The sequence below is a fragment of the Chroicocephalus ridibundus genome, chromosome 2 (assembly GCF_963924245.1).
Source record: "Chroicocephalus ridibundus chromosome 2, bChrRid1.1, whole genome shotgun sequence".
Lineage (NCBI taxonomy): Eukaryota > Metazoa > Chordata > Aves > Charadriiformes > Laridae > Chroicocephalus > Chroicocephalus ridibundus.
Window position 1 is genome coordinate 83,193,110 of NC_086285.1, and position 144,179 is coordinate 83,337,288.

The 144,179-nt window shown below is 36.8% G+C and overlaps 1 protein-coding gene across 2 annotated transcripts; it reads left to right on the forward strand.

Annotated features, from left to right (window-relative positions):
- The first annotated feature begins 10,276 nt into the window (after window positions 1-10,276).
- On the forward strand, window positions 10,277-110,149 carry CDH9 (cadherin 9). 2 transcript variants are annotated; one of them, XM_063326093.1, is made up of 12 exons: window positions 10,277-10,564; window positions 40,975-41,290; window positions 64,525-64,819; window positions 84,444-84,563; window positions 86,852-87,019; window positions 90,900-91,087; window positions 92,500-92,753; window positions 94,745-94,881; window positions 96,274-96,395; window positions 105,480-105,597; window positions 105,693-105,944; window positions 109,215-110,149. In XM_063326093.1, the coding sequence occupies exons 2-12, from the start codon at window positions 41,060-41,062 to the stop codon at window positions 109,700-109,702; spliced, it is 2,373 nt and encodes a 790-aa protein (XP_063182163.1). In that variant the 5' UTR covers window positions 10,277-10,564; window positions 40,975-41,059; the 3' UTR covers window positions 109,703-110,149. The 2 variants fall into 2 exon arrangements, with proteins under 2 accessions (XP_063182163.1, XP_063182164.1); XM_063326094.1 differs by lacking the exon at window positions 10,277-10,564 and adding an exon at window positions 39,478-39,588.
- The last annotated feature ends 34,030 nt before the right edge of the window (window positions 110,150-144,179 follow it).

Sequence of the window (144,179 nt, forward strand, 5' to 3'; positions counted from 1 at the left end):
TTGGGGCAGGAGTTAGCAAGGCTCATTGACGGGGCTTTAAAGTAGATATTAGGGGGGAAGGGGAGATAACTGGGCCCATCAGGAATAAACCCAAGGGAGGCATGCCAGGGCTTGAAGGATGGTGGACTAATGAGGGCTCTCGCTCTGGCATTTCATTTGAGAGACGGGATAGAAGTTTAGAAATCATGGAAGCACCTGAGAAGGGTCTGGTAGGAAATGAGGCCCACACTCATAAAAAAGTTAGCTCATCTGAAGTGCATCTATACCAATGCACGCAGTATGAGCAACAAACAGGGGGAGCTTGAAGCCATGATGCACCAGGAAAACTATGACATAGTGGCTATCACAGAAACGTGGTGGGATGCCTCACACGACTGGAGTGCCACAACCGATGGCTACAAGCTCTTCAGGAGGGACAGACAGGAAAGGAGAGGCGGTGGAGTAGCCCTGTGCGTTAGAGAATGCTAGGAGAGCTTGGAAATCAAGTATAGTGATGATGGGGCTGAGAGTGTTTGGATTAGGTTAAGGGACAATAAAGCTGATATCGCTGTGGGAGTCTGTTATAGACCTCCCAACCAAAGCAGTGAGGTGGATGAAGCTTTCTATAAGCAGCTGGGAGAAATCTCGCAGTCACTTGCCGTTGTTCCTGTGGGGGACTTTAACCTCCCGGATATCTGCTGGGAATACAACACAGCAGAGAGGGAACAATCCAGGAGGTTCCTGGAATGTGTGGAGGATAACTTCCTCACACAGCTGGTAAGTGAGCAGACGAGGGAAGGTGCCCTCCTGGACCTGCTGCTTGTGAACAGGGAAGAACTTGTGGGGGAAGTAAAGGTTGGTGGCCATCTAGGGCACAGTGATCATGAGATGATTGAGTTTTTGATTCTTGGAGAAACAAAGAGAGGGGTTAGTAAAACTGACACCTTAGACTTCCGGAGGGCAAACTTTGACCTGTTCAGAAGACTGCTGGACAAAATCCCTTGGGAGGCTGCCCTGAAGGATATAGGAGCCCAGGAAGGCTGGACATACTTCAGGAGAGATGTCTTAAAGGCACAGGAGCAGGCTGTCCCTGTGTGCCAAAAACCACGTAGGCGGGGAAGGAGACCGGCCTGGCTCAATAGGGACCTTTGACTGGACCTCAAGAACAAAAAGAGAGTCTATGACCTTTGGAAGAGGGGGCGGGTCCCTCATGAAGACTATAAAGATGTAGTGAAGCTATGCAGGGAGAAAATTAGGAGAGTCAAAGCGCAGCTAGAGCTCAACCTAACTACAGACGTTAAGGATAACAAAAAATGTTTCTATAAATTCATTAACAACAAAAGGAGGATTAGGGAAAATCTCCCTCCCTTATTGGATGCAGAGGGAAACATAGTCACAAAGGATGAGGAAAAGGCTGAGGTGCTCAATGCCTACTTTGCCTCAGTCTTTAGCAGTGGAACTAGCTGTTCCCTGGGCACCCAGCCTCATGAGCTAGGAGACAGGGAGGGGAAGCTGAACGAGGCCATCACAATTAAAGAGGAAGTGATCAGTGACCTGCTACAGTGCTTGGATGCGCACAAGTCTATGGGACCGGATGCGTTACATCCAAGAGTGCTGAAAGAGTTGGCAGACGTGCTTTCCAAGCCACTTTCCATTATTTACCTGAAGTCATGGCTTAACTGGGGAGGTCCCAATGGACTGGAGGGTAGCAAATGTAGCACCCATCTACAAGAAAGGCAGAAAGGAGGATCCGGGAAACTATAGACCTGTCAGTCTGACCTTGGTAACATGGAAGGTCATGGAGCAGATCATCTTGAGTGCCATTACAAGTCATATAATGGACAACCAGGGGATCAGGCCTAGTCAGCATGGGTTTATGAAAGGCAGGTCCTGCCTGACGAACCTGATCTCCTTCTATGACAAGATGACCTGATTATTGGACGAGGGAAAGGCTGTGGATATTGTCTACCTAGACTTTCGAAAAGCATTTGACACTGTTCCCCATAAAATTCTCATGGAAAAACTGGCGGCTCATGGCCTGGATGAGCATACAATCTGCTGGATCAAGCACTGGCTGGATGGGCAGTCCCAAAGAGTGGTGGTCAATGGAGTTAAATCCAGCTGGCAGCCGGTCACAAGTGGTGTCCCTCAGGGCTCAGTGTTGGGACCATTTCTGTTTAACATCTTTATTGAGGACCTTGATAAGGACATAGAGTGTATCATCAGCAAGTCTGCAGGTGACACCAAGTTAAGCGGGAGTGTTGATCTTCATGAGGATAGGGAGGCTCTACAGAGAGACTCGGACAGATTGGATCGATGGGCCAACTCTAACGGTATGAGCTTCAACAAGGCCAAGTGCCAGGTCCTGCACTTGGGCCACAACAACCCCATGCATTGCTACAGGCTTGGGGAAGTGTTGCTGGAGAGCTGCCTGGCAGAAAAGGACCTGGGGGTTCTAATTGACAAACGGCTGAATATGAGCCAGCAGTGTGCCCAGGTGGCCAAGAAAGCCAGTGGCATCCTGGCTTGTGTTAGAAATAGCGTGACCAGCAGAAGGAGGGAGGTGATTGTCTCCCTGTACTCAGCACTGGTGAGGCCACACCTTGAGTATTGTGTCCAGTTTTGGGCACCTCAATACGAGAGAGATATCGAGGTGCTGGAGCGAGTGCAGAGGAGGGCAACAAAGCTGGTGAAGGGCCTGCAGAATAAATCTTATGAGGAGCAACTGGAGGAGCTGGGACTGTTTAGTTTGAGGAAGAGGAGGCTGAGGGGAGACCTCATCACTCTCTACAACTACTTGAAAGACACTGTAGAGAGGTTGGTGCTGGTCTCTTCTCACAGGTAATTAGCGATAGAACAAGAGGGAATGGCTTCAAGCTGCAGCAGGGTAGGTTTAGGCTGGACATTAGGAAAAAATTCTTCACAGAAAGAGTGGTCAGACACTGGAATAGGCTGCCCATGGAGGTGGTGGAGTCACCATCCCTGAATGTGTTTTAGAGTCGTTTAGATGTGGTGTTAGGGGATACGGTGTAGAGGAGAACTTTGTAGAGTGGGGTTGATGGTTGGACTCAATGATCCCAAGGGTCTTTTCCAACCTAAGTGGTTCTATTGTATGATTACAAAGCCAAGCTCTGAGAAAACAGTGAGAGGCCATCATACTTTTGAACAAATAATAGCATGCTAAAATCTTCTTTCTTGCCTTCTTTTTCAGTTGTACTTGCATTCTTTCCTCCTCATCATGATGTCTAGAAACATACTTTAACAACAACTTAGGGGAAAATATGAATCTTGAATAACTGGCATGATGAATCATATACACTTCAGAACTCCAAGTGCTGGAATTTGAGGACAGGATTCATCTCACCTATCATCAGCAGTTGAAAGTTAGGCAAATAGTTGAGCTTCTCATCAGGGTTCCCTCCATTGTCAGCTGAGAGAAGGGAAAAAAAATCCAGATGACGTTGCTTAGCAACTCCAATTTTCTTCACATATCTTAGACAGCTATCTTAAAATGGGATGATTCTTCCTCTGGAGACGTCTTTCTCCTTCCAGTGATTATAGACGAAACAGCTTAAAGTGGCTGCCTAACTTCTGGACCAGTAAAATAGGTGAAATTAATTCCATTTCAAGATCCAATTACAGCACAATTACAGATTTTGGTTGAGTTCCAAGGACTGTAGTGGAAGGGAACTTGAGTATTACCACACAGAAGGTGAAGAAGCTCATCGAAATAACCTGGTGTAAACAGAATAGGAATGTGCCAAACTGGTCAAGGACAGCAATGGCTGTGAAGTTTATGCATTTATGCGTTGCTTTACATCCATAAGCAGAAAGTAACATTGGAGAGGTCTGGAAATATTCTACATGGACAGAATAAGATCCCTGTTAATAGTCTTATTTATGGATGTATATTTATCCCAATGTAGAAAGAATGAAAGTCAATTTATTCAGTTTTGGGATTGTTCTTTACCTTGTCATATCAAGGGACAAAACATCATCTGACAGAGCTCTATTTCTTTTTTAAAAAAGCTGCTGCTTCTGATATTTTCTTTATTCGAAGTCAGCTTATTCTTCAATGTTAGAGGAAAACAAATCTCCTCCCATGATTTTTTTTTTCCGTAACTCTTCACAACTGTCATATATCACACACCGAAAGCTAACAATTTAGGCGTCAAGCTTATGAAGCAATGGCAACTGAAGGGTTAGCAGTTCGTCTTGATAAATTTTTCAATACACATACAAAGCTCGTACGGACTCTAGCTATGGAATTAAGGATGAAAATTTTGTCTGAAGCTAAAGTACTTTCTAGCTGTTCCTTAGCAAGTCAGATATACCACATTATTTATTTTTATTTTGAAAAATATCTGATTTTATTTTAAAAATCACTGATTTTACTGATATTCAAAAATTCCACTCAAGTTCATTCTTTTTTAATTTTTTTTAATATTATAATTTTTATGGGTCATATTTGCAAATAAATTTTAATAATTTAAGTTATACATCTACATAGAAGTACCAGTCCAAATACCATAGGCTTGTGCACCTGCCCTGCCTGGGGTTCATTGTTTCTGTAGCAAGCAGGTGACATTCACACTGCAGAGCACTTTGCTTGTGTCTCTTTTGAACAAACGAGTGGACTACCATTGTTGCCCTGAAACAGTTAGGTAGTTAGTTGATCAGTTAGTTTCTTTGTGTGTGTTGTACACATGAATGAGGGTGGGAGCAGTTTCCGATCGATGCGTCTGATCTAAGATGAAGGCTTTGCTGTGGCCCATCAGAGTGATGTTTCTATAACACAAAAGTGAGTGTGGGTTATGTCTGCCCATGGGAGTAGAACAGTTTCTAAAAGAATGACATGGGGGGGTTTTATGTATATGCTTATTTTCTTTAGAAGGTACTTTACCATTGTAGATATGGTCTACTGTTCTGTAAGTAGCATATGTGGAGTTCCACCTTGTGCTAGAATATATGTTCTCTTGGGCTGGTCAGGACTCTCGCATATTTTTATTAATATTTAAGAAGACCTATTTTATTAACGTTTAGAGTTAAGGATTATACTGTTTTGAGTAGAACGTGGATTCGGGATATCCACATCAAATTATTTCCTTAACTTTATTTCCTGTACCAAAAAAATATTTAACTTGATTATTTCACCCCTGCAGCTGAAGCTAATTTTTTCACAAGTACACTCATAAAAGTGTATTGCTATTGCAATTAATTGCATAATTACTGCAGGGAGGTCAAGAAATTTCCTGTTCAATGTGATTTTTCACATTTCTGAGAAATAAGAACTCCTGTCCTCAAGTAAAACAGCTCCAAAATATTTTGCAGACTGAGATCCAAACAAAACCTCACAAACAAAAAAAAAAAACACCCTCCAGAAAATCTATGTGGATTGGATCTATCAAAACAATGCATTTAAATAATTTTGAAAGATTTCATCTCATGCAGGAATCATATGCTCACACTTTTCTCCCCAAAGAACTGATAAAGGAAATAAACAAGAAGCAACATATACTTGTCAATAGTTTCAGTAAACTAATATTTCCATGACAAAAATCTGTGTTAAAGAATGTGACCAGGTCTAATTATCCATGTAAAAATTTTTTATATATGACTGAAAAATAAAGTGCTAAATAAATCAGCTTATAAAAGAGTTATGACTTGATACTGAGCCTGGTTTCACGTACATGACTTTATCTTCACTTTCTCTTCATGTATTAGTATTGTCCATCCAATATTTATTGTTTCTACTTAAGTATACTGCACTTTATTTTTTGCGTATGCAATAAATGATGCTTCTATGACCAATTTGGTAAACTGATTGAAAATTAGAACATTTTAATTTTTATACATAGTTACATTGGTTACTATGTACTTTCAAAATCTTCACCAGCTTTGGACTGATTAAATGCTGAGAAAACTTTAAAGCCTTGCTGCTGGAAAACCTTGCCTGATGTTTTAAAATCTCAGTTCAGCAAAATCTAACTCAGGTTTATCTTATTTTAATATTTCAAAACAGTGTGCCTGTAGACCAAGATAGAAGTGATCAATAGCACTGATTTAGGGATGACAAAAATAATTAATTCAAAACAAATTAATAAATTTGAAAATGCCAGGGATTTCTAAAAATGCTTTTCTACCTATTTAACCCATGAAATCAAGTTAATTTAATATTATATTTGAATCTTGACTTATTGAGATAAACAAACTTTCTCATAGAAATAAATGGAGAAGGGGTGCATGCATGTAAATATGCATACTCGTGTGTTTGTGTATGTAAATAACTCCAATCATTTTGTGCCAACTACCTAAGAAAAAAAAAAATCACTGGGTTTTTACCAAGCTTGGAAAACTTCAAATTTACTTTACTTAATTTAATTTACTTAAAAATGCCGTAAACAGTGTATACAGATTAAGCTATGAAACTGATTATTGCATATATTCTTAACTAAAGCTTTTACTACTGTATTTCTCAAAACAGAAACACAAATGAGTCTGGAGACATGTTAGCCTAATCCAATGATCTGTGTGGCACGGAGTTGCCTTATATATGTGTTTTAAACTTGCTTTATTTCTAACAGCGCAAAGTTTAGCAATGTCTAATTGTTCTTACCATGTTTTGGTCTTGTTACATGTTTTTCTCTGCTCCCACGCACACATCTTCCCTCCTCTCATGTCTTTTTTGGGAACCTGGAGCCATATACAGAAATGTAATTCGCCTTCAGACAAGACAGAGTGGCTGTTCCTTGCATAATTGTACCAAAGGAAGAGGTTCAAAAGTGGTAAAGGAGCAGAAGATTTCTTATTCTCTCTCTTATGCCCTATCCTATGTATATCAAAGGGGGGCAGCCAAAATCTAGTGCTTGTTCAGGTCTGATTTAGTAATGTTCTCACAATGTTTCAAAGTCACACACTTCATCATATTCTTTAACAAATGAATCATTTAAAGTCTTTCACAGAAAGAGAGAAGAAAGCTTGGAGAAAAGCTGGAAAAGAAGCTAATAGCCTTCTTTTGAAACGATTGACTAAGTGAAAATACAGATGTGTTTAGAACTAGTTTTTCAACTAGTGGTAATTATTTGATCCAGTTTCTTTATGTTTCAAGGTCTTAAAGGCTCCAGTGAAATTGAACAGAGCTGAAGTTGCACAACTGTTAGCTTTGTTCTTGTGAATGTCGGGGAGCTTTTCTTATTTATGTGCTTCTTGATTGTTCCATTCTGTTCAGCTCTGTTCTTTTTTGGCATCACATAGAGTTTCTCATTTGAAAAAGATTAAATAAATATTTAACATTTCTGACAATGGAAAAAACTCATATAAGTGGCATATTGAAGGGAAGTTGTTGCTACCAAACTCCAGATCAGTTTTTCCTTACAGACCCTAGGACATCTGTGGGAACACAGATTTGTGAGAATTCCAGCCTGCCTTGGCTTATCAGAAGTATGGGAAGAGATTGCATAAAATATCAAAGTCCTGCTGGCAGATTTCTAGACATCATCTGCTGACTGGATATAGGTGGAAAAAACTAGGGATAAAAATAGATTATTCCTTTCCTCTTCTTAAGTTTTGTTTCCATTTAGTTTTGCCTAAACAAGTTAAGTGTAAACATGTCAGGAAAAAAAAATGATGGGAAAGTGATTGAACTCAGAATGATTTAACATGGCAACCAGCCATGCACTGCCAAGTGATCTTAGCCTCTGTGAAATAAGGAAATGTTCAGAATTTCAACGAAGATTGGGTGTGTAATCACTGCTTCCCATGGATGCGAGCAGACAAATCTTTAGGAACATAAAGAAAGGAAGATGAATAGGGGTCAAAAAAGAAAAGACCTGATTCTGAAAAAGACTTCATAAAAGGTAAAACTGAAGTATGGCCTGTCTTGCAATAAAAACAATCCTGCCTTACCCTTTTGGTGCGCTTTCTGCTTTTCCATATCTCTTTCCACTGCCCACTCTTTTTCAGAAGGAGCATTTTGTTTTCCTCCCCTAAATGGAGTAGCCTTCTGTGTGTCAGAGCACAGCCTCAGATTTCCACCCATCTCTCCCCATTTGCTGTCACACCTACGCTTGTTCCTTTTTGGCCTACTTTTGATATATATTCCATTTGCCTTATATATCGCAAAACTTTTTGCCCCCATCATGCAACACTGCTTGCATTAGAAGTGCCTCTTGTTTGTGAATGTATAGCACATAATTTCAATTTTTTCCCCTGTGATAGTTACTGGGACATATTTACCACACCATGAAAAATATATGTGCATTACGCAAGCATTATGCTGTCTAATATAAATAACATGGCTTGTTTTACTACGAACTTGTAGATGGCATCAACAGAAACAGAGCCATTCCTGTTTATCTGAGCGTCCTCTGCCTGGTATTGAACAGATCTATGCCTGCCTTTAAAGCAGAGGCCAGTCCTCTAGCTGCCACTGAATAATGATTTCTAAAGCTTGAGGAAGTATTGTGCAAAGATGTTTTGTACATCTCTTCAGTTTCAGAGATTCCTCTGCACCTGGATGGTCTCCTAACATTGATTAGAGTAGCCATAATGTTCCCAAAGAGAAGCCAAACGAGTGGAAAAAAAAGCCAATACGGTCTAAAAAATAGAGCCATTACTCGTGCCTTTTTATGATCCGGACATCTTCCTATTAAGAACATATCTTTTAGGATCCCCAAGATACAAGGCTGCACTGGGACCGCAGGGCATCGGAGACATGCACCTGTCTGTAGCTTTTCTTTTTACTCTCCCATGTAATTACTGAGACAAAAATTATACTAAATATTTGCTCCACTGCTAAAGTGGACTGACTGTGGGATGAAAATACTGATTAAAATTTTGCTTTATACATTTTGGCTGAGGTACAGTAATTGATTTTGTTCTGGGTTCAGATTTTGCTTTTTGAGTTTCAAAATATTAGACCAAATTCTGCACTCCGTTACACATATGCAAATATTGTTTTAATGGATGTGTAGCATTCTCAGAGAAGACTTAGTTCATTCAGGGCCCAATTTAACTGCCACTGAAATCAATGGAAAGGCTCTGACTGATGTCTATACGAATTGCATCAATCCCTTAATCATTTTAAATGGAATCTAATGGTGAAATGCTTCTCATTAGAAACAGTGTACTGTGAATATGAGCCTGCTGAGCTCATCAATGGTAGTATTAAAGCAATAATAAGAGCATGAAGAAAAAGGAGTAATTTACTTAGGATTCTCAATTGGCTATTTGATGTAAACATTCCTTTTGTTATAGTAAGATTTCTCTGCCAGAATAAACAGATTTCTCTTTTTGCCCCTATTACTGAACCCATAGCCCTAATGATATTTCATAATTAGAAACTTGCCTCATGATCCGTCTTTCTAAGAGGAAATTTCGGTACTAAGTTAATTATGCTACAAGCCCAGAGAACTACACTTTGCAGCATTTCATGTTATTCTATTGGTGCCCACAACAGACCTTAGATGAAATCCGTCTTCAGTGTTTGTTGGTACAAAAAGTGATTGCAAAGTACCAGTTCCTAGAACTCCAGTTACAATTGTTTATCTTACATCAGTGGCTGCATTAGTCATTAGTACCCAGAAACCCACAAAAATGCACAAAAAGCAGATCCAAAATCAGATCTTATGATACTCCAGTTCTCCCATTTTAATAGGCTACATCTTATGCTTCAGTTGAAGACACTAGTTCAAGCAAACCACAATATTCTGTAATATTGAACATCTGGTGACATAGTAGGGAGCAGTAAGTACTTGTACCCAAGCAGGCTGCACCAAGAAACAGGAAATTCATTACTGGCAAACCCATATATTTCTGTGAATGACATGAACACTAATAGCCACAACTCCTGAAACTTTGCAACTTTGTATTATGGCCACTTTCAGGTACAGTGACAAGCCAACCATTATCAATAGCTGCAAGCAACACTAGCGCTGTAAACCTATTGCGTACAGGGGGAAATCTCCCACATCTTGCCTTCTTTCAACTTAAAATCATTTGTACGTATAGGATAATTTTGCATTCCTCAATGAGTATGTGCACACAAATGACACCGTATCGCTAGTGGAGATAAAGGGAGTAAATTTTTTCTCCAGATAATTCACAGGTTATGGGGATGCCTTTCCCCGTATTGTTAAAACTGAAAACAGATTAAACTGAGTTTGTAGCATGAGTCTCTGTATTTAAGCCTCAGTTAATAAGAGGGTCCTTAACAAAGCCCTCCTCTCTGAACCCTCCCACTGCATTCACTTGCAAATCACTGTATGGCTGGCAAAGCCGTCCTTCTGTCCCCGCACCAGCCCCAAACCTCCTCATGTGGAGCGCTGCGGCTCCATCAGCAGCAACATCTCCCTCAGTGAGGGACGTTTCTTACTAATCGGGGGCACTGAATGGAAACCAATCAGGCAGAGAGTCCCTTTGGCTTCAGCTGCCTGCCTGCCTGACTTAAAAGTGATGCTGGGAGGGAGGGAGCCCTAGTTAGATGCAAGTACGCGCAGCGCTGGAGCCACGGTAACGGGCAGAAGGGAGGACGCAGGTAGAGAAGCAGCACCGGGCGGGCAGAGCCGGGCTCACGCTGCCGGGCACGGTGAGTAGCTCCGCTTTCTTTAGCACTGCGACTGCCGACAGCGAAAGAGCAGACGCTTGCTTAAAAAGTGTCTAAAACGTTAAAGGTGCCTTACAGATACTTTTTTAGGGAGGGGGTTGGGGGGCAGGGTCAGCAGAGCACTTTGGGGAGATTTCTTTTACACAGTTCAGAAATAAAATAATTGTACTGAATTGCTGATATCTAAACTTCTGTTGCTGTGTATATGACAACTGCTTGTGCATATTAGAAAGCTAGCAATGTGTACGCTATTTGGCAATAATATTTGACATTATTCTGTTTTTACTGCAATATAGCAGTAACATTGCAGCCTAACTTTTGTGCAGGATGCTTTTTCACCTGTCCAGGTAGAAACTATGTTCCTTTTCTTTCTTTCACATTTGTTTTTACCAAAACCATCTAATCCAAACAAACCGAGTTAGAAGGATGAAAAAGGAGGAGGTCTTTACTACTAATAAGAATGAAGTACCGATGATTTGTTTTGTTTTTCTTTAGTGGAAGTAGAAAAATCAGTATTTTTTTGTATGTATTACAAGGAGAAGTGTCAGCTCAGGTTTCAGAAAGATTGAGAGCTGAGGGAGATGTCCCTTTGGATATTCATAGCAGTAAGTCAAAGTCAACAGGCTGAAAGTGTAAGGCTGTTTTCCAGAAGTGCTACAAAACAACCTTATCAGTCTAATATGTATAATCAGAGACTAGCATAGAAAGCAGGTCAGAGACCAAAAAAGGTTGAACTGACCACTTGATTTTGAAGTAACCAGCACAAACCAATTGCCCAATGAATGACATTTTGCTTTTTCTTTTCACATGCAAGAAACATGCAGTCACATCCACTCAATTTCACTGGATGAGCTTCAAACAAAGAATGATGCATACGAACTACAAAGAAATCGATATCCCTTGCAGTTGTATGGCAATATGCATACAGTAACCACTCATCTTCTCACAGATTTAAGTAGTAGGTCAGAAAATAGAGAGGCATTTTCTTCAGATAAGTTCCATTTTCAGCAGACAAATTTACAACAAATGTATCAGTCTTGCTCGGATTAAAGTCACTGACGAAACTTATATTTTACTTAAATCAGAGCACTATTATGTATGATTGCTGAGTATTACACTAGTTTCTCATGGTAAAGACAAATATGTATAAAAAGGCACACGTAATACTTGCAATAGTTTCACTAATGGGATCAAAAGATTTGTTTAATAAATAATATTGGTAGTAATGATAGAAATTGCTAATGACAGATCTTTAAAAATCATTGTTTCCAAGTCATTTTCCACTTCTAAGATGTTAATTTATATTCTAAAAGTTGAGAATGGACTAATTAAATATTTAGAAGTTTTTAGTTATATTTTTTCTACGATTATTAAGAACTCTATAGAAGAACTATGTTAGTTTTAAAAAGGGTGTACCGTTATTTATATGTCAGTTTGACAGGTAAAATACATCTTCCTGTCATTTGTTCTTTGCTATGTAATAATATAAATTCAAGATAGAATTAAATATGCTTACAGCTAATGTGATTTTCTATTAGCAAAATATAAAATTTTTACAATGTCATGTTATAGAACCAAATGCCTGTGAAAGAAATAACTCTTGGTTTGTGTTTGTTTGTTTGTTGTTTTTTTTTTTAAATTTAGATAAACAAGATTAATTTTAGATGAGGAAATGTAACTTTATCAGTACTACATACTAAACTTGTACCTAAAATTGTTGTCAAGTCTTTTTAAACTTGACAGGGTGATTTCAACCATACAAATTTTTCATATACTAAATAGTGTTAAATAAACATGTGAACAAAGTATAGTATTTCATTTCAGAGGCTGTTTTGCAGCCGTTATTGTGAAAAATTTTGTTGCATAAGTAACCAGTACGCCTCACCTAAACACAAAAAAAGCAGTTTGGAGATGCAGTTTGGAGAGAAAATGTGGAAAGAAACAGTTTTGCCATATGCTTTGTATATCTCCATGGTAAAAGTGCTTCAGGCTTTCAGCATTTTCACACTTGTCTGCAGAAGTCACCATTCCAAAAAGGCTGTCCTCCCCTCCGGACAGCAGCCGGTTCGCAGGAAGCTGCGCTCTCCCCTCACCTGCTGCTCTACAAGGATGCTGATCTCAGCGGCAGCTCAATGGCGTTGGCAGAGACACCCTCTCATCCTTGGATCAGCCAATGAGGATGATTTAATTCCTCAACTTATCTGCCAAACAAAATGTAATAACCTAAATCCACAATGCCTGCAGAAAGAACTGTACAACTCAATTCTGACATTCGCTTGTGCCCTGGCATCAGGACGTGGTTTCTGAAGTTGCACAACATGGGTTGCAGGGAATCTACTGGCAGAAGCGTTGTGAAATAGAGCTAGAAAGTAACAAGACTGACAGTTTCCTCTGAGGATGAGTTTGTTCAGGAGATAAAACAAGGCAGACTGATGTCTCCTGTTGGCTGTTCAAAGCCTGATGATAACAGGACACATGAAGGAACAATTACCGCCTCAGAATTTTCATCTATTATAGTGTAACACGCACACACAGAATCTTGCACTTATTTTCAGAGACAAACAGAAATACAGAACTGTTCTAATTTTCTTCGTCCTCCCCTTCTTTTCCCAATTTTGCAAACTGTTCTGGAGATACAGTAAGGTCTTACTGAAAACCAAAACTCAGTAATGACCACCATTTAAAAATTCTCCCAATTCCTGCACAAATCTTGTGCTTATAAGAAAACTGGGCTTTATAGACCTGGATATAAGACAATATAGATACATAATTTTATGTGTTTCTTTCATGCAGTGCTATTTTACTGCAGAACGCAACTGGAGAAAAAGCCTAGACAAAAATGCATCTCCCACTCGTGTCAGAATGCCTTCTGAATTTCTAAGGCTTGCAGCAGGTGTTACATGCAAATGCTATCTGCAGAAACACAAATATTTGAACATGAATAGGATGTCTGAGTGAAAGCTAACTGCATTCTGCATCTGAGTGAGAGAGTTTATAAAAAGTCATTTGTAGGAATAAATCAAAAATTTTGCTAAAAGCCGGTGGGAGATGAAGGAAAATAAAACAAAGGGAAATGAACAGAGTCTTTGTAAAAGCAGTCAAGCGTAATTTTAATAACTTCCTCCTTTTGCCTTTTAAACAAATAGGAAATTGCTGAATAGCAAAAGACAACTTATGGTCCTGATTTTCAGGGACTGCACGTGACAAAAAAAAACACCCAGTGGCATTGAGGCCTGCTTGCTGAGCATGACTGAACAGGAAAGACATATCTTGATCAGATCATACTACGTGTTTGCAGTACAAAATCCTAGTGAAACTGGGCTTTCGTTACTTCAAGGAAAACGTTACTAACTTCAGGGAAAAAAACAAAATGCTGGACATATCCAGTAGCTTACAAGAAATCTCCAAAAATACGATGTTTTAGAAATAGTTTTTTAATGCGTAGTATGTAATGTAATTAAAGAAAAGATAGGGAGTGAAGTACAGTATTTATAATCTTCATTCCACAATATTCACTCAGTGTCAGAGCCTGGGGTAGAACAGGGCCTCCATTTTTCCAGTCCTCAAATTTCTCTGTATGAATGCACCGATGTTCATAAAAATAAATGCCTTGAATACTTAAACAATACCATAAACAGACATGAAAGTTTCTCTGGAAATATATTTCTGCAAAATGGAATGCCTCAAGTAATGGCCAGTGTATTTCTGTGCCAGTTAAATGCAAATTTCTATATTTAAATTTCACACCTTTTAGTAGTAAGAGTGATAGCAACATCAAGACAATATCACGTTAGATTCAGTTTTCCCTGTCTCATACAAACATATTAGAATCTCCTGATATGACAAGGCAAATGTCAGAGAGGTTTATGTAAGTATACATTTTCTAGGTGCTAAATGGTGTTCAGGTTGCTTTGCCCTCACAAACCCTATTCAAGGGAAATAACCACCAGCTTCATGGAAATTCTGCCTGGAAGAATATTACAGTGTTGGGCCATGCATATCATTGCTTAGAGACTCCAATTTTCAAAGAAATACTGAAAGCATTTTTCCATTGTATGTAAGTATGTTGAGAAAGAGCTCCTAAATTACTTGTCCATATTCAAAACATGCTTTTTTATAAATGATGCCAAAAAAAGATACTGTGAAATAGAGAAGAATGTGGATAATGCTTTTATATTTGGGTAAGGAAACAGAAGGCCTTTCCATCATTTTAGATAAAATACACAACAACTCTCTTAAGGATATTATCTCAATTTGCATATTTTTAATAGTTCATTTTAGGGCAATTAATAATGTATACAAACCTATCTAGCAATATATACAGACCTTATTGGATTTAACCATTAATTTCAGAAAATTATGATCAACTACATTCATGATCAGTGGTGCAGAACTTGACATTTATACTTTGTCACCTCTTAAAAAAGAATTCAATAAAACATCAGGTTGTATAAGAGTGTTCAATAAAGGAAATTTTGAAAGTATAATGATCTAACATCCTCAGCTCAAGATCTAACTGAAATAATTGTTCTTATTTCCTCCATATTCCATCATTCAATATTTGCTCCTGAGGAGATGACGAAGAGGTAAAGCAAAAAAGGTGTGAGCTGGGGATAAAGGTGAAGTTAATCCCATTACTTCTGTTTTGAAAGAAAAACTAGACATAGTGCAAACAAAAAATAACATTTTAAAATCCAGCAGATGCAGGCTATATGTGATTAGAAGGTACCAGTAAACTACTCACACCTGAATTTAGCAAATCAAAATAGCCCAAGTTCATGAGCAGAAATCTTCATATACATACATTGTATGTATACATGTATACAGACATAAAGCCGAGCATAATTCATGTAAATTATAAGAAAAATGACAAAATATTTCTCAAAGGAATAGATTAATATGGGTTTGCTTAAGTTTGCAGTACTACTTTCTGGCTGAATTTGCCTGCTTACTTTGTTGTTTATCACAATACTTTTATTTCATTTGCATTATTCTTTATCATAGTATTTTATAATAATGGACTCAAATATCAAGTTTTGTAGAGGGAAACTACTGTAAACACGTTCTGATTTTGAAGGCATAGGTGTTTGTTGTGGGAAATCTCATGGGAATGATTCTGCCTCTGTAGTAACAGAAAAAAACACAGGAAAACATAGTTATTTCAAAAGGAAATTATTGCAGTTGTTTAAACTATTTGTCAGGAGAGCCCTTTGTGCTTGTGCCACATTTTCGAACCCTTATTCAGAATGACTAACATTTTGCAATAAGACTAGTCCCACTGAAGCCAGTGAAATTGCTTTTGCGTATTTCCCTTACCCAGAGTAAAAATGAGTGCTGAATCTGTGTTTTTATAATGATTCAATCTGATAAAAATATATATTTTCCTCAGAGTAAAGATAAAAACATTATGTTACAGGAAATATTTTCTCATTTCCTGCAAGATTTGCAATAAACCTTACATTTGCTTCACAAATGTAAAAGGAAATTTCACCTCTAATGAGAATTCAGACTTGTTGAAAAATGGAAATATGTTTAAAAATTGTTGTAGACTCTTCATTCCTTGCTGTTATCGGCTTCCCGTAGATTACCAGCAATTGAGCTAGATCTTGCTCCTAATATTTTTAAATTTGTGTGATAGATGCCTTCTTTCCTAATCAAGATACATTTTTGGATTGCATTTATATCTTTTCTAGGAGTAAGATATTAAGTAAACTGCTTGTGTTCTAAAGAAAATTAATTAATCTCTTCATTTTCCTTCATGGAGCTAGAACTTCTTTATCTATGACACTGAAGATATTGTTCTTTGCTTAGTAGTAGTAGTAGTAGTATCAAGGCTGAGAACTCACATATCACTTCAAGTCAGGGGATTGTAATGTTTTAATGCCACTTGTTACATTTTAATAAAATCCAAGCTTCTGGTGCTGCCTGATCTTCCAGTCACAGTCCTACCGAAAACTCCTCACTACTCATGATGGCAAACCATCCCTGCAGCAAACAGGACTTTCAAAACACAAAACTCTGTCATGTTTAGTGTACTTCTAACTACTTTTAAAAGCAATTAAAGAGAAGAAACTCTCCAAAAAGTTGGTACAGCTGCTCTGCTGCTCTCAGCTACAAGTGGCCAAAGAAACTACTGGTTGAGAACCTTTCCCAGAAGCTTTCATTCAGGAAAGGGGAAAAAAGCACTAGGGAAGGAAAAAAGGGGAGTAAATAACGAAGTGACTAGACTTCACCATAGATTGATGTTTTGGGCAAAAAGAAGACACAATAAGTAAAGTAGAAGATGCGTCCAACAGTTCATACTGTCCGACATAGATCTGAAAAGGTTGAATCTAATAGATAATGGTTTAGGAACATACCTAGTGTTGCACATTCAGAATAGGTAGAGTAGGGACATTTTTTAAATGATTTTAAGTACTATGTTTAGTAAGAATTTGTTTGATTAAATAGTGAACTGCACTGCCATACACAGACACAGGACCCTAGTTATCATTGATTACTCAAGAGATATACTCAGTAACGGCAAGTTCAAAGAAAAATACATCTGAAAATTTCCTAACAATTGCGTATATGAGCAGATAGTTCCTGTGTAGTTTGTGTACAGATCTGTGTGTGCAACACACTAGGAGTAGCATAAATTCGCAGCTTGAATGCTGAACAGAACTAAAATGAGTTGTGAGGATTAAGCAGCATAGGATTAAAGTTTCTGATCTCATGATATAAAGAGGATCTCACCTGCTATCCAGAAAGAATTTCACTACTTTTTAATGGGCAGAAAATTGTATAAACTCAGGATAACTATTTAAGTGACATTTTTCTGAAAGTGCAGGTAGTTTGAAACAGTAGCTATGTGCTGTGCATGTCACAGAGATCTTCCCTACACATCGAGTCCCAAAAAATACAAAGCCAGGCAGAAACACACATTCAGTAACCCAATGTAATTGATAAAGGACATGCCTAGAGCCACTTGAAGAAACCCTGCCAAGCTAGTAGAAAGAATCACTAGTTCTCTGGAGAAGGAAGGAAGGAAGGCTGGTTTCCTCTCCAAAGCTTCAAAATTGGACACACAAAACTGAAACAGAACAAAGATTTGTATAAACCAGCACAAGGTTATGGATTACTTGATTTGAGCTCTTTTTGAATACACTACTGTGGGCAGCTACAATACAAATGGAACTAAAATGCATGTTGTAGTTTGTCTATATCTTTTCTGTACAAATAGCGTCAGAATCATTAGTTTGTACAGACTGAAAGCTGAAATCCAAAAAAACCCCATGCTGTTAAGGAACATAAATAGGGGGACATTGCTGTAGAATGCAAAATAAATTAGTCACATTAATTTTCTGTTTCCTTCACCTCAAGTTGATTAGCACTAATTAAATTTCATGCTAGTCAGCCTGTGAGTTTAGTAGGCAATAAAAAAATCCTGAAATCTCATTGCTTGTGATGAAAATGCACACACATGTATATGTGCATACATCTATCTATATCTGTATCAATATTGATATCATTTTAGAGATAGAAATGAGACAAAGACATCTAGAGACCTCAAAATATCTCTGTAAATATATCTCTATCTCTATAATAATATGAATATAAATATACAAATAAATATGTTTTTATGTGCACAGCATCAGTGTCATGAAAACCACGCACGTACTCGCATTGTAAGGTCTCCAGTGGTATATGTTGCAGCCAATATCAGGTAAGGTAAGACGCATATGTGGTCAGAGTTGAGGACAACTCTGCAGGGCATTTCAAGTTTCTATTCTTTAACAGCAGACCTCGTCCAGTAAAAATCAGATGAAAATACAACAAAAGAGCTGCTCTGCTTACCTCAACAATCCAGAATGATAGAATCATGAAATGGTTTGGATCAGAAGGGACCATTAAAGATTATCTAGTCCAACCCCTCAGCCATGGGCAGGGACATCTTCCACTAGATCAGGTTGCTCAAAGCCCCATCCAACCTGACCTTGAACACTTCCAATGTCGGAGCGTTTACAGCTTCTCTGGGCAACCTGGTCCAGTGCCTCACCACCTTCATTGTAAAATATTTCTTCCCTACATCCAATCTAAATCTGCCCTCTTTCAGTTTAAAGTTGTTGGCTCGAATCCAATTTTTCATCCACCGGTAACCCCAAGTCCTCTGCAGGGCTGCTCTCAATTGTTTCATCCCCCAGTCTGTAATGATACTGGGAATTATCCCAGCCTAGGCCCAGGACCTTGCACTTGGTCTTGTTGAATCTCATGAGATTCACATGACCCCACTCCTCAAGCCTATCAAAGTTGTCCTGGAAGGCTTCCCTTCCTTCAAGTGTATCAACTGCATCATTCAGCTTGGTGTCACCTGCAAACTTGCCAAGGGTGCATTCAATTCGCCTGTCTATGTCACTAATGAAGACGTTAAACAGTGCTGGTCCCTGTATGAATCCTTGAGGTACACCACTCGTTACTGTTTTCCACTTGGACATTGAGCGATTTACTGTAACTCTTTGGACACAGCTATCCAGCCAATTCCTTATGAACCTAACAGTCCAACCATCAAATCCATATCTCTCCAATTTAGTAGCAAGAATGTTGTAGGGATCATATCAAAGGCCTTACAGAAGTACAGGTAGATAACATCTGCAGGTCCTTGTCCACTGATATAGTCATTCCATTGTAGAAGACCACTGGATTAATCAGGCAGGATTTGCCCTTGATGAAGCCATGTTGGCAGTCCCTAATCACCTGCCTGTCTTCCATGTGTTTCGACATGTCTTTCAGGAGGTTCTGTTCCATGGTCGTACCAGGCACAGAGATGAAGCTGACTGGCCAGTAGTTCTCAGGGTCCACCAACCAGTCAGCCTCAGTTTATTCTTTCAAGATTTTCAGGAAACAATTTCCACTTCATTCAATAATTTTGTATTGAGTCAAGAATTCCCTGAAAGAGGAACTGATGACTAAACCACTGTAATACAATTATATGGTATGACTGATTACTTTCAGTGAAGTATCTGTATTTACTCTACCTGATTACATGAATTGACAAAACTCCTACATTCAGAAAATGTAAGTGACTATTTCAAAATGGGGTTTTCAGCTTGTCTCGTTGCTTCTCACCTCAAGGGGCAAAGATTCAGGAAACCTGGAGTCTTGTTGCTACAATGCAGTTTTCGGAATATCTTCAGCCTTACTGTATGGTCATCTAAATGATCAGCCCCAAGGTAGACAAAGCAGTACCTGTGATAACTTTTGTTTAAATTTCCCTTTACAATGCAACTACAAAGTTGACTTCTTATTCCTACTTTACTTAATTGCTTTTGAAGTTTAGCTTTATCCTGATAATTGACAGGTCAAGTGATGTAAGCATGCTCCTTTTAAACAGAGATTTCCTCCCAGTGGCCACTATCAGGTATCTGAAGGACAGGAAGGACAAGGAAGATATAGACATGTTCTCCTTCCTTTCTGGGTATTCTGTAGTGCTTAATTCTAAGGCACGTTGAATGAAGAACAATGTTTTCAGGATTGCTGCAGAGCATATAGAATTCCTTATCCTACTTATAAAAAAGACAATTGTAGGTGTTAAGATATAAATAAAATGGTAGTCATATGGCAAAATTACATTTTCAAGCATTTGAAATCATTTACTTCATTTACACTTCATTTACAAGCAGTTTTTTTCCTCAAGTGTGGATGACAACAGCACTATCCCATTCAAAAGATGAAGAACTGTTATTTACCCTGAAATACAATAATGTTCATCTTTGGAGGCAGCATGTATTGTAATGTGGTTGTTTTTTTTTTTTCCTCAAGAAATGGAATGTTACCATATGGTATGTTAAACTGTTGTGTCTGAGAATTGATATATCTTAATACTTTGCCAGCCATATCCATTAGGGCTACAAATAGATGTCAAAATTTGCAGTTTATCTCACTTAGAATTTAATAAGAAGTGTTCATTTCGTTTATTGTCCTAAGTTCTATGAAATACATGTGAAAGAAATTTAAACATAATCAGTGTAAAAAAAATCAATATTTAAATACAAGAACATACATATGCTTTCCTTATGTGTATATATATATGTATCAATGGGCATAAATAAGCGTAGTTAAAAAGTTGGAGTTGACTTACTAGTGAGAGTCAGGTGCATTATAATTTCATAGAGTGCATCTGCTAGTGAGCAGGAATACCTCAAGATCCCATCAGAATCTTAATTTACATGATGCCAATTACCAAAATTATTATCTGCCAGAATGATAGCAGTATCATAAAATTTCCAACATTTATCTCTTCTCATACTCTTTACCCCTCACTAGGGCCCGGCCTCACTGCCTTCTGGAGCAACTGGCCTTGCTGTGTCCTTGCTGTGATTTGAGCTGGAGGACAACTGATTTTTGTGGGGTTAGAGAGACTTGCTGATTTGAAGAGAGGACAGTGAAGGGGACAGAGGTTTCTGAGTGGTCCTCATTCTGAGGGAATCAAGGAAAAAGAGGGTGGCAACCTCCACCATAGGGTGGTGTGTCAGTCAAAAAAGTCCTTTCTTTTTACTCCACTGGTTTAACAAGTGGAGGAAAAGATCCTTCCCCTCACTCCAAGTCCCACTGACATCTTGTCCAAAAGAATTAATGTCACCATCATGTTTGTCTTAACACTTTATTGATATTCAAACAATGAAAGACCCAGAAGGTCTTAACAATCACTAATGTCTGTATTCCATCATTAGGAGACCTCCATGAAAGGCCAGAGACTGGGTTAGCATAGGGTCCAACCTGGCCTAAGTACATGCACCCACACCACTGGACAACTGTAGCCTGTCATCCTATTAGGGCAGTCATTGATCAGGCCACCTGCGAGTTATATACTCTTCTACCATATTTATGTCCGCTGATAGTGACTGCCTATGAAAAATTGTAATAATTAACTATTAGAAATATTAATAATATTTCTGCATTCCCCCAACATGGAAAACATTGCCTATTACTTAAGTGAAAGTCAGTTTACCATTTGTAAGTTAAAGACCCTGAACCTGGTTCTCATAGAAGAACACAACCCTACCTAGCTTGCTTGGGATACACTGTTTTAAGTGAGTGGTTTTTTACCCTGTGAGTCTGCAGACTTTTAAGGGCCTTATTTCTAAGAGACCCATACAAAAATATATATGCCAATTACAAGCAGGTCTAATTTTTTCATACAGAATCCCACTTTTCCTGATGGAAAATATTTATAGTTTCTGTAAACCATAGTAATCAAAAAGGAAACAACTTAGAACAATATTAGTCTACTGTATTTTCAACAGATTCAAGGTTTCTAAAAAAAGATATGTGGCCTAAGTAACCTTGTGTTCATATACTGAAAATACTGTAGACACACAAAGGGAGAGGTTGTGAAAGGGTTTGAGAGTGGAGAACTTTTTTATTCATACTTTGTCGTGGTTTTAATATCACTAATTAATCTGAAGGACAGGCAAATAGGCAGGAAGGCACAGACAACACAGCTTTAAAAATGAGAAGTCTTAACCATTCCAGTTTTAAAATGAAGCTATTAACATGTTAAAAAACTTGTATGGATATAAGTCTGCATTGCTTAAGTTGTCTTTGACTTCAGCTGAGATCAGAATAACCAAATAATTTTACTACTGAATTTGAAGTCCTGTTAAATTTCTGGTACAACAGGAGAGCATAAACAGAGTCATAGCTTACCGTTCAGTAAAAAAAAATGCACTAACTTGAATAACAGGTTTTCTCATTGAGCACAGAATAAAATACAGACATTAAACCTTAAAGAAGAAATATAAGAACCTGAGAAAATTATACAAATAATATTAGTGCATCATATGCAATGTCTTTGTAACAATATCATTCTATCTCCCTATCACTGAACTGAAAGATCAGTGTTGTATTAGAGACCAACTAAATTGGTATTCATGTGGTGCCCCTCAGAAATTACCAATTACCAGTTAGTAATTACAACAAAGTACTTCAAAGTGTTCTATGAAAGCTTTAAGTATAAGCTCCAGGTAAACAATAGAAGTGCACATAGTCCTGATGGAAACCTCAACATGGCCTAGCTGAATATTCCCATGGACATCGGTAACATTTAGATTCAATCTTTATAAAGGGAGGAAACACGGTCACGGCCATTAATAAGCAGAGCAGAGGACCTGAGAGCTGAAAGGGACAGAAAGGGCAGAATGCACTATGCAGCTGAGCACCAGCTCGTTCAGGAATGCCTGAAGTGCCTGCCCCACAGCAGACCCACAGGCTGGGCAATCACAACCAAACTAGGGGGGAAATGGTCAACTGTTGTGCAATCAGAACTAATGTTAAATTATAGGAATTTTTTTCTTTCCAATCTCTTCACATCCTTCCTCCTCCACAGGGGAGCTATGTGTGCAGAGTCCACATTCGTGTAATGTGCATGTAAATAGAATGGGAGTAGATGACAAAGCAATTTATGTACAATATGTGAAAAAAAATATATTTAGATAATGATTTTTAACAAATACATTATCTTCTTCACATAAGTCATCAGTATTCAAACAAATAGGTGGAATAACTCCATGTCCCTTGCAAGGTAAATGTCAGAGGAAACAAGTATTGAAAAATGCCAACAAATACTGATTTCTGATACATCGGAGGATAAAGTTAGAGGAAAATCCAGATAGTGGAAAGAAGGTTCTTTCTGCACAGGCTGGGAGAGAAAGGGAAATTATAGCTTGTTAAGCTATCAAAATGAGATTGAAATATAATTTCAGGATATTTTAAAATGGCATAAATAGAATACTATGAACATACTGCTTATAAAAGTAATAAATTATTTTATTAGATAAAATAAACAGTTATACTAGAGTAATGAGTAATAGGAACAATATATAAACATGCAGTACAGATTTAGAAATTTTACACAGGGCTAGGAAATCTTTGGTTTAAAAAATCAAAATCAGATGTATATATCAGTAACACATTTTGAAGAAGCCATTGCTTTAGAAGGCCTTAAGATGTATATATCATTAAAGAAAATTTCATTAAAAGACAGAGACACTAAGTGACTAAAGTCAGAAAAAAGGAGAAGAACTACAGAAATGCGACAAAATCCTAATTTTAAGCCACTGAAGCTGGCAGAATGGTTTTAGTGACTTACATGTCTTGGAAGAAAGTTCTAAAATTTCCTGCAAGACTAGAACAGAAAAAAAATACGAACAATATTATGCACACCTGAGCAGAGCAACCACAGTTCATGTATGAAAGAGAAAAAAAAAACTAACCACCCCTACAAAGATTAATTGCTTATTGAAATAATATCCTGTGTAAGTGATGAAATAAAGAGTGCCTTACCACACTTAAGCCTTGAATGCATGCCAAAATAAAAGTTATACTGAAATAAAGACATCAGAAAAAAATCCAGAATACATTGGCTTTCAGAAAGAAAAAAACAAAATTATAATTTCATGTGTCACAGAGAAATCACCAAAAATTGGGAATTCCAACTATGAAGTATTTAAATTCTTATTAAGACCACCTTTTTCAGTGCAGGTACAGATATAAGCTGTGTTAAAAACAAACAGTAATTAAGTGTTAATCATAATTCACTGTATGACAGAGGACTTACATCATTAAAACAAAAAAATACATTGAAAGTAAGAATGTTTTTGACTTGATAATGGAGTATTCAAAGTTAGACTTATGGCATATAAAAGAACTTCAGTGAATGTAATTGGAGAAAATGTGAACATATTTTCAAATGCCAGCAGGGTAAACAGAAAGTAAAAATATGGCTGGAGTAAGCACTTTTATTTTTAGTTACATTCATAAGGTTCACATCCATAGGAGGAAAGTTTTACCTCTAGTGTATTTTTCAGTGCATTGTCTGTTATAATTTCAGCACTCACAAGGTAGAGTTAACAAAAGTATTTTCTTATTTAATCATCGAGACCAAAAGGAAAAGCTAAAGATCAAGAAACAGGTTTAACCTCAAGCTCATAATTTCTTTTATGATGACTTAATGGCAACTGAAAACATTTTTTTGTTATTACTTTATGAAATTAACTTCTGTGCAAAATTAGTCACTTTCATTATAACACAAGTAGAAGGGGGTTCTATCTGGAAATTAAGATGAAGTATTTAATTTTGTATTAGATAACAAGGTCTTCAATAATTAAAGCGGTTTTATTATTTCGTATTAACTACTAAAGCATACCCTGTAACAACAGAAGTGATGAAGTTGAAAGCTGTTTATATATTAGGAGGAAATATAATAAAAGCTTGTGAAATATTGACACTAAAACTGAAAAGCATAAATTTTAAAATATACCAACTAAAGAAGTTCTCTTTTACAGGAAAGTTGTAAAAATACTGGTAATGAGAGTGAATTATGAAAGGTGAACAACTCTTAAGAAATAATAGTAACAACTTGTTGAACATAAATAACTGTAAGCAATCTTCTCTTTTTTTCAAGTTTTGAGTTCAAATGTATTGTTGGAGCAAATTATTGTGAGGGAAATTCACAGGCTGTTCCAACAAGGAGCATGATAGGCTGGGTTGACCTTATGTGATAAAGAGATACGTGATAAGCAAAAACCATCTAAAGAATTTCAGAGTGAAGAAACTGCCTAGATGCTTTGTTCAGCTAAACTATTTCAAGGTGGAACGTTTATTCTGTTGTGCTTTATTCAGTTGATTGCTTTTCTCAGAAAATCTGCAGCCATAGAATCGTAGAATTTTCTAGGTTGGAAAAGACCTTTTAGATCATAGAGTCTAACCATTAACTTAACACTGCCAAAACCACCACTAAACCATGTCCCTAAACTTCACATCTACTTATCTGTTAAGTACCTCCAGGGATGGTGACTCCACCACTTCCCTGGGCAGCCTGTTCCAATGTTTGATAACTCTTCTGGTGAAGAAATTTTTCCTAATATCCACTCTAAACCTCCCCTGGCATAACTTCAGGCCATTTCCTCTTGTCCTGTTGCTTGTTACTTGGGAGAAGAGATTGACCCCCAACTCTCTACAGTCCTACTTGTGTATTTTACAGTGGAGTCACTCTTCAAATTTATCATAACCTCAATAACATAGAAGTTTTCCTAAAATTTGTCTTTATATTATATTGCAGTAGAAACTGTTCGGTGAGTTCAGATACGAGTGTGGTAAATACTGGTTTATATGAATGATGCTTATTCCCAGATATGTGTATCTTTGAAGTTCTGCAAAAAGTAGCAGAGGCTATTAAAACACATGAAGAAAGTACTGCTATTACATATATCTGTAGTGAAGAAAAAGCTAGGGACAGAAAAGTTTAGTGGATCTCAAAATAGATGAAACAATAGATCCAGTGTAACATAGACTGTTTTCAGAGTTGCTGAGCATTTATAAAATGAGTTATAAATTCCTGGACCTGCTGATACTCAGCAGCTCTGAAAAAGTCAGATCCATGTTTCTTGAACTGAATAACTAAAAACAGTGATTCTAATGGACAGCCAAACTTTATCTAACACATATATGCTGTGAATGGAATGCTCACGTTTAACTTTATACACTTCTCTGAAGAACATTTATCTGCATTTCCTGCAGCTTTTTTGTTCTCAAATGTTTCTGTCTTCTCTCTTCTCTTTCCTCTGCTCCTCAGTACACTTGGTCTTTCCCTTCCCTACACTTACCTTACTCTTTTCTTATTTACTCAGCGTTCATTTCACTAAAAAAAAAAAAAAGTAATGGTTTAGATGATATAGGGTATGTAGGCTATCATGTTTAATTGTACTTTATCATGTTTAATTTTACTTAGGAATAAGAAAGAAAAATACTAGAAGTAAATTTAAAAAATCACATTCTATACAAGGATTAACATATTTTCACATACTTTTCAGATATAATTTCATATATATTTGAACGTATGTGCTTTCAACCATAGAATTTGTATGTGAACTTGCATCTCTAGGGTTTTAACTTGGCCTTTCTTTTCTCATTTACCAAATAGGTCTATAATATCAACATTAATATTACTTTCCTCCAATTACATAGCTACCAAAAAATGAGATATGGTCATAGCCAAACCAGCAAGACAGCTTTTTTGTAAAGCCTGCAAATCAAACCTATACTTCAGTTCAAAAATATTAGAAAAAGATTGAACAACTATCAATGCTTCTCTGATGCCAAAAATACCAAAAGTCCCTCCTTGCATAGGATTACTGGTGTGTGCTGGACTCCCCACGTGGTACACAGAACTACCAGGAAGAGGCAAAGAGAATGCTCTGAAGACATTACAAAAGTAAAGCAGTTTTGACCACTCTCTGCTTTTCTATTCTACTCCTTCAGATACTTCCTAGTCCACTGACCTTTCAGAAACGAAGGCAATCCAGTCCATGCTTTCCAAAATACGGGTAATGCATTTATGAGTACTGTGTTCCTCCAAGGAAAGGTTTCGTAGAACTCGGCATCTCATTGGTTATTAAGAGTGGTATTTTATGTCACACTCACTTTTTACAGAGACAAACAATCGAGGTATGTTTAGCAAATACCTTAAGTGCTCCTCTTGATAGTTATATATGTATTTCCATTTCATAAGGTGGGAAATGAGTACAGAGAGACTAAACTATTTGCTCAAAATTGGTAAAAAAGGATGTAGTGGAATCAAAAGCAAGAGAAATTAATCTTACCTTTTTTTTTATGACAGGATGTTTTTCTCTTGTTTAAGCATATTTGATTTTAGTACAACCTTTTCACTCAGCTCCAATAAGATTATTATCATGTATTATCTAATTCTGAACCATATTGTTTATTCATATAAAACAAAAAAAATCTCAGAGCAAACATCATCTTTAAGTACAATTAAGAAAAAGGAATAAAAGAATATATGCAGTTTCACTGTCTCATAAAGTGGAAAGATATAGTATAATGTTATGGCTCCCTCTTTTGGATAGCACATATCTACTATTCAATAATAAGAAAACTCATCATGTCCTGAACACAAAAAAAAATAACACAAGTGTCTCTGTTTTTCCCCCAGATCCTGCTTAACTGCAATAAATGCAGTGAATAAAAACAAGCTTTTTCTAGAGTTTCTTGCAAAATGCAATTATATTGCAGATCTCTACATTCTATAGAAATAGACATGCATTTCCCAGCTAGGTCTGTAGCTAGAATATTTTTGACATACGTTAAACATTAGTCTATCAAGTACCTATAAAAACTGGAACATAAAATTCTCTCGTGGATTGCTCCTTATTTTAGCAGTACTGTTAATACAAAATGTAGGAGAAAAATAAACAGAAGGTTGATGGAAAGCACTTAAACTAACTTACTCTCTGTACAAGGGACCAGAAAGGAACAAATTTTGTTCTTACGCTATTATTACTTCATTAGGAACCACGAGTGGAAAACAAAATAAATGGTCATTTGGGTTTCTCTTTTAAAATCTTCAGAGTAATTGTGACCTAGTTGAAAGTCCACTGACTTACATGCATTGGCTTCAGGAAATTTTTGAACATACCCTTGAAGAATTAAAGGACATATAACATTTTTAGAAGATAAAAAACCAATCCTGTAAAATCAAAGTTGTTTTAATAGATGGGAAAGCTGAGGAAGGAGTAAAAATGTTAAAAGGTATCAATCGACACAAAATAAGTGAATCCTGACAGAGCCTAAACTCCTATGGTTTAATATTTTTTCCCAATGTAAAACTAGTAATCAAACAGTGTTGACTTTATAGATGCATTTAATTCTGAATTTGGATTTTGCTTTAACAAGTGTTTGAGTCTTACCACTATTCTTCTACATTAAGCAGAAATTATCTAGGCATAATTCCACATTACACGACAGGTTTGATTTTCTCCATGTCTCCATGTATGCTGCTGTGAGACAACTAGAAATAAAATTTTGGCAAAAATTGTTCATTAAAAATTCACTAGCACTGTTTAATGGCTTCAAATGTGTCAGCTAGAAGAGAGACTTTATTTCACTCAAAAATCCTTCCTCTGTGTTTTATTACCTTTATATAAAATATCGATGTTTATAAAGGAATTGTTCTACAGGGTTTGTTTAGCACTTTCTATTACTAAAAATAGCCATTCTTCAACATTCATGAAGATGTCAGGCTATATAATTAAAAATTAGTTGGATTTATATCAACTAACTTAAAATTATTTTATCATTACTCCCATCTTAATTATATCTTTGGAGTATGTTTTCCCTTCACAGCATCCACAACATCAATAGGACAATTACATTTGAATATTCTGGATCATTATTATTCACTCTATTTATTAGTAACTGTTATTATAAAATGCTTATTTTAAAATTAACACTGTAGTAACAAAATTTAGATGAAGGTACATTCTTTACATGAAGGACTGCCTGTGTGTTGTTCATATAAAGACAGTCCTTCAGAGTTAGGGGAAAAAAGGGCATTTTAGCATGCTTTATTGATAGTAGTAATTAAACTGTTTCACTAACTGATACTGTGTGCACCCAGCCATACTACTAAAAAGTGAATTAAAATTTGGCTGTAATAATGATTGCAGAGTCACAAAGATAAAAAGAGGGAGGAAATTCACGTGTAGGAAGTATAGCTTTGTTTCTTGTAAAATATCTCTTCCTACATAAACCAGGAAAAGATCAAAAAGAAAGCGACTGACATGCACATCCCTATGTACAGATCAACTACGCATTTTCTTTTTTCCTGCTATGTGATTGAGTTAATTTGTTTTCTGTGAAGTCAGGTATTTTATGACTTGTCTTAAGAGTATGGAGCCCAAACACAGCTATGGTCCCTAATACACCCTTTTCCATCCTCTTTTAGAAATGTGAGAAGGATGGGAGACAGTCACGGACATTTGAGCCCATGCGAGAAAGTTTTAAAGCTTGACTATGCCCTGCCATTTCAGGCAAAGCTAAACAAAAAATACTAGAGCAGACAACATAAACAAATGCTTTGTTATATCAATTTTTTTCAGGCATATTTCTACTCTTTCTTTACTCTGAAACTGGAACCATATACAAGGTTTCATGCAGTTATATCTTTTGTTTCTTACTGAATTTTAATGAAAAGGGCAGGAAAATATAGGGAATAATTCTGGAATGTTATCTAAAAGTTACTATGTGCATTTTGAACTAATCCAAATAAATCACATAAAAATTTGCATGCTCTGGGGATTCATACTGAGATACAGACTATTAAACTGTAAAGTCTGGTTCAGATTTTACTAAAGGAAACATATCACATATCATTTGAAAGCTAACTGCTATCTTAAGAGAAATAGATTAGTTATTTCTGTCTCTGGTTGCTAGAAACAAAGGAACCAAATAATAAAACAGTTGGTATCAGCAATAACAACTGCAGTCTCATCAGAGCATGATTAAATGATTAAATACATATGCAGATGACATATTTCCCCATCTTTAGACTCAGTTCCAGATGGGTCTGAAGTCTTCTTTGGTTGCCTATCATGGTAGCAACAATAAACCATATATAAAATCTGCACTAATGTTAGAAATTTGAGGAGGGAAAATTCAAGAAATACTATAGAAAATCCTGAAACCTCAAAGGGGGAAGAAAAAAAAAAGATTAGTTTTTAGAGGATTTCTTTCCCCAGAGGGATTTAAGATTTGACGTAATCAAAATTTCAATATGAAATTGAGCATTGAAGCCAAACTCTGAGCTACTGATCTGAGTTCTTGGTGGGCTTCTCTGAAGGACAGTCAAGCACCAGAGGGAGTTTGATTGACAGCATCTGGGCTACTGTCTCTTGGGAGACAGTATAAACCCTTAGGAAACAAATAGCAGAAAGGGGGTCTACTAGAAGAGCATATACACCCAACATCCAGTGCCATGTGTCTGTGTGATACCGTTTCTGTCATTTAATCAGAGGCTGGGGAAACATTTTGCTTTTAACAAACTGCTATAATTAAAAACTGAGAACTTGTTTGGGAAGTTTAACGAAAAATTTTACTATTGATGCTATGCTTGTGGCTACGCAGTTCTGTGGTTCGTCACAGTTTTCAGGAGAAAACGGTAAGGGTTATAAAGTCTCAAGGATTAAATGCCAGATTGTTTTATTAATTTTTTGATTGATTTAGCCAGGGATTCATCAGAAGATTTAATTTAAGTACAGTGTCATTTCAAGTTTTAGTAAATGACAGTGACTTCACATATACTATCAGGAATCTTAAAAATCTCAGTGATGGAACTGGTGAAATACTCATTATTTTCTTTAACCTTTCACTTCAACTTCCTTGATATCTGAGGGTTTCAAGTTTTCAAATGCGATGCCAACTTACAAAAAACAGTTTCAGTTGTACAAGTCACAGGGACAAAATCTGAGGCCCAAACTCTTAGCAGATCTTAAAATAATACAATTGTTGGACGCATGACATACTGGGGAAAAGTCAGTATCGCTTTTGGAAAGGGAAGTCCTACCTCACAGATCTATTCGAGTCATGTGAAAGAGTTAGCCAAGCACATGGATATCTTTGACCTCTTTGTTACGATCTAGTTGTGCTTCTAGAAGGCTTTTGACAGGGTCACCCACCGAAAGCTCTTAAGTAGCCATGAGCTAGAAGTGAAGGTCCCTGCATATATCAGTAATTGATTAAATGACAGGAACCAGCAGGAAGAAGTAAATAATGAGATTCCACATTGAAATAAGGTCTGTGGTAGTGTTCCACAGCGCTCTGTACTAGGGCCAGCACTGTTCAACATACTCATAAATAAACTGAAAACAGGTTTGAATATCAAGGTGAAAAACTTCACAAGTGACATTCAGCATAATAAAGCCGAGGGGCCTTTGCAAAAGCTTACAAAAGGATCTTATGACTATGATTATACTAATATACTTCACCTGGCAAGGAAACTGGCTTTTGCAATGTAATTGTCCATACCATTTCACCGTTATTACAGTCCCTAACATCAGTTTAGCCTGCGCCAACTGGCACTCTTCCACAAAATTCCTGTCAGCGTTTGAGGACAAAGCCCTGGGTGATTTCTCATAAATGATACGGACATGGTAACCCTGGTTTGGAGGGAAGCAAGGGAGAGAAGAAGAGAGTTTAGCCACATGGCTTTGAGCCTTGACATGCCATCCAGTCTCTCCCTTACAATGATTTAATAGCTATAGTAGTTTGCTATATAGACATTTGTGCAGTGAGAGGACAACAAAATGATGGATGGTGAAAGTGTTATGAAATTACATAAAACCACACAGATGGTAAACTCCAGATTTTACCTTTAAAATAATGTCTTACTACTGCCATTGTGCAAGAACACCATACCGTAACAATAGATAATAACAGGGAAACATTAGCCCAGAGGTCTGCAGTGGTCAAAAAAAGCAAACAATGCCATGTATCATGACAAAATTAAGTAGAGAATGTGATAAAGCTTCTGTCTATATATGCATGAAGATCCTGCAGCTTGAATATTGCAACAAATTATGGTCACCAATCTCAAAAGATACACCAAAAAATAGAGATTCAGAGGAGGGCTACAGGTGCAATCAAAAGTCTGGCACAGCTACCAGACAAGGAGTGATTAAGCAGGTAGTCTTAGAACTTTTCATCTTGGAGAAGAGACAACTGAAGGAGATTTAAGTCTATACATTCATCAGTGGCAGAGTGTAGAGAAAATGGCTATTTATTGTGGCTTCCAGTGACAGTACTGGTTGTCTAATGAAGCTGTCAGTTACAATGTTCAAAAACAAACAAAAGAGTTTGTTCTTTTCACAAGACTGTTAAACTGTAAGTCTCTTTGCAGAATGTTGTGGCTCCCAGAAACTTACATGGTTTCAAAGCAAAAGTGGAGAAAGTCATGACAAAGAGAATCTATTAGGGATTACTAAATACCTAATATTTGGAGACTGAGATAACATACAGGAGAAAAATCATTATATGCTTCTCAATGCTTATACACTATTGTGGATGTCTGCTTGTTGAAGACCTCCTCATCTTGGACTATCAGGATACGAACAGAATAAGCAATACTTCATTACACTTATTTCAAATTTGTCCATGTTTTGCATTTGTCTTGCATTAATGAAGTCAAATGAGACGCAAGTGAAGGGCTTTTTTGGTTGTTTGGGGGTGGTGGCGGCGATGTTTTTTGGTTTTAAGGAAGAGATTCAGACCTAGAAATAACAAAAAGGAAAGTCATTGCACTTTTTATTTCTGAGATCTGTATTACTCCTGTAAGTGGTAGAATTACCACTTGTAGTTGTTTTAGGGTGTTTATTATGGAAATAAAGGCTGAAGCCTCAGCTGCATCAGATTCCTTTAAGATTAACTGAGATAACAAATAGCAAAAAATTATGTTAAACCTATGCACTATTTCTGGTCAAAAATTCATATGCTTGTAAGGGGTCTGCTCATCTCTGAGAATGAGACTTGATGTTGTGATCCCCTTGGAGACAGCAGAAGGGCATAAAGGGGGTTGAGTTCCGATAAAGGACAGCATTCGGTGCCTGCTCAGTTCCTTCAGGAAGGAAGCAGCAACAATGGTCTGCAATTACCAGTCCGGATCTGCTAACTGCCTTTAATTGGTCAGCAAGTGAGTCTTTCCAGTCCAGAGAAGTGAATGTATATTCCCTTGCAGGCAGTAATTAAGTCTGATTTTCGTGATCCTTTTCTATAGGAACAAGATTTCTAACGACTCAGACATACATAAGCCAAAAAAAAGGAGGATGTGAAAGATTAATGGTTTTTAAAAATCTGGGAAATACTAGCTTGAAGATGCCATTATTCAAATAAATTCTGGCTTGTAACAACCTCTTGGGCCACTGTACAAGCTATAGACTCAGAGAGTTTAGCAAGCTCTCATCCTGGCCCATGCTGCGCTCTAGAGAGATGCAGAAGCAGGAGGCATCTGACATGGAATCTCAGACTGCTTTGTTAGGACCTGTCTGTGTGACCAGAGTGGACTGCTGCATAATGAAGCAGCAAAAAAGTGGCATTTGCTGAAATTACATAGTCCCAGTTGTCAGGAGGACTGGTAAGTACGTCCTGTCATTAACAGTGCTGCCATAGGTGAATCTTATCTGCTTCATGCAGAGAGATCGATGAGAATTGAAGTCTCTGAAAAATAGGGGCCTACACCTCCAGATACTGCTTTGTTTTGTATTGGGCAGATAGAGGGCAATACTGTTTACAAAAAAAAAAAAAACCAAACAAACCACAAAGCCCCAACAAGACCACCAACACCACCAAAAAAACCCAAACAAAAAATGCCTTAAATATTACAGTATATCAATAGCAAAGTACAGCCAACCAGTTTATGAGTGACAGAACTTGAGACAATCTTAAAGGGGAAAAAAAGAAGAATTTTGCTTTAATGACAGCATTTATTTTTCCTCCTGTCTGTGAAAGCTATTCTTTAAAAAACATGAATGTGATGAATGTGTTGCATTTGTAAATAAGGTGTGGTATAAAAACTTATAATGCCCCTTCATTACATGATAAGAGTGAAATGTGTTCCCTGTGGAGAAAAATCGATACTAAAGATCAAAAGAATATCTTCAAAAGGCCCTGCATTAAGGGTTTACAAGTGCTATATTTCCTAGTTCCCCTCATGCTGATGAAAAGCAGATCCTGTAAAAAGGTTCATTATTGGAGAAAAAGGGTCTTCCTTTTTTTTTTAATGTGAAAATACACATTTTGCTTTTGTAATCCAGTGACCTGCTGCCTCAGGAGGAGGTATTTTAAAAGTCTCTTTTTAGCTTCATTGAATACCATTGCTAACAAGTGAGAGGCCTTTATAGAGGATTGGTTGGAATTGCTGCAGGATTCATTCACTAGCTGGCAGAAGAATGACTGGGGGAGAAAGAGTCCAGAAACAGTTTCATCTGCACCTCGGAAGAGACTTGCTCCAGAGAAGGGCAGATGGTATTTTCATTGCCCAGGGACAGTTGCTTTAAATCACAGCTGTGTCTCTGCACAAGTCTTTGCCAGTGGGGATTGTCCAAACATGAATCAACACATTCCCTTGCCAGATCCACCCACCTGAGGGACTGGCGTTACTCACTGTGATTGCTATAGAGAGCCATGTTGAGTTGAATTTGGACCAGTGTCTCCAATGTACATGCCCAAGAGGCTGGCAAAACTCTAAAATAAATGTTAACTGTCTCTTGTCACAGCAAGATAAATGTTTCTTATAATGCACCTACAAGCCATAGATTGGTTTGCCTAAAGACATTAATTCAGCAGGCATTCCAATACAAATTGCTATTAGTTCACATTCTCTAAAACTAAATTTATTTTTTTGTGACTCCTTGACTCATGTAGCTAAGGTAACCTGCACTTGTGTCCCAAACATAAAGAACTGCCTTCAGCTGTTTCCTGGCAAAATTTTCAGCTGAGCTTATCTCCACTGTATATACTGCTGAACAGACCAGCAACCCCAAAAACGTGATTCTGAAAATCTATTCCAAAAGGTTTGCAGCATGAGCTGCTGAGTGGGGAAGTGTTTCTTTTTTAGTGTGGCCCATATTTCTGTGCCTGAATGGGATATGAGTACTTGTACTCAAAGAATGGGTGTTCATCAGTCAAAAATCTGTCCCTTGAGTTTTGGGGATCCCTCAAAAGGTAGTTCAGGTCTCATAGAAATAGATGAAAACACCTTTCTTGATTCTTCCAGGTTCAGCACAGGAGGTCAGCCAAGACGCACACTGGCTGTTTTCTTTTAATCCTTTCAATACTACCCCCAACCCCATTTTTACCTATGAAGAGAGGAGAGGGAAGGAAAAAATTAGGAAGATGAAAACAAAAGGAGCTTGCTTTTTGAAAATCAGCCATCAATGATACATCCACAGTGTATATTCATGTTTGTAGGATGACTGCACTCAGAGAATATTTGAGTGCTGCAGTCAGAGGGAAACCTGTGTATGCACACCTGGGCTACCTTCAATTAGTTAGGGGAGTAATAAAAGTCAACCTACAGGGGCACAGACCCAGCCTCTACCTAAGTCTTGGTATTATCGGTGGCAGTGTGCAGTTTGTAGCACAGCCTTTTGTTGCTACAGCTTCACTGTTCTTAGTATTCAGGCTAGGTAGATTAAGGCTACATTCAGATATTTTGTTTTCAAAAGAAAGGCAGACAAAGTCAATGAGACCACGCATGCAGACTACATGAGATTTATACTTGCTATATCCTGTTAAAATATATGTTTTAGTTTTACAGATTGTTTGGATCATCCTGAAAATCAGTTGCCTCCTTCCTATTTAAAGATTGGTGATCACAATATGAAGCACTGCTGCTGCAGTAAACTCTGCTATTTTTAGCTATACATGAGCAGTACAGCCTTTTCCTTTTAGAACAGAATTTTATTTCACTATTAACAAATTAAACAAACTAGTGTGGGATACATTATCAAGTTGCCGAAGGTTAGCCTTTCTTCATGTCATGCTTGCGAGTGACTGTGCTACACTAATTAAAAACATTGCCATGGCAATTGCTATAGAAATATTTAAATTGGCATCATTGCTAACAAATCCCTGCTATTGATCCCAGCAGGGCTTATTTCACACTACACCTGAAGAATCTAAATAGAATATTTTACATTCAAAAGGACTTTAAAAGATACATTTTTCCAGTTACTAATGTGCTCAGGAGAATAATGTCTTTCATACAGAGATAATTCATTTACCTGGAACTGTTGTAGGATTCTGATATCAAAGTCCGTACTGCAAGGAGAGACTAATGTTTCTAGGCTACCAACACAGATCTCTCAAACCTTAAAAATAGAAATCACCTATTGCCTCCACTCAGGTCCTCTGATTTGCGAAGTGGGGAAAGAATGCAGGTTCTCCACAATTTGGGCATTAAAATGTTTAATACATGAACACTTCACCTTAAAAGCAGTTTCCAATGCAACTAGAAAGAAAACTACTTTCCATCATTTGACAAGAACAGTAAGTTGACCATTGTACTAGAGTAAATGGTGGGAATGGAAGTAACGCGAGAGAGATTGCATATATAATTTTGATCAGTTACTTAGAAAAAACCCCATGACAATTCTTCTCTCTGGTTTCAAGCTTAAGATTTTTGCTCCTCTTAGAAGAAATCAGATTAAATCTTTACCATAATGTTTAGTAGATCTGGATTGATCCAGAGTAATAACTCTCTCTTTATATCCAAAACGTCCAACTATTGTAAAACTCAAGAGTGGGATATAATGCCCTATATCTTTTTCCTTCCCTTCCCTTCCCTTCCCTTCCCTTCCCTTCCCTTCCCTTCCCTTCCCTTCCCTTCCCCTTTCCTCATTTCACAAAAATATCCTTGACATGAAGTATATTGTCTTTCCTCGCTGTAGGTCTTTCTGTTAATTAGCAAGAAAATCAGTAGAGGGCAGCACTACACAGAAAAACACACATTTTAACAATCTCAGGTTATGTTCTGCCCTGGCTGGGGCAGAACGTGGGAATTTAGATTCCTCTGAGGAAAAAAACTCTGTTCAAAAATTGGTGTTTTTACAGAAATAATTTCTTATAGCAGGCTCAGAGCATCTGTGTACCGTGCGTTGTTCTCCCTTGGAAGCTGCTCTTACTTTTCCAGACTACACCAGAATCCTTTGTTTCAATATAAAAATACACTTTCTGAGTCTACCAGATGCAACCCCTGACCCTCTTGAACAGCTGACTACAAGAAAAGATGCATAAGCCAATGACCACCTTGAAGTATTTCTTTGAGTACAAAGAAAAGACTAGTATAAATATCTTATGCATTTGAACCACATAATCACAGAATTATAGGAGCTGAAAGGGACCTCTGGAGATCACCTAGTCCAACCCCCCTGCCAGAGCATGTTCACTTAGAGCAGGCTGGACAGGAACACATCCAGGCAGGTTTTGAATATTTCCAGAGAAGGAGACTCCACGGCCTCTCTGGGCAGCCTGTTCCAGTGATCTAGCACCCTCAAAGTAAAGAAGTTTTTCCTCATGTTGAGATGGAACTTCCTGTGTTCCAGCTCCTGTCTGTTGCCCCTTTTCCTGTCACCAGGCACCACTGAGAAGAGCCTGACTCCATCCTCTTGGCACCCACCCTTTAGATATTTATAAGCATTGGTAAGATCCCCTCTCAGTCTTCTCTTCTTTAGGCTAAACAGACCCAGGTCTCAGCCTTTCCTCATAAAAGAGGTGCTCCAGTCTCCTTTGATCATGTTCGTAGCCCTCCACTGGACTCTCTCCAGCAGTTCCCAGTCGTTCTTGAACTGTGGAGCCCAGAACTGGACACAGTACTCCAGATGCGGCCTCACCGGGGCAGAGTAGAGGGGGAGGATGACCTCCCTTGACCTGCTGGCCACACTCTTTTTGATGCACCCTGGGAGACCATTGGCCTTCTTGGCCACAAAGGCACGTTGCTGCCTTCTGGTCAACTTGTTGTCCACCAGGACTCCAAGGTCTCTCTCTACAGAGCTGCTCTCCAGCAGGTCAACCCCTAACCAGTACCACTGTATGGAGTTATTCCTCCCTAGGTGCAGGACCCTACACTTGCCCTTATTGAATTTCATTAGGTTCCTCACCGCCCAACTCTCTAGCCTGTCTAGGTCTCACCGAATGGCAGCACAGCCTTCTGCTGTGTCAGCCACTCTTCCCAGTTTTGTATCATCGGCAAGAATGAGTATGGCAAATTGTGTTTGAACAGAAATGAATGAAGGCAATTTTAGGAAATTAAAAATGTGTAGTTTTGAAAAAGCAAAAGTGAACCAGAGTAAAACAAAGTAAATCATCTGAGTGTTAAATTTGTCTAAGTCTTGAAATAATGACATTTTCAAGAGAAAATTTAAACTCTTTGACATTGTTGGATAACATCTTTCACAGCAGTCTTCCAATGCTTGGAGGTATTGCAAAACATATTTTTAGGATTTTTAGTAGTTTCATAGATTCATTATGTGTTAAAATTTTGCCAAATATGTGTGTAGCTTTGGTTGTTGTCTTCTGGTTTGTTTTATTTTAATGAAGAAGAGCTGTTATGTTCAAGAAATTTGAGAAATAAATAATTCATGACCTTAAATATACAAAAAAAATAAAATTTATTGGAATAGTTAAGTAGCAACATATCACTCATACACAAAGCAAAAGCAATCAAACCCAACATTTGACCAATATGAATATTTGAATACGTTATCATTCAGAATGTATATAAGATGAATTCTTGAAATAGAGTCCAACAAAAAGTGTTTTAATGCAGCTGTGGAAGAGCACTATTTGAGGATACATCAAGCAAGAATATCTCAAAAACAGACAAGAGACTTCAGAACCATTGGACAAACTTGATAATCTGCCTTTTGAGTATGGTATTTGCAAGAGTAATTCCTGTTGCTGTTTACTTTCATTTTGCAATAGCTTAACCAGGATCTAATTCATAAAGTCTGAAGAGGCTCTGAAATCTGCCTCAGATTGTACAGTGGGCTGGATTTAAGGATCTGGATGATCATGTTTTATGCTCTCTATTGATAAATAGCTTTATTCAGTGATATAAACTACTTCAGTCTATATTATACAGGGAAATAGAATCATCAGACTAAGACATGGATAAAAGATTGGATGAGGTGTTTTTTTTTTTCTTTTGATATGCACCCAGTTTCAATCACAAGACACGATCATCACGTATGCAATGTGTTTTCCAGTTATTGTCAAAATTTAATGGTGTTAAATAAAACACAGGAGAGTTCCCCTTACTCCTCTGCATGCAACTGAGCATTACAAGGGAGAAAACAAGTTTTTGAGTATACCTACAGAATTCAAAGAAAATACATCCACTGATGTATGCCAAGATCTATGTACATTCGTGATTTTATGCAAATAGAATCTACTTTGTGCTTTGATTCTTCAGTTAAAATAAAGACGTAAAAGAAATTAAGTTTTCCTGCATTGTAACCATGATCTCCATAAATTTGACACCTATCAAATTGTTCTCTTTTTTTTTTTTTTAAGCATGATGTTAGAAAGTGATAAATATTCCAAGCCTTCACTTCTCGATCAGCTAAAACTCTGTTTGAAGTTACTAAAATGCTAAGACTTTGATCCTCCTTCAGGATTGCTAGGTAAGATCCTGAGACCATACAGAATATCATCGTTTTAAGGAAAACTTCACACATGGGCACAATTCTATCATTTAATCATTAAGATCTTTAGAGTACAGTTCATTGAATATTTTCAATTAAACAGTTTGCGTTCTCAGCTGACTAATAATTTTCACAAAAAGCATCTTATTTCCCAAAATGTCTATCTTTTTATACAGAAGACGACTCCCTTTCCCTACCCTAAAAAAAACCCCACAAAGCAAAAGTAGCTGCTGGTAATGTTGGGTTGTGGGAGAAAGGAGGATAGGTATGTATGTGTTTTGGTTTTTTTAAATTCAAAATTTCATTACTCTAAAATTTCTGGGTGTTGTGTCTTCATGCTACTGTCACCGCTCATGAACTAGGATTCCCGAAGTAAACGATACTTTTGCTGCTGAATTATATTTCTATGCTTTCTGTAATATACAATGACAACTCAGCTAAAGATATCTTTCATCAAAAGCAGGCTTACCAGGAAACCCAAGTCATGGAAAAGACTGGGACATCAGGACCTCAATTGTACTGCTAAATAAAGAGTACCGTTTAAAAAAAACCTCTTTGTTTTGATTAAATGTTGTTTACAAACTTCTACACAAAATATCAGTGCCAGTTTCAGAAAAAAAAATATTAACAATAAGATTCTGTATCATAAAAATTCCCATTCATTCAGGAGGGGAAAAAATAAAATACATTTCAAATGCAGAATTTTGTCCTAAATGCAGAATTTTGTTAACACCAGCAGGATTCCTATGAACCAAAACTTACGTGACAAGTACTTTTTCTTTCTTGAATAAGGAATCTCTTGAAGGCATCAAGACTACTTTAAATTTTATCTTATATTGTGAGTTCCTTTATGCAGAAACAGAAGCGGATCCTCTGAACAATGAGGGGTTAGCAAAGGGGAAGATGGGCTTGTATTAATCATGAAGTAACAGAAAATTCAGATTTGCAGAGAATTCTGAACAGATAGTAAGAGAGGATAGCATCAGGCTGAGCTGGGAGAGATTAAGTTGGAAGGTTTCTTACTATTTGTGCTGTTCTGCTGTGTCGTGATGCTTGTAGCTAACATATGCAGATGAAGAAGTATTTTACCTAGATTGTGTTTTAAATTAATGTCTATATACAGTGTGAGAGCATGAAATAGAAGATGAATGAGACGTTAAAGAACTTGACTTAAAACTCTCTGAGTAATTCTTACATGTAATTGTTTCAAGAAAATTTTCAAACACGCAACTTTATTTTTATGGTTATATGTAATTTCCATGGGTTATTGTCGTGACCACTAGGCTATTGGTATTCCCTGCTTCCGATGTCCTTAGGGAAACAAAATTATTGCAACTTACTCAAACACTTTTCTCCATCCCCTAGGTCCTACTTACAAGAGGAATATAACATTTGAAAAAATTGTTGTGGTGAATTATTAGAGGAGTGGAGGCTAGCAGCATCTCTGTAAATGATGAGGACTTACTCCTTCTTGACAATTTTGCTTTGGAGCTGTATGTTTCATGCGATTCATATGATGCCATCTGAAAAAAGGACTAACAAGCACTCACGCAGTGAAAGGATAACAGGATTGTCAGAGAATGATGGAAAAACACTGCACCGCACCAAGCGTGGTTGGATGTGGAATCAATTTTTCTTACTGGAGGAGTACACAGGTCCAGATACTCAATACGTGGGCAAGGTAAGCCTTGAGTTTAAAGGATTCTTTACAGGTGATGCATCTGACACACGTGATATTATCCCTCCTTCACCGCAGTTGTTTTGCTTTTTATAAAGCAATGGTCCCAATTTCTCATATAAGTCAAACAAAGCACGTCATGGACCACCTGAGGCTTCTGTGACTGTTCAAAATTGTGGGAGAAATGAAGTAGTTTAGTTAAAAAAAAAAAAAGGAAACTGTTCAGACTAAAATGTTCCAATTTCTTATTACATATGCCCATGCAAGATTTATCATTGAATCATTTCCAGTTTTCAACTATTAAACATAAATATTAGATAAGGGAATAGAGAATTTATGCCTTCATTCATCTACCTTGTGGCATTTGCCAGTACACTAGGATGTGTGGTTCCTCAAGTGAAATATAAAATCCTATTTATTAATAATAAAATTGCTGTTTATGCACAAGTCCAAGTACAGATAAAGTGTTTGAGAAGAAAAAAAAAAATAAATCTGGTTTTCATAATTTCTGCAATAAACTGAGGTCTTTACTTAATGGCTCAAAAGACCTTCCATTCTTTGAGACCTACCTACATGAGCTAATGCTGACAACAGCACCTCTGAATTCCAGCTGTCTGCAGTCCTACCTTTTCTGATAACATACAACTCAAAGTTTTCCATATTTTTAGTCCTTTGTGGTGTCTCGCCATTTGCAGATCTGCCTTGTGGTCTGGTATAAGTAAACAATCTTGGTAGAAGTCTAGAATACACACAGCAACCACCCAGAATGACTTACAAATCAAGGAAATGTTTATCTTAATATCTTAAGTTAAATAAATATCCATTCCAGTTTCTGTCATTGACCCACAATGCTGTCATTAGCCCAGATTGTCAGGTATATCTCTGTTTTTGGTGCCTAACTACCAAACGAATTGAGACATTTTTAAATAAAAGACCCCAAAATGGTTTTGAACATTTGCTAATATCTCTGGTCATGGGAGTCGTGATCTTCTGGAAAATATGGAAATAATCTCTCTTTATTAAGAAACAAACATCAAAGAAGCCAACCATGGTGACTATGAACTTGATTCTATCCTCGTGTATATGAACACTACACCCATACAATTCTGTTTTCAATTAAATTAATTCTGACTTGCAGTAGCGGAAACAATATGAGACCAAATAATCCTATTGCTAGATCTGTTTGTCAGTGCGTAAATAGGAAGGTTTGTTGTAGGCAGAGAGATCTTCAATAAAGAGTGCACTAACTGCACAGAGAGATTTCTAAACAAAATATGGTTGGAAGTATCTTTTAGTATTGAGTGAATTTGCCAGGAAAGTATACAATAAGGTACACAATAAGACAGATCTCCATAGCTGTAAGTTCTACCTAGTCTCACAGAAATATTTTTTTTTGTAAAAATAGAAAGCTGTCATAGAGGAGAAGTAAGTATCAAAAGTAAGAGTTGATTCCAGTTTCAGTCTCACTGCTATCGATTAATGGACTCCAAACCATCTATGGCATTCAAAACTTCAAATAAATTAAGCTTACATCAAGACTGTCATCACCATCTGTTTCACATGAGGAATGCCTACCTGATATATTGCAATAGGGCGAACTTACTCTGCACTTATTCCAAACTAACTAAAAGCCATTGGACCTTATTACCATAGACCTAAGTCCAGGACGGAAAACGAATGGCTGTACAGCAGTCGAGATGCTTAATTTCTTATAACTCAGATACCATGTTAAGATTTTTTACATTTCACTGCAAAATATTGTACGGAGGCCCTGAGTGAGGAGTCAGCATTACTGATTCTCTAAAAAGATGGAAATCACCCCAAATATTACCCAATACTCCAAAGAGATTGAGTTGGATTGAAGTGATAAACTCTATAGGGTTGCATTAACTTTAGAACAGTTTATGACATGACAAAATGATCATTGTTCTGTCCTCAGTGGTGTAAAACCACAGTAAATCCATTTCAGTTAGTTCAAATTATCCTAGGTACACGTGACATACAGTACCAAGTGGGAGCTGCTACAACAAGAAGTCAGCTAAGGAATTTCTTTTTTATTTTTGAAAAAAAAAGCAACAACTTTTTTGAACAATATTATTCTGAGAAAGGCTTAAATCTCAGGTTTAGTATTCTTCTGCTCAAAGTGATGGTAATTAGCACACTGGTACGTGTGAAGAGAGAGCACTTTTATGCCAACCCATGGGGACTAGTTCATAGCAAGTATTCTTATCCAGTCCCTCTTTAATATGGATATGCACAGGCAGATGGATTACTGGGCTAGAATAACAAATGTTGTACTAAATATTAAATAAACTGAATTAGGAAACTTTGTCAGGAAATAAAATTCTAAGGGATCATAGCCATAATACTAAAAAATTACTTTTCCCTCCCTGGTTCAGTTTTCAAACAATTTTTATCTGTTAGGGCATTGTTTGTGTTTTGTTAGTGATGCTACTTTGTTGATGCTTTATATTGTTATGAGTGCATTCTGTTGTTGGCAGTGGGATAGGATCACCAGCATCAGGGATCCATGAGAGTTGGACACTTGCTTTGATCGCTGGACTGTCCAATTCCTGTCTGGTGCTCTGGCCCCCATGAGAGCACTTCTGCCTTGTGCACAGGCTTTGCTCAGTGTCAGAGGTCCCTGGAGGGAGGAGTTTCTCCCCCACATCTGAGGGGTTTTCATCTGCTGTAGTGCTTTTAAAATTGTATTGTCAGAAGCCAATGGCCCCACTAGCCAAGTAGCCCCAGGATGCTCGCTTTCCCCATATCTAAGTCCAAATAGCAGTTGTTACCAGGGTTACTCTCACCCCCTGGTCTCCTTCAGAAATGCCTTCTAAGAATGGAAAGTTGTTAACAGCTCCATTATCCCTGATTTTTTTGTTTCTTTCCTGCACGTACCAGCCTAGTCTCAGCAGTTAGACATGGCAGACGCAGTCACGGTCTCATTCATCTAAGTGGTGCTTGTAGGTAGGCTTCACCCTCTGACAAGAAGTAACTAAAAAAGAGGTTTGGTGTACTTGTAAGGTAGGTGAAATGCCCAGCTCCACACAAATCTGGTGCATGTCTCCCAGACTGTTAGCTGGGGTAATACAGTGTTAACAACTCTGAACAGCTAGAACAGCGTTTATGTTCCCAATTATAGTTAGATAGCTTTTAGACAAAGGCAGTGGTAGCGATGATAGGTGATGTAAAATGGACACCAGTAAGTGCAAGTGCATCTAATGCACTTATCAGAAATAGGAAATATTGTTTGATGAGCAAAGGAAGCTAGCATTCAACAGCTGCCAAAAGGCTTGATGGCTAGAACAATTGTAGTAAAGATATTACTCAAAGAACAGACCTAAATCACCAACCACCCCTCAGGAACCGGGCATATACGAACAACAATTTCCCTGTGATTGTGATGGGAGTCAAGTTACATCCAGACAACCTACATTATATCCATCACACATCTTTCTCATCTATCTCATGTACTCGTGCACGCATAAAAAATAAGTGCATAGGAAGTATTTAAATTTGTTAGGTCCTATTACTTGTACCTGCAACAATGCAAGAACTGCTTATGACATCCTTTGATTTCTTACCATTTTAAATTATATTCAGGAAATGCTTAGAGAAACCAGTGGCGCCATCATGCTAGGTGTTGTATAAAAAATGCACAGGGAGATAAACTTTGCTCTGGGGAGTTTGCAACTGAAACATTCAGTTAGACACAGGTAGGATAAACAGTATCACAGAGTCCTGTTTAAAAAATTGTCTAAGAAAAAAAAATAAAAAATTTCTAAGACACAAAAATGATCAAATTCTTTCAAGATGCCTGTTGCCTTGGGGGAATGTTGGATATCTGAATGGGATCATCAGCACGAGGAATTTTCAGAGGACGTAGAGGGGGGAACCATAGAACTCATTCTGCATACTAAGAATTCACAAAAAAGAAAAAGAAAATGTGTTTTACAATATATCATTCAGAGTTAAATGTATGAGAGAAGTTTATTTTTAAAGGCAAATATACAACTGGCATTTTTTTGTGAAATATGAAGGGGTTGAGAAAGTAAAACACCTGACTGTATGTCATACTGTGGCATTCCTTTGTTTCTATAGCCATAGATCCGACTTCTCAGCTGCTACTAACTTTAAGCCCCCTGTAGAACCTAAGAAATGAAACCTAAAACACTGACCTTCTATGAGAAAAGTCTACTCAATTTACTCACTCCCTAAACAAACTATCCACAGATATAATAATCTAAAATATAGGAATGCAGTTTAGGAAGTATTAAAGTATTGATGGGGATGATGTTCATTAATTAAAGAAAGAGCTAATAAAATGCACAGAAGGCTCTAACCAAGTAGCCCTTTGGGGATAATTAGTTTTATTTTCCAAAGCTAATACTGATTTTATGTGCTTCCATTTCTAAATAACTTACCTGATACCCACTGAATGGGCATCAGTTGTGCAAAATGCCAAATATCCCACCTCTTTAACTCCAGTCCTTATGAAATATCCCTAGGTGGGAAGAAATAGTCCTAATCAAAATCATCAGCCATTTTGGAAAATGTAGTCCGTTACGCTTTGCAACAATACACTTAAGTGATTTCAAGAGACAAGAGATTTTCTCTTCTTCTAAGTCTCTCAATTACATTTTTTTCATGAAAGCTAGTCTCTCCCTATACCATACAGGCACTTTTTTAATCAAAGTGAGCTAATCTTGATGGGCAGATAATGTGTGAAGTTCCATGCAATGTGTTTTAGACCCAGTCATCAACTGTACAATAAAACACCTGTCATATCACAGAACTTAAAAACAATAAACAAACAACAACAATAAAAACACTTTTTACACCACCTTCAACCTTTCTTTTTCATATTAAGGGTGGATATACAAAATCAAACAAAAAAGAAATGTCACTTCTCAAAATGAGCTGCTCCATGAATAACCTCCTGTTTAATAACTTCCATAAAAAGAAATGAACTAGGCTTTGCATGTCATCAGCGTCATTTAAATTGGATGCAAACTGAAGAAAAATCTCTGTTCTACCTCCAGCTAACCAGTGAGTTTGATTCATAACATTTGCCTGTGTGTCTTATTAAAAAGTATAAAGTGAAAAGAAAAATATTCAGAGGGTGGATTTGTTTTGTTTTTCGGGGGGCGGGGTACAACATATATTCAAATGGAACTATATTTCTTGTAGTCTGCACTTACAAATATTCAGACATCTACAAGTGAGGTTGCCTACTATAGCAGTATGCCTTATAAGAAAAGAGAGAGAGAAGACTAAAGGAACTTCATGTAACTATTCAAGAAGTGTCAGCAAATTACCAACCTCACCAGACTTGCTGTTATTTAACACAAAATTTCACTCAATTGCCCCATTATACTATATGGGTTTTTTTCCCTTATTTAATGAAATTGGATAGTATTTCTTTGTAAACATAGACTGAAAACGTACTGATGCCTGGAAATATTATTTCACATTACTTTGCTGGCTGCCTTTGGTACATCACAGAAGTCATGAGTAGGCTCCCTCTTAATATGTGAAGCAGCAAAGAAGTCAGAAAATGGGATCAGTGAAGCCATTACTCCATTAGTCTTATCCCAGTTCATCCACGTCCTCTCAACACATTGCTGAGGTCTTGGCCATTCTCAGCCTCTGCTCTGAGCAAATTGGGTGGAAGAAGCTTATGGCCTAAATGGGTGACCCACTGAGCTGGCTCTGACAACACCACAGTACCAAACTCTGGAATAACCTTAGTTTCTCCATCCTGAAACATAATGTTCTCATCTGCCATAAAAATATTTTTTTATTAATTGCCTAATTTTGTGTTCTTTATGTATTGAATTTGATCTTAATACTGCCTTTAGAGTATCTGAGATAACTTACTGATTCACTTGTGCCACAAATAGTAAAAAGAAAAGTTTTTAATAAAATTTGATTGCTACTTTTAAAAAGAAGGATGGAGGGCCAGGGAAGAACACAGTGAAAATGCTACATCTTTCAAAAACAATAGGACTGTTTTCTTTTGGAGCACAGACAGCTTCTCATTTTTGACAACCTAAATTCATTTTTAATTGAAGGTTCAAAAATAGTGAACAGATCTAATCATATCATGCTTAACCCAAGTATAAGCAGTTTAAATTGCAAAATATCTTGAATGTTACATTGCACTGATAGGCCTAAGCTAGAATTTTGCAATCAAATTTGGACATCATATTTCACAAAATAAAGAATCATTTCTGAAAGCAACTGCAATGATCAGAGACTTCAAATACATGAATAACAAGAGTGAGTTTGTATTGTTTGATACAGATAGAGCAGATGTCATGAGACCTGACAGCTTCTGTTTCTTCAACTAAGAGGTTTGGAACTACATGATCTTTAAGGTCCCTTCCAACCCAAACTGTTCTATGATTCTATAAAAGACTGCTAAAAAAAATATAATCTCAAATTCTTGTCATGTTCAGGGCAAGAAGTTGGGTTCATATTGTCATCAGGTTGATTTACATTCAACATCAGGTAAAGCTTTTTGATGGTAGAGAGTCAATACAATGATGTACTAGGTGAAGATCACTTGGAGAGACAGGATTAACTTAATACTGGAGGTTTTCATGACAAACTGAAAAAACACATGCCAGAAACTCCACCCTGATCCCATCTGGAGGCAGGAGGATGGCACAGATTATCTCTTTAGGTCCGTGGCTGTTGTGTTTTCAAGGATTCTGTGTGTATTTTTCAAGTTCAAATGTTAAATCAGCTAAACTGCTTGTGAAAAACAACAACAACCTGCATCAAGAATAAACACAAACACATAAGAAATGAGGAAATCCTCAAACTATTTATTGCAAACTCTTCCCTTTCCCTTTTTCTTCCCTTTGCCCTTCCTTTTTTGCTTCTCCTCCCCTCCCCTCCCCTCTCCTCTCCCGAGACAGAACATCCAGTATGCAATGATTTTCAAGTTGAAAAAAAAAAAAGCAGCAGAAAGCTGACAACGATGTGCCTTTATAGACCCTTTGTGCTTAATTTATAAGATAATTTTTGAGAATTTAGCAAGGCTAAGTGACAACGTCATCCATAGCATAAATACAGGCACCTGAAAAATTACCCAGTTACTTTTAAAGCCACAGCCAATACGAGACAATTCAATAAAGGCAAACCAATAATAATTCCCAAATTATTTTCACTTTTCCCTCTCTCCCTCCATGCTTCTCCTCTCAGGTGTGGAAAAATTACACTCACCCGATACCCAACATATCAGCCAAAGCTACGATGTGGAGTCTGATTTATTGTTCACTACAATGCTTGCTGTTGCTTAGTGACAGCTCCCCTTCCCCGAGGATCTCCTGAGTGTGCTCAGAGCACCCGTGGGGTGGGCCAGGACAATAGTAACGAGGGTCTGGGGCCCAAAGAATGGAGGACCCCCCCAATATGGAGTTTGCTGGGATTGAGGGTGTTGACAAGCTAACAAAAAAAAAGGCTCGAAGTCAAAATACCTGATTTAAAGACAAAGCGGGCATGGAGAATGGAGTTCTCTTCGGTCTCCAGTGGTAACTTCCAGTTGCCGTTTAAAATACCATTTCCATTTTAGTAAAAAGTGGCTTTTCTGAGCTTAAAAGCCTCTTGGTCTTAGCAATCTCCTTATGCGAAAAGGCCTAAGCAGATCTGCCTCAAAGATCTGGTTGGCTCAGGAACCTTCCACGATAGGTAATTGTTATTTGTAGAATAGAACTATTTTATTATTACAACTTCATAGGCTGGTATTTCTCAGCCTTGCAACTTTAAGCCTGTGGGAAGAGAAGATTAGATCAGTGGCAATCTGCAGACAAGCTATTATCAGGCAATCATTTATTGTGCATGAAAACGTTGGAAGGTGAGGAAAGTGTATTTCACAAGATACGAAGCATGATATTGTACATTTATTGCATTGATTACATCATAGGAGTGATTCTGAAAAGGGGAAGTGTTTTGACTATATTGTGGTTTACTGATACCTGCCAGCCTGGTGATAAAAAGAATGCAAAACCTATGAGAGCAAATCAATATGTGACTACTTAGAAAGGTCAATTTGACTGCATCAGAGGGTGGTATTGTGCAACATCTTGTCTGTTGGAGAAAGGTTTATGAATAGTCACCTTGAAGACAAACAGAGGAGCTGTCAGCAAGCAACTGTCAAGAACAGCAAGTCTTTTCTTCCTGTACGTGTCTGATACATCAAATCCTGTCCATTGCAGAAATCATCACACATTTCACCCTGAAAAATACGTTAGTCTAGCCAATGTAATCAGTCAATTTAACACTATGCTGGATATCAATCAAAAGAGGAATCTGTGATCTCTTATCAGTTATAGAAATACATAACTACGGTCAATTCCTTGCTGTATGTACTGCTGTTGCAACACAAACACACTGGGCTAACTTCTGCTCTGTCTTATGTCAATCTACAGTTGAGAAACTCTGCTGAAATCTCACTTTTCTGTTTTTACACAGCAGTGTGCAATAAAAAGGGTAAGAAAGCATTCCAGCCTCCACAAACGTTTCAGAAGTTATAAATTCCTCCCTATCTTGCTCCACATTTCAGAGACAAGCACGCCCATTTCAGATGGAAGCCATCATAACACCTTTGTCAAATTGGGAGTGTGAGGAAATGACAATCAAGCTGACAATATTAAATGAGTTTTAACCTTAACTGAAGAGATTATTTTTTTTTAATGTGTTCTCCATTTCCATAGAGGAACTTCAGGAGAAATGACATCAGATCCCCCTCTGTTTAAGTTGTAGAACCTTTAATTAAATCTCAAAGAGGTCTTTGGAGTATTCGATTCAAGTACAAGAATAAATTTTTAGCCCAAACGCTGCCATAAAAATAATTGATAATGCTGGAAATAATGATTAATAAAATTTGATTAAATGCTTGCTTTATGTACATTTTGCTTTATTTTTTCCATCTGTAAAATGTAATTGCCAACACTCGTCTAACGAAGCTTTTCCTCAGAACATGTCTGTGTATGAGGTGTTCCCACACAGTATTAGAAAAAAGCTCTGGAATATCATGAAAACAGCTGTGAATCAGCCATTTGCTTGGAAACATGGCTTGGAAGTATTGGATTGAATAAGATATCAAGGCACTCTATGGAAAGGAGGAAGAAACAGAACTAAATATTTAATAGCCACCTACCTGGTGAACAGTGAATTTGCGACACAAATGATTGCTCTAACTTTTCCTAACACATAACAATGACAACCACGGAAGTATTTAGTGGGATACTGTTATACTTCTACTCAAGCATTCATAAAATGCGTTTACCTAACTTAAACTTTGTGACTGGTGTCGCCACCTGTAGCCATTTTTGCCCCTTCAGCTTTTAGCTATTGCTACATATTTCTGATGAAGTCTTGGTTTCTAAATATTGAAAAAAAATTTGGTTCTTACAAGAAAGTTCTATGCAGCTCAAGTGGAATTAACTCTACTATATCACACTGTTAAAAATGTTGCAACTACTGACACAAGCTTTAAAAAATGTTGCTTTTATGATAGTTCAGTCTTACAGGGATTGTGGAAGTAAGCATATTTTTCTTTTTAATAAGCATTTGTGATGAATAAACACTGTCAAATACCAGGAGGTAACAGAACATTAAATGTTCAAATACAACTGGGTCAGGTAGCTGACTGATAGAACAGAATTAACAAATGAAAAATAAAATACAGAAAGTATTTTCTTACCTTTTCTCTCCACCACTGCAGCATTTGCATTTAGAATGCTGAGACTAGAGATCCTCTAAATCAATAACTTAAAAAAAAATGGAAAAAGTTACTGTATGTTCTGCGTAACACAGGCGAGTGAAAGAAATAAGCATGTATATCTAATTTAAGCCTATGTTAATTAGATATAAACAAATGGTGTGGACAATGAAATAAATGTAAAGAGGAATTTGGCATGAAAGCAAGTATTTCTGTATTTATTGTCACTGAAGTAAATGGAAGTGGGGTTGTTACAAGAAAGCAAAATAAATCATTCAAGTTTTTTTTTAACTGTCTCTCAAAGTTTCACAGAACATGAAAATACATTCATCTCTGTAGAGGTTAGTAATAGTGAAGTGGAAGAGGTCACAGTCTGATTCCCATCCATTCCATATGAAAGATTTAGAATCACATGCAGAAAGGCATGAAGTGAAGGGCAAAATTTGAATCTGTCCCAGAAGAAATTCTGTAGTCCTTCAAAAATACTGTTAACGGAGGGAAATAGGAATGACCCATTCTGTTTTCACTCCGTTACTGGTACTGCAATTGTCTTTGTACTTCAGGTGGCTAAATCTTGTCTAACTTCAAAGCGTGTAAAAGAAAAAGAAACAGCATAAAAACCCCAAAGTTTAAAATCATTTTATGTGTCTAAAAAGCTATAAAAATATATATGTGTGTGTATATAGGTATCAAACATTGTTTTCTCTTCAGGAAAAAGAAAAGATTTATGTTGATCTCTGATGAGGAAAAGAAAGAAAAGGATAAAAAAAACCCCTCATAGTGATGATGCTATGATTATTAATAATATATTCTACTTCTCTAAGTACCATTCAATGAAATAAAAGAACAGTACCTGTGGTGAGGCAGACAATGACACAATATCTGTTCTTCTGAGGAGCAAACTGCAACAGAGTTGCTGAAACAGTGATTTGAGGTCACAGAGACAGACAATGAGAACAGGTAGATGAGACGTATCTATTTGAAGAGATCAAGGCAGAAAGAACAGCACACAGCTAGAGTGAAAAACATTTGGAAAAAAAGCACTCCTGATCCCTCTTTTTGAATATTAGCAAAATCTCTACCTTAAATTCTATCTTAAAACCTATCTCCAAATGGTCAACAAGACCATGGTCAACATTTTATTCCAGATGAAGTCATAGGATAATTAGCAAAACAATCAGTTTTGTTTTGTGTGTTGCGTTGTTCACAGTAAGCATTGAAGATTCCAGTTCCACCCTCCCCCTCCAATCTTTTTTTTTTTTATAAAGTCAATACAAAATTATCATTGATACCTTCAGATTTTTATCTGCTTTGACCAGATGCAAACACTTTGACAATCCATGCTGTTAAACTAACATTAATTTAAGTCATTCTTTATGCACCTCCTGCTGGGTTTCTTTTTCATTAATATTTTCTCTGAGAATCTAAAAACCCCAAAATTTAAAAAATCCCTCTTAAATAACTCCTGCATTGTCTAATGTCTACATGTTAATCTCACTTCATCTGATCAGCTTGCAGATTCAGCTATTAAATTAAAGATACCCTCGATAGAGCAACACCGTTGATCTGCAGGGCTTTATGCTTGGTTTGGACCTTATGCTTTGGCTTCTCCAGACGCTACTTCTCCTTCGTGGAGTTTTCATCTGAAGCCCCAGGCAGCCTTATCCTGGCTTCATGCTTAATCAGACAGGTACAATCAGTCTGTGCTTTATGTGGAACTTGAAGCCTGTCTCAGGTCCCCTCTAAATGGCATTACACTTACCAGGTTCTATTGTGCCAAGAGGAGGATTAAGTTGTTTTGATAACTCTTCCAGCCACCACCTTGTCTTTGCCATCATTGTAGTGATGACCTTCCAAAGATGTTTAATTTTGAAACAAGGTTTAAATGAACCAGACAATTAGGTAATGCAAATTTCAATAAATATGTAATCAGTGACAAATAACAAAAAGCAAAAAAAAAAAAGACCCTAAATATTTCTTTCCTAACTACTGGTTTTCACCATACTCTTCTTGAAACAATAGCTTCACTTAGGAAGCTACATTATCACAACACAAGACTCAAGGCTTGGTGCATCCTGATTTCAAACCTTATGCTTTAATATACACACCTTTGAGAATTTACTTCTCATATTTTACCAAGAGTTGGGCATGCACCTGTGTGTCTCGAAGCAGTCACGGGGCAGGGGAATTGCAGTCAGACTGAGGAAGGCACGAGATGGTATACTTTCACTGAGTACCCTTTGGTTGGTATGGCAGTTTGTGTTTCCAGCACAGTCTGCAGAATAGAAAAACAGCACAATACTTTTAAATTAATTCAAACCTGTGTTTTTCTTTTTTGTTTGGTTAACTGTGCCAATAAATAAGCAGTAGCAAAGGACCTTAGTGATGCTTTAACCCTCCACTACTGTTCATTTGAAAGTTTAGTTTTACATAAACATTTAAGGTATTTAAAGAGTAACCATTTAACAATCACATTCTGAAAGCGTATTGAGGAATGAACAGATTTCTTCTTGTGAGGTGTGTACAGTGTCCACAAGATATTTATCAGTTTGCAAAACAGTATCTTAGGAAAAATACATCTTTTAAAATCGTGATTTGAAACTTCGTGGTAGAGATCATTGTGAATCAAGCATGAAACTCAAACTCACCACTTCTTAGATTTGAATTCATGTAAAAATAAATATGTTTTAGGGATAGTAAATAACTTCTGGAATATTTCTGGAAACGCCATATAGTTGAACAGCTTAGGAAAAATGCACATTTTGGGATCTGCTTCCTTTGAGTCAGCAGGCTGACAGTATGGTTTTGTTTGGTTGATGCTGCAAACCTGGAAGCCTGTTTACATATTTTAGGCCAAAAAAGACTCTTTGATCATATTGCCTCGCATCTCAACATCTTACTCGATTACTCTTGCATTATGCTGTGGGACTTTCTGATAAACATTGACCTTTATCTGTAGGCATCTGCCTACATGTATACACATATATACACACACATAAAATTGTGACTAAGAGTAATAAAATACTCCTGCTATGGATGTATTCTTCAGGATATTGTGGATGACCCACAACTTGAAACAGTGTAACTTTTGTCAGTTTGGTATAACATCAATCAATACAGTACTTGTCCAAAATTAGGGCAATGCGTAACTGGACAAGTTCAAGGACATCAGATTCATCAAACAAATCAAAACAAAAAGAAGATCTCTATTCTAATCTGACAGTTGTAGATGCTGGGGCCGGGAGGGTGGGGGGTGTAAAAGGAAAAAATTACAGTGGCCAGACTTGCATGCTCTCTCAAACCAGCATCTCCTATTACCTCTGAGATAAAGTACTCGGCTAGACAAAACATTGGTCTCCCCTACTAGAGTGTTTCTTATATGCTTATTATTATGGAGCTGAGCCCAGATCAATTATTCCTGTGTAGGGTAAGGGATAATCCATCCATACGACGAACTCATGTTGCTTTCAGGGCCAGAGCTTTTATTCCTGCCTATCTCTGTGCACAACTTTTGGAGCTACAGTCCCTTTTGAATGCCTCTGAAACAGCAAAAAGATACCACACACAGAGACAGATTTCACTCAGAAGTTTCTGGTGAGAGAAAAATCTATGAGAAAAATATCCTTTCTTATTGTGAAGCCTTTAAAATAATGATGGATTTACCACCTGTTCCAGGGACTGATTAAAGTGACAGTGCTTGATGTTGTCATGTGAAAATTTCTTACCTGTGGACGTAACTGATGACCATAGTCGCTTTCTGTAAACCTGTATCTCATGTTATGGAACAGCCAAACATCATGGTATGGCAAACCATAAAAAACCAGTTTGACTCTTTTCATCAGGCTGAAAACCTGCAAACCAACTGTTGATCGGGAGAATACAGAGAGAAGAAAAAAAAAACAAATTCTACGTGCTCTGAAGTCCAATTCTTTGTGCAGAAGAACGCAACCACTTTCCCAGATTTGACTAAAACCTAGCATGTAGGGCACAGGAGATGTAGAGGGTATGCAGGGGAAAGAAGCACTTGAGAAAACAGCTCTGGTTTCCAGGACTGCCCACTAGGTATGGGGAGATATATGTGGAGGGAATGAATTTCCCCATACTGTGTTTGTATCAGCAGAACCAAAAGACTACCAAGAATTCTGCTGAAGCATTCCTGAATGAAAAGTAGATTTATCCTTACCTACCAGGTCAAAATCAGCACCTGCAGCTGATGTCAGCAGTGTTTTTCACAATATAATTCTCTAGAGAATTTGTAACAATAGACAGCTGAACACATGAGCCAGATGCTGGAAAACAGAAGATAAGAAAAGTAAATGTCATTTGCCTTGTTTAATATACAGTCACTTAGGTTACCATCACACACAGAGTTTGGTTGTTTAATTAAGAAGTTTGTGCCAATGTCACAAATTCAAGTCAGGTAAATACATAGTCATTTAGCACATATATAAAACTTTTGATTAGACACACATAAATTAAAGCAATGCAGATATTGCTAGTGCAATCCACACTGAAGAACTACTGCGGTTATTAAGATATCTTTAGAGTTTTAATTAGTTAAAATGCTAATGAAGAAGAATATTGGCTAAGCTGCTGGTGGTGCTGTATCTTAGCAGCTGTAATTCTCCTGGAGGTCTGAAATCATACAGTTGGGGTACTGGTTAATATCCTACCTGTCACTAGCACTCAACATATCTTCTGTGAGATTTTAGGGGATGTTACAAGCTCTTATTTCAAGTACACTTCTTGCATTTTTGGCATGAAATAATTTATTTTGTTTTATATAACACTCATCCATCCTCCTTCACAAATACTGTCTTCTCTCCCACCTCTATATGCATAACCTTTTCTACTTGGAGTAAGCTTAGAGTGATAATTACCGTCAAGTTTCCTGGGGTCAAATCAATTTGTGCTTTAATACATAGTGGGTAGACTTGGAAAACTCAATATTTTTCTGTGCCACAGCTTCAGAATAAATAGTATAGTACAATTATCATATATGAATAGAAATTTCATGTAAGGAAGTACACGGCTTTGTAAAAGTAACATACACATAAGCTTGTGTTTCCCAGTATTTTGCATGTTTCTTCCCTCAGCCCCGGAGCTTTAGCTAGAAACTGTGATTAAAAGAAGTTTGAGGAATCTTAAAAATACAGAAATTTTCTTTTCCTCTCATTTCTGAAAGGGTCACTTGGGACACACCTGAATAGTTTATGCTTCCCTGTTCCTTCCCATTGCTTATTATTTATGCTTATCACTTTCCCATTTAAGAAGATAGAAGCCTATTTGAAAGAATCATACTAAATCTGACAGTTAATGACACTTTGCCAAGTTGATTGTTTGTGCCATGTACAGTCTATTACATTTTCCCTAAACATTTTCCAGAGTCAGTAGGTCTGGGTATATTACAGCCCAAACTCACCATTTTCTAGGTGTCAAACCATTAATATAATGCTTCTTCATGTTAATTTTACGGAAAATTTTTTCAATCTGAAGTTATACATGGTTTGAGTCTTTTGCCTTAAGCCATAAAGAAAGCAGTGTTATGAAAGGTAAACTCAAGGAAAAAACTTTGTAGCAAAGTCAAAATTGTGACTGGCATATGGAAAACACCTTAACTGTACCAGGAACTAAGAGGTTGAATATACAGCACTTTGGGGGGAAGGGGGAATGTTTTCCATCTGGAGCATAAATTGCACATGAAATCTAAAAAGAACAGAGATGTGTTTGGACAGCTGCATTATGGTTTAGCAAAACCTTAAACAGAAATGCATTTGGTATAAAAAGACAATACCAATGTAATTCTTGGTTCAGCTTTCATTTTCACAGAGGGAAAAAATTCTTTGTCGTTTATAGCTTCCAAGTTTCCCCTGCTGACATGTGATAGCCTCAAACCAAAATAACTAACACCATTTACACTTTATGTTTTATTGTTATGCTTCCAGCAACTGGAAGAAAAAAAAACAACAAAAAAACCCAGCAAGCAAACCCTAACGTCCTCCTTTAGGAAAGACCTTTGAATTACACTCACTGAAACAAAACCCTCTGCCAGACAAAATTAACAGAGAGCATGCAATAGGCCGCTGCTCCAAACATCTAAAATACACATAAAGGCATACACAAACTTACTATTAGCATTTTCAGTGTTTTGTGTAAATATTAATACAACCTAACTTTACTGGTGGAAAGAAATAACAGAGGAGACGGCAGCAGAGTAGACTCCTTATAAATTGCTTCATGCAACTATAATATGAAAGACGAATTAAGCCCATAACAAATTTACAGAAGTTATGAAAATACATTCACAACTGTACAGGATGAATTTAAAAAATACTGTAAAGGACATTAAAATTTTCTAATGTAATTTGTAGGAATTTTGCTCAAAGAACTTCTACTTATACCCAATGGTAAATAGCAAGTAAGGATGAACGCCCAAGTGCAGTATTGCACAATATACAAGGCAACCCTGATGACAGTGAACACAGGAAGAAAGGTAACACGCCAAAGCTATATCTAACCTGTGGGACCTAGAGCTGCTTCCTCATGCCAAGAAAAGCCTCAAGTTTTCATATTCCCCCCATTCCTCCCTGTCCTGGTTTGAGGAGAGCAAATAAAAATAGCTGAGAGAGATAGGAGCCTCCTCTCTCTCTTACATGTGACCAGGATGTTAAAGGGTTCAGAGTTTCAGGCATTTGGGCCTGGATTGGGCATGCCCATGTCCTTTGGGCCAGATATCAATCACCTTCCTATCTATGTGGTAAGTTTATGACACATCTGAAAAAAAAGCTTCCTAACTTCAAAAGTCTGTATTTGCACCCTTTGTTCCGCCCATGCACATCTGCGTTCTAGCTGCGACTGCAGCTCCATGCAGTCTTGTATCTTCAATATACCCTTGAGGAGGTTCACTTGTGTTCTGGTAGTAGTTTCACCACAACAATGTGGAAATCAGCATGTTCTTCATCTCCCACTAAAATATGCAGATGTACCAATCTAGTGACACTAAGAAGAGTCCATTTGACCACAATAAGCCCCCAACATACCTTAACTTAAAAAGTAAGGAATGAATCATAGAATCATATACTAGTTTGGGTCGCAAGGGACCTTTAAAGGTCATCTAGTCCAACCCCTCTGTAATAAGCAGGGACACCTTCCACTAGATCAGGTTGCTCAGAGCCCCATCCAACCTGACCATGAATGTTTCCAGGGATGGGGGCATCTGCCACCTCTCTGGGAAACCTGTTCAGTGTTCCAGCACCTTCATCATAAAAAATTGCTTCCTTATACCTAGTCTAAACCTATCCTCTTTTAGTTTAAAGCCATTACCCCTTGTCCTATCACAACAGGCCCTGCTAAAAAGTTTGTCCCCATCTTTCTTATGAGTCCTCTTGAAGTACTGAATGGTTGAAAGAATGGTTGAAAGAACATTGCTCACACTTTCTAGAAGGCATTTGCAGGCAAATAGGGTTAAGACAGAAGACCGTGGGATATTAGGATTCCCCTGCTGGAGATAACTGTGTGTGTGGAGCCAGTGAAGGTAAGAAATCTGTAGTAATAGCCCTTTTTCTATACCATGACACAGAGGCACATTGTAAAGCATCTAATTTGTAAGCATTAGTACAGTAGGTACCACAATGTAGACATGGATCTACCCTCTCCTTGATGTGTCTTCATCCTTCCTTTGCCCTCATCCCTCTCCACAAGAGTGATCATACCTTTCTGAATTTAGGCAACCAAATAAATGTTTTTGCCGTATTTATTGATAACAATCTCGCTAGTCCTAAATTTTTTCCCCTTTTAATCTGCAACAATAGTTGTACAGAAATAAATTGCAAATAAAATGAAATCTAAGTGAAGTCTGGCATTTTCTTCCTTCTAAATGGGGAAAATTCATTCATATTACCATATAATTTGTTAACTGTGTCCATCGATTCTCCCCTCTTCCACTGATTACGTGCCTGCCTAACTTGAAAACAGTTACTCCCTATTACAAAGAGCAGAGAATCAGATCAGCTGCACAGTTTACAGGAAATTTAGTAAATTAAAATTGAATTAACAAGAAACAGTCAAGCACTTTTAAACATGGACCTTTAAGGAACTCTTTTCTAAGGCAACTTTTTTTTCTTTTTTCTCTATGTTTTCTTTTGCCATTTCATAGCAAACGCTGAACTTGATAATCTATGAGATATCTTTTACCTCCAAAGAATGCTGGTGTCTTTTCTACTGTGTATAACAACAGCAGTTTTGAGAGAAGTTGTGGTTAACCTTGGACATACTAAGAATGCATAGTCAAATGAAACCAGGCAGTTATGTTATAACCACCATTTGCTGATAAATATTGAGTGCTACATGAGGGTGAAGTGTAAGCCAAAAGAGCAAGGTACTTAATTTAGGGGAAATAGAATTATGCTACGGAACTCTGAGATAATGTCTTGTTTGCCTACTCATTTACTTATTGGAAATTACAGTAACAGGGACCCATGAAAATTTATGTCAAGATTTCTTTTGAGAACATCAAGATCTCAATTATCACATCACATAAAAATTCACTTTCACAGAACTAGATAGACAGGCTAATTTGAGATGCACACTTTTCCTATGTAAATAAAGAAAAAAGATTGAGAGCGCATTTATAAATATGCTCATATTTTATGACATACATTGTTACAGAAATAGCTAATTGTCACTCCCATAACCATTAGCAATGTCTTTGTCTTTGATGATCCTCAGGAAAAGTTGTGTTGAGAACGTGTTTAGCCAGCCACATGGATGACTATAGAAAAAATGTGTGCAAAAGGTTATTAAGAAATCAAGATACTCATCAGTGCATCTTCTAAGTTACGTCGTCATTCCAACATGTTTCAGATTAATTGATGCTGGATACAGAATGGAATGGGAATGGCATTTTCTATTGGTGTGGTCACTATATACCGAGTAATCTACTATATTATCTGGTTTGGGGTTTTGTTTGTTTCTTTGCTTGTTTTTTTTTTGCTTTCCTTTATCAATGTATTTCATGGTTCTCCTCTGACCTGCCAGCCCTTCACAGAAATTGCAGAATGAACAATTTATGGTATGAAAAAGGACACATTTGACAAGTTCATTTCCCACCCATATAGAGGTTTTGTTTGCTAAACTACTCCACCTCAAAGAGAGAAAAAGGATCACGTAAAGTAAACCAAAATAAAATATTTCAACAGGAATGACTTTCTGCTGACAGTAAACAGTGGATCCCCCCAGACCTGCTGAGTCTGTAAAATGTAGAGGGAAATCACAGCAGTCAGATTACTTCAGATCAACTGTATGTATACTATTTTTCCAGTTTGAACATCTGAGCCTCCTTCACATGCATAAAGAGATTACTAATTAAATAAAAAAGAATCCACAAAATATTTTGCATGTAAAAAATATTTTTGTATGTAAAAATATCTTGCATGTGATTTTCTGGAGCGTCTCTGTAGAACAACTGACATTTGAAAAGCTGAAATCACACTTTATATTATAAATTCAAAATATTTAAGCAGTTTATAGATTACCAGTCATAAAGAAACATAGACTATAGATGGGTTAAAGTTAAATTGCAATATCTTTTTACAAATGTCTAAGTCCCTATACTTATTTTGCATAACCATCTACGATCTCATGCAGTTACTCTGTCTCCTAAATTAAAAGCATGGTTTGTAATTATATAACTCTAATACAGTGAGAGAATGGTTTCATTGTTCCATTTTATACAGTCAGTATTTTTTTTTTTCCGTAAGATGCTGGATAATGGTTTGCTTTATTTATTCTTAAATACGAAAATGGTCCCATTTTTTTCCACAAACTACGAAGTCATAAAATTGCTTCACAGATTAATGAAGGTTACTCAAATGTGAAGTGCAAAACAAAGAATACATAGGAATTAGAAACTGTTACATGTAGAATAAGTGGTAGTTTGCAACTGTACTTCAAGTGATCTTGCTAATAGTAAATTGGCAACAGGAGGTGGAACTCTTCATTGCTAGGAAATCACATTATATTCTCAAACTTATAATGCTTGAAAATTCTGTTTATCATTTGGTAGAAGCATGAGATAAGCAGGAAGCTTAAAATACCCATCACAGGTTGAGCTACCTGACATGTTTGTAGATAGTTTGAGCAGACAGATAAAATAAATTAACCTGTTCTCTGAGGATCTATCTATAGTGGAGGAGCAGGGTAAGGGAATGGCAATGGACAGATGTGACTTTTTTCCGGAACTACTTGTTAGCACAGAAAAGATCACTGCTCCCACTACTTGCTCATCGTCACCCCATTTTAAGAGGTTGTCGACCCTGGATTACCGGCAGAATTGCTCATATGAGCAATCAAAATCAGGTTGGCAGGCTAACACTATTTACATTCACAGCCTGGATCTCTGCTACTCATTTGCATCTGTCTTCTTCTAGCATGTAGGACCTCTTTTCAGCAGGTGACCAGCTCTCCAAGTCTAGGAGGATTTTGTAGGAATAAAAAATTTCAAATAGGAAAATTTTCAATCTTAGTAAGTAAAGTGCTAACTTTAAGTCAGTTTACAGTCTCCGAAAGATTCTTTGGGTAGCAGAACTGCTTGGGAAAAGCATTTAGCAGGTTTTCAAATCAGAACTATATTATTACCACACTTTCAAATAAAATTATATTAAAATAAAATTCCAGATATAATTTCCAATAAAATGCATATTATGTACTTAGTTTTTCTGGCACAATTCCATGTATAGAATATATTCCCATTTAAACTAAGAATTTTGTTTTCTGTTCTAAATCAAGACAAGCAATATAAAAGTCTCATTCTACCCCTTACCCCCTTCTTTCTTTTATTTTCCAGTTCAGAACTGTGTGATATTTTGTTTCGGTAATGGCTGTTTGTTTTTAATGTGGGAAACTTCTCCAGCCTCTGTACATATTCCATTCTTCCCGTGCATAGCAGTCTTGACAATTAAAGACCAGGGGTCCTGTAAATTAAGTGTCTTTCTTGGCCATCTGCCGGGCAGGCTGCTATGGAGATAATACCTGTGGACCAGAGCCTGGTTTAATTCATATAACAATAAGCAAGTTAAATAAATTCCTATCAATAGCAACGTGTGTTGGAGTATATACATGTGCAGGAAAAAAACAAAAGCCCCAGGGAGACTGATGGAAATTATTTCAAAAATACAAAAAGTAAAGACAAAAAACACAGGACAGAATGTGCAGCTACTCAGTTTGGTAACCTACATGTCTAATGTAAGCACTTACATGACTAACATTAGAACTATAAACAGTTTAACAAATTACTGATTAGTCAGTGACGACTATTGTGCGAGACTAAAGAAGTGCTTCCTTATATTCAGTGTTGAGGAAGGATGTTATCTTCACAGACACTCTAGCCTCCCTAATGCCTTATGTTAAGTGATTTCCCTTCTTCTGACCCATGGGATTGACCCCTTACTGAGTTCCCAGACACAGCTCTTCACCTGGCTGCTCCCCCAGCTAGCTGGCTGAGGATGTTAAGGAGACCTGTAACAACACAGGACATCATAACAGGTGTTACGTTTTAAACAGGAGACATTTTAAAGACTCAAAAAGAAGCAGGAGGGCCTGTCTTCATGAGAAAACTAGTTTCAGGTGCTAGTCATCACTCCTGAGGTCTGATTCTTATTTGGCATATTTCAAAAAGTTCTACCTCAAGACAAAAGGAGAAAGCTATATTTACGCCACAAGGTGAGGAATATCTCAATAAGAATGAATGTGCACTGTTTCTGAGGGACAATAAATTGTCCTGCGTGGTGCAAGACAGAATCACCTGACCAAAAGAAATACTCTATATTTTGTACTTACATATACATAGACATACAAATAAGTCTACTCTTTTTTTCCTGAAAATAAGAATCAAATATGAAAATAAGTTCAAACATGAAAATACGAATCAAATATTTTCATGAACTTTGTATATTGATTACATAATGCTCCACATTCTGTGTCAAGATACCCATGCAATATTTAAATTTATTTCCTCTGTATTATCTGTAAAGGTGGCAAGTTGACAGGGACTTTTTTTTTGGAGTTCTCTATGCATGTTGTATATCATGCTTTCAAGCCACTGTATGCAATCCTTAATATTTTTCTCAGATATTTGTTACAGATATACACTGAATATATTAAGTGCTAAAAATGTTTGGATAGTCATCTCGTCCAGTCTTACCTCTAGAAGACCATAACAATAACGAGGTCACATTTGACGACTAGTGTTAGGCTGCAGTGTTAAACTTGAGGAAAAAGTCCAAGTAAAGAAATTTAAGAAAATCCACCACAATCCTTCTTCATACAGTGGAGTAATAAAAAAATGCAATGACTCAGCTATGAAACGTGAAGGTAAACACTGCCAGGAATACATAAACGAGGAAACAAGGAAAGAAGTGGCATAAAATAACTTATCTGGCTCTAGTGACTGGACTAACACCTTTACTGATACTGAACAATATTTTCTCGTGTGGATGATATACTATATTTTTCTAATCAGAGAAATAAAAAAAATATATAAAAATGCTGGGGTAAGATTCTTTCTGTCCACATTTGAAAAGCACTCAGGTGACTGATCTGTAGCTAGATGTGACTGTAAGCATATATCTGAGAAAAGTATACCACAGATGCTCATTAAAAGGAACTGCATGTCCTTGCAAATTAAATTAGAGGAAATTCAGACTTCTGAAAAAGAGTATTATGTGAGAATTTGTAGTGCCTGGGTCAGCTTCAATGTCTTGCTTCGGCTTTGCTTTTAGGCACTTTTTCATAATGGTGCTATATGGCAAACTAATCAGTGCCTGTAAGTTCACAGGGTACAGTTTTGAACTCTTATGAAGAGGTGTAGTAGGAAAAGGACTGTTAAATCCCACTTGATGCTTTGAAAATTTACCTCCTAGTGTTCTTGAAAATTATTTCTGCTGTGTGGAGAGGACTAGAAGGAAGGAAGCAATTAACAGAGGTGAGATGTTCCTAACGGAAAAAAAAAATACAACTAGCAACACAAGTTGCTTAAATCGGAACATTTAGAAGTGATTTGCGGAAGTTCAGAAGCTGTAATCCTTAAATCCTACTTCTTCTGTTATTGCAAGGTAAATGGTTGCCTTATTAGCAATCAATAAATGGGAAGGCAAGTGTTATTTTGCAAATAGAAACTTACGAGTTTTACACCCCCTGTCATATTCAAAAAGGAGACTTCTGCTAGCTGCTGGACAGACTATTCAAATAAATATTTTTTGTTTCAAGTTGGTCTTTTTCAATGCTACTCCAATATATTCTACATGTGTCCTTATAAGTTTGTTTAGAGCTATTTTTTGTGTGTGACTCTTAAATTTGCAATTTTTCCAACAGTGAAACACAAGATAACCACTACTGACCCCAATTATAGTCAAGATTGTACAGACTTATCCATATATGCTGAATGATTTGGGCTGTAATAATAATACATATATTTATAGAATTCTTCTTTTCTACCTCCCTGAAGCTACACACTGACCAAGATAAAGGAGATGGAAATTTAAAATACATATTAACAGGAGATGGGGCTGGCAGTCTGTTCATTATAGATGAAAATACAGGAGATATTCATGCTGCAAAGAAATTGGACAGAGAAGAAAAGTCCCTGTATGTGCTACGTGCCAAGGCTATAGACAGAAAAACTGGAAGACAAGTGGAGCCAGAGTCTGAATTTATCATTAAAATCCACGATATCAATGACAATGAACCAAAATTCACCAAGGACATGTACACCGCCAGTATTCCGGAGATGGCTGGAGTTGGTAGGTAAAAACTTATCCTTATGTAAAATGCAAATGGGTTTGAGTAGATTGGGAACTTAATAATAATTTCTGATTTGAGGCACTTAATACTAGCTTCTGTGAACAGCCATGGAACGATTTTTGTTGCCAGTAATGTATCATAAATGACTCATTTCTGCTTTTATTTATTTGTTTCTTTAATCTTTTTTCCACCCTATAAGCTACCCTTTAGTCTTTTAAGCCCACAAGAATCACCAAGGAATGTAGCATATATGGTTGTCTTATCAGTTAGGACATAGTTTTGCCACAGCTGAGAATATCACTTGCATATAATGTATCCTCTTTGTATTTGTGAAGTCTGATTTAGCAAATCTTTCTGTACCTTTAGACACAAAAAACTTTAAGCACGTAAGTATGTAAATCAATTAACATATCAAAATGATGAAAAATATATTCCTACAAATACCTAACAATTTGTTATGGGTTGGTGGTTTGGTTTTGGTTTGTTTTCTTTTTTTTTGGGGGGGGGGGGGGATTGTGTTGGTTTTTTTTCTCTTTGGTATTAATAGTAGTAGTTGTTCTTGGTGGTTTGGTTTGGTTTGGTTTGGTTTTTTAATATGGATTTGTCTGCTTGGGTTTTTTCAAGATATCTAACATATGAAGCCCTTCCCCAAAGAAATAACTCTTTGTTTTAAAAAATAATTTTTCTTCATGGATAAAAACTTACAGCTATTCACAACTGCTGCACTGCAAAGTAAAAATGTGGAGTGACAGTAAGAAGACAGGTGAGAAATATAGCATCAAAGGAAAAGGATTCTCTTAGTTTTGTTCAAATGATATAAAGTGATAGATAATATTCACTAGCACGCATTCATCAGAAGTTATCATGATTACCTTGGTGGTCCATTCTTTTTCATCAGAGATGGTCTCTCTCATAAGATGAGTAAGCATAAAATACATAGGCTATGGGAAACAACTGACAGATAAATTCTCAAGAATTATTTACTTATCTTGAATTACTGTAACGGTTTGCAAAATCAGCCCTGGATGACGGCATTGCTAAAAGAGACAATAAAATACCAATCAACACTTGTGACTAATATATATCTCTGCAAAATAATTTCCAGAAGCTAATAATTATCTCTCAGAGCAGTAGCAGAAGTATAATGGAACAAGACTCTATTTTATAAGTCTCTTTTATAATCACGAGAAGGGAATAACTACACTACTAGGTATAATGTGAAGAGTCCAAGAATGGTTCTTTTAAAGATAAATGGAAAATAGAGAAATCCTTTCCATTCAGAATTTACTTTGCTGATAATCTGTGAAGGAAAAATGTTGGCAGTGCACCTGTCATATTTAATTTGAAATATACTTGTAAGGAATAAACTCTATAGGAACAGATAGGATAAAAGTATGATGTCCGTGTTTAACCTTATCACCTAGTCCAACTTCATTAGAGTCAATGGAGAAGCATGAATAAAAGAGAACAGAAGATCCAGTGCTTTGGCACTGCCTGTGAAATTTTAAGTCTATGAAATGTCTATATTTGATGAGGATGATGATAGTATAAGTACCATTAAGCTGAGAAGGTGTCCATAAAAGACACAAGTAAAGGTGAGTTTACTGTGAAGAAAGAATTAGAGGAAAAGAATTTAAACAGTAAAAAAAAAGCCCCTTAGCTTGCCATATGAAGGCAAAAAAGGTATCTGAGTTATTCTGTGCTTTGGTTTGTTGACATTTGCATTTGCGGATATAAAAACTACACTGGATCAGCAATTTTTTAGCATTTGAATTTCAATGAATAAAAGTAGTTTTTTAATTTCTTAAGGTAGCAGAGAATAAGATCCCAAATCCAGATCACTCCATTCAAGAAGCAGAAATGCTTTATTTCTGAAGTCAGTCATAGGAATGCTAATTCAATTGTCAGGATGTACATATAGGTAAATAAGGAATATACAAATATGTTCCTTCTTGGAATCCCTTTGTCCCACTCCTCCAGTAAGCAGATGCCATAACTGGAGAAAATAACTTGGAAGTGAAAAGGTGAGATTCTTACCATAAGTGGAATACAACTTACAGGTGAGCAAGTGGTACTCTTGTAAACCTCCCCATAAAACACACAAAAGTATAAATGAAATACAGAATGAAGGTAGCGTAGCTCTTGAAACATCCACACAAAAGAAAGCTATATGAATGTAAGCCAGCAAACATGCACTAGGCAGCGCATACGACAAAACGCAGGGAAAAGAAGAAAAAAGAGTGACAAAAATTAAACTCAAAACTGATACAGCCTGGCAATGGGCTGTGGAAGTAGCTCCTGGTTCATACTTTCCACAGTGTCTAAGACATTCATTAAAAATCTCCAATGCATTACGAAAATGGCATTTAGGCAGCTGTATTTATTCCTCATTCAGTAGGTTTGATTTAGTGAACAACTACTAGCTTTTCTTTTGTCTGGACATGCAGTCCAAGCAACTTTTTTCCTGAACATAGTGTTTATTGCAGAACATAACAAATTTACAGAATTGTCAATTATGCAAGTAGGTTCATTACACCTCAACGCTTAATCTCTTCAGTGGTTTGGGGATGTATTGCTGTTCACAGATTAGGTAAGCGTCAAATCGAAGTCCAAAAGCTAAATTTAGTAAGGAAGTAGGGCCAAAAACTTTTAGTTGGTTCTGGACTTCAGAACTTAAAATGGAATTTGAGGTGGGAGGGTTGCGTAAAATAAGTCATGAAGGAAGAACAAACTGAGAAGTTATTGAGTGACCAATGCGTATTTAGGGTTATCGCTGCTGTGAAAGTAAGTGCATCTGAAAGAAAAGGACTGAAAATATACTGAAAAGGTAAGGAAGAAAGAAAGCAGATTGAGATCACAAAAGTGCATTCCAGAAAAATGGGAGACTTCAGAATAAAAGATTAAGAGCCCCTTAATTCTGTATGTTCCTCTATAACAAATGGAAGATATAAGAATAATAAAAGCAAGAATCCCTGGAATAGAGTGATCATCTTTACTAAGACTGCATCAAATTAGAAAGTCAGCGTAGTCCTGCATTACCTGCATGAATACTTAAGATGATGAAGGTTATTTGTTGTAACTATATATACACAGATTCTTGCATACCTAACCAAATAACTTATCTGACTAGAAACAACTATACAACTACACTATACGCATTTTAAGAAGTGGATATACTCATGATGAGCAGGTCAAAAATTTGTAGGGAAACCTCAGTTTCTTCCCATCCTTCACCTCCTCCCAGTTTTATGTCTTAAAAGATATTTTTTTCTTAACTATTATATTTATTATTTTGCCAAGTTGAAAAAATATGACAGCAGAGATTTTTGAAAGCTCAAGAAAATGAGAAATTGAAGAGAAATCATCACTAGCAATGCTTCCAGCTGCGTGTGTATCTGTTATTCAAATGATACATCATACTACATTATTTCTCACTGTGTTACTGGCTGTTTCTTGGAATAACTAGGTCTAGAGCACACAAAGGAAAATGATAAGTCAACACCTCTGACAGAATGTGTGATTTTCAGTACCAGTAGGCAAACCTCACTCTTGTTTAACTAGTTTGATAGCAAGAACGGTGAAAGCGTGTCGTGGATTTTCAGCACAACCTATCCAAGTCTGGGGGGAAATATGAAGGCTTGTTTGTGCACTAGTTTGCGCCAGTCCTGTGTTGTAATATCTACACTGCAGCCATCAAGCTATACATAAATTAGCCTTGCTATGCCTAAATGGGATCCAGTTATATCTCCAACAGCATTATGGGTATACCTAAAATGCTGTGTAGCAAAGTTAGTACTGGAAGCAATCAAAACCACTGAAGTGAACTGACTGCAGTGTCATTTCAGATAGCTTTTATGGAAATGATCATGCTAAATGCTCACAGTGATATTAACTCAAAAAATTAAATGAGAAAGTTAGTTTAAGAGATTCTAAAGCTCAATAACATGGAATTTCTCATTAAAATCAGCCACTATACTGAAGAACCGTAGGATAATAACTGCTGTAGCTATATTTTTAAAGAGTGCTAGAGTTGACGTGAAGAATCCTGAGTTTTATGTCAGACTAGGTAAATTGATTCAATAAAAAATAATTCAAAAAAATAAGAAAAAGATGCTAGATAGATCTAGCATAAAGCTTAATCAAAACATAATCTAGAAAGTAAAGGAACAAAAGATGTTCAAAATTTTAAATTGATGGAATGCCAAAGCTGTAAGATACAATCTTGGTCACAATGAAAAGCAGGTGTGTTTGAAGCATGATCTATTCTGATTTGACTATATTTTAGAAATAGTATAAGAGGAAATTTCAGAGAAGGTAAATACATATTAGTTTTAGTTATGTCTTATTCTGAGCATCACATAATCACAAACATATTTCTCAGGAACAGTCTGTTATTTTGTATAGGAAGCTCTTACAAGAACAAGTAGGCCTTACAGTAAAAAAAAAAAAAAAAGAGAGAACCAAATACAGTAACCATCATATTTTCTATTTTTGAATTTGCTTATGTCAGTAAGCATTAATCTACAGATGTGTGTAAATGACTAAATGGAGGCAGCTCTCATCTTTCATATTTCAGCAGGAAATAATTATATTTTCTCCTCTGCATATTTTCCCTGGTTTCAGATGCTTAAAAAAAAAAAGCTATGAATGACTGTCTTGACTTTGCCAAAATCTCATGAAATACTTTGCTGACTTGAAAAAATTCAGAATGTTAATTGTTAACATATAATCTATTTTAAAATGAATTATTGAGTTAGCTTTAAGAGAAAGATATATTTCAAATAAATATTTTATCTGCAAGTTCATATTTTAGATTCGGCAGTTAAAATATAGTATTAGAATTCCTTTTAGTCATACTAAGCAGGATGGCAGAAATCCTGTGGGTAGAATACTTCCTATATTTCTGTTTGCATTTACCACTATAACTAATGAATTTCAAAACCTCTATGACTGTCAGAGTCTGCATAAGATTCTCTTTTTTAAATGCTGTATTTTAATAATTTTTTATTTATCTTCTTTATTATTTTTATACAAGACTTCATAATGAAAAAAAATACATTTCTACAAAATAAAGATGAAAATATAAAATGAGAGTTCAACGCCTCATAATACTTTCTTAAAATAAACCATCAAGGTGAAAAATGCAAAATCCTCTTTTTGTTAAACAGTTAAAAATATAAATATATAAATATATGAATATAAATAATATAAATATATAAATATAAACATATAGTTTCCCAAGAAATTTGGGGTATTATGGGGATTTTGTCAGTTCTGGACATGCATTCTGTTAGATACATGCATAGCACTTTTATTTACAATAGGCTTACAATACATTTTCATTAAGGAAGTTTATAGAATGTTTTATAAATATTTTGTATTTGTCATGAGGCAGAACTTTTTCAGAAGACTATGAGGGGGTGTTTTAAAACTTTTTATTTCCAATTAAAAAAAGAAAACCATTGGAATGTCAAAAGAATCTTATTTAGCTCATGATTATTTTTTTCCTTAAATTATTCTATCATTTATATAGTTATGTATATAATATGGACAGCATTTTCCTAGCAAAAAGGAGGCCTACTCTGCAAGGAACTTAGTAGAGCTCTGATATTACAATCAGGTTATTTTGAATTTGTACAGCTCCATTGACTTAAACCTGGACGTTATTTAAGTGTTAGGATCTACCTGCATGGACCTTATTTCATGATTACTGTCTATAATTTCTGTAAAATTTAAATGTCCGTTTACAATTACTACTTTTTTACTGAGGTTTCTCCTGTGTTCAGTTAGATAAACAAAATCATGTGTAATGTAGACATTTCGGCTCTTCAAGACACAGAAGGAATCTATCCTCAGAGGAAAATCTGAGTTTACAAGACTCCCACATGATTGTGTGATCTCAAGAGAAAAAACAAACATACACTCTGATCCAAATGAAAAGCAGTAGTTTCCTTTTAGGAGCCAAAAAAGCAATGTAACTAATTTTGAACAATAACGTTTTGGGAAGATTATTGTTGTACAGGTCTATTCAACAACCAAACCTATTGTATGGAATTAAAAGTAAACACTGCTTTTATAAATTATTTTTTCTCCTTCAGAGCTTTGTTAGTTTTATTTTTACATAAATACTTTTACCCTTTAGTGATACTGCTTTATTCTTTGTTACTGACTGAAGAAAACATAAACACTTAAAAAACTAATATAAGCAATCACATAAAAACTAATACATATCTGTTATATATATGACGGTAAAGAGGAAACATCATGTTTATAAAATTTGGGAAATTCCTCATAAATCATCGGAAATATCACAGTTTCTTTAAAGTTGATGCAGAATGTATTAAAGTCACACTTGAAAACATTGAGAGACACTGCATATTCAGAAAAATTGAGGGACAAAAATCAGCCTTAACAAGATTCAAAACAGTACTTCTGAAGAATTTGAATGTTTCACAAATTTAAGATTGACAGAACATTTTAACATTGCAGATAAGCAGATCTCAAGCTACAGCCAAAAGGAGTGGCACTTTTTTTCTTCTTTTGATCTCTCTGCTCCTAGTTGTACTGTCTTATGCCTTACCCACAGTCCTTCTAAATCCAAAAGAAGAAAGTTTAAGAGCTAAATCATCAGAAAAATGGATTGTTCGAGGTAAATATTCCTTTTCTGCTACTTTTGTTCCCTGGGTCAGATCACATGAGGTTACATGTCAGAGCTGGTGCTAGGGAGGTGACAGGAGCATGCAAAGTATAGCAGGTAAAAGCAGAAGAGACACTTTCGTCCAGCTGTATCTAACCTCATCTAAAAAATAACTTGATGTATTCATTTTTCTTCAGCTGCAAAATCCTCATATCTTCTAAACATGACTCCTCAGTCTCTCTTTCTTGTCTTTTATTTTTGGGGCGGGGGAGGTTTGCTTTCTTATTAAGACACCGGAAAATCAGAACCATCTATGCACCCCCTGTGAGTTACCGCTCACTTTTGGTGATAGAAGAAATGGGGGGTTTATAGAAGTACTGTCAGCAAGTAAAAATAGCTAGTGCTTTCTGTAAACACAGGTAGGTATAAATAATTTCCGTATTTCTGTCCCATGGGAACTGAGATGCTGTCTACTCATTGTTAGAAGTTTGTGACCTCCTCTGAGCTCCCATAAACCTCCACCTGCTGGCCCTTCATGACATGCTGGTCTAAACTATTTCTTGTAGGAAGGAATAAGATGACAGCAGTTCAAATGCAGCAATTAGTAAACAGGATGGGTGACTTTTAAAGCACTATATGAGACTTTAGGCTTTGTAAACTGGTTGGCCTAAACATTGGAGATGTAGTTTTAAGGTGACCACAAACTCATTTAATCTCTGTATGTCTCAATTTCCCACCAATTAGTGGAAGACTAGAACAGCATAGATGTGTCAGAATGTGTTCAGCTACTACAGGAACAGGCATCACAGCACCCTTGGAGTGACAGTCTTCTTGCAAAGTAGAATTTTCAGGCCTGGGCTATGTTAAACGTGGCTCCCCTTTATATCTCTCTGAAATGATTCAATGCAATACTGTTTGCCTGGCTACTTTATTGCAACAAATGTATTATTTCCCATTATCTGTGTAGATTGAAAACAAAACAAAACAAAAAAACCTGGAGGCCTGGACCTCTCTAAATCAGAGCTTGAAATTTACATTAAAAGTTCCTGTATCATACTTTCACTAAAGATTGTTTGATGTATCCATTTTCCTTCCTTTCATTTCAGTAGATTTTCAGCTATAACACTATAATCTCTGAACAAAAGCATAATGGGCCCGAATTCTTTACATCAGCACTTTTGCTCTCACTGCAGTGCAGTACAATGGGATCCGTTCTGCATTGTTAGAGATGCTCTCCTTCCAATAGGATATTTATCCAAGGTGCTTTCATCTTTCATGGCTTCACAACTAAAAAGTAAAAATTTCATTGACATTCTGAAAATATCAAGGAACCGCCATGATGCTTCAGTTAGTATATACACCTCTTGATATGAACATACACTCTTTATATGTCCTTTGATATAAACCTGTGCTACAATTCACAGCCATGTGCAACCTTTTTTCAGAGCCACAGTAAATACATGTTGCCAGTTTACAGGGACCTAATTTATTCCCTTATGAGCTCTTGCAGCTACCAGACACCAAATAATTTTGCTTCTTTTAAGACAAACTACAGCATAACAGGTGCAGTGAGCCCCTTCTCACATTTATGTGATCGTGTTGCAGCCTGTGGCAATTGAACTGATGGTCCTAAGGACTGAAATAGCTGGGACTAATTAACATTACCAATATTAGGAACACCTGTGTCTTTATCAGAAGGAACATGTCAAACAGAGGCATACGCATGTTATATCCTTTATTAAAACTAAAACATGTCAGACATTAAAATAAACAAGTTAGTAGTGGGGAGGAGGTAATCTGTTGTCTAAGGGCAGAACTGCTCTTAAAGTGCTAATATTATTGTCTCTATTTATATCATGCTAATGCAGAGTTCTTTCCGGACACTATGTAGTCAAGATACTCGTGTAGTTTTAGGTGTCTAAAAGAAACCCTTTTCTTCACTTAAGTGATTTTTGAGAATGGGATTTCTCAAATGTTGGATCTGTAGTAGGCTGGGAAGGCTGAACGCACAGATCTAAGTCAGGAATTGAAATTAACTAGATGTAAGTCAAATCTGTTTGAGAATTGGTTACGTGTAGCCATAAAAGAAATTTACAAATTATATTGAGAAGTATTTACTTCTCAATTTATATCTTCTTATTTATATAATTTTTTTTTATTCTGTTAAATCAAACCATATCTGGGACTCTTACTTAGTCTAATCTTCTGAACTCAGAAGCTTTTCAGTTGTTTTCAAAAGAAAAGGCAGCCTTCTGAATGCTTGAATATACATTTTAGTTGCCGATGTTACACATCTAAGTCTAAAATGTCAGGTTTATTTTTTAAAATCAAGCTGACACATGCATGCATCTATTTTGAAAGCGAAACCCAAAGGCAGGATGGTTTGGTTGTTTTGTTGTTTGGTTTTGGTTTTGTTTTTTTCCACACCAGATTTCTCTATAACTTCTAAGTATTTCCAAAATATGCACATATGATACAATGGATCATATTTGGGTGTAAGATAAAAAAAACAACTTTTTTTTTCTAATATAAATTAAAGTAACTATGTATCACCCATGGTAGAATGTACATAAAGATGTTTTGACATAATTTTCAGTTTTCCAAAGAGGTAAGAGTCTCATCAAACAGATCTATCACAAAAGAGAAGTCCAGACTCCTACATCTTTATTTATCCTGTGTAGCTCATTTGATGAGCTATTCCCCTCCACCCCTAACCCTCAGTTTTAGTAGAGCTACTGAGAAATGAAAGTTTTATCTCATGTGAATCTGAATGATTAGGAATACTTCTATTACAACTGATTTAGCTGCAGCACACCAGCAGTCTAAGTGTAGCAAGGTCAGGAAAGGAACATTACTACCACAAAAGAAGTGCAGTATTCTCCTTAAAAGACACCATCAAATGGGTCTCCACTGAGACGGAAGGACTATGAATGTCTGCCCGTAATGGGTACAGTATTGTTTAATTAAATTTTTCGCTCAAAATGTGCCTATACATGATATATGTGTATGTGTATACATAATAGATATGTATGTTTTTATATATTACAGGGATAAAATATGACATTTCTCTCAATTAAATCATGAAAATAGATATGAGAATTGATAATAAGTTTCTAGAAACATAGAAGATGATTTCTAGAAATGGCAGTTACTCCATATGTGTTCTTCTTTGTTCAATTAACAATTCATCTTGAATTCTATTATATGTCACCATTTTTATTTCTTGCCAATCATGTAGTTATTTTGGAAATTTTCTGTGTCATACACAGCCTTCACAGAGAAAATGAAGGTAAGAAAAAGTTTCTCCTGGACTGTCTTGTCTATCTCCTGCCTGTTTGAAAACGACTCTATATTATTCCCACTGAATACATGTACATGGAACAAGATATCTTACAGCATTTCTTATGGAAATCACTGTATTTTTCTTAATATCTAGCAAAATGCACATCTGCAAGTTTTCAGAATGACAGCAATCCTTATGCTAACATTTACTTCATTTTCTACTGTCTAACCAGATGCCTCAAAAGACTTTCCAGAATAGCGTTTTCCTATACCTCATAAATATGTAACACTGTGAAATTAAGATCAAGCACAATTAAGATCTGTGCAAGTATCAATTTTATTCCTTATGAAAGTTGTTCATCTATTTGTTTTTAAAACACATATTGCTCACACTTAATTGGTAATTAAAAAAAAACAACCAAACCAAACCAAAACAACCCAACTGTCTGTCCACTGAAGTATGTACACATGTGTGAATATCCTGCATTTAACAGAGTTGCTGCCAATAAACTGCAAATTCTCATCAAAGCTTCCTGTCAGAAAGCCAAGTCAATAACACTTACTTCACTCTGCTCCAAGGCAAATGATAAATAGCCGATGATAAATAAGGCTATGTACACAGTATACTGGAGACATAAACAAAAAATCGAAAGGTTTATTTCCTCATAAAGTCAAAATATGTGACAGTTGTGAAAAAGACACCTAAGTAATAGCCACCTCTTTAGCACACTGAGGTGGTTAAGACAGTGAACAGGAAAAAAGAGTCTTATATTTCATGGTCTGGAAGACTAATACTCACTGACTTAATGCATAAGATTTTAAAAGATACCTTGGCTACGCATATATATGGATCTACCTGAGGAAGATAAACTATTTAAGGGCATATGTTCAATTAAATTTCACTGAGACCCAGACACCCCAGTGTCTAAACCATTGGAAATTAGAGTTTTTTCCAAACAAGCAATTTGGAATCAATGCCTTTAACCTCTTTCAACCAGACGTTTTCCATTTCTCTTCCAAATTACAGGTCTTTATTGTCATTTCCAGAGACAACATCGACAGTATCTAAACACAACAGAAGCAAGACGCTTTCATGAATCATATATTATGAACTAATGTAAATTTGAGTTTACCAATAATATCTTCATTTACTGCATTTTCATAGAAAATTACTATTTTCCACAGTTTTATTGAGACAGACTTTATCACTACCCAAATGGGAGTTCCCACAGATGATGAAAATGCCCCCATATAAAATAAATATAAGGCCAGCCTGTTGTCTTAATAATAATTTACTACATTCCCATGGTCATAATAGAGATTCACATACGGTTTCAAATGGCACCTATTTGCAGAGCTGGCAAAAGGTAGAAACTCTGTAAAGATTTTAATCTACTTGTATTACAGAAGAATTTTGAAGATGCAAATGAGAGTGAGGTTCTAGTTCCCTGACATGGACAGAAATCCATATTAAAGAGACTCTTCAAAATCTAATAAAGAGATACAAAAACCAAGCTAAAAAAAGAAAAGAGAGCAAATGAAAAATAGGTACAGAAACCTAACTTGTTCCTTACCAAAAAATTCATAATCCTGTCTGTGTTGCATTGTAAAATACAGAACTGTACAGGCATGTACATAAGAAACTCAAAGTTTAGTTCTAAAAAGTGGAGATTATTGAAAACTGTTTATTTTAAGCTTGCTTTTTTTGCTCTTAAGTGAAACCTTTAGAGATTTTATTGAGGACCCCACGTAAGTTCTTTTGAGCAAATAAAAGGGCAAAACAGAAAGCTTCTTAAAGCTGTGCTACAGGAAGCAAGGGCCCTGAGAGTAATGAAGAAATAACAACCCTATGATTACTTCATTATTTTGTAAATTCAAAATTATAAGTAGAACTAAAAACTTGGTTGGAACTGTTGGCTAGGAATTGGGATTTTTAATCAGTAGATAACCATGTTGCAGCCTTTACAAACTACTATTTCTCCTAGTAGGATCAACAGGGACAAGCTTTTCCTAAGTTTATCATAAAAACAGCTGAAAGCTCTTTCTCTCTATTGGAGTATTCCAGAAGTTAAGATGGGGCAAAGGGCCAAGATCACTAGCGCTCATCTTTAAAAAGGAAACAAGTAGTGGAGTCCCTGTGAGTGACTGCCATGGATGGCAGCCATCAGTACCTAAAGCTGGCCTATTTCCGCATGCTCTTGTAAAAGCATTGTGGTCAGAGAAAGGGTAACTAACTGCCATATTATGGCATTACTTGTTGCTCCTTCAACATATTGGTTTCATTAGCAACTAATTCTAGTTGGAACAACCTTACCATATGCATAGCAGCTCCATATGCAGAAACATGCTACTGGTGAGTTTCATCATTATTTTCAATATAAATTTTGAGGACGATTTTGTGATTCATCGTTTTCATTTTTGGTTTTAATTTCTTTTTGAACATAGACTGCAGATACTTTCTCTGCCTAAAAGAAGTGTGGTTTTTAATTGTAAGTATGTACAGCATGTTGAACAAAATGAAAAGATTTCTAAGCTGCAGTTCATTTACTATGGATAGCAGATCACTTTATACTGTACCTCTTTAGTTGCTAGAAAAAGCAATCTAAAAACTAGTCAACATTAACACTTGAAAGATTCTGACCACTCTTTTCTCTATTTATCACTGCCATTTGATGGCACCAGTGTTGCTCTTTCAGAAGTGACTTTCTTTAGGGCGAGAAGGGGAAAAAGAAGCTTCCCACAAGAATAAACACACACAGAGTTGTTCACCCACCAATACTCCAAACTGCTTCTAATTCTTTTTACTGTTTCCCACTTGTTATTGCATCCATAATGCTTTTCAAATTCTCATGCAGGGCATCCGATGCACTTCACAGTTACAATTACCGCCAAAGGAAAACTAAAGTTACTGTATCAAGGTATTGAACAGTGGGAGGGTGAGGGCTGGAGGCTTTGTTCAGCTTCAGCCTTTCTTTTCCAGTTCAATTTCAGACATTATGTTACAATGGTGTATGTGTTGTATTCACTGGCAAAAGCCTCTACCCCATGCAGCATTTCAGGCAGATTAAAGACACAGTCGTTTAGTCACACTGCATCTTTCAATGTGGTGAGACAATCATTAGCACGAACTTCCTTCTTTAATGCAAGTTGTGATAACACAATCTAAAATGTAACTTCGTTTTGTCACAGAAAAGGAAGCATTGAACAAAACTCCAAAACATCAAAACACAACACACACAAGAAATGATGAGAATTATTTCCCCATTGTGCTAACGAAATACAAGGGACTGTTTCCGGAGTAAAGCTGCACAAAAATAATATCTCATATTTGCAGAATGGGTGGTGAAGTCCGTCTGGTTTTGCTGGTATGAAGTGAAATGGAGAGGAAAAGTAGTTCCGAGGGAAGAAGTAAGGCTATACCATGCAATATAGCTCGATTTTGTTGTACGTCTCATAAATTACTTTCAGTCGCATTAGCAGGGATTACAGTGACTGTTTATTTACACCACAGTGGTGCAAAATTTGTGATTCTTGGAGAGGAGATCAGTGGGCAGATAAAAATCAAAGGTACAGTACCCATCTACAGGAGCTAGCACATCAACTGACTTCTCAATCAGCCATTATGTGAGATTATATAAACAAAAATCAGAGACAGCATGTTTTCAAGTGAAATTAAGTTTCACTTCATACCTACACAGTGGACTATTAAAAATCACCAACTTGGTTAAAGGTATTTTATGAAATATTGCACCTTCTGTTTTATGACACCTTTTTGCCTCCTCTCTTTTTTCTTTTTTATATATTTCTGCTTAATATATATGGCTGAACTACATTTTAAGTTCCATCTTAATTTTCCTGTGTCATGTTATTGCTTCTTTGAGTCTGGTTTCTCAGGTTCCTTATTTGTCCAAAGTTAGCTTTATTTGTTTTTCTCACCCATGCCCATTTATTCATCTTCTAGCTTGCATCATTTATCTATTTACCTGTTGATGCTCCTTTTCTGCTTTTACTCTTCCTTTCCTTTGCTCTCACAAATCTTTCATGCTATCAACCTTTCATGCTATCAACTGAAGAAAAAGCAGTCTAGTGAAATCTCCACTAAATTGTGCTCATGTTAAAAAGAGAAAAGTTCACTTTGCAGTTCCCTATTCTCTCAGCTTTCTAGGTAGAGTTGTCTTCCAGTCAAAACATATCTCAACCATCAAACCATATCTCAAACCAACCGTCTCAAACCATATCTCAACCTCATTTACCTCTGCCCCTTGTACAGAAAGTAGTCTGAAGTGATGTAGTAATGTCCAACTGATGTGGTAATGAGATCCTTGGTGGTGAATTCTATGGGTTCCTAAACTTTTTAGGCTTCGATAGCGCCATATGACTGCTCCTAGTTCATAATTTCTCCAGTTCATTGCCTAAGCACAGACTCCTGTGCAGAGAGAACAACCTGCTCTCAAAAACAAATGTGGTTAAATACCTCTCAACATTTCTGTGGCTCACTTAAAATTTCACTCATGTCTTCAGCAGGGGCATCTCCATAGTATGTCCGCATTAAAATAATCCTCGGAGCCATGCTGTCTGAGCAAACTGTCTAATATCTCCTTTAGGCTTTTAACCAAACAAAATTCCTAATTTTGTCTCCAGAGATTTTCCAGAGCGCTCTCAAATTTTTTTCAGCTTTTAAAAGTAATCCACTTCTAAAATCTTCCCTCCATGAATAAACTTCATGAACAGCAGATTGTCATTGCGCTTGAAAACAGGAAGCAAGCACAAGAGCTTCTCCTTTAGGGACATAAAGTCCTTCCTGCCTCTCCACTTACCCCAGCTGGTCTTCTATTTCTGAAAATGAAACAGCCTTTCTGCTTTGAATGGAGTTCTCTCTTAAACTGAGTTAGATACACACACGCAAAAGTTCCCTGTAAAAATTAGAACTTTTCAATAATTGCTAATTTTGACAGAAGTTGGCTTGAGAAAAAATAGAAAGGAAGCCATCTACTAATGCAAAAAACACCGTTTCAGCTTTTTCAGGTTTTAATTTCCACATTACTTTTTGAAAACTTTATATTAGAAGGCCAAAGCCTAAACCAAGCAGCTTATTTTTTTCTTAAAATCAAAAGTTTAAATTTATCCGAAATTCCACTTCCATAAAAAATGTCAGAGTCAAACTCAAAATGCATGCTGAAGTTACAGAATTCCCTTTGGAAAAGAAATGTCATGGTTCTGAATGATATTTAAATCACTCTGTCATTTTTTGATCTGGTGTTCATGGTGGAATCTTGAAACATTCTACGCTAACAACATAATCTGCTCATTTTCTTCACCCAAGCTGGAGATTACTGTTCAGAATGAAGGTTACAGAAAAAAGTTATCAGTAAAAATAGCATTTTCAAATAGACACAGATATATTCTTCTGACTGGCAGAAGCTGTTTTAATTCATGTCAACTAAAGGAGCCAAGTAGGAACAAGAGTTGCATGCTGAAGAGTATAACTTTACATGAAAGGTAGCAAAATCTGTGCCTGTCTCATCTAGCGGAAGACCTCTTTTGCACTACAGCAGTCCTCTGCAACCTATTTACTCCAACTTTGCAATGCACTCTGGTATCATGCTAGGAGACCGAATTATACCAGAGGGACCCTTTCAAAGACTGAATAGCACAAAAAAATAGAAAGCATTTTAAACATATTTCAGAAAAGCATTCTCATTTCAAATGCTTTTTTAAATTTACGTCTCACTTCTCATGAGTTCTGGAAATCTGTGCTAGTGGGACGCAGTTCTGACACAGAATTATACTGTCCTAGATATGGGGTGATGCTCTCTCTCACTCCGTTTTCCTTTTCGGACTCACATTCTCCCATGCACATACATGCATACATAAGCATGCACAAACACACACACACACACAGACACTACTTACACAGATTAAGTCTAGATTTGTCTTCTCTCAGGTTATCTTCACAATTATCTCTCTGCGTTTTTCTACTCTTACATTAAGACCCCATCGATCACAGATGTGTTGTCAAACAGCTTAAGTTTACTGAGTCAAACATATCTCAGAAAAGAAGAAAAAGGGGAAAAAATTAATTCTAATGCTACAGCACTCAAAAATCTTGGCAAATTCCTTGCTCATTGTATGCAGACACAGAGAAAATCTTTGAGACACAAAGACAACAAAACAATCTGCAAGCTGTGTGAAAGAAGTATTGAGAAGTCATCAAAACAAAACAAATAAGAAAAAAAAAGATAAAAGAAAGGAAAATAAAATATTGCACACTTCTTGAGCATTCTGAGATTTAGCTCAGATTTAGAGATTTAGATAGGCTTGCTGGGTAGGATTGGATTGAAGTTCACTTTGTTTTGCAGAAAAGTGATGTTATTACTCCTTAGTCTCCAACTGTAGTCACATTTTCTCTGTCATCTTTCACACCAGTTGGCTTGTGTGGTGTATTTGTGTGGTGCTTCTAATTTCTAACCTAGCAGCCTGATTAGTATTTTAAATCATGCTGACTTCTGCTGGCAAATGTGAGCAAAAGGCTGCTTGTGAGGTAACCTTGACTATAAATAAACAAGTGAATAAATACATCCAGATTCTGTGGGAATCATCCAGGTGGGGGTGAGGATAGGGCATAGTTGTCTTTAATTAAAAACGTCCAAACTGGTTTTGCCTCATTACCAATTACTTCATAATTAGTGCTGAGTTCCTTTATTTCACTGCCTTTCCTGGTTTCATTTTGGACCCCAAAAGCTAAGAGAAGTCTTTTTCCTCATTAAAAAAAAGCTGCATAAGCATTGCTTATCATCCATGAGGATCCTCCTTTATGACACGGCAGATTCTTGTCAGAGAAGACAGTGAACTGCATGCTGGCAATATATTTTCTGAGGATACACTTTTGTTAATTTTGTTCACAATTGTACTATCATTTTACTAGGAAGCAGCAGGTGTTACAACACTATTTTTTTCACCACTGTACAAAATTCAACAAATAAAAGACAACATCATTATTTTGCAAGCTATAATGAGATTTAATTCTATATAAGATCCACTTGAATTACTTGATAGTGACCTCCAAAGTTTCTGTAGAGTTACAGCTTCTATACTGTCCTCAGCAACCATAATTGTACGGCACTTGAGCCTCAGTAAACAAAGATATACATTCAAATGAGACAAAGACAAAAATTTCCCAAAGACTGCCCTGAGCTCTGAAATGTCTTTCTTCAAACAAACAAACAAACGAACAAAAACAAACAAAAAAACGATTCTCAAAACAGGCTTCATCATTCTTTTTTTCATCAAAACAGTAAGCCAGGAAAAAGAAGTTAATGTGTATTCAGCTGTTATGACCATACTCCATGTCAGTCCTAAGACAGTGCCTAGATCAGGAGGCTACAGCAAAATGTTTTCCTGATGAAGATACTTTGCGGTTTTCTGATGGGAAGGTGGGATGGACATTTCCCTTTATTCTTAACTCCTAGATGCTACAGTGGCACACAGTATAAACATATAATTCTACTGGTGACCTTTACTTTTTTATAGGCTAGTAAGTGATATTGATTCTCCTTTCCCTGTTAGTCTTGGGAAGGCATGGGATTTAATTTATTTGCTTTTCTGAAAGCAGATAGGACTCATGGAAATTTACACTTCCCAAAAAAATGTCCATTCTTTATCCAGACACGCAGTTCTGCTGGACACCGTTAGTGTGTGTGGTTAACCCTTAGATACTCACTTCTTCAGTGAATAAATATTCACTAAACCCTTAAATATTCGCTTCTTAAGTATTATCTTTACAGCTTAGCTTGGCACACAGATGACCTCTAACTGTTTAACCAGGCAAAAAGTAATCTAGATTGCTGATGGCAAAAATCCTCTCCAGAGTTAGATGAATTGTGACAAAGCATTTTTGCAACTTTGTTCTACTGGTTTGTTGCAGAGAAAGAAGTATTCCTCCCTTCTTGCCATGCTATTCAGATAACCTGAAATAGTGGGAATTGTTACTACTATGTAGATAAAACTGTTATGTGTAAAGTGGTACTATGTACTATGAGAAAAAGATGCATCTAACAGGACATAATAATAACATGTGCTTTCATAAATCTGTTTTGATTACTCTGAATTTCTACTTTCCCCAATCCTTCCTATACACTGAAAAGTGACAGTAGAGATTATTCACTTCAGTTCCATTAGTCACAGGTAAATGAACATCTTCTGAATTTATAGTCAAGACAGATACTTGGCTGCAAGTTATCCGGGTGAACTTCAATCTAGAGAGGCTGAGGGTGAAGAAAAAGAGGAGCAGGAAATGATATCACTTCGGTGAACAGTGCTCACTAGACCCTTTTCTTATAAGGAAAGTGAGATACATAAAAAACACCCAGCCAAAAATAGGGTAAAAATCTTCTTCTCAGTCAGCCCTCTGTCCTTGGCAAGGAGTTAAGGACCTTTTAACTGTTAAGGACCTTCTAACACTTCTAACTGTTTAGCCTGGAGAAAAGGAGGCTGAGGGGAGACCTTATTGCTCTCTGCAACTACCTGAAAGGAGGTTGTAGAGAGGTGGGGGTTGGTCTCTTCTCCCAAGTAACAGGCGATAGGACAAGAGGAAACGGCCTCAAGCTGCACCAGGGGAGATTTAGACTGGACATTAGAAAAAATCTTTACACTGAAAGGGTTATTAAGCACTGGAACAGGCTGCCCAGGGAAGTGGTTGAGGCACCATCCCTGGGGGTATTTAAAAGACGGGTAGACATAGTGCTTAGAGATATGGTTTAGTGATGGTTTTTGTCAGGGTCAGGTTGATGGTTGGACTAGATGATCTGAAAGGTCCCTTCCAACCTAGGCTCTAGATTGTGTTACCAAAATGTATCCTGACATCTTGAAAATTGCTTAGAAATAAAAGACTGCGAAGAACTGTTTTTTCCTCTTATATATCTTATAAGGAAGGCTCTACAGAAGCTTTCATTTACTTCTAATCCATAAACTACAACAAATGTATTGGCCCACAGAGCTCTTAATCCCATAGAGCCTATATTCTCCTCATTCTGATCACAGGACATGAGTAAGCCATTTTCATGCAAAATAAGTGAATGCTGAAAAAACATAATTATTGTTTAAAAACAATTTTTTGCCAAATAGGCGGATAACTTTGATTGAGAGAGAAAAAAATCCCACAGAATTTTTTACTGCAATACCAAGCTAATTTTTTAAAAGCATCTTAAAAATTAGTTAGGATGAGACAAAATTTTGTATTCAGTCTGAGTTCAAATATTTGGAACATAAGCAGAAAATCAGTATGAGGAATTTTCTTTAGGTTAGTTTATCGATTAAGCCAAACTTAAGAATCACAATGGTACTTTTCATATGGCAGTTACCTACTTTTTAAGTGAACAGTTTCAACCGAGGTCATGTTATTATCAGAGAACAAAATTCAAACCGGTTTGATCACCAGAAAAACTTAATGCTCTGTTCAAAGACGTGACAATCCCTATGCATTTATTCATGCTTAACTGAAGCATGAATCTTAAGTGATAATAATTTTAGTTTTAGTCACGAGGAAGATGAGACTTTACTATTTGCTTGGGTAGGATATCACTAGATTTGTCCACCTGATACTGCTCAATTTTTTACTGAATTCAATACTGAAACCATTGTATGTGGTTTACAAGAAGTAGGTTCCTTTTTGAAATCTTCTGATTACTTGTTTGGTACCCATTTAGGTACATCTGTTATTCAAGTGACAGCCACAGATGCTGATGATGCCAACTATGGAAACAGTGCCAAAGTGGTGTACAGCATCCTCCAGGGACAGCCATATTTCTCCGTGGATCCAGAAACAGGTTAGCAATTCATTCAGTCTTACTTTTTGCAATGACAGAGACAGAATGCAGGGATCAAGATGCTTTTCACTTTAATTTAAATATTGTAATAGGCATATGGCATCATATGACTTGACAAGAAGCTGATACGCTTTTTCTTAATGGAAATTGGAATCACAATAAAAGTATGCCTTTTTTGTTAAAATATTATTATTGTAGAAGAAGAACTGCTTAGTATGAATAAGACTTCTGGAAGATGAATGTTAACCGTAGACGTCAACAGTTCGGAAAGGTTGTAGAATTTTGCAAAGGGTTCAAAGAGTCATGAAAGTATTAAAGCTTATTTTACAGCAATTTCTGGGAAATTAATCTGTTTGTCTTTAAGAAAAGAAAAAAGGAGCTAGACAATTTCAGACTATAAGGTAAAAAAAAAAAAAATCCCCAAAGGTGAATTAATTATTTCTAAAAGTTCATGGTAGATTTTTAACCATTGACAATTTTTAACTCAAGATGCTTTTTGAAACTGCACTTTGATTCCAACAGCTATTAGAACTGAAGCAAAAAGCACTAATGCTTTTAAGTTGTAAAGCATGAATGGTGAACCTTTTCACTGTTATGCAGGAAATTAGATAAGAGATAGACACAAAGAAGAAAACCTTGTGTGAACTTTGGATATCTGTAATCCAAAATTGGTGTTCAAAAACCAAACAACACTACCCTCCCTCCCCACTTCAGATACCTAATCCTAATACATGTAAAATTTAGCAGGCATTGTGTCAGTTTGTTCCTGCATGTTATCAAAGTTGTACTATTTTGAGAATCCCCAATTTAAGCACAGACATGCCCAGAATCACCGAAGTTCCTAGTCCATTGAGCATACTCAAATGATGGCTAATTTTCTTTTGAAACAATTTCTTTTTAAACACAGCAAGGGCATTATATCAAAAGGATGGTGAGAGTCACATGGCTACATTTTTAAAAGGGAGCACAACGATTTGCCTAGGTTTTTTCCACCTTTTGCTATCTCTCTCCTTTTTCTCTTTTCTCCAATCTCATACTCAAAACATCTTTACCAGGCACGAGCAGGGAAACAGGACCAGTACCACATGGTCATTAACTGATGACAGCAGGTGGTCAGGCAGGCACACGGTTTGGGGGAGACCTGTGCTCTCATCTTTGGTTCTGGTATTATCTTTCATTTTTATCCAATTTGGTTTTCAATGTTACATATATTAACAAGCCTAGGTACAGTAATCAGAACCTGGTAATCCTGGATCAGACGTAAATGCCACCAACACTAGACTACAGAGGTTTTGTTTTCTTTGTTTCACTCTCTCTCTAGGAGTCTCTAGGAGTAGGAGTTTTCCAGGGTTGCTTTATTTTTTTTGCATAAAAATATAGCTTCCGTATCAAGCTGGGCTTGTAATGAGAGCCGCCTTCTGAGATAGGAAAGGCAGGGGTGTGAATTCTCCAAGCAAAAAGGGATGCTGTATTTAAATTCTCCAACTTCACAAGAGAAAGCTCTCATCACTTTAACCTTACAAAGCCACCACCCTTGTAAATACAAAAAAGAAAAAAAAAAAAAAAGCTCTGCCTGTGTGTGTCCACTTTAATGAAAAGGTCTTTAGGGGTCTAGATCCCAGGAGGATTTAGATCACTTCTCCACTCAGGCTATGGGATTTTTGGTTTTCTCACCTGAGGTCCCTACTCTTTTTGTGTGCTGTACGAGAGTCTGAGATATTTAAATTACATTTATGAAATTCTTGAAATCGGACACCTAAAAATAATCTTCCAACACTAATTTTACAGTCTTGTCCAATTCTTTCATTAGCTATAACCTTAGCTGACTTACACTGGCCATCACTGGGCATTAAAATCTGTGATCTACTACAATCCAAAAGAATTAATCCAGGGCATGTTAGAGTTTGGCCTTGTGCTATAATACCAAAACCTCACCAGGGCTGGAGACTATAAAATGCATTAAAATTATAACTGGGGATAGTAGCCAAAAAATTTCATTAATTCAAAAAATATATTTATATTTTTGTCATTGAAAGAATAATTAAATTAGTTTAGCACATCACAAACAATGAATAATGTCTCTGCTATGTTTATTTATCTTTTTTCTTAAATTAATATGATATCAGCCATAGGTTGAAAGTTTTATTGCAGTATATCTAGTTTTGATTGCTAGGGATTAACATCTACACAGTACATTTTACATTAATCCATTTAAAAACTGAGATTAAAGTGGGTGGTGCTTCTTCTCCTTCACCTCTCTGTCTTTCTTTTTTCCTCTCTTCTCCAAGGCATAATCAAGACTGCTTTACCAGACATGAGTAGAGAAAACAGGGAACAGTATCAAGTGGTCATCCAGGCCAAAGACATGGGAGGCCAGATGGGAGGACTATCAGGGACCACCACTGTGAACATCACGCTGACTGATGTCAATGACAATCCACCTCGCTTCCCTCAGAGTATGGAGCATCTAACAGTTCTGTTGTTTTTCAAAGAACAGAATTTTTCTAAATTCAGCCATTTCAGTGTCACCAACTGGGATCTTCTTTTTTTCTCTTTTTTTTTTTTTTGGTATAAATACTGGCCCACTGCTGTGTCTGTTTATATAGCAGCATTACTAAGGCAAATAATCTCTGACTCCGTTTTTTTGATAGAAAAATATTTCTTGGAGTGATAAACTTTCCATCCTTACTTTGCGTACAGGAATGTGAGCTGTAACAATAACGTAGGGTAACTGCAGGGACTTGAAAGTTTTTAGAGGAATTTAATTATAAAATCTAGGGTTCAGTTTTTGGAGACGCTTTTCATTCCATGTGTTTAGGCAAGCAAATACATCAGCAAATTTTCCAGTGTACCACCTTGCACAGGCAGAGTTGGTCAGGTGGTGTACTCTGCTGGAACTCTAAGCATCTGGCTTAGGTACTTGTAATCTGTGTTCGGTTCTTAATGTTGAACGATTTTGATAATCTAGACCAGTTTGACACAATTAAGTTTCTTAAAATTTCTCTGTAGAATAAAAAATTGAAAACAACAAAGATGCACAATACAGACGGCTTCACAGCAGCATTCTACAGATCCTTTCATCATAGGCCACTGATTTAAATCCAGTCCCGAATTTTTATAATCAGTGTCTGATAACTGTTTGATAGGCTGTGAATAGAAGAAATTTACAGCCTCAGTTCAGTGCCTATTGGAAAAATGTCCACATTATAAAATTTGAATTGCTTGTTGGCACTGATTAGGGACCTGACTGGCTCTTTTTACAGATTCACCAAGGACTGAACAAACAGAGCTGATTTAGAAAACACTGTCCTGGACCTGAAGAAACTTGAAAAGCACTTCAGTGCCATGGCAATAAGTACACTCAGAATAGTATAAACAGGTCAACCTAGAACATACTTTAAAAAATATTATAAAACTCTGACAGTGAGGGAGAAAGGATTCTTGAAATTGCATATATTTTTTTTTTTATTTCTATTCTATGGTAACAGATTGCTTTTTTTAAAAATGGGGAGGGGAAGTGCTGCAGTCCTCATAAATAAAATATAATTTGAATTCACATTCAGAATTTACCTGCTGAGAATCACCTTCACATAACAAACTTGAACAGCAATTTTTAACCAACCTTCCTGTTTGACTTCAGGAGGGGATACTGCTTAAACACGTATAAAATGATATAGCCCATAATATTTCGGCAAATCGGAATTCTTGAACCTAAATTAGCATGCAGTGCAGCACATTGCATTGTAAACTTTGTTGGTGAATTAAATTAAATTAAATCAAAAAAATAAAGAGCGAAGAATGCATAGGACTGCAAAATAACTTAGGGGTTTCAGTCTCTTTAGCCTTTTTTCCTTTGGATGTTCTTTCAAAATTAGCTGATGCCTGAAGTCTATAGAAGTTCTGAATATTTCAATAAGCTTTGTGTTTGGTAATTGTAGAGAAATGTACACAATCTGATGCCTCAAACAATATTCTCTGTAGCTTTCTACTTTGAACATCACTGAAACACATTGGATGGGCTATAGAAGACCTGCTGTGGGATATATTCAATGGTGCAATTTTCATTTTGCTGATGACCCTTCCCTCTCATTTTCTTTCTCCTCAGCAGGTTGGTTTTCAACACTTCCTAGCAAATCAAACATAGGGAGACATCTGGAGGTTTTGATTTCTTCTTAGGTAGTTATAAAGAGGGGAATACCTTCAAAGAACTCTCTGGTTCTGGAAGTCTGCTCCTTCCAAAAACAATTTTTTTCCATTTTCTCTTATGTGAGGCAACAATAGATGAAAATGTGGCCCAAGGCAGAGAGTGAATTGCAAATGCAACCAACAGGAGTTAATGTCAAGGTATTGAAGAACTAAAGACTGATTTCTCAGAGGGACAGAAGAAAGGAAAATGGCAGAGTGCACTGTGAAGTACTGGTTGTTCAAATTGCATTAAGAAGGAAAATATTTTATGTTTTGTTTTGTTTTCTGAAAGGAATCACGGACAGTTAAAAGACATAGGCCTAAACTGAATTTAAAGGGCACCATAATGAAAACCTTACACATTTTGAATTCAGCTGTACTCTAAACCAAATTAGTCATCTCGCATGCCGAAAATGTTTAGCACTCACACAGCACCACAAAAAAAAAAGGAATGCTTTCAGATGCAAAAGCACTCAAGGGAGTTATTTATTCTGGATGAAGTCATAAGTAGCATGATTAAATCTGGTCTTACAGTATTTCTGGCTCACCTTCCAAACCCTTGAATTTGAACAAGCCTTCAAACTTGTGGTTTAGCTGCCAGGAATCCTAACTTTCATCCCATTTTCAGCCTCGTTTAAGGGAATAATATGCATTTTAGTCTGTGTGGATTGCAGCCAAGCAGTCTACTGCTGATTTTTCACTTACAACATTGAATTTGCAACAGTAAATATAATTTAGCATCAAGCATTAGCTTCCATTTTGTTACACATCTATATAAATATAAGGTATTTACAGTGACACTCTTTTGTACTTAGTCTGTACAACTGGGGATAGAAACTCAGCACTCAGATGTTTGGTATATTCCTTTACTTAAGAGGAACCTTCAGGACCCTTTAAGTGTCTTAAAAGAAGGCAAAGGACATGTGAGTATAGGAAATAGGCTAGTTGTAAGAAAGATAATTGACTGTACTTCACTACAAGTCAATACATTTATACAGGTTCTTATTGGGCCCTTCAAATAAGGATCGTGCATTTTATCAGGTGCTAATTTTGTCAGACTCCTAAGGTATTTTTCCAATGCTACTACTTCACTCAGTAAATTAATATTAATTTACATGAGAAAACAGATCAAAAGAAATATCAGATTCTGCAATGTCATGTGTTAAATGTTGAATATATCGGATTATTTTTTTTACACTTTCTTGATAGCAAATAACTGAAAATACTGATTTAGAAACATTTGTGTCTTTCTAGTGATGAAAGGTCTTCATTGTGTAGTTCTGACTGGTCAAAAAAGCCATCTGATTAATACTTTTTCTGCAACAGCATGTCTTTATAATTAGATTTCTATTGCAAATATTGTCAGAAAACACATATAAATTCACTTTTCATACACATAGGCAAGATTAAAATGTCTGTAATCAGAATTATTTCTATTAAACCCTGATTATAAAAACATTAAATGAAACCAACCATTGAAAGAGCACAAAAAGTATGTGCAGAGTAAATTAAAGAAAGTCATAATGTATCTGCATTTCATTTAAATATAGCAATTAACATGAACATGCATCCAACTGCGCTTTACCATGACTCTTTAGTATGTATTACCAATAATGGATGAATGAATTACTTTCACACAGAACACCTACAAATCCTGAATATATTTTTCAAAAGAATAAATAAAAAAAAAAGCGCTATTCTAATTTAATCTCTTTCCAATATCCACACTGGTTTCTACAATTCTTGAGCCTTAAGAAAACAAACCAAAATCCCCTACAACTTCTAAATATATCTGGGAACATTTATAGCAAGCTGAGGAAAAAAATTATTGTTCTGTTAAATAATCAAGGTTAGAGCTGGTGCCTTATTGTTAAGCTTCTCTATTCCTTATAGCTAAAGAACAAAAAAAAAAAAAAAAAGGCATTAAAAGCACAGTACTAAGTGGCTTTGAAGAATCACTCGAAATTTTTGTGACAGTTTGTCAATCAACTCCAAACCCTTTTTTAAAGTTTAGCGTGATGACTAACAACATTTTTCTAAGAGTGTTTCAAACTTCAAGTTACTTAAAAATCCAGGTGAAATTGAAGATGTTTGTTATTCAAGAAGAACAAAGCTTCTCAAAATAATAAATGCTTGATTTCACTCTTCCAGGCACCTACCAGTTCAGCTCTCCTGAGTCTGCACCACCTGGGACTCCTCTTGGCAGAATTAAAGCCAATGACCCCGATGTGGGTGAAAATGCAGAGATTGAGTATAGCATCTCCAATGGGGATGGATCAGACATGTTTGATATCGTCACTGACAAGGACACACAGGAAGGGATTATAACTGTCAAAAAGGTTTATTTTTTCTCCCTCTCTTTTATATGTACTTAGCTCTCCAGGTGTTACGGTTATTTTTCTTTTTTCAAGGGGAAGGGAGGGTAGATCTCACAAGGGGTCAGGCTGCCAAGGAGTTGTTGTATTAGTTTTGTTCTTCACTTTCTCCAGCAGATATCTGTTATTTTCAGGTCTCGAGGGAAATTTACTGGCATGTCACTTCACATAAAGCAATATTTCGGTGGCTGCTGTCTGTTCAATATATACACTCTCACACACAGTACTTTTGAATTACGTCTGTGAAAACCTGGAGGTGTTCAGTTGACAGGGGGGTTTGTCAGCTGAATGCTGCAGTAAGGCTCATAAGGGGTGGAAGCTCACCTGAAGTTTGATGAACTTACACCTCCAAGGCTAAACTGTCCCTTTCTCATCTGTCCAACAGTCAGGTTTCTTGTACCTAAAATCTGTCTTGGTTTAAGTCCAACCTTGGAGAAACTTAAGTTGTCACATATTATGTCAATGGAAGTCTGAAGAGCAAAGATGTGGTCAGAAATTTAACTCAAAATACCATCCTTGACAGATTTATTCATTGCTTTTTAGTGTTCAGACTCTGAATACAATTTTTGGTTCTATTCTTACCGAACATACTAGTAACAATTAATTATTATCTACATATATATATAAAATATAGATCTATACACATATATTTGGAAACATATGTATATTCATGTATGTGCATGCATTTATATGTGTGCACATATGTATGTATATATACAGATGCATATATGGATATGCATAATATAAATGCCAGTCACATAGATTGGAAATCAGACTTCGTAGTTTTCCTTTTCACTCTTGAACATGGAGGCCAGGGACACGTCTGGGTTTCTCCTGATGAAAAATAGGCAAGGGTAGATGGTAATGGAGGAGGAATAAACAAAAAGGAAATAGAACAGAGAACATTTAAGAGCTGGGATAATTGTTCTTGTTCCTACCAATGAGAAGAGACAAGTAAGACCTTTAGCAACTCCTTCGTGTGGATTGAGTCCAACTTCCCTGTTTCTTTCTTTCTGTTTTTCTGTACATTGACTCCTCCTGGTTTTCCAGGAATCTCAACAAGTAGTAGGCAGAGGGATCATAATTGCTTTGCTGATCTATAATGCTCCTTATTTTCATATACCTAGAACAAGCCCTAATATACTTCATATTTTCTATGATGCATTAAATTTTAGAGCTTTGGCTCCTAAAAATACCTGTATTTCTAATTTAACCTTATAAAACTGACTCGCATTTCTTGTAAAGTGACACCATTTTCTTTATTATTATTATTGTTGCTGTTATTATTATTATTGTCGTTGTTGTTGTTGCTGCTGCTGCTGCTGTTATTGTTATTATTATTGTTATTATTATTATTGTTATTATTTGCTCCACAGCATCTGGATTTTGAAAACAAGATGTTATACACCTTAAGAGTGGAAGCAACCAACACTCATCCTGATCCTCGTTTTCTTCAGCTGGGGCCATTCAAAGACACGGCTTTGGTCAAAATTTCCGTGGAAGATATAGACGAACCTCCAGTGTTCAGCAGACCCTGGTATTTAATAGAGGTAGATGAAGATGCCAAGGAAGGAAGCATTATTGGGCAGGTTGTAGCCCAAGATCCAGATATAACAAAGAATGCAATAAAGTAAGCTATTACACAATATAAAATGCTTTAGATGTGGGTTAAGCCTCATGCACAAAGTCTGATGAAAGTGCAATGTAATAGGGGGCCACTTGAGTAATTAAGCCCATAAGGGATACTGAAAAGTGTCAAGGAGAGAAATATCTATGGGAGCTTGTGAAGGCAAACACAGTTAACCGTGTATGCTATACTTCTGAAGAACAGCCTATAGGTACCAGGTAAAAAGAAAGGAGAGGTCAGCATTTAACTAGCATTATGTTATAGTATTTTCACCAAACTGTTCATAAGATTATGCTTTTATACCACGTTTCCAATAGCAAATTTATGTAAAATACTCAAAATATTGTATTTCTGTGCTCCCTGCTTGTTGATAGCAGCCAGCCTTCTCTACCATCATAATTCCCTAGACATAACACTGTCTACCATGTTCCATAGCTTAACTATTTAATGATATTAAATAAGAAATGATTGTGAGAAAGTTAGAACAATTAGAGGTAAAAGTTCAGTGCTGTGAAATTGCTGTAATTCTTAGCTGTCTGCTATTATTATCTGCAGTGACAAACACAGCACTGAAATTTGTGTATTTACCATACAACTGATTAGGAAATCTGTTTTCTGCATTTTTGAACAAGCCTGTTATGTCCTGCAGCAGTACGGTTTGGGGTAGGAGGTGTGTGAGGAGAAAGAAAATAAAATATTTTTAAGTATGCTATGTATAAAATCTCAGTTTAACCTGATAGTGACTGGTAACCACTGGACTAATTAAAAAACACCTGTAAACCAAGTTTTTCATTGCTGCGAAAGAACACAACAAAAGCAAGTGTCATAAAATAAGATTTTAAGAACTTTCATCTTAAACAACAACTAATCCAAAGCTTTTTCTGGTGATTTTGATGGTCCTTGTGACATCTCTCCTCTCTTCACCAAAGGCCCACTGCCCACTGTGTGGCCGCCTCCAGTTAAATACGTCTTGTTTCCCTAAACAGTTCTTAAGTAAGGAGTTCTTAAGACTGACTGGAGCCTTTATAGGAGTTTGGTTTTGAGCCATTTTACATTTTAAGCCATTCTGCACAGTCAGAACCACACGAACATAAAAATTAGACGCCCAACACAAGAAGGACACAGGCCTGTTGGAGAGGGTACAGAGGAGGGTCATGAAGATGATCAGAGAGCTGGAGCACCTCTGCCATGAAGACAGACTAAGAGAGTTGGGGTTGTTCAGCCTGGAGAAGACAAGGCTCTGGGGAGACATTATAGCAGCTTTCTAGTACCTGAAGGGCAACTACCAGAAAGCTGGAGAGGGACATGTAGTGATAGGACGAGGGGTAACGGTTTTAAACTGAAAGAGGGTAGATTTGGATTGGATATCAGGAAGAAATTTTTCACTGTGAGGGTGGCGAGACGCTGGAACAGGTTGCCCAGGGAAGCTGTGGATGCCCCATCCCTGGAAGTGTTCAAGGCCAGGTTGGATGGGGCTTTGAGCAGCCTGGTCTAGTGGGAGGTGTCCCTGCCCATGGCAGGGGGGTCTTTGATGGTCCCTTTGAGGTCCCTTCCAACCTAAACAATTCTATGATTCTATCTCAAAAATATCTTTTTGTAAATTGATACTTAATTGTATCTGCAATATCTGTCCTTTGATGACTGAGTTTTCCAATAAACAATTAATTTGCAAATTATTATCTAAGAATATCCACTTTTAGTTGTTATTCAAGCATTCATTTTACAAGTTAAAATGTAACTTCAAATATCAATCTAACAAACTGCTTACATAAATAGTTCGCTCTTCATCCCACTCACTAGTCTTAAAAAAATATTTCTCAGTGTTTGTAACATACTGCACTCCTCAGGCAGCTACATGAAAGCTTAGGTTAATTGTAAAGAAAACATTCTTGATTAACTACAGTTAAAATTAGAAAAGTTTTAGAAGTGTCTGTGAGCTAAACTAGAGAATGTAACAGGAGATAGTTATGCTCAGTTATACTGTATCTTGACAGATATTCTGTGGATCGACACACTGACCTTGACAGAATATTCAACATCTATTCAGGAAATGGATCCTTATTCATCTCAAAGCCACTTGACCGGGAAGAAACTCCCTGGCACAACATCACTGTCATAGCAACTGAAATCAGTAAGTTGGAGATCATTTATCTCTGAAGAACATTAGAACTGAGAAAAGACTGAAATTCTACAGTATCTATGATTTATCTTGTTTCATTATTTTTGCCCTTATTCAGATATGATCAATAGACAGAGTATCTTTAAATGCACTTCTAAAAGTTCAATTTACTACTTTAGGATTATCTTTTCCCATATTTGAAAAGATAATTTGGAATTCTCAAGCTCAACAAAACCCTGTGCAGTGTACATTAGACAAGTTAACCGGTTCCCTCAGAATTCCCAGCAAATAATTTTGTGCAGGTGTGATGCACTGGCTTTATCCTAAGCTAAGTCTTTGGGAAAATCTTTGGAAAAAAAAGATGTTCATGACAGAAAAATTGTCAGAACGACCACTGTAAACAGGGGAAGAAATTACGCTTTACCTCAACTGCTTTAACTGTCTCAGGAAATGGCTTCATTCGAAGCCAAGATTAGGGGAAATTCTTTCCCCTCCGTGTCTGAAACAAACCCGGGCCCTAAGTCATTCACCTGGATTCTTTACTATTCTGTTGGACCTTTTAGATCTGGGTGTCTCTTGCCTGCTTTTTCTTTCCAGCTGACAGTCATCAGCTGGAAAGTCATCATCAGAAACAGAGACACTGATTCTAGGGAACAATTTTTTTCCCTTCCTTCATTTTCCCTATAAATTCCCCAGGAGTCTATGTGCTTAACCGTCTGTGAGTCAGGTATTATGGAGAGATGACTTGTACCTGCATTTTCAGAAAGACTGATACTTTTTCCTCATAAATGCTTTTTCGTTTTTTGGTCAAATATGGTCTCAGTTTTCAATAGATGTTCTGCAAGATTCATCTGCAGTGATAACTTGAGCTTGGAGGTCAAGTTTGTGAAGACCAATTTATGATAACATCTACATATCTCCTTTTTTAGTTTTGGCTTTTACGTTTTGGGAAGAAAGGACAACTTTGGGTTGGTTTGGGTTTTTTGTGTGTGGTGGTGTTGACTGACACTGTTTAAACACTATACTGATTCGAAGAAGTAAATGTTCTTGTCAGCTCGACCTCAGAAAACAGTTTTGCAATGAATCATTTACTGCACTGATGTATGAAATACAAGTCAATAATAACTCAGTGACCTGTTTTTAATGCAAATCATTTTAAGTATAAGTTGTATTATTTCAAAATATATATGCTATAATAGAACAATTTGTTCCAAATATTAATGGGGCTTTTATGCATATGGAATATATGTCAGTAGAAAATGAAATACAATTGTTTTAATATAATCAAGATAATGAACATTTCTAATGTCTATTGGAAAAAAATATATTAGATAATTCCAGATCTTTTCATAAACATAGACTGTAAATCTTTGCATTGAAATATAAATAATTTTCTTGTTTCAGATAATCCAAAACAAACTAGCCAGATACCTGTCTTCATTCGGATTTTAGACATAAATGATCATGCACCAGAATTTGCGAAATACTATGAAACATTTGTTTGTGAAAACGCAAAAGCAGGACAGGTAAACAAATACTTATGTTACTGAAGAACTTGTAATGAAACTATCCTGGAATACCATCATGAAGATTTCAACATATCTTAATTTGAACAACTGCAAACTGACCCAGCCTCTTCATTCCCTACCTTCTACAGAAACTACCAGTTGGCTCAAAAAGGGTTTGAGGACATAGAAGATGCAGGATTTTGCCATAATAACATAGCATATAATACAAAATCGTACTTTAAGGTGGTTTTTCATTCCTAATATCAGACAATATTTTTCAGAAGTAGTTACACATAATGCTACCAAACCCTTCATGCTGTTTGATAATTCCATTTCTTTCTGGATTTTTTTCAAAGCCTTACTTAATGTAGCCACACCTTCAAGTACACAAAGCAGCAAAATCTTTTATTATACTTCATTAAAGGAGACGTGAAAAATTAACTTTTACAAAAATAAAAGATAATGCAACTGTTTCCATTGTAAGTTAAACTTCGATTTGGAATTGAGTTGAATTTGGTCAAAGCTCATGTATATCCCTTTCTAAACCATCTATCATCTCAGCAATTCTGTAATAATCTAAAAAGACAATAACAAGATTTGTAGAGAAAATAAAGTGATAACTGGGAACTGAGAAAAGAGGCAGACCAACGGAAATCAGAGGCAGGACATTACAGAAATCTTTTAATATTACTGCCGCTACAACCGACATCTATTCATGCTAATGCCAGTCAGACTTTCAGTTTTAAATCCTGAGAAGAAAGACACATATTTTGCTGATTTTTCATTCTGAAAGTATTTACCAAAGAATTGGATTTAATAGCAGATTAGGTACCTCTAGATTGTCCTTCAAGCATGGGCCTAAAGTCCGTGCATGAGCCTCTTCTCTAGACTGATGCATTTTTGCGTGGAAGAAAAAGCTTGAGATCCTTATTTTTGCTAGCACAAATCTGAGTGGGTTCCCACTCTAGCAGAGAGCTTAGGTCTGTCCTTTTGTCTTGCTAGTTTTATGCTGACATCATCCAACCAAAACTGGATAACTTCATGGAAAGTATATGGAAAGGATCAGAATGTAGGATGTTTTGTTTGTCCTTAGAGCACAGTGACCACTCGAAGTCTTTACAGGATACGATACACATCAGGAAGCATGCTCATGTTTTACCTTGGTCGCTGCCCAGTGTTGCATTTAACATAGTCACGGGGGCTGCACTAAAAGTAGCAGTACCTGAGATGAGTCTCAAATTTCAGGTCCTACAGAACTCCAGACACAGGAAGAACATGCAATTTACCAGCTGAAATTCAAATGATGTTTTATGAATTGTTTAACAGATGAAAAAAAAAAACAAGAAACAAACAAAAAACACAAAGAAAAACAAAAAAAAAACAACACTAAAAATTGGAGAAAAAGAGGACACAGTGGGTTGCTGGAGTTTGCACTCAGTTCTACTTATTTTTCATTCATTACACATAATACTAGAATTTAAGTAAGAGGGTTAGAAAGACAGAGGATACTTTGAGTGAAATCACTTGGCTTTGAAGACGTACTTGACCATTTTTTTAATTCTTTTTCAAGAAAGTCTTACTATTTTTGATGCAAATGACATAAATAGAGGAATATGCATATCAAAGACAGTAATGAATTAAATTAAAACAGTGGAAGGAATTATAATATCAGAAAAATGAACAAGGAGCACCTTTCAAAACAACTGAGGTTTATGATCAGAACACTGTGTCTTAACCAGTGACATAAACTGTCACATACATACAGTTCAAGCCTTATAGAATGAGCAAAAAAAATCCCTAAACTTCTGGTTATTGTACCCTCATGGTTTTGTTTTAAGTAAGTTTTTTTGTAAGCTGTGTTTCCAGGTGGAATACGTTCAGATAATTCTAGCCATTAATTTCAAACAGCTGGCACATGACCTAAATTCTGTCTGTGCAACAAAATCTCTTTGCACAAGATGAAATTGAGACAAATAAACCTTAAAATCTCAGTATAATAACTGATAGCAAAGTGATTAATGTACTTTAATTGCATAATACAAAGAAAGGTTCCAAGCTCACAAATTAAGATTTCATTTAAATTAATCTTGTGCAAATTTATCAACCAGCAAACACAAGTTTTGTCATATATTTGAACCAAGTTCAATCTAAGCACACTGCTTGTCAGTTTCCTTAAACTAATTTCCATCTAGTCTAGCATACTTGATGAAATATCCATTAATGTATAAAATTTCATTTACGTTTCTGATAAATTCTGTTCTTTTCTAACAACAGAGATGACAAAGGTCCGTTCGATAGGCATATTGTTATTCAGACCTCCCTTACACCTAGCGTACCGACGTAATTCCAGGAATTATTTTCCCTAATTAGAAAAAAATCCACAAAAACACTAGAAAGACAGTCTGCACTGAGTGTGTAGCTGCAGAAGAATGAGAGAACCAGACTGTTATTCTGTTTGTTAACAACTGAGTTCCTCAAGATAGGCATCTGAGTTCATATCTGGACATTTACACATAGTTGACTTAGTATTTCTTAGCATAGCTTATTAGAAGGCTTAGATTACCTTCAGTACCTGAGAATACTTTTATTTTGGTGCCTAAAAATAACAATGAAGATAGAGATACAAACTTGAATATTTTAGCCAAGGATGCTAAATTCCAGATATTACTTGTATTTCCAGAACTGCTGGTGTTTAGCAGTCCTGTTATGATACAATAAAGATACAGAATCATGTTGTGTTCATTTAGTACTACTCCACCTTATTTTAGAGACCACCTAAAGCAGCTGTCTTATTAGAGTCATTATTGCTTCTTGATACATCACAGCAGTACTTCTACACCTGGTGCCCATAGAAGGACAGCCAGACTGAGAAGATAAATACATTTAGTTAATTTTTAAATATTTTTTTTTAAAATCAGGCCCAGCTATTAATCACACCACTCTCTAAATCTCAGGTGCATCAGGAAGCAGTCAGAATGATCAAATATTGCTCTCGGCTGCCAGGTGACGTTACTCATTCTCAACATGAGCAGACATTAGAGGCTGCATTCACTGTGTTTTTCAGATAGCCATAGGAGGCTCAGAGGAAAGAAAATCCTATAGAGCCTCTCCTCCTCTCCTGCCTCCAAATAACAATGGTATAATGGGGGAGAAACATTATCACTAGAGGTGCATAAACAACTACGTTCATTAGGCTGGAACAGATTTGTCACCGTGCAAGTTCTGTTCCACTGGCTAATACACAGGCTAAAGAAAATTATGACGCGGCCTTCCTCTCACACAATTTAGAAATCCCTAATCCTTTGATGGCATGCGAGAGCCCCAGGGACTGTTGTGGGCAAGGCTCTGGTACAAGTTCTCTCATGCCCTTGTCACAGGAATTAATTGGGTCTTTTTAGATGGATTAGAGGATGAGTCCTCTCCATGGAAACCATGAAGATTTACTTGAAAAGGAGACTGATTTAACTGAACAATTTGCTAGTAACAATTCAGCTAATTTCAACACCTAATTTCAACACCTATCAATAATAATATTTAAGAAAATAACCTGCGTGGCTTTTTGGCACTGATGCTATATTCTTTCCTGCCATTCAGGGGCTCTCAAACATCAGAACAGAGAAACAGTTTGTTTCCTCTCCCAGAAAGATGGTAGATTTTTCTTTTCATTAGTCTCCATACCCTCCCCCCCCCCGCCTTTTTAGATGGAGCAGACCAAGATCACATTTTTCATGTTGCCACTGCTTACTATCACTCACAAATTGCTTACACGTTGTAGTTGACTTCTCTAGGTAGACACCTATTGGCTTGATTTAGTGAGAGACCTGCGCTAACAGTCTGTCTCTCTCTTTTGAAGTAAGAATTGGAGTTCAAGGGATAATTTTGCAACTTCTGATAAGCATTCAGTCCTGCTTTAAAACTGCCAACACATTTGTGGAACAGAGCCAAGACTTGAAAATCAAACTGTTTTGCATTACCAGACATGAAGCTTTGTTAAGTGGCAGGCATTTTAGAACTTTTCTTAAGACATAACACGTCAAGATCAAAGGTCTATTCAAGCTTACACGCATGTGATGGAGGCTGCTTTCTGCATCTACCACCACACAGATGTATAGGCTATAATTGTGTCTGAACACGTGTGATCACTCAAGCCACAAAATGACAAGATGGGCATCCACTGACAGTTTTATTGATTTTGACACACTTCTATGCGGGGACACTTGAACTCTATTATTTCTAGAGGAACGTAGCCACTTCGAAACCTTCTACAAAATCTTCATCCCACCTACTTACACTGTGCTGTCATTAGTACATTCAAGATTAGTTAATGATTGGCCCTACCAGATCAAATGCTTTTTCTCACAGTTTATTGCAGACAAAGTGGTGAGACTTTTCCAGATTCCTTGAGAAATATTTGCAGCACAAAACAAATTTAATAAATTTCAAGACTGACAAAGCCAGTGCTCCAAGATCCATGATTTGTTCTGTTCTCTCTTATACCACTTCTGAAAAAAGTGTCAGACAAAAACAAACAGCAAAATGTCCCAAATATTCCTTTCTCAAGTGCCTAGTGATATTTTTTAAGTCTTATCTCAGAAGCAGCTGAAAGTAGATAAATGATGTTTGAGAAATTTCTCTGTTGTACCATATCCAGGTTTAACTAAGAGCATAATATAACAAGAATGAAAGCGCAAATGATTCAAGTGGATTGAAGGTCTGCTCCTGTGCATATCTATAATTGCATGCAAGAAACAACAAAATTCAGCAGCTGTTACCGTATCTCTAGCTTAACAATAGCTGTCTCCAGTGGTCTTACTTCTCTGAGACTAGAAGTACAATTTTCATACTATATGACAATTACATTCTTATAAAACTTCAGAAAGGCACTGTCTACAACAGCAGACCATCTTTAAATACCTGTGAAAGAGACATTATTTTTCACTGTCTTATTTATAGTGAATATTAAAAGAAGCAATTTGGAAAAAAAGGTTTAAAAATATGATAGCAACCATGGATACGCTGCTTTTTTGTAAAGAAGCAGCAGCAGATTACATTGCAGACATTCTACTTGTCTCAAATTTTGTTTTATTAGTAGAAATTTTTAACCTGAAAACATATTGCATTTGTCCACCCATAGACCTCATCCTGTTCAATATGTCTGATGCATGTTGCTGCATTTTTAAAAGGTGTATCCTGGAGCCCATGTGCAGCTAAGGTTTATCTGCATATCATGCCAAGCCATCACAGGCTGAAAAGCAGTGCCAGCTTAATGTTTGCTTTAACGGTTCCTATATGCCTTTTAGAGGCAATCGCAAGGCTGAGCCCACGACCCAAGTCTCCTCCTTGTGCAGCTCTCTGTGTCCACAAATGCAACCTGAGGAACAGTAAGGGCATGCTCTGAAGTGCACAGTGACCTTTGTTGTTTAAGAATGCCCCCACCTAGATTTTACTCTTTAAAGCAGCTTGGAGAAAATTGGAGATCAGGCTACGTCTAGGGATGTACCAGAGATTACTAGGCAGTCTATTCATCCCTAATCACTTTTTCAGAGATGAGTGTGAATAGCCATAAAGTAGCCTGAACATAAACTACGATCACAATTTTGACTGCAGGGTAAGTCATGGCCTTAAAAACACAGTATCCAGGAGGAAAAAAAACCAAAACACCACAAAACAGTATTATAATCACGCCATTTCCCCATTTGAAAAAATGACGCCAATGGGAAATAGTTCAAAACTCTTTAACAGAATCTCTGGCTTCATTATGAAAGAAATTCTTCAAGAAATTTTTCCAGTGGGAATATTTTCTCATTCACAACTCATCATACATTGTCAAGCTGCTACAACCACTTTTACTGAGTGCAAAGACAAAAAATTATGTCAATGCCTAAATTTAAATTTTCAGTACCCTCAAAGACAAGAAGCCCCTAAAAACTTGAATTTACTCAACAGGATCCACCCAAGTGTATGAGACTGTTTCTTTAAATGTACAAAAGTGCACATGCACGTGCACACACAACTCTCAAAATAATGACAATAACGCTGTATTTTCCAAATTGTGTTCATTGACATAGGAAACTATGGAAGAAAGAAAAAAATGGGAATGCTTTTTATCTTCTCTAAGCCTGATATGCTTGAAACATATTTGAGTAAAAGTCATTTTTCTGAAATAACTCTTCCCTCCTAAATCTTACAGTGTCAGAGATCTTTCTCTGAACTCCTGGTGAAGAGTGATCATAACTCAATGTCCATAACTGCTTCAAACCAGAAGAATACATTTCCAACATGAAATTACAAAACATGAAATACGAAACAGTACTAAATTTCTTCATATAACTGTGATACTAAAAATAAAAATAGCCACATCTCTTTCATTACTGCAGTGATTATCCTTAACATCATTCTCTTTTATTTACAGCTGTATAACTGAAAAACACCCCACCCTTAATTAGATAACATTTCTAATTTCCTTTCACCTATTCACCATTTAGAAAAATTCACCTGCAATCATCCTTTCTCATTGTTCTTTTATTCTCCCATCTTTCCTGGTGGAAGAACAGCTGGTTCTCAATTTATGCAGCCAATAGTTAGAGCAGGTAATAAGTTGGTTTTCTTATTTTTCTTCTTCAGCCTTACCCTCAACAATAAGTTTTCAATGTAATTAGGTTCCTCTATGCCTGGCACAATTGTCCTCTTCCATGTGATTTGCACATGAAGGGAATCAAATCCAGATCCTACAAATATCCCACTGATTACATCTCAAAAAGCCCCAAGATACTCAACTGCAATTTCTGGTAGCTATTATATCAGGATATTTTCTTGAGTTTTTCAGCAAGTAAGTGCACAAATATTATCACTTATTCTAATTCTCTCCCCTTTGGTACTTTTATGCTTTTTCTCTCTTTTCAAACTTGTGAAAATGTGAGAGGAAATTTTTTTCATTTCAATTTGGTATTTTAGTCCTATCAGAGGAGTTATTTTTGGTAGCAATATTAAATTTTTGCATTAAACAATGAAAAACTGAAATTAAGGACCATCCTGGACTTGCTTTCTGTATTGTCACTCCCAGAGGCAGATTATGGCAAAGAGAAAAGCAGTGGAACATTGGGAAAATGCTGTCATAATCAGAGACTCAGCAACATACTGAACAGCCTACTTTGCCATAAGCAGGGTTTAGGCTAATCTTGGGAAACAGCTAATATTTTTTAAAAAAAAAAAAAAGCTAAAGAGCCATGATCAGCAAATGCTTTAAAAGTGAAGAGACCTTAAAACGTAATTATTATTCTAATCACACTTAGAAAAACTGTATAATCCTGCCTTCAGCATAGTCATGTCCTCTTGTACAAGGCGAATGCTCACAAATTACCTTTCAAATTCCTCAATGCCTTAAAAATATAAAGAAAATGATAAAAAAAAAAGCTTTTGCTTGTTTCAGAAGGAGCTGCTAGGAATGAGCCAGACCCAGACCTTCTCTACTGTTTTGGGTTTTCTTTTTTTTTAAATAACTTAATATTATTAGCTGTAATAAAAGTATCCCAAAATTAACTAGAAAAGGTGGGCCAAATATTCATTGTGCAGTAAAGCACTAGCAGCAGCAGGTTTCTGAATGATACAGTAAGAAAAGCAATTCAGTATTTTTGGTAGCCCTATAATTATTTTTGTCTAATACAGTGTTGCATCCTGAGAGATGCTAAATACCCTCCAAAATTTAATTGTATCCTCAAGTCGCACTCAAGCCGATGTTCAGATAAAGTACATAAGAAAAAGCCATTCCTCTCTTGATTGCTGCAAAGCTTAAAAATCGTATCAGTGTTACTTCTCAATTACTGTATTTCTTGAAGAAGTCATGCTGTACTTTCACTGGAAATATCAGAAAAACAAGCTGCGAAGTAAGTCTTTGATAACAAGTGGCTTTGATGTCTGTGGGATTTCAGGACACCCTACACACTAGAAACACTTGAAAACCTCAAGACAGGCATTGGCTCCCTCATGGCTTTGAAAGAAACAAGTCTGACTGCTGAGCTATTTCTGCCTTTAAGTTTAGGTGCCGTAGGAACTCGCCTGTACTGAGTTGCAGAATCCTCAGTTGAAGCTTACTCCCATTCTCATGCCACCAAGCTTTGTCATCTTGTGATTGAGCTCGAACACGTCCTTGCAAGCCAAGGTGGAGTATGGGTCCTGCTCCAGAGCAATACTCACTAGGGAGTGCAAAGGACATAGCGGTCATTCATACTGCCCGCTGGAGAGTTACTACGACTCACGCAACCTGGCATGGTGTTCACTGCTGCAAGTCATTTCACAAACCACAGTTATTCCCAGGTAGCTTTTCCTTCCTCAGTTCTGCAGCTGTTTTCCTTACCGTCTATATATCAGTCTAGCAACAGATAGATAGAAAAAGAGTCAAATTGCTAGTGTATATGTGTGTCTACATACACATGAGTACAGATATTGGCACATCTTTTGATGCAACAGGAAAGCCTGTGCAATCCAGAGGTACTGCTGAAGCCTCCTTTTTAGTCCATTCTACTCTGACCCTACGCTGGCACTATTACCACTCCTTCCCAGCTGGGCTTGGGTGGCCTTGTTAGGGCAGCTATAAAGCTCCACAGCCAGAGGTTTAGATTTAGGAGGGAGTAAAGCATCTCTTTTTATTACCTCAGGAGAAGCGAGAATCCTGCCAGTGCAGTACTCCAATTTATTGCCAGGAGCAGATGAGGTGAACTGGGAATTAGACCCACTTAACAACTGGTTTACACACTACTCTGTGTCATTGCTACATGAGGCCACAGGAGGTTTATGGCTTATTCAGAAGGGCAATTGTTTCTGTATCACTGCAAGATACTGCGTACAAATCAAAGCACACGGCTGTCTTGCAGTGAGGACTGGCCCCTTTTTTATCCTCTGTTATGTGTTTAAAAAATAAAAAAAAAAACCCAACAATTTCCTTACTGTAACCTCTCCTCTGTTTATGTGGGGAACATTTGGCTTGGGACATCAGTTTGTGTCTTTAGATAGAGATTCACTGGATTTTTACTGGATCTGAAAAGCAGAGACCTTATTTCAAACACAAGATTTCTAAAATGGCATGAAATGCTGTTTTCTTTATAGCTGATACAGACTGTGAGTGCAGTTGACAAAGATGAGCCTCCTCGAGGACACAAATTTTTCTTTGAGTTGGTGCCAGAATTTGCTCTTCATCCAAACTTCTCCATTGTAGACAACAAAGGTAACTGCTGACCAGGACAATGCCCCTCACCCCAGACCCAATATCACATAAAAAGTCATCCAGAAACATTTATTTTTTCTGCTTTTCCATTCTAGATAACACAGCAGGAATCATGACAAGAAGAAATGGATACAGCCGTAGTAAGATGAGTACCTATCTCCTGCCAATCATAATATTTGACAATGACTACCCAATCCAGAGCAGCACTGGCACGCTGACCATTCGAGTGTGTGCCTGCGACAGCCGGGGGAACATGCAGTCCTGCAACGCGGAGGCTTTGCTCCTCCCTGCTGGCCTCAGCACCGGGGCGCTGGTTGCCATTCTCCTCTGCATCATTATCCTGCTAGGCAAGTACCTGTGATGAGACGTTTAATTGCCTAGGCAAAGGTCTGATCTCTTCAAGACCCCTAATATTCTTCAACCCTGTATTCACATGACCCTACAGAATGATATTTCATACCTAATGAGGTTGTCTTTTTTTTTGTTTTTTTTTTTTCTACCAACTGTTTTCTAAGATGGAAAAGGAGCTAGGACAGTGGGAGAGGGAGCTACTATGGGCTGTTTGTCATCATTACCATTCAGAAGAACGTGCAAAAAGAATGAGACTATCAATGTTATTTAGATGAAATAAATTTGAAAATCTAGGTTCAGTTGTAGATACCATGCTCATTTAAGTAAGGTTTTATGTTACAAACAGTTCTTCATTTAGATCCAGGACTCTAAAATCATACTCCTGAAGCTGAGTGATAAGTTTCTCAGTGATTAAAAAATTATCAATTATACTAGCTATTAAATCATGAATGATTTGTAATTTTTATACTCAGGAAATATTTATCTCAAAAGCACAGAATAGAAATGTTCAATTGCTTGCAAGTGGTAGTGAGAGCAGCTGATTAAACAAGGTGCGAGCACAGAAGTTAAAAGGGTGGTTGGAGAGCAGAAGCATTAGAAAGATGAGGTGATATATGAAGAAACTAGAATAAATGCTAGCTCACAACCTGGTGTTAAAATCAGAAAAGCTGTTTTGCTTACCAGAGAAGTGCCTCCTTAAAAGTGCCATCATCTCTACTTTCCAGTCATACTCCGTGGAAAACCTTTTTCCTTTTCTACCTGTCTTAGCAAACTCAGCTTGCCAAGGGAGCAGTGACAAGCTTACAGGTGTCAATTTATGTAATTCTAAGGAGATCACTTTTTTCATTTTTAGACTGGATTCAAGCTACCTCCAGTAAATAGTCAGAAGGCCACAGAGTTTGTTAGCAGAGGAGTAATATGTAGGAACTATATTTGTATTGTCGGGCATAGAGGGTACTTGAGCTCTGACAAACTGATTGTCCATGCTGCTTAGTTTCAAGCATCGCTACTGGCCTGGTTTCAGCATGAGCCACCTTGGATTCCCCAGGACATTGCCCAGGCATAATCTGAGCAGCAGAACTTGCAGGGCACCACTTTAAGCAGATAATTATGGTTCAAACTCTGCCAGATCTGGCTCTCCACCTTGCATAGTTCTTAACACCATGTCAACAAGCTCTGTGCCATCAAAGACACCCTTCATGCCCCAACACAGAGCATGAAATGTGTACCATGAAACACATACTCTTACTTGCTCACTATGAAAACATCACTCCAACTGGCTGCAACGCTTTAGTACAGAAACATTGGACTTAAAACAAAAATCAAAATGTGCCTTAGGAACACAGTGATAGCACATGAGACTCAGAACAGGCTCAGGGACCAGTGCTGTGTAAAACAAGTGTGACCACATTGTGTCTCTTGGCCCCAGGGGCAGAGACCCTGCTCTGCTTAGCACTACAGACATAGCTGAAGCCAGAGTAGCATAAGGCTGAAGGGCATCTGAACAGAATTGTTAGCCTACAGCTTCTGTGGTTCTTGGCACCTTATTTAATTGTTCAACAAGAGCTGGAGCACCTCTGCCATGAGAACAGGCTGAGAGAGTTGGGGTTGTTCAGCCTGGAGAAGAGAAGGCTCTGGGGAGACCTTATAGCAGCCTTCCAGTACCTGAAGGGGGCCTACAGGAAAGACGGGGAGGGACTCTTTTATCAGGGAGTGTAATGATAGGACGAGGGGTAACGGTTTTAAACTGAAAGAGGGTAGATTTACATTAGATATCAGGAAGAAATTCTTTACTGTGACGGTGGTGAGGCACTGGAACAGGTTGCCCAGAGAAGCTGTGGATGCCCCATCCCTGGAAGTGTTCAAAGCCAGGCTGGATGGGGCTTTGAGCAACCTCGTCTAGTGGGAGATGTCCCTGCCCATGGCAGGGGGGTTGGAACCAGATGATCTTTAAGGTCCATTCTAACCCGAACCATTCTATGATTCTGTGATTCTATGAAGTGTGTTAGGATAGTAAACTGGTGTCATCATGCCCAAAATATGAGGGACATATTAAGTACACAGGTGTGAAAGATACTTCTTCAAAATAATCTTTTAGTGATCTGCCCTACTCTTGTATATGAAGTTCTTAAACTTATCTAAGTGGATTATTATTTGTCTAGCATTCAGAAAACTTGAAAAGAATGGCTACTGTACAGATACTAAACCCACAAACAAAACAGAACAGCTTTTACATTCACAGCATTGTACCCCGGCATGTGGAAGATCTCTGTTCCCTCTCTCTACCCACAGCATGTCCTATCTTCCCTTTTATTCACCAGTACTCAAGTCATTTAGAGTAAAAACTTTGCTCCTAAGACTCAACAAACATGCTCAGAATTGCTGTAATGTGTGGTTTGGTAAACACTGTTATGTCTCATTGACAGATGATCTCGCTGGCCTCCTCTATTAACTCCAGCTAGTGGAGCTAGGGTCAGATTTTTAAATGCATTTAAGCATTGAATTCCTACTGAAATCAATAACATTTAGGCATCAGAATGTATGTACAAACCTTAACTTCAGTTTTTCATTTCCCTCTTTAGAGATTCATTTTGGTGTCAATCCTTACCTCTCCAAAAGGAATGGTTGTTCAACTAACATTTCTTAAACTAGGGGGATCATGTTTTTAAGAAGAAACATTTAATAGCAAAGTTTGGATTTCAATTTTTGCAGTCATTGAAGCCAAAAATAGTTTTGTCAATAATATTGATAGCTGAAGGTCTTCAGTTCTTATTTTCAGAAAGCCCTGTAGATCCCATTTTCAAAAGTGAATTAGGCACTTAGGAATACCTAAATCACTAGCTTTCAAGAGTGTGAATTACTTTTGCCAAGGAGATTGAACTACATTTGATAAAATGACCCTTAGAGACTGCCAGGAAGGCGGTACTTCACAAAACTAAAATCAAAGTCATACCCTAGTAGGATGATATATTGTAAGACATTGTCTGCTTCTCGACTTCAGCTTAATTGTATATCTATTTCAAATATATAATATTTCAATAGTTTCTCCCATAGGTTTAAAAAAGCATAAGTTTTTGACTGCTGTACAATCATTAATATTTTTCCTTATTAGCTTCAACTTGGGCGTAGCTTTTATCACCATTTTCCTACTAAAAATCCCATCTCAGCCTTAAAACTTTTCCAGTCCAACAGATAATGCAAAATATTTGCTTATTTATTTAACTTCTAACTACCCGTTTCTTCATCTACCTTTTGTTTCCTTTCAGTATTAGTTGTCTTGTTTACGGCTCTCAAGAGACAGAGGAAGAAAGAACCCTTGATCATCTCAAAAGATGATGTTCGGGACAACATTGTGACCTACAACGATGAAGGAGGTGGGGAAGAAGACACACAGGCTTTTGACATTGGTGCGCTGAGAAATCCAGAAGCGAGGGAGGAAAGTAAGATGAGAAGAGATGTTATCCCAGAAACTATATTTCAGATAAGACAGACTGCACCTCTTTGGGAAAACATTGATGTCCAAGATTTTATCCATAGAAGGTTAAAGGAAAATGATTCAGACCCAGCTGCCCCTCCCTATGATTCATTAGCAACATATGCCTACGAAGGAAATGATTCCATAGCAAATTCACTCAGCTCCCTGGAATCACTTACCACGGAGGGCAACCAAGACTACGATTACCTCAGTGACTGGGGACCTCGATTTAAAAAACTGGCAGATATGTACGGTGGAGAGGACAGTGATCGAGACTGAGACAGTAATCTGTGACCTGGTCAGTGTTAGTGGAATTCATGTCTATGTTACTAGATAAAGTGGCCTACTCTCTCTTGGGAATAAAAAAATTACAAAAAATAGGTGTTGTCTTAGTAAGGGTTTGCTTAATCAATAAGTCAACGTGAATGAATATGAATGATTTAGATTTTAAAAAATCTATAATTCACCCTCTCTGCCTAGAAACCTCTGATGAAAGGTTTTAATTGACAATGAAAAGACAATAAAAGGCTTTTTGTGCCTTTACTAATCAGATGGAAACTTAATTTTTTTAATTGCTTTGCATCACCTTTCCTACTAGCTGGGACAGCGTGCACCTGCATTGTAACATAATCTCAAAAATATACTTTAAAAAAGATTAATATTACTGTCATACTTCTTGAGTTAAAGAATGTCTGTGTGTTGACTCATCATGATATTTTTATATATGTATATTTATATTTTTGTATTTTTATTAAATAAATTAGTATTTATAAAAACACTACTTACTCATGTACTTTGTTAATCATAAGAAACTGTCCAATCTTTCTGAACAAAGAGAACTGCGTATTGTGCAATACTTGATTTTTGAATGCATCTTCTTATATTGGATTAGTGGCTGAAATGTACTGTGCAAGAACAATATGGAGAGAGTGCTATGTAACGCAAATGCAGTGTAGAAAAAAGAAAAATTATTTTGAAAAAGTGATTATAAATAAATGCAGTCTGACTTGCAATGTGTATTACTATATGGCATAATAATATAGTTCCATTGTGAAACTCACCCCCGCTTACCTTCTTATATGAACAGGTGACCTGCGAGAGGATTTTATAGATACATGTCTGGGGATTTAAGGAATCATGAAGGTTTATTCTGGTAGATATTAAAAAATTTTCTTAATACGGCTTTAAAAAAAATGGAATAATTAAGCAACCATCAATAATGAAAGGAAGGCTTTTGTATTCTAATCTTATTTTGGGGTTTTGAGGCAGTTAGGTAAATCAGACATGTTACTAATAGCTTCTTCTTAAATCAAAGCTAGCCAAGCAATAAAAACAAAGTCCAACTAATATTTTATTAAAGATGTTAGTGTTCTCTTCCTTCAAAGAAGTGCATAAATTTGCATATTTTCTAAAGCGTTAGTGTCAATCTTCAAGTATATATTTGTGTTTAAAATCTATTTGCTGGATCAGCTTTTATGCCATGCATGCAATGCACTTTTTTCTTTTTCACAACACAGGATAGGAGGAATTTCCCTGGATCACATATGGTCTACCTGAGAGTTTCAAGGTTTATCTACATTGTTTAGAAAAATAAAAATAAAAAACCTGACATGTATGAAAAAGAATCAAAGATGTCAACAATAAAGGAGGTACACTGTCCATAGCATTTCCATTTTTAATATCAACTTCAAAGAAAACCATGTGCATGTAGATGTCCAAAATAATCATGTTTTAAGCTTTTCTCTAGATTACTTAGTTATTTTTCAGATCTTTTCAGACAGAAACTTAAGATACACTTTGGCAATGTAATGTGGACTACTGAGGCGCTCACTCATCTTTTAACAAAAAGATATTAAAGAGGTTATACACAAGGTCACTTCACCTAAATACAGGAGCACACTCCTGCCTAATATTTTCCTCTCTATTATGTTGACTTTCAGATTATTTCTCAAAAGTATCTCTTTACAATTATTTATTTTATCCCTCTGCTGTATTCTTCTGCCAGGCCCAAGGATGCATCTCAAGTTTTTTGACAATGAACTCCTTGGTTTTGGGAGAGAGGTGGGTATGTGTCAGGGGCCTGGGGCTCAAAACAAGCACCTGAACGGCTCATGGTGAGCTGCATGTCAGGTCTGCAACATTATGTTGCAAGCAAAAAACTTCATTGACACAAAAAAGTCAAAATAACCCGCAGCCATGTGGCAGCCATGTGCATGGACGTGATGTAGTAACAAGACATCAGCGCATAGCTTGATGGCATTAGAATGCGTATTTCTTTCTTGTGTCTTTTGGAAGTGAAAGCAAAAGACGTATGTAATGTTTGTTCTCAACAGTGTGGCTGGCAAAGTGAAAGTACACAGGAATGCATTAGTCTTACAATGCAATTTTCATAATTTTAAAGCACTGCCTTAAGATGGGATAGCAGAAAAAAAAAAGAATGATAAAAGAACTATTTCCCTGAAGATAAAGGACTGGGGGTAGAAAAAAGAAAAAGGAAAAAAGAAAAAGCCAAACCAAAACAAGAATATAGGAAAAACTTGCTTGTCTTACCGAAGTTTTACACCCAAACTTCACCTTCAGTGACAAACACAGTAGGTTGGACTAAGAGGAGAGCTTTTTGCAGTCTTGTAAATTGTCATCAGAAATCTGAATACCACACAGTGATGTAGAATGGCAGGAGAGAGGAAAATGAAAATACATCTGTCCCCAAGTAAGGACAGATGCAGGCAAGGTATATGTCAGTGGAGTTGAGTAAGTTTTTAAGATGTTAAGAGTTGGTATCAAAGGGTACCAGTTTGATTTTGGAGAGGCTACTGGTGAAGGCAAGATGAAGGAAACAGGGTGTGAGGAATTATTCTTCCTTGAAGACATATGTATTTCATTTAGAAATTATAGTTTCCACATAGAAATAATATTATTTGTGTATTGCCATTTATCTTTTTTTTTCCCCTTTTCGCAGAAAGGAGTGACAGAAAGGAAAAAGAGGTATTGTAGAAGTCACCTCACAGAGGCATGTCCTCAGTATCATTATGTCATGGTACCACTATGGTACTTAGGGAAGAACGAAAACTCCAGAAGATCATCAAAAAACGGCATCCCCCTTCTCTCACTCTAGGTTTTTTCATACCATGAGTCACTGCCATTAAAGCAAAGACAGGGAGCTTTAGCCTTTTTTTTCAGCAAGAGAATGAGACTTTCCCATGCTTTCCTATTATTTCAGTAGTGATCCTAGGAACCCTGTACCACTTACAGCAATATATGTTTAAAAGATGACCTACATGGATTTACAGTTCACAGAAATTCACACAGTTGTTATAGCAAAACAAGTAATTTCTCAAAATTACTAGAAAATTCAAGTATTCTTAAAATGACTACAACTGTCTGGCAAGTTTATCACTTGACATGCCTAACTGGTAGTCATGTGGGCTTGTTCATTCAAATGGATTGCAGAAACTATTTTTTCTATTACAATTGTTTTTAAAAAAATTAATCTTCTTTTACCTCTGAAACAACACAGTAAATAGGACATTGCAGATGAAGAATTTATATTCATGGAGGAAACTACTGTGGTATGTCCATTTCATTCTGTACCTTTTTTATCTGTGTACCTCCATTGAGAATTTCTGGGGGGGCTTTTTAATTACATTTTATACAATAGAACCAATGAGTGACAACCGTTACGCGATAGGATGAGCCGCTTCTTCTGGTGTCATAAGCCAGACTGATTCCCAGGGTATTTCTCATGGAGGAGTCCCTTTGCACAGCAATAGCCATATCTTCAAGGGTACCACTGCCACCTTAACCTGTGACAGAGGCATGCACCTTTGCTGAGATGGGTATTCAGCAGAGCAGCTGCACTGCCTTTGAGTCTGCCCACCCCAAATGCTAGAGGGTTATGCCTGCAAAACGCCTGGTGTATCACCTTCGAGACCTGAGGACATTCTGAGATGAAAAGGGGCAGACGTTCTGAGATGAACAGGGCAGAGGCTGAGGCTGCTGGCTGGCCAGACACTCTGGATGCCCTCGTGGTTACTGCAGTTATTAAATGTCAGATTTACTATGCCTCTGAACAGGCAGAGGGCCAGATATGGGAACCAACAGGAACTTACGTAGCATTGGCAGATACAGAAATCTACCTTGTTGAGTTACAGAAGTGGCAGAAAAACTTCAGGTCACTCTTTGATTAAGTTCTATTTTCCAGTAATAAGTTCAGACTAATAGTTATGTACATCAATTTTTTGATAATTTAAACAATATTTTTGTGAAATAAATATTAGCAAAGCTCATTGTTCAATGAATAAACAGGATTTTTGGGGGAGAAGGAAAGGAGATTGGATAATAAACACGTATGTGGACAACTCATTTTGAAGTCCAGTTACTGGTAAGACATCTCCTTTTAACCAACAGTGAAACAATGGCTATATGATTTCTGTAAGCCCTAAAGGGAGCATCACACCTAGATCCCACTATTACATTGTATTTGGACTCCTAAAGATATAGGGAAGGAAAAGAAGATCCTGAGAGGTCTCTTGCAGTTTGATGGCTATTGTCGGTTTCACAGGTCCACATTTAGAGGAACTGGGTGAGGTCCAGCATGGATACCACTACCCTAGCATGGCTGAAGGAGCTGACATAGATAATGTCTTTGAGTTGTCCAATACAAACTGTTACTGATGAAGTTATTAGCTTCCTTTGGTATTTTAAGATTAGTGACATTGATGGGTATAACTGACAAAGGTCTAACAAAAAAGGCCAAGCTTCAGTTGGATAGGCAAACAATATTGGTTCAATACTGGGCAGAAGTACTGATTGATGCAGTGGGATACGCAATACTAGTTAAGCATCAGGAAAGAAACAGAGGGATGAGAGGTGAGAACTTCTTCCAGAGATGCTTCTGCAGATATTCCTCCCTCTGTGAGAGATCTGAGGCACAGAACTGCTGGGCATTTCATGTTTATGCACGTCTTCATTCTCTGTGAAATTAACGGTGCTTAGCAAAGTTCCAGATCCATGGGATTGCCTCAGACCTCAGACACATCTCACTGGGAAGTGCAAGCACTTGAGACCTTAGAAGAGCCTGAAGAGAAAGGAGAAAGGTTATTTTTTATTATGCTAATCTCACCAAGGAGCTACTTTTCTGTGACTCAGATCTGTCGTGCTTCACTCCAAAGAAGAAGTAGCTGGAAACACTTAGGATGTACAAGACTAATTAGTGATCTCTTGCAGGAAAACTACTTGTGACTACTAGACAAGATAAAATTACTCACATCTGAGGAAATACTGTGGGAGATGACTCTGATTTAGTCATCATTCTGAACAGAGTCTTAAATCGATTTTGAATAGGGTCTCCCCAGGATTAAGAGCAAATAAGTTGATAAAAAGGAGTGAAAAGGAAGAAAAATGAACACGGAAAAATTCCAAGTGAATGTTACAAGAAAAAAAAAAAAAGGAAATTCAGGAAGAAAAAAAACAACAAAACCAACCAAGACCAGGAAGATATGACAAAGGTCTTGTTTTTTAATGTTTATGTATTTTCTATTTCTTTTCACTTTAACTGAATTGTGTAACATCGTCATAGAGTTCAAGCTTATCCTGATAAACAGCCTTATCAGGAAAAAAATAATGCTGGAGACAGTCTCCCACTGAAGGTTGCATCTTTCAGTGAAATGACAAAGCAGACTCCTTATTACACCAGGTCAAGCAACCTGACTGCAACCACCACCACACATCTACATGCCTAAAATTTTTAGCGATTTCATGAAACGGCTGTTTTCAGAATAGAATAGTCACACAAAAAACATATATAAAACTTTCCCTTAGTACAACAGGCATTACTAACATCTTCTGCTCTATCAAAGGCATTTCAGCTGCTAACGGTCTAATTTACACTGAAAGTTGTATTTTAAATTTACACTTCACTCCTCACTTGTGGTAAGCAGACAGATAGAACACACAAGTGTTCGGGTCATTGCATATTGGAGTATTGTTACGTTTTATGTTTTACAATTGAATTTGTAGATGAACTTGAGCAGCTCCAGAAAGAAAAATAAAGGAAAAAAAGCAGAATAGGGAAATCAAACGCTTTTGCCTCTGCTATGGGAAGATGAATGGGGGAGAGCTGAATTCTAGAAGCATTTTTTAGGACCATAACGTGGACATTACTTTGTACGCATGTGATTGTCTGTCTATATGTATGGGTGAGTGTATATACATATGCACATACAAAACCCTCATTTTATTAGCTATAAGGTTAACCAACAGAAACCCTTAGGTATGACTTCTATTTAAACACAGATGCCTACCTGAGAGGAAAAAAGCATAGCAGAACACAAAATACGTTCAACTACGTGCAAACCAAAGGACATAAACCAGTTTGATTTTACAGATTGTTTTATGTTTTTCTAGCATCCTGCTGTTAGAGGGTATATTCTACACTTTAGTTCAGTTTCGGTTCATGAATCATAATTCAAACTAGGAGGGATCTGGCCTGAACTCTGTACTTAAAAATCACTTCCAAATTTGGGATTTTGCATCTTCGTTAAAATCTCACAGAAAGGGAATTGCAGAAAAGAGGGTAGTGAATACCACTGTTCCTGTGTTCCAAAGAAATCATGTTGACGTTATATCTGCAGGGGAAGTGAGTGTCTCTGTGCGGAATCAGCCCACTGGCTGTCACAGGGCACCATGCAACATAGGAAAACCAGGAACGTTTACTTCTTTCATTTTACTCCCCATCCCCCACCATCCCCATTCAAAGCAAAAAAAATCTGCAACACCCTTCGCCCACTCCAGCAAAATTCATTAGAATACTTTTTAGCAAATTGCAGATCACCAGTAAAAGCCGAAGAAGTGACAGTGTCTTGTCACAACTCCAATGTCTTTTTTCCTCTTGCTGGTGTGCACTATTTTAGCAGGAAATACATTTTCATAGCAGTCCTATTACTTAAAATATGAGCATATTCCTGGTTTTGTTCATTTTACCATGGAATTTGACACAGCTCCTGTCATAACACATATTAATATACCTTCATCGAGCTTGGAATGAACTCCATAATTTTAAAAAGCATTTGCTTTTAGAGTCAATGTGCCAAGCATTTCTCCCATCACTTCTCACAGGGGAATGACGGGCTGTACAAAGTAAGCCTGCACAAACACAGATTTTGATTTTTGGTGGGAGTAAAATGATAATAATGTTGTTCACTGCTCATAGTTCTCTCCTTCAATTTACCTTTTGAGTTACTGGTAGACATTTAGACCCCGTTAGAAGCAGTTTACGACCTGTTAGAGTAGTGCAAGTATATCTTCAGAGCAGCACAGGATCCAAAAACCACCCTATTTTTAAAACACGGTCCAGGATCCTTACAGTATTCCTTTCCCTCCAGCAGCAGGAGGCAGAATGACCCTCCCAGGCACTGCATCACATAAGTACACATCTGGCACTTACTGCTGGAAGAAGAGGTGAAAGCTAGAGTTTCACAAGTAAAAATGGTGAGAAGGAAATTAGGGCTGGGATTTTTGTTACTTGAGAATTGCTCTTGCAGCTGTCAGGAAGCAGGCTGCTAGTTGCTAGGAGCAACGATAATAATACTTACTTCTTATATAATGCTTTTCATGTCTGGTTTTTAAAGCTTTTTACAAAGAAGGTCAGTATCATTATCACCATTTTACAGGTAGGAAAAGCACTTACTCGTGCACCAGTTTCCCCAAGGACACCCAGAAGGACAGTAGTGGAGATGGGAGCAGAAGCCTGCTCTTCTCTGCACAGGCCACACTGCCTTGAGGACAGCTAACCATCTAGGAGGCATTAATTTATGTACCTTCACTCCTTAAACTGATCAGAAAATTTGCTTTTAACTAGCTTTTACTGCCCCAAAATTTTCAGACATCTTAAGGGAAGATGCCCTTCCATGGGACACCGTGAGTCAAAGATCCTTTCCTAATTAAGGTTGTGCTTAGTAAGTATGCGTTTCTGAGAAAAGTCCAAGGTAGTTGCAAGAGGAGAGTTGAGGTGCTTTCCCGGGCTTGCTTCATGCAGGAAAGAGAACGAAAGCAGCTTTTTTAATTCCAGGTACAAAGTGAAAAGGAGAGACAAAGAAATGTGCAGTAAGCCCTAAAAACTGCAGGAACATACCCAGATTTGGCAAAGAAGTAGTTTTAAGCTAAAAGTTAATCTTTCACTTAAAGCATATGACAGTGGGACAGAAGGGGCAGACAGTGGAAGAATATCAGGTTGTAGCACCTGACACCAGCTGGTCTCCACTCCTTCAGAATTAATTATTTTTTAGTTCTAAGGACTTCTTCCATGCCTTTCCATTAGATTTCTTGATGAGACATTAGATTTTGATTGCTGAAAAAAAATGCTTTTTCCCCAGCAGTTTCAGATTGCTAATTTAATGACAAATCTTTAGGAACAAGCCTGACCAGCACTCAGCAGAGATGCAGTGAGAAAACAAGACATAAAGAGGCTCTTCAACCCCATCCCCTGTGTAAGTGAAGGGCTTTCTTTCAACTAATGCTCAAATTAGGATACAGAATAGACACCAAGCGGCACGGCACCATCCAACAGGACCCAGAGTGAGAGCCAAAGGGAGTAAACAGCCTTCCCACCTGCTAACACATATGCTGCCATCTGCAATTTACTGTCCAAGGGGGAAGTTTGATCTTTTCCAAAGCAATGTCAGTGCACTTTCCTCTGTGCCATGGCTGAGTGCTTTCAGCCGTCCTGCGCGACAGTGCCAGAATATTTGTTGTCACTGATGTTCGGCCAGCCCTGCACTGTTCTACAGCCAGCTTTTGCACAGCACTACCAGGAAGGGCCAGATTTCACCCACTGCATTTTTCTTCCAAAGCCAGTGACGTGCTGCTGTATTTCACAACACCAAACCCATTGCAAAGTACTACGAGAAATCACACGCTACAAGTTCTTAGAGGAAATAAAGCCCTCATGTTAATGGTCTTCCTCTTGATTTTATGAAAAGCCCTTAAAAATTAAATGAGAATGAGGTTTGCATTACGTTATTAATACAAACACATGCCTGTACAAGTGATGTAATCTGACGTAATTTAAACATGTATTCAAGTGATATAAAGGAAATCTCTTTCGATGTTTTAAACCAGACAGTTGCACGTAAATTAAAACCTTGATCCTAACAATCCTATAAAGCAGGTTTAAATAAATGTTAAAGGGTTAGATAGTGTTGTATATTGTGTATATAATCTGCAGAAAGATTCTTTGTACATATTTTTAAATAGTCTTACAAAAACTATGTATCTATACTGTCTTACATAAAGTAGAGAGGAAAAAAAAGTGATACCTTCTACCTAGCAAATAGGGACTTTCCTATAAAAAAGATTTATATATTTGTAAAAGAAAGAAAGTCTGAGGAGAGAGGTAGTATATTTTATCCAACTATATTAGCTGCTTTATTAAAACCAGACAAGTTTTTAGGCTTATGAATCTCTTCTCATCAAGACTGACAAAGACTAGAAAAATCTCCAACACCACTCTGCAATATAAGCTTTTTAAGCCAATGCCAAATTATTTTTTAAATTGTTTATTAACAGAAGTTCTCATTTATAAGTTGCAAATCTTGAGTATTTTGTTGAGACACATGTGCAAGGTAGATGTGCTGACATGTCCTATAGCTACATTTAGGGACATTTGCCAATTAATACTTTTTTCAATTCACTTTTTTCATATGTGCATAAGTATGGCAAATCAGTTTATGAGAAAAATTCTTCTAATCTCACTTTTCAGCCAGTAGGGCAACATACTGCCTGAATTTTGTAGGATAGGACTGTCAGCCCAGAGAGGCAGAAGAGCATAATTTGAAAGCAGCCAGTTCGAAATTATTAGATAAACCAGTTTGCAACAAAGTAGTACGCAATTCATATGCATACTAAATACATATTCTAAATAAATTTTACTATATAATTAAATAAAAATTTATCCTGTGGCTTTTGTAATATATGCAGCTCTTTAAAGTACTGCACACAACTTACATGAAGCCAGTGGGTTACAGGAGCTAGATGTTGAACTGTAAGAAAATTCCTGCCGTGTCATGTTTATCCTGCCAAAGATGGGAACTCTGAACTGTCAGGTTGCAGTCCTGGATGGCAAAAGTCAAGAGCAAGAACATAAAACCTGGCTCTGAACCTTCATTTTTCCAAAGTCAGTCACATTTCTGATTCAATAAAGGTCTCATCAAAATCCAAGTCTTGCTTCTCAGTAATGCTCAGATGTAGCATACTGTTACAGGCAACTCTCTCAAATTGCAACAACATCACGGAATCGGGCCTGAATGATTTTGTGGATTCCTGCAGTTTAGTTTAGTGACGATATTGTTCCAAGTGTCCTAGTGAACCAGGACACTGTGGACATGGGTGAATACACCTATGAAAATTAAAGTTCATTGATAGAACTTCAGTGATTTAGAATCATAGAACCATAGAATTGTTAGGGCTGGAAGGGACCTTAAAGATCACCTAGTTCCAATCCCTCTGCCATGGGCAGGGACATCTCCTACTAGATCAGGTTGCTCAAAGCCCCATCCAGCCTGGCCTTAAAAACTTCCAGGGATGGGGCTTCCACCACCTCTCTGGGCAACCTGTTCCAGTGTCTCACCACCCTCATGGTGAAGAATTTCTTTCCAAACGTCCAGTCTGAATCGTGCTATCTCTAGTTTTAATCCATTCCCTCTAGTCCTACCATTACCCAGCTTTGAGATGAACATGGTAAAGTGATCATCACGTTATACTTAGCAGCTTCAGATTTAATTTTCTGTACCCTCCAGAGCAAATTATTTTGGATTTGGATGGAGTATTTAGCCGTCTGCCCCACAGCATCATATCCTTTCCTTATGGAGTGTGACGTGAGTGAATGATGTCATCATGAACCTGCACAAAGTTCCTTTGACAGAGAGTATACATTTCTTAAAAAAATAAATGTAGGCAGCATACATCTACATAATATATAAATCATTGAACCTATGTAGCGCCTATCAGCAGGTCTGAACAACACTGTCATGTTCTACCACGTTCAAGAAGAAATTAATTTTCCCCTGAGTTTCTTTTACAGAATGACACAATGGTAGGGGTTGGAAGGGACCTCTGGAGATCATCTAGTCCAACCCCCCTGCCAGAGCAGGGTCACCTAGAGCAGGTTGCACAGGAACGCGTCCAGGCGGGTTTTGAATGTCTCCAGAGTTGGAGATTCGACCACCTCTCTGGGCAGCCTGTGCCAGTGCTCTGCCACCCTCAAAGTAAAGAAGTTCCTCCTCAGGTTTAGGTGGAACTTCCTATGCTCAGGTTTGTGCCCATTACCTCTTGTCCTGTCCCCGGGCACCACTGAAAAGAGCCTGCCCCATCCTCCTGACACCCACCCTTTAAGTATTTATAAGTGTTGATAAGGTCCCCCCTCAGCCGTCTTTTTTTCCAGACTGAAAAGATCCAAATCCCTCAGCCTTTCTTCATAAGAGAGGTGTTCCAGTCGCCTAATCATCTTGGTAGCCCTTTGCTGCACCCTCTCCAGCAGTTCCCTGTCCTTCTCGAACCGGGGAGCCCAGAACTGGACACAGTACTCCAGGTGTGGCCTCACCAAGGCAGAGTAGAGGGGGAGGATGACCTCCCTCGACCTGCTGGCCGCCCTCTTCTTGATGCACCCCAGGATGCCATTGGCCTTTTTGGCCACAAGGGCACATTGATGCCTCATGGTTTTCCTCCGTTGTCCTCTCCCTATCTTTTGCAATTAACCCTAGGACTTTCACTTGCAGTCTCTGAGGCTATGATTCACTGTTACATAATATGCATCCACATACATCAGTGTACTGCTGCCTTCTATTTTTGTAATATTAATTTTCTCTCTGAGTAAAACTGCAAAAGCAATTGTGGATGTGACTCTGCACTACAGAATATTGTTGCTGCACCTGATTTGCTACTAATCTTCTGTTCACACTAGCAGCCAAACCTGCAGACTCTAAGCAGAACAAACAGAAAACTGATGTTCTTTCCCTCTTCCTCCTGACACACAAACAGATTCCTCCAGCAGTTCAGCTCTTTCAGGTTGGTTTAGATATTGGGGCACTATTATTTTTCCTAAGAGTTGCATTGTAGGACAATAATTGGCTTATCTTAAATGTTCCATTTCTCTACATTCATTTATGAAAGATTGATTCACTCTCATTTCAGGAATATAAAAGAGCTATTTTGGTGGGTTTTTTTGTTTGTTTGTTTGTTTGTTTTTACTGAAGGACATGTATTCTTTCCCCTGTGTAACAGCAACACCAGTAAGCTCTAACAAGTGGCCTCTATAAATAAAAGAGAGCTTGGTTCAATACTCATCCTGCCCTATTCTAGACTACCATTTTAATAGCCATTAATAGATCTATCTTCCATAAAGCTTTTAAATTTTCTTTTGATTCCATTTATACTTTGAATAGCTTCTATTTAATTATGATCTGAGCTTGCACTTGCTTTAAGCCTGCTACCTGATTTTCTCAAAAAACTATGAGATCAAGTTTTACACTTTTTTTAATTTAGTTTTTTAGAGTCATTTGACTATCTTCTCATGCATAAATAGGTCTTGAATAGTTAATTTGGAAAAAAGCAACAAAGCTGGGGGTTAAATGGCATTGGCAACTTATTGAAGTTTAGAAGCATATAATTTCATTCACAGATGATTAATGTAATGTTGTTTCAGTTTCCTGAAAAACTAAGTATGCTCATTAGAGGCTATAAAGCATCCTTGTGGCAACTAATTGCTTAAGGATGAAAAATTCATAGAAAATAGATTTTTTGTTTTACTTTCATACAATAAACAGACCTTTGGAGAAAAAGCAGGACAAAAGAAGAATATTTATACACAAGTTCTTTACTAATTACTGTGGATCATAGATCTCATACTACAGTTTGGGAAACATCAAAATGTATCATAAAAGACAGATACACAGGTACCAGAATGATAACATGAAAAAGGATAGATGTGTGGGAGGATGAAAGATAACGGAAATTCATGAGCAAAAAATCAAAATATAACATTTTGATCACATCTTAAGGAAGACAGATCAAGGGACAGACAGTGGACTGTCAGAGATGTGGCCAGTGACCAAGAACAGAAAGTGGCTAACGAGAAGTCTGGTTATGTGCTTGCATCATGCTATTGGTTTTAGCAGCGGGGAAAATCACAAAACTAGAAAATGTTAAATTTGTAAATTGGTTTTATCGATCATTGGATCAACAGTGATCACTTTTAAACTTCTTTCAGCTGCTGATCCTAGAAATATTTTATTTATTGTCATGGTTTGGGCCGGACCGGCCACTGAAATGAACGACAGGCTCTCTGTTGAGTAACTCCCAAACCTGACTTTTATTTTTTAAACTAGCTTGTTCTTGTTTTAAGAACTTTGTGTAGTATCTTCAAAATAATTTGAAGTACAGTTTCTCCTTCTAAGATGTGAACTTACACCTCTATTGTGATAGCTAAGAGACAATACAGTCCCAGCCTAGTAAATGGCTCAGCAAAAATGGGGATTCCAAATTTATTAACTGCCAGTGACTTCAAGATCATATTTGCTCAGTCTCCTAGTAGAAATATTGTTTTCATTCTTAGTTGTGCCTCAAGCACAGCATGGAAGCAGGAAGTCAGGCTGTGTCCCTTTTCTGCTCATGCATCACCCACAGTTCTGCAATGAGAACTTATGGAGTGAAAAGGGAAGCGGCAGGAAGGAGAAGATTTTGTGGTATAAAAAAATAGTCAAAAGGTAAAGTTTCTTGTGATATTGCATAGGTTAAGAAATAAACCAGACAATGGTCTGTTTGTGAACTACAGAATGTTTAAAAAAAATAAAATAAAGAGAAACAAGAAGTGTCCTTTAAAACCAAGCAGCTTTCCACAGTAGAAATGTACCATTCAAATCTGAGAAGACCAACGGAAAAAAGTCTAGATACCAGGTGTGGTCTATAAGATACTTCTCTTAAAAAACACAGTGTACTCCATTTAAAATTAGGAATAGGGATGTACAGAGTGACTATAAGGAAATTCAATATCCGAGGACTGATATTTGTTAAACCAGAGAATTATCTCCCCAGGAAAAATGTAGAAGCTCGTTTACTTGTTGCAGTTTAAATTAACCAAGAGAAGAACAAATAATAATATAGTAGAGAACCATTTGGCTAAGGTATAAGGGATGGAAACAGAATGAAGAGCTTATTACGAGTCAGTATTACTCTTTTACAGCAGTGGCATCTACAATATTAAATAATTGTACATAGATTCCTTTTTTTATTACGTAGTATTGAGATGCAGAACCTGGTCCTGCAGTGCTTCTTCACTGGCAAACCCTTGCATACCTGCAAAATACCCTTACCAAACTGTCTTTATAGAGCAAAACTCTATTGTTTTGGAAGAAGGGTCTCATTTCCTAGCACTGCTACATAAGCATAAGCCCTCTGGGGCATGGTAATGTTAAATCCTACTGTGCTTTTTATATGCGTGTTTTCAAATAGAAATGTTTATGCTAATATAGCAAAATGCTTGAATCAGCCCAGTATGTGTCATTTATATGTTCTCTTGCATTCCTAAGGAATATAAAAAAGATGGTGTTTCATTGGCCTTAATTTCAACATTATACAGAAGAAAGCACAAGAAAATATCAAATATTTTGATTATATTTGAAAATTATTAAACATGACATTCAATGTATCAGCTGTTAACAGCATACATTTCTCATGCTGCTTCCTGGGATGTAATCAAAGAAAAACAAATCACCAATATGTCAGATATGGAAATTTAAATCTCAGTAGTATATACACATTTGTACATTACATTCATATACAAATATTATCATTCCCATGTGGACATTTTCTTTATTCTTTCCCATTTTTTGTATAATACAATGCTGAAGTATATTTGATGTACTGACATTATCATACTGGGATACATATAGAATAGAAAAATGTAAGAAAAAAAAAAAAAGGAAGAGGAAGAGGAAGAGCACTTCATTTTTTCCTGTAGGAAAACTAGCAGGTGTAGGGTTCTCTGACTGGCTCCTGTTTCTGTCCCACTTCCTCTGCCACCCAGAAGGTTCCCAAAAATACCACCCACGGGCAAAACTGCCAACCCTCACAACAAGAAAGGATGAGCTCCTACATGCAGAGAAAGAGAGCCAGGGCACCCTAGATGCCCTGGATCACAGTCTGCGCCCCTGGGGAGGAAGGTGAAAATAAAGCAGAACCTAAAAGGTGCACTCAAGAACATGGATTATTTCTTCACTATTGAGCTTCCCACATTGAAAGCTGGGCAAAAAGATGTGCAAGGCATCGTCTCAGCACACAGCCAAAACACAGCCAAAAACCAACAGTTTTGTTGCTGTTGTCTTATATTGACACCTGAATATTTGAAGCCAAATCCTTGACTTTCAAGCCTATTTCCTGGGTCTTTTTTAATACTTTCTAGCTTCAAATAAGAAATTTACCACTTGAGCACATGGAACACATTAATTTTCATTAAGTTTTATTCTACCTGGAATAATGTTCAGTGAAACCAACATGCCAAACATAAAATTAAGATAAATTATTAAAATGAAGTTTTACCTATGACATATACATTTTTAATTATTCCTAAATTTTTCTTATGACATTTTCAAATGTACTTTTTGTTATAATTTTCTCACCTAAAGAAATATTAGAATTTCTTCTGGAACACAAACATACTGCTTGATGACTATGCTCTATTTGTATAGCAAGTTGGAAACCTACTCTACAGAAAAAGAGTACAAAACTGTGTTAAAACATATTTCTTCAAAAGTTTCTTTTAGTAAAGAACAGGAAACATATAGCTATAGATAAAAGTTTTTAAGTTTTTATTGTCAGCTCCTACTTGTTTTTCAATGATTTTTATAGTATGTCAAAGAAGATAAGGTTTCCTTAATACTATGCTTTGTTAATGTGGCCCTACAGAAATCTTTTTAGAAAAGCAACAAAATTAGTTTAACAGCAATATGTATTTCTAAACTGAAGCTGTACCAGTATAGGATTTTTGTTAGTAGTTAAATGGTCATGAGGAAAACTCTAGAGCAGTTATCTTCCATAGGACGTCACTGAATAACTACAGACACTTATGTTTAAAGAAAAACAAGTGTTGAACTGTGCACTGCATGCTTGCAAACTTGCCATTGTCAAATACATCAATGAAACGGCCACGCAGAAAAACACTAACAAGATCTCAAACACCAACTTCAAGCTATATTTAATATATTTAGATTATTTCAATACGTTACTGTGTTTTAACCTAGTCTCAAGTCAAGACTTTTACTTTCCCTACCCTTCTGCATTATTTCTGTAATTTTTTTTCAACACACACTTTTTACCAGAATCCATACTGGAATCTGTGATACTGTATCCCAATACAGCTCTCCAGTTGAATGAATATTTAGATAAACAGGCAACCTCAGAAATACACTGCAGAATGCACTGCGCCCGCTGTGCTCCTCAGAGACATTTGGCAGGATACGACTTTCCACTCTGCCAGCTCCCCAGCTTGCTGAAGAAGGATGCAGTTGCACTTGGTAGGGCTGTTCAGCCCACCTGGAGCAGCTTGTATGAAAATTATGATAAAAGCCAAAGGAGGCTACTAGATAACACCATGCAACTTAGGCAAGTACGTCCAATTTACAGTGTGGTTACATCATGGTCAGAAGTTACGCTTCTCAAAACACAAACAGTCCTTCGGCATTCATAGTCTATGCCTTTCCTAGGTGCATCTCTTTTCCTAGAAAAAGGGTATTGGTTTGTATTTGCCATGTAAGCTTTATATGCCACTTCTCTCTTCCACAGACTGCTTCAGGTTATCAGCAAAGATTCTGTTGACTTCTGTCTGGTAGGCGGACTTAATGGTTAGAGAGGGAACCTGACACTGTCAGAAGCGTATTAGCTGAATAAAATGAACGTTTTCACTGTGCTAATGCAACATATTTTTTGTGGGTGCTTTTAAAAAATGTTTAAAAACAAGCGTTGACTCAAACTACATCTTGAAGTGGCAAATTTTCTGAAGTCTCCATTGTCAATTTTTCCTTACCTATGATTGACAGGATATGAATTTTCCAAGCAAAAATGCTGTGGAGCCAATGGCTTTTCACCACTGGAAACGAGCACAGAATTATTTTCAGAGTGCTAATTCAATGCTGTTGCCTATCTCTGTGATCCTCAGGTCAGTTCAAGACAAGATTTTAAAGCTAAATAACCAGAGGAAGCCTGGCATGAGTGGGATATACAAACTCTTTGTACTCATGGTCTTCAAGACACCAGAATTTTCCAGTATACAGACAGGACAGAGTTTATTCTGACTCCAAAATAACAAATGGTTATCACAACTAAATATTCATTAATTACTTCGATGCAGAGAACTGAACATATCAAAATACACTATGTATGATAATTTATCTTACAGCAAATGTATTTAAAAATAAATGGTAGTTTATTCTGAATTCATCCGAATTATAGGTTTTAGCATCTTTCCTGGAGTGGATTTATTTCCCTCCAGGCCAATAACAATATATCAGAAAACATGTTTTGTTTATGTCAGCATTGGCAATCTGAAATTAATGTCATTTTCCCCCTCATTTCAAAGATCAACTGTGTCCATGTTTCCAATGAAAGATGATACTTTGCAATTTTAATTGTTAATCAAACCTTTTACTTCATATCTCTGTATTAAAATATGCTTAGTCTTGTCATTAGAATCCATCTAATTAATCAGTTATGCTCACAGAACAGCTAATAGTTTAGAAACAATGTCAAATTATATTGAAATGCAAATATACATATGTTAAACGTAGACGTACTCTGAATCTTTACTAAACTGTAGTTAAGATTTAGTTAAAATTCATCCATAATTAATTGTGCTACATAACTTTTTGACTCTTCTGAAGTTAAAAAAAAAAAGGTATGAAATCTGCATTTCTTAAGTGAAGGCTGATACTAAGTTTTGTTTTCCTGTGAAATCTTTCTGCAGTCATCCCTAGAAAAGAATGATGTCCTTCTGTATATGCATCATGTGGACAAACACCCCCCCCCGCCAAATCTTTATTCAATATAGGTTTGGATTAACTTAAATATTAGAGAAAATTAAATTTTTTTCTCTACTAAAAAGGATAACGTCTCCCTGTACACCAGGAAAAGATTGTAGATGTAAGGATGTGCTAATAATTTTGTTAGTACTTATTGGTTCAGCTATAATTCCTCCAGCCTCCCTGGTGATTTTGTACCACTGCTAGCATTTGTTCTTTCAACCACTAAAGTTACTAACCCTATGCTATCATAAATGTCACTGTGAGACAGTTTATTCTAAAAAGCACTATGACCACAAAGTCTATTCTATCATAGCAAATCAATGCATCTAGATAAAAATAGAAAACACAGTGTCTTGGTTTGCAACAATCATTTAAACACAGCTATGCTAAAATAATTGTTTTTCTTTCAATTTGTTAAAAAATTAAGTAATTGCCTTTTATATAACTGTGTTACTTTATATGCATATTCTTTCACAAAGATGTCAAACCTTTTGGGAAATCATGTCTCAGTAAAAATCTAATGCCAGTAATTAAATTTGTAACCTGGTATTCCTCTCCATAAAATACGTAGCAAATCATTTAGAATTCATTACTTTAAAACAATATTGGCAACCTATTAAATGCAGACAAGGAAACAGAGGAAGACTGTACGGCTGAACACACAAAATGGAAGATCACAAATCTAACCTTGTTATGTTATAAACAGAAGGTTTATCAACACAAAGAAGGCACCCAAATTTAAAAGACAAAAATGGGTTAGATCGGTAGGATAACCAGGATTGCTATGGAGATAGTTCAGGAAGATGAGATTATCAACAATGCCGAGTACTGAAATGAGGTTGAGGACTCTTCATTAGCAGAGAATAAGAGGACACTAACTACTTCAGGGACAATCGTTTCTATAGAAGCCACAGCAGAACCCTTACAGAATCTGGGCAAATAAATTGCTTCAGGGTAAGAAAGCACTTCTAAGAGGTGTAAAAAGCAACAATAGATCTCACACCCCTCTAAAAAAAAATCAGGAGTTCAACATTAGAGAAATTCATGGTACTGTAACACACACAGCACCCAGAGCACCACGACGCGAGAGTGACCGAGGCTAACGGAGAGCTTGCTTCAGCGTTACATTGTTTTCTTCTTGACCTTTCTTGTCTTGTCCAGAATCAAGAGTGTATGTGAGATACTGTTAAGTTAAAAAAGAAATTAAAAAAAAAGCAAGTAAGAGAAAAAGAGGTAAGAAGAAGAAGGAGGGTGAGGAGTAAAAGGATGCAAGCTCTTCGTATCTTTCTGGAAGATGAAGCTATGGAGGAAAGGTACAGAAAGAATCAGTCACAGGAAGGCGGGCTATTTCATTTCCTTGTCTTTTTCAAAGACTTGTAAAGAAGGTTTTGGAGTTCACAGGATTTACCCGTGGGAGATTCTGATAAAAAAATCTCACATTACTCTCTGAAGCCAGTCATTTCATGGCAGTATCAAAAACTAAAGGTCACAAAACCCATACACATTAAATACATTAAATGTTTATTATCCATTTGTGAAGCACCATACAGAACATAAGGAAAATACCTACCACCTGAGTGCATAATTACAATGAAGTTACACAATTTTTACATACAGCTTAATATTGACTTTTTAAAAGACTGAGGAAGTTTAGAATTGGTATGACAAAAAATGCCTTTAGTTTCATGCTCAAGCAAGTTCTTCTGTGTACTAAGCAAGGGAGTAGCATATAGGAAATTCTTGTTTATTGGTAAAGCACCGTGAGAATACTCTCAGATATTGTGAAATCTTAAATCACCTTTTACAGTTGAAGGGCACAGTCTGTTTTTACTGAGATCAATCACAATACATATTTTTGTTTCATTATCATTAATATTATTATCAACTAGAAGAAAAAAAAACAGTAAAAAGCTGAAAGAAAACCTGCCACACTTCTGAAACCATGGATAACAGACTAACTATGTTGTTGCTTCCTCTGTTAAGTAACACATTAAAAATGACCGACATAAATACACACTGCAAAACAAGATCTCCGTTTCTGGGCTACTTAGTTAAGTGGCAGCAACTTTACTGATATTTTGATTAAATTATGACCAGTATTGCTGACAGCTGTAGAACTAGATAAAGACATTACTGTTACACTTTACTTGCGGTGTTTTTAATGAATTAAGTTGTTGTGCTTTAAAAACAAAGGAAAAAAATGCAAATAGCAGCACAGTTTTTATTGAATTTTCGTATTTGTGTTAAGATGTACTCCACCGTTATACTGAACACTCAGTAGGTTCAGATTTCAAACAACTTTAAATCTAAATATTTTTAGAAACCTATCAATATCTGAGAAGCAATTTTGTCATAATCAATATGCAGTTTTGATTGTCCCTGTGAATATTAAGTCCTCTCAGGTTTTTTATAAAACCATTAATCTAGCAGAAATTTGTTGCTGACATTTAACTAAATTAATGATTTTGATAAACACCAATCAATAACATGTTTCTGAGAAAGCAGTGCTCTCTTTTCCATTACACACATACTATAAAACTAGCAAATATGGAAGGTTTTCTTGGCTTTTAGCAAAAGACATATTAAGGCAATTCTCAAGCTATTCTAAAAAAAAAGATGAATATATAAACATCTGTACTAAATGAAAAAAAAAAATAACAGAACTATTTTCACTTTAAAGGCAACTGCTGTTAGTACAAAGACAACAGAGATCACGTGTTCAACTGGAAACAGTTTATTCTACCTTCTTAAATAAGATGTAGGTAAATCTATCAATGTGAAAAAGAAAACTATTTCAGACTGCTCTACAATATATATAATATTCTTTACTTATACAGTGACAAACAGCTCTGTAAATTGATAAATACCATGTAGGCAGTAGTACCTGTAATCTCATTAAATAAATAACAACAGTATATAGCCAATAGTCTAAATATTTATGTAGATTTTGCTTTTGGTACCATCACCTACAGTTTATTCTTTCTGTAATTCATTCCATGTGTCTTAGGGTTTCGATTTTTTTTTTTAGTTTTGCGGAGCTTGTTTTTTAAAGCAATTTCTTCATTATTTCATTGCCTCTGACTTTTTAGGTATGGAACATTTTCCCTGTTTCCCAAATAGTGAACTGTGGAATGTAAAAAGAAAATGACTACCCAAACAATTTGTTGTAATTGTAAAGAGATTTGACATTCTATGTCTAGGACTTTCTTCCAGTCAGGTTTAGCGCAATTTCAGTATTCAGTTCTCTTAAGCTTGACTGAGTACTAGTTATATGGAACTTTCAATGTTCTACTTCCATTAATTATTCAATTCAAAGGTAAGTTTTAAAAGCTGCCCACCAATCCTTACAAAATCATATAGCTAACAAAATACTTTGCAACATCTAACTCTACTGAGCACTCTTCAGCAAATTCTAATTTCTGAAAATATTTGCAGTATTTGTAGGTGTTCAGGAAAGGATGAAATTTATCCCTTTGCAGAACGAGGACTCTGAACATTAGATCTCATAACCAGCGGCTTAAAAAACCAGCTTCTGCCTGCAGGTCATCATTATACATTTGCTTTGGTTTTCCATCAGTTATATTGTGTGCTTTGTTTCCAAATTTATATTTAATTTTCCCTCTTTCAATGAGACATTAACAACCTCAACCAATTTATGTCCAAGTCAAAGGAGGGCCCACAGAACATTTCCCCTGCGTTCCACCACACATCATGGGTCACAAGCTGATTTCCAGATCCTTGTGACAAATCTAAGTCAGGACACTAATCATCACTGCTACAGTGTGTTGTAAGAAGAGACAAGACATTGAGGTCACAGTCAAAGTCTTACATTCATGCAATAAAAATAAAATTGAATGATTTAGTACTGTTCCTGGTCTTTGACTGACTACAGCTTTTTGAAGCAGAAAAATAATAAACACACAACAGAAAATGATGTTTTAGGCAGGCATTTATGCAAGACTTTTACTGAAGTACAGGTGCGGTACGTGCTTGTGCAGGTAAAAACAGGGAGAATGGTTCATGAATGTGCCTGAACTTGGAACCACTCAGAATTCATCTGAATATTCAGCTTGCAGTATTTTATTAGCTCTAGTTAACAGGTTATAATGGTATCATGGAATGCACAAAACCACACATCCTTGTATTTATTTCATCTTGTTTAAAAATAGTAAAACTGTAATATTAATGGATATATATATAAGATCCCTTTCTTTATAATCATAATATGCAACTGAAACACAAATCATACTAGAAGATTACAGAAATTGCTAATTAGTTTGTAAGAAAGTCAGGCTCATGGAGAGCCAGGAAATGCTACAAAGAAGTATGCCTGCCGAACCTATTTTTTTTCCCCTAGTGTTTATGCATTACAATACAGTACTTATTTGCTATTTACACAGTCTCTCCCCAGAGGACCCTCTCTATCCTCCCATTTCATATATGGCACAGCTGGCTTCATAAAGGAAGAGTTACTTCACATTTTCCTATACTGACATTACTTAATGTTTGTCACATAAATTATTTACTGAATGCTGCGGAAAAAGCAGCACTGAACACAGAATTATCAATTTTGTCCCTACAGGTCTATTTACTATATCAGATAGATCTGGCATATCCATTAGATACCTTTGTTCAAGAATTCTTCCAGAGTAAATCCCAATTCTTTAGGCTACAGTAGGTAAATGATATATTGTGCACATTACACACTTCTCTATCTATAGAGTACTAATTTCAGTATACGTCAGGTGTAGAAATGATCCTTCCAAGAAGCTTTGCATAAGCAGTGGAAAATACAGGAAAGAAGACATTACTGCAGGACAGTGCTGCGAACTGATGTGAGGTGGCAGGTAGTTAACCTGATATTCTCTTTTAGTCATTCAGAGGTATGATATCAAGAGCCTTAAAAAAAAATAAAAATAAATCTTAAGTAGATATTAGGCATTGCCACCTCTTTTGTGAGGCATCCTGACTGCAAAGGCTACAATCATAAAGTGCATTCCTTAATCCAAGGATGTTTTTGTGAATTACTTGAAACACTATTTGAAAACAATATAGAAATGGTTCTGAGAGCAGGGATAGGAATATGAGCTTGCCTTGTTTCAAATAGGTGCTCTAAAAGAATAGGTTGTTCAACTATACTCACTTCAAAGCGCTCTCTTCATCTCAAGACACTTCGTTTTGCTTTGTTTTTTTAGACCAGTACTGATAGAGTTTTAAAGATAAGAATGAAGTGTTCCCATTCAACTTACTGTCTCCAACTACTCTCATCTCCTCTTCTCACCCCTGCAATAGTTTTTTGGTTAGAGCAGGAGATAAAAGGTACACATATGGTTCACTACAGGCAATTCTCGAAAGTGGACGCATGGCCTGACCTTGCAGCCTGGAAAATTCTTTGTTAGCTTTTATTTATACACACACACACACACATAAAAAGCACCATTAGCTACCTTTTAGGAGAGAACTGGGATCTCTGTTCAGTTCCATAAAACAGCATTTAACAGGAGCCTGCCTTCTCAGCAGATGTGGAAGACACCAAGACCTCCCAAATTTGTATTTCATGGAGCTGTGCATTCTAGTGCTGTGAAAGGCCTTCACGCTGTGTTCATCAAGTTCAGAGTGAGCCAAAGTCTCCACATATGTGCTGCACAGTTAATCAATACATGCACGCCAAGCCACACACCTCCAATGCATGTCAAATTCTCTGCACCGCGTAGATCATAGGCATGTAGATAATAAGCAATGTGGGCTTCACGCTTACCTGTCGGAATGCTCAACTTGTCTGCTACAATGCGATATCTATTTAGTAAGAATCACTCATTCTTCTTCTCCCCTCTACCTCTAGAAAAAAATGCTGAACAGAAAATGGGATGTGCCCAAAGGAGAATAAAGAAGGTGGCAATGTCTCATTTGAGGTCTCGGATAATAATACGAATGTCAGACACCTAAAAGTTACAACATTTAACTAGAAGGCGCCCAAGTCCTTTGCCAGATGTACTCCATACGTATGGTTTAATTCTAATACAAAGGTTTCAAACACCAGTGACACAGGACAATGGTCGCAGCTATTAAAAAGTCCTTACTCTTTCTAAAAGCTATTAAGTAGAGACTATCTTTATTCAAAACACACTATATTACTTTTCAATTTTTCCCATGAGGACATACTAATGTAGCAGCTGTCACTACTGATTCATTCTTTTCCTTACGAATGGTGGGGAAAAAAGAAAGGGAAAAAATATCCAAGGTTAGATGACAGTTTCAGATAAGGCAAGAAATTAATTGTTCACTAAAACAAAAACAAACAAAGACAAATCATTCGGTACTTCTTTCGCTCTGTGGATATGAAGTCAGAAGGCCAAAAGCGTAAAATATGTAAATACAAGTGGAAAATAACAGCCAACCTGTATAATTAAAATAGAATTTTCATTTGGAATGATGGAATTCATCAACATAGGATTCTGTCTGTAAAACTACAGTGATTTTCTTGAATTTTTACGGGATGACACTATATCAAAGTAGTATTTAAAATTTCTTAGCATGCTTGTTGGACAGGAAAAGTTTAGAACAAAACTGAAAAGATTATAGGAATAGAAGTGTTGGATTTGCCCTATTTCCTTACTCATTTTGTAAGATTGCCAAGCTACATCCTCCATAATATTTCAGTGTTGGGTTTTGCCAACATTATCCAATATATTTAACAGAGTGAACAGTTAGGCTTTTGTTAAAACAAAGAGAAAGATATGTGGTAGCAAAACATTCCCTCACAAGTTTTCTGAGATTAATGTGTTCGGTTTGGGGTTTTTTTTGGGGGGGAGGGGGCTTTTTTTTTTTTAGCTGATTAACATCAATTGGTGTCATATTAACACTAGCTACTGTTATATAACTCTGCAAAAGGTCATGCAGTTTATTGTGCTAATAGAGTGAAGACATTCTCCATTATCTTTCATTCTTCATAGGCAGTTAAAGGATATTACTTACAGGAATTTGGTTCAACAGAAGTTCCACGAGCAAAAGCCAAGTTCTCCTTACCTTTCCTAAGCACTACACCACCTTTCACTGAACTACAGTTTGTTGTTCTGGTTGTTACTGGTGGAAAGGCTGCTAATCTGCTGTCCCTCAGAGTGAGCTGGGAGAGAAAAAAAAAAAGCCATTCGGGTTGTCTCCTTGCTACAACAAAGTTATGAACCATTTGATTTGCCATATGCCAAGAGGAAAGGCTTTGAGCAGCTATTCAATACTTACGAATGATTGTAATGATGCTTAATTCCCCCTTGCACGATGTTGTTACTATGGCAACTACCAATTCTGATCTGGCAAGGCCAAAATGGCTTTCAGATTTCAAAATATTTCAATAGTTTTTGTTTCAGTAATGCACTTTGACTTAACAAGTTTCAAAATGAATGAATATTTAGGACAGAACACTATGTGGACACAGTAAACGGGCAAATGGTAACTTGGGACAAAAAGATCGAGAGACTGATAGGAGTCTTTGTTGGTAATTAGGACGTTCAGCAAGGAAAAGCATTTGACTGAAACAAACATAAGCGAGCAAATCTAGTGCGTCAGCTTCACAAGTAAGACTCGTCAAACTAAAGGCTGAAGCCACACCTTGATGCAGGGAGCGTGTTGTTTTGCTTCCTTTGTTCTGCCTATTTGTTTACAAAAACAATCTCCTTTTTGTGCCATAAATCATCATCCTATATTCTGGTTTTGAGGAGTTTGATGAGAAGTGAATTGGCTTGCTTATGCAGAGAAACACTGCTTTATTGTACATTGCATACCCTTACTCTTCTCCTGTAACACTATTGCTTAGAGACTCAAAACTTTACAGTAACTTTTAAAGGCAACACTAAGTATTCCCTCAGCATCCCCTGGCTTGGTCTATAACAAGAAATATTCACTTTGAGTAGGAGTGTGCATTCCTTGTGAAAGTAACTTGCCTGATGGCTTCAGTGGGAGTCTTAGTTGCAGAAAGAATTCAAGATAGAGCTAACAAATATGATGTGCAGCGCTTCTGCATGCTTCACAGGGCAGACAGAAATATAGAACTCTACGTGCGCGTACCTATTCTCAGAGGTTATTTAATAGCTTAATAGTTCAAATAAATTAAAAATATTCAATTTGTAAAATAAGTTGGGATCATTCTTGGGGAAAAATAGTGTAGCTTTATGTAAGAAAACCTTAAACACAAAGAGAGAGGAAATATAAAAGAGAGAGGAAATAAATGGTTTATCATCCTAAGGCAATGTACCTCTCTTGGAAAAGTTCAGTGGATCATGGAAAGGCCTCACGGACATGTTAAGTGTATAAGGCATCTATGGGTGCAAAGCTACTCATTTCCATTCTCTGATAATGCTAAAATCTCAAAATATGGCTCTTAAAGGTAAATTAATTTTGATATATAGTAATTTCAAACAGAGAGTGGAAGCAATTGGATTCTGTTCCTTATGTGTTTACTTACAATTTCATATAAATAAAAAAAATAAAATAAATCAGTCAAGCAGCCCTTTAGCTCACACAATTATTGTCTCTAAAAAAGCTCAAAAAGCTTTTTAGACTGTTCCTGGCTTCTCACTGCAGGCCACCAAACGAGCCTGGCTCAAAAGCAGCCACCACAGCCAAATTAGATCTGTCATCCTCATAGTGCAGTACGTGGTAATAGCCATTATGTGACTTCAGGTGCAAAAGGCAGTGGGAGAAGAGGCACCCCACTGATGGCCTCTGTATGTTTTGCAGGAAGACTCCAGACCTTCAAAGACAAAAAATCAACAAGTGGGTACAGAAGAGTTTAAAGTGGCAATGTAGAAAAAAACTAAGAAGCAGGAATTGCAATGGTTTCTGAGGCGACAATTATTTTAGCAGAATAGAGTACAAAGAATTGGCACTGATTGCAAGTGTTTGAGATAAATTAAATTCTGAACCACAGAAATTCATTCTCTCTCTGGAGAAGATAATCTGGAGAGAAAAAAATTGTTTTCCAGAAAATCTGGAGACCTATCTGAGGACAAACCACCAATAGTTATGGAAAGATCCATGAAAAAACAACAAAATGAAAGTGAAACAGTACACAGAAGTGAGTTACAGTGATAAATTCGCTGTGATTTTTGGGGTAGGGTTAGTTACAACCACCTACTTGGACAATGAACGTAGATTATTTCTTTTATTTTTTTTTAAACTATTGTTAATTTTAATTTCTTTCCAGCACTAAGCCAACAGTGTAATATTTCAGTTGCAAACACACAAGAACGTTAACTATAGTTGTAAGATTATTGTTTTGTTTCACATTAACCGGGGGTGGGGTTTGTGTGGTTTCTTTAGTGTTTTTGTTTGTTTGTTCGTTTGTTTGTTTGTTTTAAGATAAGCTTCATAAATTTAAAACTTGAACTAAATTTAACCTAACACCATCTCTTAAAGAAGAGGAAAAAAAAAAAAAAGAGAAAGACGAGAGAAAAGGGGAAAGGTGCAGGCTTCATGGATAGCTCCTTGAATATCCTGAAAGATGTTGTAATAGCTTAGGAGGGAGGGCACTGGAATCTCAAGTTTGGGAGCACACTCACCATAGTAAAAACTAGGGAACTCTTTGAACTGTCAAGTGCCAGTGTGTAAGCCTCTCGCAATGTACTGCATGCAACATTTATAAAGGGCCCTTTAGAAAAGACCTAAATTTCACATACTTTTTTAGCCTAAAGGCAACGGGTGTTCTGTTGTTGCTTGTAATGTCACACTATATCATGTGCAAGATATAGGTACATACCAACATCTTGCATTGTATAATCCCACCATACTTCACTGAAATGTTAAGCTTTCAGCACTCTCGCCCACAATATGGTAATTACAGCCATTCAAGCACTAAAACTGGCACATTTCTTTTCCACAGAATATCATGGGTTATTCAGACATTTCACACTCCACCTCCTTCCACAATTTTCAAAGTAGCACTAAGATAGATATAAAAAGTGAAGACGGCAAACAGTGTGAGCCAGATAAGACTGAAAAGCAGACCTTTATCCTCAGTTCTGTTCTTCACCTGTAACATCAAACTCCAGACACTTGTTCTCTCCTCTACCTCCCTTTTCCTTCCCCCATCATATGATAATGTAAGATATTCCTCTTTGATCTTTCCAAACATATTTCAAGCTCTTTTGAAGACTGTATATATATATATAGTTTTTATAAATCCTTTTAAATTTTTTATAGTTTTAAAGGCTTCCTGAATTATAAGAGGCTTTTAAAATTTAATATTCACACGCTCGTCCTCTCATGTCTGTCTTCAAGAATGCTGTGAAAACCACGCTGAGTGCCCTTGTTCTTTGTGTTACCCTCCTGGAATTTCATGGCTCCCTGCATGAACGGTCATACAAATTTAGTTTGTAAGGAACACCTTGAATATTTGCGGCTAGGAACTATGCCTCTGCAATGGATCATCACTCTGATTTCAGGAAGCAGCAAGAAATGGGTGTGTTGTTTCTATTTTTATGACAGAAATTACATGGGTTTACGATTTTTTTTTCCCTTTCTTAACAAAAAAAACCTGTATCACTTTTATGAAGGTGTTAATGAGTAGCTGAAATTGAGAAAATTCCTGGAAGTACTAAAAGCTTAGAGAAAATGTTACAAAGAGTAGTCGTGCTAGTCCTGCTCTTAGTTTAGCTATCCATTTGAGTTTGAATTATATATTGAAGTGCTTTTAGTTACATAAACCAATATCTTCACAGAGATGCATAGAATCATTTAGGTTGGAAAAGACCTTTAAGAACATCAAGTGCTACTGATGTCCCACTAAAAAGAAAAATCTTTAAAAGTAAAAAAATCTGTGGTGTTTTTTTGATGTAATATGCAAAGCAGGTGAACTGAGCTTAGAGAACTAGTGCATTGAAATGACATATCTTTTAGAATTCATGCAGATTCACCAACTAAAAACTTGTCATAATACTTGATACATACATGATATATAAAAAAATATATCAGATACACATCCAGTAAGAGCAATTGTTTGCAGCCTGACATTTGCAACCCAGACAAGAGCACAATGATGTTACTCCTCTGCTTTGTCGCTGAGCAAACCAGTAAACGAGTTGCAGTGATCACAACAGAGGTGATTTTTATTTTTTTTTTTTTAGCAATGTTTTCTTCTGTAACGTCTTTCCAGTAAATTGATTTAGATAGAAGTAGTCAAATGGATACAATGGAATGCAATTCAGTGGACTTGTATAGCTGTATGGGACTGAACAAATGGAGGCTTTCATGAATTGTGTGCTATGTTTCTATATTTCATTGTTCAGTAAAGAGATTTTACTATGATACTTAACAGAAAATTAATTAAAAAGAAAAACACTATGTAATGAAGGAATTAAAAGCTATTACAGCAGTATAGCAAGTTGATTTCCTATTTCTCTTTGTAGAAGCACATAAAAAGTATACAAAGACTCAACATGAAAGAAACTTGTTCTTGAACAGTGTCTTTTCTATACATAAACTGAAGTGTCATAGAGGTAAAGGGACTTGAACAGAGATTCTTATGTACTTACACTCAGGCAGAAAAGAATGTATTTTAAAGAAATAAAAAAGATCTGCTGATTTAAATACGATTTAATATTCAAAAGCAGCACAGGACAAAGTGCTTGGATATGCCTTTCTAGTTGTAAATGGAACATAAGCTTTCAAGCCTGAGCATGAATAGCTGGTAGAGGAGTGACCAGGGGTGAGAAAGCGCTCCATCGTTTGAAGCCACCATTATCAGGGAATGCTCCTTCCTCCAAACTGCACTTTGCGTCATCTACGGATTATTAGGGTCAATAGCATCCCATTACATGTTACGATTAACACCAGATTAACTAGAGACCAACATTCCTTTCTTTCCATTATACAACATGTGACACTAAATCTACACAACAACCCATTTCAGCTATTAAAAAGAATAAATAACCCCACCCAAACAGAAGCCATGAGTGGTTTGCAAGACTGTGTTAGTTTTAATTTTGTAAACTCTCGTCACTTTTGCTACCGAAGTCAGAGATGTCCCCTTGTTCTCCTAATCATCTGCTCTGAGACCGCTTATGACTTTACTCCATCTTCTCTCCACGCTCAGCAGAAGGTACCAACTGGTCCTTTACCGGCAGCTTCTTCCTACTCTTATCCTACCAGCAGCTTTGAGAGGCTGGATGCAAATATGGTGCTGCAGGACTATAGTCCCAACAGTCAGCAATGAGGGTAGACATCTTTGCTTTGTCCTGCTGCCTAACTTTGCTGATGCTGTTATTAGTACACTGCCCACGCTGATTTAATGTGTAACAATGTGTAAATCAATACTTTGCCTCAATTCAGCAATTTCTATAATACTCAATGCACTTTCTACTACTTATAAGAAATCCCCGCATTCCTCATTTGTTTGAGAAACTCCTCCATATTGAACTAGCAAAGTTATAAGAGTCTTGATGCTGTTACCACAAGGGAATGGTAGGTAACAGTCGTTTCTTACTTCCACTGGATTTGTCTGAAATGTTTTATGCCACAATGATTGCTTTTACTTTGCTCTTGGGAATTGCTGTCTGTCTTTGTAAGCAGAGTCCTGATTTTTTCACCTCTGTACGCAGAAATTCACAATGTATCCACTGCTTCATTACCTACAACCCATACTGACACCAGCAATAGGGAAAGTGGAGGTGGTAGGATTTTCCTTGTCAAGCTTGGCAGCATCAGAATTGCAAGTATGAGCTCTGTCTATTAAAAGAGCTTTTTCCTTTTGTGCTGAGAAGCCAGCCAGCATTTGTCACTAGAGTAACACAGAGACAGGAGCTGCTTCTTTGTTGCTGAACATTCAAAGGTATCTATTTTCCTTTCAAACGGTCCAGAAACTCCCACTAAAAATCAATGAGGCTTAAGCAGAGCCCCAGGACTTCATTCTACAACCAGAACTATTTCTTAACTGGCCCACAGAAGAAGTGGTTTCCTTTGTGTTAATTACTTACAAAAATTCTAAATAAAGCATTTGGGTTGACCTTGATCCAAAACAATGAAGTTACAAATTAATTTGTGTGGACTAATATATTAAAAATTATAGGAGTAACTATCTACAGCATTACTTACTATTTTTTAAGTCAATGTTGTCTCTATTAAACAGCGTTAAGATGACTAGCATGTATTTAGAAACCAAGCAACAATTTTTGGTTTTAAAATTAAAAAAAAAAAAAAAACATGATATGAAGCAAAAATAAATTTGTTTGAACCCTGGAAGAATTACCTTGCCCCGTTTAGATTAGGGACATTCTTCCTCAAAGAACTCCTATGAAGGTACTTAAATGAGACTGGACAATATACAACAAGGACCTATGCAGCATAGGAAATGAAAAGGAATCAGTGACATAACAGGTCTTTTCTTCCTTGATACCAGAAGTCCATATTTTAGCTATTATTTCACCTATTATTAATCCAGATTTTGTTTTTAGGTCTAATGATGGAAAACAGGGGGGACATTTGTTTATTAATTTAGAAGGGGTTTTATACTGATTTAATTTTATTATTTCTCTAGCTTGACTCCTGCATTAATTTATATTCCCTTGTGGCCATTTGCGATGAGAACTGAATATATTTGAAACTGTTTATATCTCTCTGCTTCAGAAGAGGTGGAATATAATAAGGGAGCAGAGAAGAGTTCTGTGTAGAGGGGGAAAAAAGGACATAAGGGAGAAAAGGATAAAGAGAAACAAATGAAAATGAATTCTGAGCCTACTGTGGGAGAAAATAAGAAGAATTTCAGTCAATGATTTGTAGAAAAGAGTGAAACACAGGAAATATTCTCTTATGGAAAGGAAATTATTTTCTTCATGTGTATATTCCTTAAAGGCAACATTTGCATACTTTGAGAATCATGCAGAATACTCTTCTGATCTGTTTTCAAAGTCCATGCAAATACTTCGCAAGCCTGGCAGAAATTGTTAGTAAGGCTTCAGCTGACTCAATAGTTAGTTGAAAAAAAAGAATTCAGGTTTGTTCAGAACTTATTGAATTCAAGATTTCCAGTAAAATAAAAAAAAAGGTCCCAATAAAGCCTGTATGCTGTCATGATCTTTTTGTCTAAAAATGCAAGATGCATTTTAGGAATAGTTAGGGACATGATTAATTTACGTAAAATCATTGGTCAGACTGTACAATCAACACCATTTTGATTTTCATAAAATGAGAGAAAAAAATTAACCAGAGACTGGATGGAAGTGGAACTGTGGAAACTGATGCAAAGTTGGCAAATATTGGGGCTGGGAATGGAGGGGTTTTGGAAATAAATGCTATAAAAAAATAAATTTCTAAAGGAAAGAAAGGATCTAGAATCTATAGCAAACATAGGTATAGGGAGTGGAAACGTCTGACAGAAATGACACCAAAAAAAAGCCATTCAACTGATGAAGCGCATTTACCCAGAGGTATCTCCTTCCTTAGTTTTCCTTCCCATTGCTTTAGCTTTAATTCCTTGTCTCTGTGATTGAAGAACTACATTGCTGCCAGCTATAAGCATACCATGGCTTGTGGGAAGCATAGAGTTGTCCCTCAGGATGCCAAAGAAGCTGAGTGTTTGGTAACGGCTAATTGACAAAATTAATAGCTGCTTTTTACTGCTACTTGCCTTTTTGTCACAAGTAGAGGTTACTGATAAGGTGAGGGGAAGCTCTGTCTTCTAATCATATCTAAAATTTGGTTACAATTAAAGAGTTCAAAAATTACTGACAGAGGAACTATGAGCAGATAACCACAGTGCCTTAGGAAACCAAACTTAAACCCCTTTGGAGAAGAAAACAAAAACAGTTATCTTGCACAGAGACTTTAAATTGTACAGTGCAGTTGAAGTGATCAACTTGGCATACATTGAATACAAACAAGTAAAAAGGTTAAGAGTTTATAATCAGTGCCTTTATAATCTATGTCTTGTAGAAATCCAGAAACAGCTTTCTGAAAGGTACACGGAGAAGGGGAAAAAAAAATAAAAATCCATGGGAGGGTAGTGGAATATAAACCAAATTACTTCTTGCAAGAGTAATACTCACAGTTGGAGCTGCGTCTTGGGAGTACAGTGAGACTTTCCAGCCCAGAGATATTATAGAAATATTCAATTTTTAAGCAAACTTGCTTATGTACAATAACAGTATATTTTTGAAAACTACCAACTAAAATATACTTAGCCACTCTTTCTGGAATGGTGATATTTGAAACAATGAGAATTAAGGCAGAGCCAAAAGAAACATGCGCTGCATTGCAATGACCTTTCCAAGTGATGCTCCACCATGTAAACAGAACTCATGGTGTAACTCACCTACAGCTAATGACTTTACTTTAAAATTAATGCTACATTTAATCCTAATTTATAAGGTAGCTGCTCTCCTGAGGTATGTCGTAGACTGCACACACACAAGAGCATCCAGGAATTGCACAGTATTTCTGAAGGGAAGGAAGGACAACATGATTCTGCACAGTTGACATAAAAGTTTTGATAGAGATTTGGATGGAAAAAAGAGAATTGAACCTTTCACCCTTAGCCTATGGACAACCACAATAACTGCTGCCATTGACACTGGGGAAAATACTCAGCTTTCATCTTAGCTTTAGAAGTGAATCTTCAAGCACATTATTACACTTCAAATCAATACTGCACAGCTAGTAATCCTTCGTATGACATAGCTTGAACTAGAGTAAAAAGAGAGCAGCTTTAACAAGACTGGAAAGGAATTGCAGTTGTGTTTAACAGTATCCTTTGAACTGAATACTTTTGCAGTTGCTCCTTGACGATGAACTGTCATCCTTCATCTTGTTTCACAAGGTCTGAATATGAATCCAGTGCACAGAAAGAGGAATAACAGATGTGTTGCAGGCTGACACACCGTACCCACTGAGAGCCACAGGCAACCCAACCCCAGGAGCCAGTTCAGAGGGGAAACTGAAGGACCATCAAGTGTGACTTCAAATTATACAAATCAGTGGCCACGAACTCACAGCAATTGTCAATGGTGCATGAACTGTGGTTTCAGCTACAGGATGGCTGCATATATGTCTGATTGAAGTGGGTGAACAGGATCATAAATAAATAAAACAGTTCCATTCTCATGTTAAAGGAAAAGCGTCTTGCAAGAACTACTTATTCCTGTATGTTATATGAAGGACAAGGGAATACTACTGACTAGAAAACAGAAATTTGATTCTGAAGAAATTATCCACAACTTGACACATTATTTTTTTTTTCTCCTTGCAAAAAAAAAAAAATCACACCAAACACACTTTCAGGGGTGTTTTGGAGTTGTAGGTTTATGCGCTTGGGTTTTTTCGGGGGAAGAAGGGGTGTGGGGAATCAGAGCGAATGGAGGATGAAAAGGAAAAAGAAAAGAAAAAGGAGAGAGAGAAAACATTTGATTTCCACCCCCAAAATCCTGAAATACATTATGGAAGTGGCAAACCAAGATAAAAACTTTGAATCTGGCAGAACTGTTTTCTTCCACCCTAGTGCATGACTTAGCCCCCATACTATTGGATTACTACAAGAGAATGAGCAAGTCTTTCCACATCCTTTCTGACAATATCTTTATCGTGAATGACATTGCCACAGATGGTGATATTTCTGTTTATGATCATATTTAACTTGAAAGCTGATAACGTTAGAGTTAAAAGGCAAATGTTTGGCACAGAGTCAAAAAGTTAACTCAAACAGAAGTTTC

What these genes read in the sequence shown, in the direction of transcription:
- CDH9 (XM_063326093.1), top strand. Translation starts at nt 41,060, where the DNA reads ATGATGAGGACTTACTCCTTCTTGACAATTTTGCTTTGGAGCTGTATG. An exon ending in CTCCGTGGATCCAGAAACAG is followed by an intron (nt 84,564 to 86,851) that starts GTTAGCAATTCA and finishes CTCTTCTCCAAG; the next exon opens with GCATAATCAAGACTGCTTTA. An exon ending in ATAACAAAGAATGCAATAAA is followed by an intron (nt 92,754 to 94,744) that starts GTAAGCTATTAC and finishes GTATCTTGACAG; the next exon opens with ATATTCTGTGGATCGACACA.